This window comes from Melospiza melodia, chromosome 2 (genome assembly GCF_035770615.1).
Source record: "Melospiza melodia melodia isolate bMelMel2 chromosome 2, bMelMel2.pri, whole genome shotgun sequence".
NCBI classification, from domain to species: domain Eukaryota; kingdom Metazoa; phylum Chordata; class Aves; order Passeriformes; family Passerellidae; genus Melospiza; species Melospiza melodia.
This window is the reverse complement of record NC_086195.1, coordinates 94934064-95078242: the sequence shown is the minus strand read 5'-3', so window position 1 is coordinate 95078242 and position 144179 is coordinate 94934064. Positions and strand designations below refer to the sequence as shown.

Genomic DNA, 144179 nt, shown 5'->3' with positions numbered 1-144179 from the left:
AAAAGCAATATTTAATGTATTAACTCTGTATCTGCTTTCTTTCTGGTCATCTCCAGAAGGTCCATCCAAGTCTTAGTACTGACACTGAATAAATCTTCACATGGAAGCACATGGATATCACATATAGCAAATATGTTCTAAGTTGGGTTGTATTTGAAAGACAAATAAAGATACAACTTTTTCTTTTCTTTTTCTGTTGTCTCTGAACAAAACAACACGTAGCAAAAAGAATGTTCTTCACTTGATAAAATAACTATTTAAATATCTAATGTATTTAAGATAATACTAGCCATCTAAACTGTCTGAACAAGAGTTTTAACAATCCAAGAAGATAATGTTGTGGCTTTTTTCTTTCCCTGGTGCAAAACCTAGTGAGGTTATTGGCCATTTCTGGCATGACCTGTCATACCAATTGCAGATGAACTTAATGGGTTAATCTGCTTTCATGTGAAAGCAAACTTTAATAGAATTTAGGTATTTCAATCTTCCAGCACCAAAGTTGTGGTTTTTTTAGTGTTTTGCAAATTAGTCAGAATTTTATCTGCTTTTGTAAAACAAAGATGCATCTTACACATTTTTTCACTAGCTCATACCTGCTGAATTCTTTACTTTTATCCTTACCTAGATGGGTATCTGTGTGCAGTTACTAATTGTTTCTTATGACTTCATTGGTGTACTTCAGCTGAGAAGGCAATTCAATACTTTTTGTGATTGAAATATTCTATAGATTTATTTGCCTCATATTTTCTGTTCTTTTCCTAATAACTGATTTTAGAACAGTCACTGCTGACCTAAATGCTTATTGCTTTTTTTCTGCCCCATTTCTTTTATCAATGTGTCCACTCCATCCATTTATGGTGCTTCATAAGGGTGTTTTTATGAAATATTTTTACAATTTATTGCATTTATTTTAATCTTTATTTTTAATAATTAATTACAATAAATTTTTATTATTATTACATTTTTTCAAATATATATTTTGTAGTTCCTTTAAGCAGATGTACCAGGAAAGGTCACATTTTATGAAAAGTATTTGTACTGCCAATGATTGTTTACTTTATTCCCACTATTATTTACATAACTTGCTACAGATGTTAAAAAGGCACTGATACTTTCTGCCATACATGGGAAGATTTTATATATATATATATATATATATATTTACACATAAAATATGTGAAAAAAAAAATCTACCTTATGTGAAGTAGAAAGCATCTGTGCATGGTATTTCTCAACCAGTTTGCACAGTTTTCCTGTATGTAAAAATATGTATGTTTCATGATAGCTGGCTCACCACCTCCAAGAAAAATACATTGCACATCAAATAGTCTGCAACAAAAATACAGTAGTTTACAACCCGTGTCAACAAATAATGCCTTCCTTGGGGCATGAATGTCAGAGCTAGAGCATAGGCAGTTCTTTTATTCTGTAAAGCAAATGCTTTTAAGCATGTCTCACATCCATTTCTATATAATTACGAGAAACAAAGCAACACAAAATTGTGAACATTATGAAATGCTAATTAAAAGTAATAGACACAAGATAACAAATCAGCAATTCAACACCGTTTTTGCTTTGAACTAGTTGGTGTTGTCCCTCTAATTAATACCATGTCATGTTTTCATGCTTCATGTATCCAATTGCTGTGCCAAGTCTTCATCCATTCACCACTTCCCTCAGGGGTTAACAATTTTAGTCTCTGTGTATTTTGAATGATAATGTTTGTATTCTAAATTCAAAGGGCATTTTCATCATTGCTTTGAGTTCTATATGAGCTAGCTGTCTTTCTATTTTCAACAAGATAAAAGGATACCTATGGTTTTACTGAAACTATATAAATTCCTGATATCTTATTTTGCTAAATCATTGAGCTAATTTTATTCACGTACTAGCAAGTGCTTTGGTCAGGGACGCAAATATTTGCAGGCATACATGCAAAGCTGTTCTAACACTGTTTCAACAGCTAGTAAAATATTTCGTTTCTTACACAGAAAACATAAACATTGTAGTCTTAAAGGAAGTGGTGGAATGGTTGTCCGTGAACCTGCATAAGAAGGTAAGTATTCAAAGGTTTATGCACTCCATGAGATAAAAATGTAACAATATGAAACGCCACAAGATGATAAAAACAGAAATTTAAGCAGACAAATTACAGAGGGCAATGAGGACATAAGATCATATAATTCTAGTACCAAGGTGACTTGGAAAAACAAATGCCAGCACTTTGGAAGGCCCTCTCCTTCTTCCTCCACGTTTATACGCTGAGCATGGTGCCATACGGCCTGGAATATACATCCCTTTTGTCAGTGGGGGTCAGCTGCCTCAAATAAGTCCCCTTCCAACTTTTTGCACATCCCCAATCTCTACTCACTTGGTGAGGTGGGGTAAGATGCCGAAGAGACCTTGACTCCAGCACAAATTCAAAATATAGTCCCATGCTGGCTACTATGAAGAAAATTTTCTCAGCCAAAATCAGCATATGATTCAAAAGCAGAAGGGAGTGCATGATATAGTGAGCTGCATCCAGCTGAGTAGTAATGTATTTTGTCTTGTTGTGCTTTAGAAAGTTCAAAATAAAAGAAAAAGGCACCTAGAGGAAAAGGACAGGTAGATGTAAAAGAGGAGGAAAGACAGTTGAGGGGAAAGAATCAGTAGAACTAGGACACCCAGAGGGAGAGTCTGGTCCACACAATTCTAGGTATCACACCACTGAGAAATATCAGAGTAGACTTCCTTTTATACCCTCCTGCAGCAAGTCACCCAGTATTGCTGGCTTTTAAGGTAGTTCTGTCAGACTGGGAAAAATGTTAGGATGTACATGTCGCTGTATACTCTACATCATGAATTCATGTGAACATGTATAAAAATCTCTCTTTTTCTAAAGACATGCATATATTTATACCTGTATATATACATTTTTATGCATAGATGTATAAAAAAACTGTATAATCAGTTTTCTCTCAGCTTCTGTAGAGGACAATTCCATTTATGAACGGCATCTAAGATTAGAAAGGCACCTCTCTCTTCCATTAACTGTGGTGAAGATAAATGACTAGTTTTACTAGATACCTAAAAATTTCATAGTTCAACTTAATTGTAAGCATATAAACTGAGTTCTGACTCTTAATTAGGCAAATTTTTACATCTGTATTTTTACTTAAATAGTTATGAAATAACAGCTCTAATTTCTGCTCAGTAGCTAGGAATAATTGTACAGGATTAATGAATTTGCACTGGTGTAAAAAAAGAACCAGTATTCAGAAGCATAAGTTATAATTTCTGTTCTTATGCTGTTGTTCACAAATAGATTTCTTCTGTTTCATTAAAGTTGTTCTTGTATTAAAAGTATGAAAAATCAGCTATAGTGTTTTTTGGAATTTTTTAGTGGAAATCAGATTAATTTCTTGTATAGTTATTTTTTCCACTTATATGTCTTTGTAATAAAACTTTGCTGGTTTTCTTTCTTTTCTATTTCTCAATATAATCCAGAAGTCTAAGTTCATATCAGCTATCATACACATTAAGAAACGAACCTACAAAGAAGTCATCATAGCACAGGAGGAAGGACAGGCTATATACAGTTGAAACTGGACCATGATAATAGTGAGAGAAACTCTTCTGTACAATTCATCAAATTTTGTGATGATGGCTATATTAGAAATCAGTTGTCAACCACTATAGGTTTTCCAATGAATATATGTATAAATCACAGTTAAAATGAAAAACTAAGTGGAAAGTGAGTAGAAATAACAAGACAAAACTTACTGCTTGAACTGATCATTGCTACTACACTTCAAAAATAAATGGCTTATAGCAAGGATTCTGCCTCCTGTTCTTACACCTTTATATGGGAGCCCTACAGAGAGATGTGCTGTTTGCTGAGCACTGAGAGGGATAAGGAAAGGATATTTTTATAGTGCCTTGACAGAGAAAACCTCAAAGAAAAAAGAAAACAAAACAAAACAAAAAAAAAAAAAAAAAAACAAACAACAAATAATGCACATGCAGTGCCTAAAGGGCTCTCCCGAAGGCATTGGAAAGACCAAATCTCACAGACACTTTACCTCGATGCTGAGCAGACAACACTGTCCAACTGTTGATGGCATAATGCAATGGGAAAACAGTGCATTTCTGTTTAAGATTCACACATTTTCCTTAGAGAGAAAACCTTGTGCTACTGTACTACTTTTGTATCAATATCTGGCATTTGCAACTGGGTGCAATGCAGATAATTCCTAAACAGCTTTTAGAGTGTCCCATAGTCCACAGAGTGCAGAGTTGCAGCTGACAGTAATGCCAAATTGGGTCCCTAAAGCAGAAGAGTGGCTGTATCTGCAGTAATCAACCTGGCCTCTTATAACTCACCAGATATGTAACACCAGAAATGTGCTAAATTAAATATGGAGCTGAAAACATTTCTTTTTATAATAAAATAATACAAATATTTTATCTGAAAAGAAAATAAAGTGTTTCGCAGATTGAAGTACTTAATTCAAAGATGTTTTAAACTGAGCCAGAGTTTTGAGCCAATGATATAAATCCATTTTTTCTTGCCTATACTGTCCTATTGTATTGCCATAACCACTTTATGACATATAGATGCAGTAGGAAAAGCTGAAGACCAGATGAAGCTAAACTGAAGATGCAATAAAAATAGGAACTAATGATTGGTTGAGATCCCTGTGTTTCAACTGGTGGTAGCTTGTCAGAAAAGTGAATGCTACCCCCTGACAGAAACAAAGTTTTTCTTTAGATTTGATTGTACTGCTTTTATGTTAGTTTATTTTTTAATAACTTGCCATAAAAACCCAAGCTAAAATAAATGTGTTATGTAAAGCCACAGAGACATCAAAACAAAATGGAAGCTGTTTATATAACAACTGCAGCAAAATTGAGAATGCATGTTGAGTCAAATGTACCAGAGCAGGAGACAATTCTTTTTTGTGTTCAGAGAAGCTTGAAAAATTTTTTGAGTTAAATGTCCAAGCATTTGCACAACAACAAATCATTCTGGATTTTAGAAATGTCTGAAGCTATTATTCTCAGTTCTGCCCCTCAAATTACCCCAAATTTTCTGTTTCCTATATTGCGCATCAGTGCCCTGCAAACTGAAAGGGACAAAACCAGCTTCATTTCCTACTATTTTTTTACTCTTTATTCTTTTCAGCCTCATTGCAACCAGATGGCCTAAACTTAAATACAGTGGAAACCAAGAATAGAAGTTTCTGTAGAAACTCTTAACTCTGACCCTTCATGCCTGTTGACTGGGTTTTCTCTTACATGGCTACCAAGTCTAAGATGACCAAAAATCAATTTTGAGGATTTGGGTGTATGCTTATCTTTACAGACTGTCATAATCACCACTAATTTCTGCAATTTTTTTCTCATTATCTTAGCTTTTGGTAGGTTGAGAAACAGTTTAACAGAGTCAATACTGTATTCACAGTCCCAATGGCTTAGGTAGAGGATCACTGCTAGATCATGCAAATACTTATTTTACAAATGGGAATTCACAATATAACAGTAGAAAAATGTAGTCTGTTGCAAATTTCTTGTATATACTTCCCTTCAATAGGCAAATTGTCATGAACACTTCCCAAAAAGCTACAAAAAAACAGAACTGAAAATACTTTTCTTAACACTTACACCCTCTTCTCATTTAAAGCTGCTTTTGCCTAGTTTGATTTATATTCTACATTTAAAAATTTCTGGGAAGAAATTTCATCCCATCAGCACCACTTAGATGTTGGTAATTTGACTAGCAAAAAAAAAAAAGGAAATCAGTCATCAAACCATACCAGTAAACATTTTGAAAATAAAGGATAGATGATTCTGACAAAGATAAAAATAATAGGTCTTCACAATAGTAAAATAAAAACCCTAAAATATCATCATGTGGAATGAGGTGTTAAATTCAGTTGGGTAGTTTGACCTTTGTTTTTGATGGCAGACTTGGCAGTCCATGGTCCCACTGTGAACTCCTTTTCAATGTTATGGATTAGAAAGAGTTACCAGGAGCCTACTTCTGATGTCAAAGTGTTCCCTTACTTAAAGAGAGATTCACCAATTACCCCCGCTCTGATTCTGGTTTTTTTCCTTCATATAAGAGCTGCAGGTCACAGAGAATCTGCATTTCTAAAAAGAATTTAATCAATGTAAACCTTACTGTTTTCTTCAATCTAATTTGGTTTTTAAATACTTTGGAAAACTTTTATATTTTGGTTAATGTATTTGGCCTTAAGATTAGCCTTGCAGACATCTTGCATATACACATGCTTCCCTTCTTATCTCTCCAAGGAAACATCCTCTAACTGCAACAAATAATTTGCCATTGAAATATGGGTATTCACAATGAACCAACTAAGTGCAAAAAGGTTATGACTTCTGACACATAAACTAAACCTGTCGATTGGGAAAGGATGGAGGTGTTGAGAAAACTGTGATAGAGAAAAAGTGCAGCTTGCTCATCCTTGTGACAGACTCATCTTGTGGGCATCCCCATCTGCAGCACAGCTATCTGTGCTTTTACTTACCGGTATTTCCTTTTGGTCATTGTAGTGTAGTTTCCAAGTGCATTATTTTATCACCAGCAAGGGTCTTCAACTTTTTCCAACATATGAACCATATTTTCAGAAAGTGATTTTCTAAAGGATGCTTTTCTTATCTGTGATCAATTGCAGTCGTAGGACAACAAGTTTCTTACAGGGATAAAGAGGTTAACCAAGCTCATATGCAATTGAGGTATACATGTTTTATCCTTATAGAACCAGTGGGCCATATGTCTGATTCTGTTCATTATTTAATCTCTCACTCCTGTCTGCTCTACTTCCTCCTCTTTCCTTGCTCCCTATATCCTGAATCTGCACCATCTAATTCTCTGTCTCCCTTTCATTTTTAGTGTCTTTTGTTTTTTTCTCTCCAGTTGAAGAAATGGAATAAAGATACTTTTTTTTCCTCCCTTCTGTTATTTCATCTGTTTACCAGAGCTTTTGATAAATAAAATACCTGAATACATGGAGGAAAAAAGGCTTAAAGGAGGCCTTCTCGCTGTGCAGTTCTCTGGATAAATATGCTTTAGAAAGCTTTTTTCTCTGAATGTTTATTCAAAGATAATTTATTATGTTATTAAGGAAACAAAGCCATCAAGCCTGCATTTTCATTACTCTCAGTGATTTTATCTGAGTCTTCAGACTATAGGTAAGTACTATGGTAACTCCAAGTATATAACTAAGTAATTCGAGGTAAATAAAGTAATGATTCTCTCACAGTTCAAAATGAGATTCCCCTGAGTTCAAATCAGAGCAGGAGTCTATCTCAGCTGCTTTGGAGGAAATAATCTCTCCTCACTGGTACTCTGGGGAGCCACGTCAGAGCAGCTGTCTAAGCTAGTCCCTGGGCTCACAGAACAGGTTCTGCCCAAGGCATGAACAAGCTCATGGGTCAGGCCCTGGAGCTATGGGTTGCGCACAGTATGAGAGCAAAAGTATGAAAGAAGGACCTACCACATGTTAGTTTTTCTGTCCTAAGGAAAGGGTTATCATATAGACTGACAGACTATTAAAATGAGGTGAGCACAAAGGATTTCATAACACAGTACAGAGCTCTGCTTCAGAAGAAATCCCCAATGGTTTTGCTATGGATTTGTCAGAGGGTGATCATGGCTAAAAAAGATCTAAACCAAGCAGCAAAGGTATCTGGCAAAGGCATGGCAGAGGAATGCTAAGCAACAGGCAGAGCACTGGAACAATTGCAGTGGGAATGATGTAGAATTTCTTGATGCACGCCCAACCCAGCTGTGTGATACCTGTAGAGAGATGATGTGTTTCCATCACTGCACACTCTTCACACTGCCTCGGCAAACTCTAGCCTCAGGGCCTGCCCCTGTGAGCTCAAGCTTTGAGCTGCACCCTTTCTGTGAACAAAAAGACTTAAAAAACTGTAAAGGAAGTATCAAGTATATCTCATGGGCAATAAAGATCAAAAATTAAAGTATGTTAAACTAGTTACTATGTATAGATTGATATTTACAGAATCTTTTTAATTAATACTTAGGTTGCATTTGTGACTATTAAAACCTCTATTAAATTATTATATTTTTATATAAAACCATGCTTTTCCATCTAATTTAATTTTATGTGAGTAAACAAGGAAAAATAAATTGTTGGCAATTTTAATTCAAAGAAAACTACCTTTCCACAGCCACTGCATGCCAGCTCATTTGTAACTCTTCCCACTCATTCATAAGACAGTGTGATACCATGTTCTGGGAATTAGTTGTGCATCACATGACACAGCAGAATATATTCAATAACAGTATTGGACAAAATTTTGTTCTTATCTCTTCATGGATAAATAAGAGAATAATTTCATCTAGTGTATTTGTCATTGTGATCAATGACATTATTAATCACATCTAGAGCATTGTACTTAATTTTGCTTCTACCTTAAAGGGCTTTCCTTTTCCTCTTGTTAGTTGGGTGGTTGCTGGTCACAGAGTATTCCTACTTCTTGCTGTCTTTGCTTTATGTGGAAGAAAAGGCTCTGAGGTGGTTCTGAAATCTGCCATATGCATTGTGATTGCATCCAGCAGAGCTGTGACTCCACAGACTTGTCCATCGAGCATGGGCTGCTGTACCTAGAAAGGGATGCTAAAGACCTATTATAGGTAGACCCCTTGATGTACAGGTGGCCAAGACAAGAAAATTCACATCTGTAGTTTCCCACTGACACAATACTTTATATAATACTGGCAACAAAAAAAAAATACTATACAAAGTGGAGAGAATGTGTAGAAAGTGTGATTTAAAGCTAGATAAGCACAGAAATATTTTGGTTGAAAAAGACCCTTAAGTCTTCAAGTCCAGACACTAACAACACTTTCAAGCCCTAAGCACCATGTCTACACATCTTTTTAATACTTGCAGGGTTGGTGATTCAACCACTTCCCTGGGAAGCCTGTTCTGATGCTTGACAACCCTTTCAGTGAAAAAATTTTTCCTAGTATCGAATCTAAAACCCTCCTGGCACAAGTTGGGCATGTTTTTTCTCATCCCATCACTTCTTACTTGTGAGAAGCAGAGACATTCACCTCAGTTTAACCTCCTTTCAGGTAGTGGTATAGAGAGATAAGGTCTCCTGTCAGCCTCCTCTTCTCCAGAGTAATTTACAGACTGTCATAAATGAAAAGAATTTTGCCCAGAATATTTAGCTACTTATCCTTATGCAACACAGAGAATTTAATATGTTATTGTACACATAACAAAAATTACATTTGTCTACTCTTTTTCAAAAAGGAATTGGGTTTTTTGATTGAGAACTAAAGGAGTAGGAAAACTCCCTTTTGAGTTTATTCTGTGTGAGCCTCTTCAAAAGCAGTCTCTTAACAGGCTTTGGGAGAATTCTCTACAGGGATAAGGGCAGTTCAAAACTCTCTGAGAACTCCAGGAAGACAGAGGTGTTCCTAAGGAAAGTCTATTAGTGTCTTTTGACAGTGTTCCTAAGGAAAGTCTATTAGTGTCTTTTGACAAGTGAGGGAAACTAAGCTGTCCTAGGCCATATCTACCTAAATGTTGTACAGTGCTTTCTAATTTGGGACATTTTGGTCAAAATATTCATCCTGAAATATCAGAGTGGTGTTCTTTCTCAAAATATGGTGACCCATGTCCTTATAACATCCATTGATGAGGAAAAGCAAAGATGAGATATGTCTCCATTCAGAAATAAAGGCATAAAGCTTTAGTGATGTGGACTCAGTTCTGCTCCCATATATATGGTTTCTCTCTTGAGTGTACTTAAGAAATAGTGTTGAAAAGTACGTTTGTTACCTGACCAAGAATGAATGCAGAATGCAGGCAGTTAGGACAATGAATACTTGAGAGAAAACAACAAAATCCAGGAGCCTAGACCAGGCCCTATATCAACAGCATCTACATAAAACATCAGATCTCTTCATACGTCCACAGACACTTCCTCTCCTAGGAGAGGGAGCCAAACCTCTGGGTGGTGCTCTCATAGAGAGAATAGATGAGCAGACACTGTAGTTGAACAATATCCTCATAACCTGAATACTCAAGAGAGAAAGATCACACCAGCAAGAAAGATCAGCAATGGAGTAGCTTTTTCTTGTCATTAAATTGGCAAGATAGACCACTAGCGATACTTTTTACTACTATTAATTTCTATTAATATTTTATAAATTTATTTTTGCTTTACTATATGACCCTTTCTTCCTATAACAGATTGGGGTTTTTTGAATGGCTAAAGAAATATTTTCCCTCTTGAAAAAACAAACAAAACAAATCCAAAAAACAACCAACCAACCAGCCAAAAAGCTCTAAAAAGGCAACAACAAAAAACAACAAAAACCAAAATAAAACTAAACTAAATAAAAACAAAACCAAAAAACAAACAAACAAACAAAAAAAAAAACTCCAAAAACCAAACAAAAGAGCCACACACTCAGACAAAAAAGCAAGAGCTACTCTATCTTCTTATTTCTCCTGGTGAGAACAGAGGCTTCTAGTACTAAAGTTTTTCTCTTATAGACTCCCTGAAAGAGGCACTTTAGAATTTAAAAACCTCGGTTGGAATTGTCAAAAAGATTGGATTTTAAATTTTTTCCCATTATTTTTTGTAGCATTACCTTCAGGCTTTGGATCTGGTTAAGAATTTATCTTCTACTCTAAAGAACCCCTTGACATTTCATGTTGTCTATTTTTGAAACAATTTATAAAGAAAGATGCCACTGCTTTTAAGCAAGAAGGCATCTATTTCACACACAAGATTAACTTCCAGGTTGGCAGGCTGAGGAGAGATTTTATATTCATTTTAAACCTAAACTACATAGAAATCAGTTACAGAGTCAACCTGCAATAATTAGATGAGGGAACTTGAAGTTGCCACACAGATCTTTGTCCTGTTGCACATTAATTTGCTATTGTCATAAAGGTAGACTTGACATTTCCCCACTTCCAGCAGCTTGTTCCTGTTTTCTCACTGCTATTTGCCATTCTTTCAGTCATGTCAGTACCATTTTTATGGTACTGAAATATAATTAGAACCATTTTAGTACTCTTTGTTTAAAAAACAGAAGAAAACAAAACCAAACAAACAAAACCTCAGAGATTAGCACAAATATAAAATGAGCACTTGGGAGCAGGCATAAATCTCATGAACTAAGTCAAATTCCAAAAACAGTATTATATTTGGTGACATCCTAAGATGTATATTCATGTTCCAGAAGCTCTGAAGATTCCAGCATCACATCGTCACCTCAACCCTTCAAATTTTCTGGTGATACATATTTAGCATTGAAGGTGCAAAAAGACATTATTGCAGGTTGCATGTTGTCCTGTTGTGGCTTGACATGGGCTGCCCTTTCTTCAGTGTGCTCCCCCCCAGAGTGGCCCCTTCTTGGCTGGAGGGCTTAGCCATGCCCTGTGATAGCTCTGCTGGTCTTGGCTGGAATTGCCCATGTCTGGCACCAGAGAACTCCGGCCCGTCTTCACAAAGGCCACCCCTGCAGCCCATTTGCTGCCAAAATTTTGTCACCAAAAGAAAATACGGTTACCCGTAAGCTAGCGGGAGAAAAGAATAAGCAAAAAAGGAATAAAAGAAAATACAAATATATAGAAAAGTTGGTTGAATTTTCTTTGTTGTTGCAAATTGATGGTTGGTGCTATATTGTCAAAATAGTTAAAATAGTGAATTGAGTGTAAAGATTTGACAGGTCCGGAGGTTTGGCGTTTTTTCACGTATTTTTTCACTCCATTTTGTTAGTAGTGCCATTTCTTTTGTCCCTTGTGCAGAGCAAATACACCATTGATTCCTCATAAAAAGGATTTCTTTCCTTATTACAAGCTTTAATGGGCTTTAGGCAGAATTGTGCTCCCTGTCCTACGTAATTCTGGCTTGTGTTAACTGGTGGGTATGGGTCCCAGAGAGCCATGGCATGGTCTGTGCTCTAACAGTCATCAGCAACTCATCAGCAAGAAGAGTAAATTTGGCTTTTGCAAGTAAATTATGCCTCCTGATTGTAACAGGCACTGTTACTTTAATGCAATCACAAGACCGGAGTAATAAGGATTAGGATAGTTTTTCTGGATTTTGTAAAAGAAGTTGCATATTAATTATTAACACTAGAATAGAATTACTTCTTTCACTTACTAATCTCCAGATATTATAACTCTTCAAATCACCTGGGGTAAGTTGAAGACTTTACCTAAGGAAAAAGGCCTTATGAAGGCCAGCCTGGATGGGCCTTTGAGCAGCCTGATCCAGTGGTCATATCATTGCCCATGGCAATGGGCATGGGGTGTTGGAACTAAATGATCTTTAGGGCCCCTTCCAACCCAAATCATTCTCTGATTATATGATTCAATGCCATCAGGAAAGTGTCTGCCACCTATAATTTGGATTTTTTTCCCTCACTTTCTAGACTTTAAATATAAGCCTTAGCTTTGCAAAAACATCTTTCTCCTGCTTTTAATGTACATTGCATTTCCAATTCCTTTTACCATAAAAATACATTTTGCATTACACAGCTCTTCTTTTCACCTTTATGGATCAATTAGGTTATGCCTCTTCTGTGTTCCCAGACAAGTGCCAGTGAAGCAATTTCCAAGCAAACACAGCAGTTAAGAGCTCTTGGCATTTTCCCCAAATATTGCTAAAAAGATAGATACAGAGGACCTTAAGAGAGAGATAGAGCTGGGTTAAATCTGATCTGCCTACAATTAAATATTTTGAAGATGATAAGGGGAGAAAACTGGTGTTAGAAATTTGCTATTCATTATTCTAGTGATGAATTAAGTAAAAAATAATAAAAATACAAAGACTTTCTGTACTGTAAAACAAATCAAGTAATCAGAAAAATCCCAGAGGTGATAAAAAGATAATAACTGATTCCAATCTACTCCAGTATTTTCTAGGACCAACCAAAAAGAAGCTTCAGCCTGGCCAATATTTAACTACAGGAGTTTGCCAATTTAATACACTTAAGACCATTTATTAAAGCCGTATGGAATTTTTCAGTGAAATTTCTGAAATATCTGTATTGCCCAAACTATAGTTCCATTCCAATGGTTATTTAATTATCCATACAGAAAGGAACAAGCTAGTATAAATGAAGAGAGGATACTTACCCCCACAGCAAGTAAAATTCTGCTATGGTGTTCACTAGGCTATTTTTGGAAAAAAATTCCAAAAAAATGTCTTTTTTATTTCTCACATTGTAGAAAAATAATCAGACCTTTGATTACTGGAAATGTCAAGGTGAGTTTCTCTTTCACCATAAAATCCAGCCTGCATTGGAAGAGTTTCATGAATTTGCATTTCCTAATGGAAACCTTTTTCACTGTGAAACTGATAGTGTATTTTAGTTCAGAGCATTAAGCAAGAACACGTGACTTGCAGCATCAAGGACTATTCATAAAGAATACGTCAGTTGTTTGTAGAATACATCAGCATTTACAGCACTAGCTTGGGTTTTGGAGTCCTACTCCCTATATTATCGGCACTGAGTTTCTCAGAAAAGCTCTTAAGAAGCATTTATATGCCTGACTCCTAAATACAACCTTTCTGGATCCATTTACTATACTATTCAGAGCTTCTCAGGGCAACTTCAAGAGCAAAATAACATCATGTTTTAACTTGTCAGTGGCAGAGTGCCCTCCAGCTTAGTGTGAGTTAATACTCTCTGGAAGGTGCACCTTAGCTGGTGCCCCTGGGAGCATGTTCCCTACAACCCAATCCCTTCGGATTTATTGGAGATTGACAATACTCTCCTAGACCTCCAGAAATTATGTAGTAACAGATCTTTTCAACTCATGCGCTGCTTCGTGGGCACTAGTGATCTATAGCTCCCATTCTCAGTGGGAGGATTTATGTTCAATATGGAAAAGAAAAGAGCCGGTGTAAAAGGGCTTCTTTCAGAGCAGCTTCAGAGCATCGAGCGGGTAGAAACAGCCTGAACACAATCATAGGGAGACCACAGGCTGCGTTTGATGAAAGTTGTAGCAGCTGTTGCCAATCAGGAGTTTGGAAGGATTGCATCAGGTGGATTGTCCTCAGTTTTGGGGGTACTGTAAGACTGCTTGGGGGAAAGCGTGGCCTGGAACGATTATGCTTAATGCTAAGCCAGAGAAATCCTCTCTTCACGCCACTGCACTGGAGTGTCCTTAGGGGCTGCATTAAGAACTGACTGTGCCTGGGTAATTTATAGATGTAGTTTGGTGTGACCTTAATACCAACAGAGAACTAGAATATGCAATCTAATTTAATTTTGAGTCTTGTAAGACTTTGCAGTAGACAAAGAAATGTAGTATTTAGCTGGCAAATGAGGCCTAAACCTGTGGAAAATCAAGTCAGTGAATTTCTTAATGACATTTTCCACTTCCCCAGTGACCTTTATCTGATGGCCTAAAAGCACTTTACAAAAACATAACATTTCTTACAACCAAAATTAGTCAGAAGATTATGTTATTTTGTTTCTTTCCCCATGGAAAATGTTGGCTTCTTGCTGAAAAATTAAAACTCAGAAACCTCCTGACTAAAAACTTTTGACTTGAAACAAAAACTCTAGGTTCAAAGACTTTGCTGTAGATTTTTTGTGAAGTCATATCTGCAACCCCTCATTCTCCACTTCTGTTGTGTGGACTGTGTTGGTGTTAAAACTATACCTTCTGTTCTGCTCCATGTTCTCCACTTCCTCAGAATAAAGCTCTAGCAGGCTCTTGGCCGTCTCTGACTATGCTGCATAATAACTGAAATGATAAATCATGTGAGGGTGCTATTTCATACTCAGAATCACTTTTCACTTTCACATGAGCACAGCTTCAAGATATTATTTAAGATATTAGAAAAATTCCTTATATAGTTGAATTCCAGTGGTAGTAGTCAACAGGATTATAGTGACTCACCCTAAATACCTCCAGAGCATCCTTGAGAAAAGTGAGGCAGTCTTATAAAACATGCTATGTATGTTTCTTGGCTGATTATTATAGCACTTAATCCTTTGGCTCTGAGGGAATGAGGTGTAATGACTGCCATGAACTACCTTTTTATGTGACAAAGGTCTGCCAGCCCAATCTCTCACTTTTACCACTTTGCCACTTATGGATGTATAGTCTGGTTTATGTCTGGCCCGTGGGATTTTTGTCCAGATCACTGTAGCTCAGTGGTGAAGAAAGAAATAGCTTCACTACACTTATCAGATACACATATTCCACCATGCACATTTTAAGATTGCTTGTGTGTTTTGTGTAGTCAAATGAAATAAAACAATAAAAAACCAATGCAGAATTGGAAAATGCTGATGAATAAATTATAGGATAGAACTGAATGGGACGCTTCAGTCAGAAGGAATATACATTATCTAGTCTAGCCATCATGGTCAGTATGACTGACCAATTCAGGGCTGAACAAAAATTAAAGTATTTTATTAAAGGTGTTGTTCAAATGTCACCTAAACACTTGACTGTCCTGGGGCACTGACCACCTCTCTAGGAACCGTGTGTGACTAGCCTCTTGGAAAAGAAATGCTTCCTAATGTTCCATCTGAACCTCTCTTAGTGCAGCTTTGAACCCTTCCCATGTATTTTATCACTGGATACCAGGGAGAAAGGATCAGCTCTGCTTCTTCCCTTCCCCTCCTCAAAAACTGCAGAGAGCAAGGAGATAACCCACAGCCTCCTTTCCCCAAATGAGACAAGCCCAAAGTTTTCAGCTGCTCCTCACAGAACACTCCTTCCAGTCATTTCACTTGCCTTGTAGCACTTCTCTGGACACATTCAGGGACCTTCAGAGCCTTCTTAAATTGTGGGACTCAGAATTGCACAGAGTATTCAAACTGTGGGCTCTGACATTGCCACAATTAGCTAGTATCTGGGAAAAAAAAAAGCCTCAACAACAAAATTGAAGGAATCTGTACAAAAGTTATTCAATGACCACAAAGAGGCTGATGAAAGGTATTAAGATAATGAGCATAACTGAAGAGATGATGTAACACAGTAGAAAACACAGTGATCTGCTAGGAGTAGCAAAGATGTGAAATGAACAGAAAGTTGCAGAAGAGGTTAAGATAAATAACAATGGGGTTTTTTCTCTTCAAGAACATATTGAACAAGAGGTCATTGGAAGAATTCTAAGAGCCAGCCTGGTTAATTCACTGACTGAAGAGACAGACATAACTAAAGCACAATCAAATGAATTCTTTGTCTCTGTGTTCACACATAAGGTTTTGGGATGGCTGTCAGAAACAGACATAAATTTCCCAGGAGAGGACAAAAAAATATCGAAGGAGGTACCATTCAACCAGAACAGGTGATCAAGGAATTAGAACATCTGAAGCATAACAGATCTCTAAGACCTGGAAATATTCCCTAGACATTTCTAAAGAGAGTTGCAAAACAGTGGGAGAAACATTTCCAGATGGAGATGAAACCTTTTTGAAAACAAGGACAACATGACTAGACTATATGAACAAATACAATTTGGACTAAATAAGGACAAAACCTGCTTCATTCTGCTCCAGTGAGTGTGGAAAGCGCAATCACAGCTAAATCAGCATGGTATTCCCACAGCATAAACTCAGTGAAACCACTGTAGAAAGGAATTTACTCACTCAGAATATAAAAATCATTTGAATTTTTTTGAGTTTTTTATTTCTTTGTGTTTAGGAGGAGTTATGCATTCCAAGTCAGTAAGACTTACTGAGCATAGAATTCAACTGACCAAAGGGAGATTTTTTCACTTGCACCAGTAAATCTTTTGTTCAAACATGAAGGCAGAGTGTTAATCAGAATGTGTTTTGCTGTATCTATCTCTTCAATCATTAAATTGCATCTTAGCTGGCTGCTGTGTCTGAAATATTCTACAGTCAGTGAAAAAAAGCATGCACTTCTAGGGCTTGTGTCCAGTCAGCCCGGAGCAGACAGCTAAAATTGGACAGGTGGAGCACACCTGATGAGTGTGCCTAGTTCTCTCATTTGTCACTGAATAAATTTACAAATAGCAGCTCACATGTTCATATCCACATTATAGATGTCAGAAGGTGGGTGAGATAATTCCTGCTGCAAAAATTTTGAAGCTATAAAGAGTTTCATGGGCAAATGTTAATTCAGCCAAAAGCTATTCCTCTATTCTTAGATCTTGCTGATGTGGTTCCTCATCCTATACTATCTAGGCTGTGAAAAATCATAAATTTCATACTTAAAATGATACTAGCATGTAAGAAAATATTATTCTAGCGAAGCAACTTCTCATCACAGATCAGAACTGTTAGCAGGGGAATCAGTCACAATGTTTATTTCAGCCATTTTGTGCCTGTCTGGTAACATGTTTGGGTGCTGGTCATTATCATCTATGGTACTAAATTTTAGAATATCCTCTGGCATGAGTTTGGTCTTCTCCCTCTAGCAGCTTTTGGGAAGAATTCACAATTTATTTACCTGCAGTGTCTACAAGTGCCCCTGATTTCCTGTGTACAGATAGTCAGAAAAATCAGACTACAGGATACATTATGGAAAATTACACTTTAAACAAACAGTGACAATATTATTTCATTTGGGAAAGGCATTGGTGAAGACTATGTTTCGTTATCATTTTATTTGAACCAGCTTGAGCAGTGTCTTTGGAACGCAACAATGAGAACATCCCCTTCCATTATGCAGCACAAGCTGGCATCTGCTGTGCTTGTGAACTCCAGAAGGGTCACTGTTACTGGGTCGCTCCAAAGGGCATATTCAATGACAAGAACTAAGGCAAAATCCAGATTATAGTGGACAAAGTTGGGAGAGTGAAGACAAAGCAGTGGGAGTCAGCAGCCAGTGTCTTTTCCTTGCCCGCTCCTGCAGTTCCCTTTATTATGTTTTCTGGGTTGGGTATTCACCCTGATGGCTTTTCACTTCAGACACTCTATTAAAAGGTTCTCCATTGTTCATCTTTTGTATGGAAGTGAGCGGAAAAGGATTTCCATGCTCTGTAGCTCCAACTGCATCACTTCTGTGTGTGCCCCAAACAAAGATCAATGTACCGGGGAATCTGCATAATTATATCCTCTCTGACAGTGGGTTAGGGAGACAAGGCAGGCTTTCCTTGTCTCAGAGGAGCAGCTTGAGTGCAGCACACCACAAGCATGGAGACAACTGCAGGTTGTGTATGTATTTTTCATGTACACAAAATAAAATATGCAAATTAGATTTTACCTGAAGCGCCACCAAAGGAAAGGGAAAAAACTTCAGAGACAAAAAAAATCACAGTCATGTATTTTGTAAAATCATATACTTCCCTCCTCTGTTGTTAGAGAAATTTAAGAAAACAAAACTGTAGTTTTTACTTTTGTGAAAGCTGTTGTCTTTCTTTTCTGTATTTAAAACTTTCTCTAACAGATTCATAATTAGAAGGGAAAGGGAACAGATATATAGAGAAACTATTGTTTTTCTTCAATACCTCTTTTCAAAAATACAAATAAAGGAAGGATTTCACTCTAAACTGTCACAATAAAATGCTACAAAAAGCCCAGAAACGGGATATCCATATTGATAGGAAGAGTTGTACAGCCAAGAAGTACATCTCCATAGAATACTGCAAGCACAATTTCCATGTTGTTGCTAGCATTTAACTCTAAAGTAAATTAAAAAAAAAAATAAGTATGTTGAATTACTTTCAAATAGAAGCTGAAAGGTAAATAGTTACCCTAGGTATAGTCAGCCTCGTAAGGAAGAAAAATTATGCAATAAATGAGAGTTTAAAATACTCAGATTCCTTCAAGATAATTGTTAAAGTACTTGCAGTGTCAATTCATCCATTATCCCTCTCAAGTATAGCTGAGTTTCGTGTAGCATGAGGTTACAGAACTCCAACATGAAACCCCAACAGTTCATGGCTTCTGTTCATGAACACTGGGGAAACAAGGGGGAAAATAAGAAAAATATTTTCAGTTTGGTAAAATTTGTTATCCTACCTATCTTCTCTCATGGACTGTATGTAATTTCCTCTTTAGTCAGGAGTCAGTCTTCACCTTTTGCATGTGAAGAAAAGTTTTGTGGATTCTATAGCTGCAGAGAGTTCAAATAAAATTTAACTGAAAGTCTGCATCTTCATCCTTTTTCCTACATCTCTCCTTATGAAGCAAAAGTATCCTATCCTCACCTGCATCAATAACAAAAGTCCTTGTTGACTCACAGAGGTATGGTTTTGCCCTTTGAATATAAAAAAGTGCATGAAACTCACTTTACATTTCTACTATTCATCTGTGGTTGTATAAAAATAGATACTAATAAATATTTCTTAGCATTGACTTAGAGAATAATTTCATGTTAGCTTTTGCAGGCTTTAGTTGGTAGCACTAGAGTGTTGATCTTTTCCCAGCTGTTGCAGCTATTCACGATTTTGGGTACTGGAAATCAAAGAGGAAACGTTTCTGGTAAATGTAATAAATAAAGGTAATGGTGCAAAGCTGTGAGAGGGCGTTAACATTAGTCTTGAGGAATGCACACCAGCAAAAAAACACTTCAAAAATCAATAGAAAGGTCTCACCTTTCTTCAGACATCTAAGTGAGCAATACTTTGAAGGGAAAGAACATAATTTGAGAAAGTCACTGTGATGGTCCTGTGGCTCTTTCAAGTGGGGATATAAAATAATATACCTTATTCTGAGCAAAGTTTTCAAAATGCAAAAGCCTTCTACTATTTTCTGCTGCTTGCAGAGTCGTGTTGAAGCACTTACAGCAAATTTCCGATGGATTTTGCAGTCAGAGTCTGCCATCAGTTCATGTATTTTTAGCAAAATACACTGGTGATAGCAAACTGTGCATAAACTATTACAAAGGAATTTGCTGCTCTCTGAGAGTGACTCTGTTCTCTGTGCCTCACAATACTTTTCTTCTGGCTTAATTGCAACAACAATAATGAGACAAGTATACACATCAATTTAGCTTATATAATAAACAATTTTATTTGAGTTTTTTATCATTTTGGTTGTAATTGATTTTTCCTTGTCCCTGAAATTTACACACTTGTTGAAACATATTGATGAGACTAGGACTGATGCTACACCACTGAGCACTGAAGAGAAATGAGACAACTCACAGTAAATCTTATATTCAATGGGAAAATGTTTTGCAAAATGTTTTACAAATGCAAGTTCAGAACATCTAAATTTGGAATTTTTAGCCACTTATGGCAGAAAAAAAAAAACTTAAAAGGTTTTAGGCATCTGATTTACTAAGAAATCAAGTGGAATGGAAAGATTGATGTTGAAATCCCTTTAAATTTTGTGCAGAAGATTTTAAGAAAAATCAGTGAACAAGAGGACCATAAAGCACTGTGAAAATATTTTTACTGTTTTTTTATCGCCCAGATAATTTGTCATGGTTTTTCCATCTTCTAGATTTTTTCCCTTTTTCTTTCATAATGTATCTTATAATCCTTAAATTCTTATGTCAAACTTAAAGTATTCAATAGAGATCCTACCAAATAGACTCCTGTAGGATTTGAGATTTCAATAATCTTTAAATTCTTTTCTCTCACAGCATTCTGTTGTGGGAGAAAGATGTATTTTGCACTTCACACATGGAATACTACAGTATTGATAATCCAATGATATCGTAGGAGGAGTGGGAGCTTCAGACAAGCCCTGCTTTAGCCTTGGATTTTGGCAACAGCTTAAATTTTAAAAAATCTCTCTGGCCTGCAGGTTCCTATGATGGCAAATCAGGACTATATATAAAAATGAATTTGCAATAAACTATGAAGAAATAACAGATGAAAGACCTTAATCGGAATTTCTCACACACAGTATAAAACTAAAGGAACTTCTATTTGATTACAGCCCAACATAAAACAGTGCATGACACTGAGGTACCAATATTAAAGCCAGCGAAAGAAATTGTATTGATTAGGAGTCAAATGTAACTTACCACCAAAACCACAATAACATACACAGAGCCCTTTCACTTAAACCCTGAGCAGTAGCCACACAGCAGGGATCCCTACCCACAGGAGAAACTCCACATATTTTTCCAGGGAAGGTGCAGAAGATTTCTGCTCTCTGGAAGTTTGGTGTTGTTTCTATAGTCTTAAAGTGAGGTGTTCTGTTGGTCAGAAATCCAGCTTATCTTTCCAGATCTCACTTCAGCTGTGAGATGTTTATTGGCAGTTGGGAGATGCCAGACCCGTGTTAACCCCATGGCACCAAAATCACTCACTGTAAGACAGCTTGTCCTGTTTGAGTTATCTCATAGGTTAGCAAGCAATCAATAAGCTCTTGGTGGGGCCTGAGATGCCCTGCTACAAATTAATGGAGCAAAAACATAATTCAGGCATCTAACATCAAATACATATGCAGTTTAGAAATCATCATCCCCACATCATTATCCTTAAGACTCCCCCTCAGAATATCTTAGAAATTCCCAAAAATGATTCTTTACTTTGTGACCTTTAACAAAAACTTCCTAGGCAACTGAAGCTGAATTGTAACACCTGTACTTTAGGCACTCAAACAATAACATTTTTGAGCAATACAGCACCTAGACATTAAATAAAGCTATTCAGAGACACCAGCCATTCTTTCCCTTAAATTCCATGGGGAATTTGATTTTACAGATGCTCTAGGAGCAAGACAAATGTGCATATTAAGCTTCTAGTACAGAGGACAGAACTTGAAATCAAACCTATCTGGAAGAACAAAGATTAATTTTAACACTGATATGGTCAGTTCTGTGATTGGGTTTGTTCAGGTTTTTTTCAGAGCTGGCTCTCAGATCTTGCTTTCTGACTTTATTAGTCCATCTAGTTAGGGAATAAATAAATGCAAATTATGAAGTGTATAGTTAGGCTCATGAAGTTTAAGCACTTATATCAGCCAGGCCTTTTGTCAATTAGAACAAAATGTACCTCAGTATATTTCCAGTTATTTTTTAACTGCAATTTTAATTAACTCAAAATAACTTTTATTATTTTAAAGGAATATGTCACGAGATAGAAATGAATGGTGGGGCCAGATGGAAAATATTATAGTGGAAGATCAGTGGGATTTCAGAGGCCTTTTCCCCAGTGAGGTGGCATCTATGCATTAGTTTCCCAATTTTATTCCTCTCTCTGTCTCTCTTTCTCAGATGATCATAAAGTCCCACATGCTATTACGCATTAATTCCCACTTTGTCAATTATGCCTTCAGAATGTGAACATACTGCTCTGAGAAGTTCATTGGTTTTTTTTCCTAGTAATATTAATTTACAATTACATTGGCAATAATAACGTTTCTTAAATTCCTCCATGCTTTACATATTTTAACAGCCTTTCTGAGTTAGAAAGCCTGCACACTTATACCTCAAAAAATCTGAATCAGAGCTAGAGCATGTGCCTGCTTTTGCTTTACTGAAATTTGGAGTTTTTCTGCTGGTTTCCACAAGAAAACAGTTTGAGGCCCAACTGTGGATAAAAGAAATCTTTCTTTAGCCAGTACATCTCAACCAGTCCATAATAACCTGTTGGGGTGAGGAAAGTTCAAGCCAAAAGCTGTTGATTTCCCTAGAGCAAATCAAAATGATAGATGCAGTGGTGGAAGATCACAGCTGACTGGGTTTAGTCCTCTCATCACTAGCTGCAGATGGCATGCAATTTAGGGATGCCCATTTGGTAAAATTCACCAGTTTCTCTGGAGATCACACATATGGGTTTGCATTTAAAAAACAATTGTATCAGGAATAGCATTTTAAACAACAGATGTAAGTATTAACAATGAAAGAAGGCACAAAAAGCCAAATATATCCACACCAGAGAATGGAAAGAACATGTGTTATGCTTTACAGAATTCCATTTGATATTTTAACTTTTTTTAAAAAAAGGACAGAAAATGACCATAAAAATGCAATACTTGCCAAATTTCATAAATTAGGTACAAGCCTTTTTCTTTACAGTTTATGGCCTTTGGGCATTTGACATAATCTTTTTTTCCAACTTTGTATTTCAAAACCACAATCTCAAATCTTCACAGAGCAAAGAGGAATTCAAGAGAATCTTGAAGAGAATTATGAGTTGGGCTGATATCTTTGTTTACTTTGAATTCTAGATTTAGCTAAAAGGAAACACACAAACAGATTATTTACTGTAATCTTTCCTTAATTCACAGCAGATCTTTTTCTAGTGTTTAGTTTGACCAAATGACTGGGGCAGAACTTCACACACTTGCATGAATAAAATAAAGTCAAATATTAATAATTAATCCTACAAAGTTATCTTATCAGTATAACAGCCGTCAAGGTAAATCATAATCGGAGCAAAGATAGTTAAAGAAACAGTTATGTTCACTATAAAAATCCACGAAAAAAAAAAAAATCTCAATTTATATAACAGCATCAAAATCACTTTTGAAAGTAATCTGATTTCCTTTTTTCTGTTTAAGTGTAGATATAGATATTTCCTAATGAGAAGCAGCTGTGTGTTCAACAACGTAGGCTATTAAGTCTCTCTGAGCTGACACTAGAAATGAGAAGATAACATAACTGAGAGGTTGGGTTTGATCATGTACCTTGCACTGCAAGTAGTCCTTCACTGAACACAACTGGATGTATTCTTTTTCTCAGTCTCCTGATTTAAATAACCTGGGCTACAAGAAGACATGGTAAGTATGACATCAGAAAGCAATATTCATAAGTTACATAACTTTTAAAAATGATAGGATTTGGTTTGGTTTTATTTGTGAGGTAGAAATATGGGAAATTAATGTACTACAGATTCAGTGAATGTGAAATTGGTTTTTACAAAGGAGAAAAAAATTATCACATTAATGAAATATTTATAGCATCATTATGAAAGGAAAACCATGAACAAGCAGCAATAGGACCTTTAGTATTCCATAATATGTAGACAAATCAGTTGCTGTCATCTATTTCTGCTATGCTGATATGTATATTTCTACCTAAAGCATTTTCACCTTAACCTATTGCATTGACAAACTGCTAACAACTTTTGAGCATGCTAAATCCTGTAAGTAGTCATCATGTGCCTAGGCAGAGATAAAAGCATTTCTGTGGCAAGAAAAAAAAAAGAAAAAAAGTGTAAAAGTCTAAAGACATTAAAAAAAAAGCTATTTACAACTTTTACTGTTTTTGTTGAACCAAATAAAAAATAAGTGTTAGAAAAGATTATGGCTCAAGTGGCAAAAACATACAGACTTCTTAATTTAATACAAACCAGATTCTGAGGACCATTACAGATACTACAATATAATCTGTACAATCAAGTTAAAAAAAGATAATGTTTTGAGAGAATAACTAAATTAATTTAATATCTGATTTCAGTTATCTTCTTCTGTTGACAATAAATAAATAAGATTAGAACATACTGTGTTGCTCTTTTCTCTCATTTTTTATTTTCAGGTTTGGCTTTTTGTCCCCTTCCTAAATACTTTTGGCCAGGACTGGAGGAGACAATGCAGCCTCAGCCTGAGAATGGGTCACTTAATGTTAAGTCACTCTCAGACTGAGATAAAACCAAGTGTGTAAGACTATGAGTAAGTCAGGGATAAGAAAGACAAATAGTGACACACATTACAGTTAGTCAAAACTGTTAATAAATAAAGATTGCACATTTGAATTTAGACAAAAAGAATAGCTTTTTATTAATTCAGAACTTTGTAATATAGACAGCCTCATAATGATTAATCTATACTATTTTTGCTTTTTTAATAAGCTGTTTAGGATCTTTTGCAAAATATGAAAAGAACTGATGTGCCAGTGAAATTCTGAGCCTTTTGTTAATGAAGAATGATATAATCAAGGGAAACAAACTCATTGTCTTGAAGGCACCAAGCAGTCTGGGAGTATCTCATAGGTCACAACAAATGGAATGTACCACAGACAAGGAAATAGGATTCCTAGGCTTTAGAATCTTGCTAAAAATGGCTTTTAAGATTTGTTAGAATGTATTCAGTTATGTCCTCAAATGCATAATTTCCATGTCAGAAAGGGAGGTAATTTGCAAATCAATATTGGAGGGAGACCTTGTGGGATAATTGAAGGAGCTGAAGGGAAAGGAAGCAGAAGAACAGCGTAAGCATCTCTGTAAGCATCCCTCACTACACCAAGGACAACATGAAATGTGCCTGTCAATATCTAGGATGTTTTTGGTGTGCAGCTGTTTGTGAAGGAGATATTTTGAGCTTTTATTTGCTGAAAGAACTGGGACTACCAGTGGGATTATCCATTACAGGTGTACCATTGACTTCAGCTGAAGTTTTGTTCTACACTCTCAACTGGCCACATACAAATGAGAATCTAAGTGCTTGAAGTGGAATGTCAACAAAATTTAGATACTAAAAATGCAATCACAGTTTAGCTTGCATCTGATCTCATAGGTGACCCAACATCCACAGATATTTCCCTGTTAGATCATCAACTCTCCTCTTTGTCTAGGCACAGGTTCATCCTCCCTACATCAACATGAAAATTAGTCACTTAACCGCCTTAGTTATCCTCTTTAAAAAACTGGTGACATATAGATATCTACAGAAAACAAGTCAGAATCCTAAGCTTTAGATTTTCTGTATTTTACAACAGCTCAGTTTTAAAGTGGCTGGAAAATTTATAACACCTCAGAGCTGGTATTCAGATGTTAGTCTTTCCTGCTATAGTCTTTCCTGCTATAGTTTTTCCTACTATGTTCATATTAATGGTTCAATTCAGAAGCTTTCTACAGAGCATGTGTAACACATCCCATTAGGATTTGTTTCATCCCAAAAGATGGAGCCGGAGCTTCATCCTTAGTTTATAATGGTATAAATATTAGTATCCCTCCTTTCCCTATAAAGCAGGACACATGAGCTGAAATTCTATCAAGTCTGATAACTTTCTATCACAATTCAGTCATGACCCAACCCTAACTAATGAGATATAGTCTTTCTGAAATATTGGTACAGACATTCTTACTGTCGACACTGATTGGGAAGAAATTCAAGATTCATTGGCACTGACAATATTTATTATATGTCACTTACACTTACACCACCTCTTTTCATACAATTTTTTCCAACACGAGGCACCAGTAATATGAGGCTGCTTAGCATCTTTTCATTGATTAGATCAATATCAGCATCCAGACTATTGTAGACTGTAAAACCAGGTGAGAGCTGTTTTAAAGAGAGAAAAAGGGAGAAAATTTGAAAATTGTTGGTGATAGGTACAGCACAATTTTTTTAATATTAAAGATAGACTAAGGGAGATAAAACTGACAGAACTGGTTAATAAATAGAAAATGTGAGGATTAAAAAAATGCCAACACATTAATAGAGAGGTGCTCCAAGGTTTCACATTTAACTCCATGTTTTTTAATAAATTTTATTAATGATCTGAAAGAGAAGATTGTGCAGTGAGTTAAAAAAAATGACACAAAGTTGGCAGTCAAGACTAGAAGGTATTGCAAAAATCATTAGCAAAGGAAAAGCACCTGATATTCAGTTTTAGGCTTCCTGGTTTCACAGATGATAATTGCTTCAAAACGACCTAAATCAATTGCCTATACCGGAGGAAGTAGGAAGAATGTGCTGCAGTGCATTTCCATGGCTTGGGATCTGTTTTTGTCCCAGCTGGAACACAGGAACTCTGCAGACCCAGGAAAGTCTGTAAATAAGTCAATGAAATACTTGCATCAAAAATGTCACCAAGTTATTTGGATGAATAGCATGATGATAATTCATGTGGTAAAAGCTAAGTCTTTCCATAAATCAGTAGTGTGGTCTTAATTCCAGCAAGTGTTGTACAAATTAGCATCCATCAGAAAGATTATTTGGGAAATAAAGTGTGTAGAAGAAATGCAGCAATAACCAGAATTGAGAAAAAAACCCCAAAACAAAAAGGTAAGTTTGGCAGAGGAAAGGCAATACCAAAAACGAGCAGAGAATTAGCTTGCATATTAAATTTGTGTCATCAGTGCACTAATAGGTTTTAATATCCTGGAGCAGTCTCACCTGGCTGCTCCACTGCCACTTTGATCACATGCCCAGAAGCCAAATTTCATCTCTGTCTTGGACCTCCAAACACTGTCTGGGCTAAATTATAGGGGTTCCTGTCTCCAGCCTGGCCACCTGGACTGACCCCATTCTCATGAATGTCTCATGGATGGATCCCACAGTCTCTGCCTTACGTCAGAGGCTGCCTCTGTCCCGTGTCTTGCTGCCCCTGGTGGGAGCCTGTGGATGTATTCTGGAGCTGATGGATTGATTACCACGATGACAGCTAATGATGGACATTGTAGAGCCTGTAGCTCTGCCCACTGTGCTCCAGCCCTGTAGGACTGCATCCCATACAGAGAGCTCTACCTGCTCTAGGGTCTCCATGGCTCCCTTCTGGGCTCCTGTTACTTCAGGAAGCAGCCATTCCTTTTCATCTGGGAAGTGAATTTTTAGATGTCTATCTTTAAAACAGCAAAATTAGTCTGAAACCCCTTGTTTAGTCTGCAAAATAACCTTGTTCACATTAGTCCTGTAATGGAGAACATCTGGAACTGACACTGTCTTGGCTGACCTGAGCATCTAGACACTGCTCACCTAAACCCATTTGTTCTGCTGGACTTCACTTGTAAACCAGCACCACAGTATCACAGGCTGGCAGGGGTGAAGATTTGTTGGTTGGCTAGCGTTTGAGACTCTAGAGAAGAAAGAGTCTCTGGTAAAATGAGTAACTCAGTCTCCAGAGCAGTCTGAAAAGTGTGTGCTAAACTAGGCTTTACATCAGTCATTTTGAATAATGATAATAGTCAACAAACATCATCCCCAACTTTGCATTAAATGAGTGACAGCGTTGATTATGTCAATGAAGACAGTGCCACAGGAGGAGTTCTAGTTGCTGTAAATGATAGATACAGATTGTGCCTTAGCTTTGGGTGTTTAGTGATTCTGTTCCCTTGAAATGAGTGGTTTTTAAATGGATAAATTGAGTGTCCTTGAGAACAGTCAGGGAAAGATTGGTTCCACCTATGTGAAGACATCTAAACATAAAACTGATTTAAAGCAACCTTATTACTGTCATTTTGCAACTTTGTATTGTTTGATTTTTGCATCCTTTACGCTTATCTTTCAGATACATTTTTTTTTTTCCTACAACATATTCAATATGAAGATGAACTATTATCTGTTAACATCCTGAATTGTATTCTAAAATGTGAAACAGATTTCCTCTTCCTATTATTGTACAGTAAGGAAGAATCCCAGCCATTGCTAATATCCATCACATAATGCATTATATACTCTTTTCTTTTCTGGCTTCATATGCTTATCCTCTTGATGAAATGTAACACTTCTCGTAAATATGATCCTCCACGGTCTCTTTTTCTGAATCGCTCACATTGATAGCAAAACATTAAGGTCATATGAGGAGTTACAGTGCAGAAAACAATTCATATCTTGTTTACTCCTGGCTTTTTCTTTTACTTTCAGGCAACTTTATGTATCTGACACTCTTCTACTTGCTTTTTTTTGCAACACCATTGCATCTTTCACAGCTGTCTCTGTGGAAATCTTAATTGCAGGTTTTAAGGTTAAGTTCTTGCTTTTAAAAGCTGCATCTTTGAGTGCTCATTACCATGCAGAGTGGGCAACAAATCTCTTTGGGCATCACTCCAGTTATCAACAGACTGGCAGGATTCAACCACTCACCTCAGCTTTACTATGCTGACTACAGTACACTCACTTTTTGACTGAAATTAGTTGGGAAAAACAAGGTATTACAAACAACAAGGTGTACGCTTTAACTCATAAAGAAAGACAAATTATTTTCTTACTTTTTCTGTCAAAAATCTTTAATTTATTTTTAGCTCTTTCTGAGTGCCTGAATCAGTTTACCTTATCCAAAAACTCAAATTGAGGTTGGGTACAACCCTCTCTCATAATGTGGTGCAGATAATACTGAACTAGTCAGAGTTCCCATCCCAGTCCTTCAAAATCTCACCAATTCAAACATCTGAAAATGAAGCTACTCACCAGACTTGTATCCCCAGATTCACCAGCACACTGGAGGCAATGCTCCACACTCACCCCTGGAGCCCCAGCCCAACACAAAGCGGCCACCAGAGAGGAAGTCCCACCTGGAGGAAGGTCCCAGGAGGGCCAAAGGCCACTCAAACTGAAGCATGAGACAAGTGCCAGTCTTGACACTGCCTCCTCTTGGAAGTTATGTCAGCTGAACACCACTGGAACCAGGGATGATAGCTATGCTTTTTCGTTCCATACCTTTTCTGTCTTACTCTCTTTCTCCTTCTCCTAATTCCCTCTTTGCAGAGTTTTGAGTAACTCAAAATTGGTCAGGCTTGGAGTTTGCTAAGTTGAATGGGCTGAGTGAATGCTTTCAGATCTGTTTTATGTTGATTGAATGTTTTATGTTGATTTAAGCTTTTGTCAAAGTTGTCTGATTTTCTGAAGTTACCAGTAAAATTTCTGGTTGTTTTGACCCCTTGAGAATATCTTGTTGTTATTTCCTCCATGAAGCTAATTCAGAATACATAAAAACCACACAAGCCCTTTTAAGAGGCTCTTTAAGTGACTTTTATGGGGGTCTTACACAAGGATAATGCAAATAATATGTAGAAGGGACTAACTCTGAACAGTTTGGACACAAATCACTGTACTTGGCCCTTGGAGAACAAGGATGACTCCCTTGCAGTGTGTAGGTACTGCTGTCTTAATATCATCTGAGCTAGGCTGATAAAAATCAACGTAAGTCAAATTTACATCATTACATTCAGAGAAAAAAAGACAGAAACGTTCATTGTATTCAACTTAGGACAGAACAATGGTTGAGTTTTATACAGAAAGAAGTATGCATCATAAACATAAATCTGTTTATATTTATTTATACAAAACCAGTTTCTCACACCATCAGTAGAGGTAGTTTTCATTCAAGCAACTTGCATGGGCACTCTGGGAGAATATATAGTTTATTAGTTTATATTTCTTGAATGAATGAATCCATCTCAAGTGGGAGATAATTAGGTTTAGTATTGAATTCAGTCTATAAGGTGGCATATGTGAAAATCCTACAGGTCTTCCAAGAACATTAGTGTCCCCATAGCAGAAAAAAAAAAGATTACTCATTTAGACCAATATCCTGTAGACTGCAGTGAATGATTAGAGAAAGATACCGAAGAAGACAAGGATAAGTGACATTTTCTCTGGTCTTGCTTTCCTGCTAAAGGCATCAGCTGTCTAGGGCTTCTAGGATTGGAATTTTCATCCAGATCTTTGTCTTTAGCAAGTACAGAAGGAACTTCACTTTCTAAACATTTCTGGCACTTTATGAAATTTATCAAGTTCTTATGAAAACAAAAATCATTTTTGAGTACACATTATATGAAAAAATACTTCTTTTTGACATTTATAAATCTACTCTTTCTTTATCTGCTGAGGTGCTTGTTAGATCTTGAGTTATGAACAAATAAAAATAAACTTCCCTGTTCATTTATTATATATTTTTTATTTTTTAGCATATTCTTTATGTATGTGTGTTTGACTGTTTGCCTTCTTTTCCTAAATCAGTTTTTCTGGATACCTTTTCATTTACAATTGCTGTAGATTACATTTCCCCCATTTTTTTTTTTTTTTTAGCAGGGCAATTATGAACCTTAAATTTCAAAATCTGAGGGAGATATCCTACAACGGGTATCTACAGGAGCTGAACTTTGATCTGATCAGAACTACCTCTCTCAAGACAGCTGCTTGCTATCTTGACACAGCATAGCAAAACAACCACAGGAACTCAGGGGATGTTTCCCATCACTTCCCTGACCCTGAAGAATTTGGGCACTGGTTCTCTTTTCAGATCACTGCACACATCCTTGAGGCTGCAGTTCTCATTTCCAGGTTTTCTTCTGAGACTCAGTAAATGCAGCTGCACTGGAGCTTGCAGCTTCCATAGATTTTGTGGTTTCAGAGTTTTTCCCAGTCTTTTTGGTATCCTGAAATGCAGCTCTTCAAGAACTTTGTGGCTTAAAGGAAAAGATAAATATTTCACAGAAATGAACTTCATAAAATAAAAATAGTTATCTATAACTTCTTCCATTATGAAAGGAAAGAAATGATGGTCAGGTTTCTTGTCCATGTCCATCATCACTAATGATCACTTTTAACAGACAGATCAAAGACTTCCATGAAGTAGGGATGAAGAATATCTTCTCTCAAATCTCCAGAAAAGAACCCCTTTGACAAGTTTTGTCATGACTGGTCAAGACAAGGAGAAACATTTTCAGTCAGTATTGCTTAAGAAGAGTAACCTGACTGGCAGGAAGACCGCTGCAGGTCGCATTAGGCATTGACTATTCACAAGGTGAAATGGAGCATAGTAGCTTGAAATGATTTAGTACAATCCTTAACAAATACACCATTGAAATACTAAAGGTGTTAGTTCTATAAATCATGTTCCTTCTGGTTCTGTGAAGTATCTTGTCCTCATGATCCTCTTACTACCTATCAGCCTGGATTCAAAAATACTGTTTTTGAACTTCAAGCATGGGGTATCTGCTGAAGATATTACTTCAAGCATTTTGCATTGAGACATTCTCCTCCCATCTACCTCACACACCCCTCTTTCACAGGCAAAGACTTGTTAGCAGCGTTGTGGGGTCCAAAGGGCATCACAGATATTGTAGAAGACACCTGAGGCTGAAGGATTTGTGTCCCATGAGACCAGTATATTCTTGAAGGACATAGCTAGCTGTGGAAAAAACAAATGTGAGCCAACCTGTCCCTTAGGGTGCAGGACTGGCCTCAATCCTATCTTATTTAGCAATATTGACATAGGGTACATGATGATGTGGGTTAGAGAAATATAGACAAGTGAACTCAGAGAGGAAAGAGTTTTCTGTAATACTGGATGGCAGCAGCCTCAAATGGAATCCTTTAGCCACTGTATGATACTATGCCCTACCACATAATGAAAGATTATTTCTTTTTAAGGTAATTTTGAAATGGAATGAATGGGAAAAAACTAAACACCCACAAAATGCCTAAACATTTTCTTTGACATCTGTGTGTTTATGTACTCTTTGTGCAGGCTTAAACTGCTGGTGATAACAGACGTTCAAAACCTAAATTATACAAAGAGCAGGGTACTATAAAAAGCACAACTGAAAAAAAAAAAATATCCCTGAGGATTAGTATAAATAATGATGTATTTGTGTTGCATAAGCAAATATAGTGGTCAAATATTTATGAACAGAGTAAATAAGCCCATCCAGAATCTTTGCTTAAAAGAAAAAAGTGTCAAGAAGCTTTCCATGTAGCACTCTGATTATATGAATCTGTGAACCTCCTGACTTTCTGGATCAGAGCAGAAATCTGTTTAACATGATGTTCTATTCTGACATGTCCAGTACCAAATGTTTCAGTGGAAGTAGCAGGAGTTCCCTAGAGTGAAAAGTTACTGAATAAGCTGCTCATTAAAGAGTTTTCCTCCTGCCTTTTATAATTGGAAATAGTGGCATGTTCCAAGGTATGAGTGTACCATTGATTCATCAGAGCTGAGGCTGGAAAATATTCATGTAAACAATCTAGTCTGACCTTTTGCATATTGCAAAGACTTCTTCTTTAATCTTTCTGTCAAGTCAATAAATAGCATAACAAAATCACCAGATTTTTGTATTTTTGATTCCGTTTTGTAGAAAGGAAAATGTTCTTTATCTAAGTAAATGAGTTAAACTCTTCTGTTGGAGTAGACTGTAGTTTCTTTTTATTATTATTATTTTGTTTTTAAGGAACATTGGTTGGTATGGTTGAGTAATCATGTCATTATTATTTTAAATTATAATTTCAATGTTGTCTGCTTAATGTTCACTGATTGTTCCTGCTGAATGCACATGATGAACAAAATTTTTCAAAAGTGACTGATTATTTTGCAAGACTAGAAGCTATTTATTTAGGGAAATCTCTGTCATTTACATTTCTGCACAGAAAATTTCCAGAAGCTAATTCATCTTCCCAAAATTTTTTTAGAAGACCTTATTCCAGCAGTCTACAATGCCATCTGCCAGAAATAAAGATTCTTTCCTGAAATAAGGGAAAAAAAACCTATATGGCTCTAGGAGTTGTGTCAGAAGTCTGAAAAGAAAGGCCAAAAGGCAGTCTGTTTCTGATAAAACCAATGCTGAAAAATCGTTCTTCATTTGCAGACAGGATGTGCTCTGAAAGCTTTATACAAAATGAAAATGCACCTTGTGTTGTAGAGTAATAAATTTATTTTGTTCACAGTCCATTTCTTTCTGTAGTACAATGTTAAAGGAAATAAGTGCTCTGTTCATCCCATGTGGCATGTTAGGGCCCATATTGTTCCAGACAAAGGATGTATTTGCATCAGGATCAAATATTACCAGCAAACACCTCTGACATGCATTTTTATCCACATTCTAGATCTAATACTAGCCTGGAAATAATTTGATATACAGGAAAGGGACTAAGGAAAGGAAGAAGCTGCCTGCTTTTATGACCAAAAAGCAAACCACAGGTGGATGGAAGAAGAGGAAGGAAAAAATTCATAAACATCTGAAAGTTTGATAAAAAGTACCTGAAAGTTTTTCAGTTTTTGTCTATAGAAGAAAGAAATTTAATGTAGTGTGTAAGGCAGAGAGCAGCTGTAAAATTTCTAAACACTTGAACTCCTTTTTTGGGTGCTAGATGGAAATGTAATTGCATGACTAAAGAGGACCTTTTACATAATTAATACAAATAACACATATGTTAATTTATCCTTTTCTCTCTTGCAGTATTTTTTTTTCTTGTTGTTGTTGTTTTTTTGGTTTTTTTTTGGTTTGTTGGTTTTTTGTTTTGGGTTTTGGTTTTTTTTGTTTAAGAAATTGTTTATTCTCAGGGTGAAAAAATGTTGTATTTCTGAAATATATGTATTTCTGAAATATGTATTTCACCCATAATATTAACACATCTTTTGGACAGTTCATTAAAGTTTCAAGAAGTAGTCATGCAAACTAGCCTAAATATCTTATTTTGACTTGCCACCATATTCCTGTTAAAATGATCAGATCATTACATCAACTCATCACGCTGTGGCTGTGAGCTTCCAGGATTCCAGAAATAGTAAACACTTGTGGAATCTACAATAATTGAGAGCAACAATAAATTACATTTTAAGTGCTCACAAGGTGAGAACAAGGCACTTCACGACTCTTCATACACCCTTGTTAGGAATGGTGCCAAGCTGGAAGAATGCACAGGTTGATATAGAAGGTGCTATGAGTACTTTTGCGCTGGAGGAACCCAGTGATTTTTTTTAGAGACATCTCTCTTAAATTTTTTAAACAAACAAACAAACAAAAGAAGAAAGTGAAAATAGATTTCCTTGGGTAGAGATTTGGGCTAAAACCTCTAATATATGACGCATTTATATTCCAATTTGATAATTTATATGTGGCCTGGATAGTTGATTCATTTCCTTTGGGGTTCAGGCAGGACGAAATCCTGCATTTAGCTGCAGCTTCCTAGAAAAAAACATCTCTCAGCAAGGCACAGCATCAATAACTTAGCATTGAATATTGCAAATAAAGCAGCTGTGGCCTAATTTATCAACATACACCTATTATATAGAGCTTTTAGAAAAAACATTATAGAACAACTCTCTGCTTTTAACACTTTTTTTTCACAGTTCCACTTTTATGCAAAGTAATTCAAGGAGCTGAAAAAGTTTGCCTTTGGCTTTAACAGAACATATTAGCACCACACAATTTTTGGAGTATACTCTATCTGGAAATTCCATCGCTTGGTCTTGAAAAATTCAATTTGCAAAACCTACTCGATCTTCTCTTGCCATAATAAAGATATCAGCTTAATCACATGCTAAATGAATTGTGTGTTGCTCCTTTGTGTTAGCTTTGCTAGTGCTCCACTATGCCTGGAACCAGATGATTTTGACCGGCAAAGTCCCAGGGGATCACAGGTACCTCATACCTGTGTAGTAACCAAGATGGGAAGAACTTGATCACTCATGCCAGGAGATGATGACAGGAGGTTCAGGACATGGCAGGGCCTCATCTTTGCTTTCCCACCCTTGCTCCTTCATCTACTTTCCATGGGTTTGGCCAAATGCAGTGCCTCAGGCAGCACTGACCACAGCAGCTTGTCTTCCTCATGGATGCTCTGGGCATGAGGGGGTTCATGTCACCTTGGGAATGAGAGGGATAAAGGACTGCCACCACCCTTCGTCCTCCTTCCAGACCATGGAGGCCATGAAGAGCCACCAGTTCCTTCTTTATCGCCCGTGGAGCATTAAGAATGAAAAAGATATATCCTGTATCTAAAAAGTCTTGTTCTTATAGAAAGATTTGGGGTGGATTTTTGTCTTCTGATGGTTCTTCTCTCTAACTGTACTGGTGGCTCTAGCTGAGTGGGCTAAGAAGAAGATAACAATAATTATTGAAGACATTATACAGGAAACATTACAATAAAATTATATTTTAAAAATGTGAATGCTAGACTGAATGCAAATTGCATTTCTAGGATGCACAGATCCGCCAAGAGTGTGGTCATATATTGTCAGGTGACTAAGATAAACCTTGAGAAATCATAATAGACACAGAGATCCACTTTGAGATATTCTGAGTGGAAATTGCTTTCCCTTTTATTCTCTCAGCAAAGAAGACAAACGGCTTTAGAAGAAATTTTGAAAGGTTTTGTCCTGTAAAGATAAAGGCCTCCCACAATCCAAGGCCTCCCACATATCTTGTTTCTTCTCTTTGTAGTTGACATGATTTGGTAAATTATTAAGTTCGCTAAATTCTGAAGGTATTGAAACAAACTATCAGGCAGAAATATTACCACAACATGGTTTTTGGTAAGGAAGTCTGGTATTGTCTCTCCCTGGAACTTCCTATCACTCTTCCTCTTGTCTTAAAAAACTAATTCATGTCTTGCTGTGAGAAAAAACAGACAGAGAAAAAGTTAACCATGAGGTGATGGCACAGGAAAACTGAGATTCTGGATACCCAGAAAATGAATGTTTCTGGATATCCATGTGTATTTAATTAAATTCACAGTTTTCCAGATGTTAACTGCATTCAGTGAGACCTGTTAGCACAAACTGGACTGTATGCTCAGAGTTCTGACTTAACAAAAGTACCTTTGATTTCCTGAAAAATACAGCTTAGTGAGAAAAAAATTAAATTCAGACATGCTGAGCATATTCTTGGTCTAATGAAGAAATCCTTGAAAGTGATGACTGAATATAAAGCAGATATAATTTGTTTAGTCATTTCAGGTTTAGAATAAAGCTTTGTCTAATTTTTGTCTGAGTTTGATTTTGGTGAGGAATTGGAAAGTTCTGGAAGTTTCTGCTATCAGTTATTCTCTCTTTTTCCTTGTTGACAATGAGACTTAAATGCTGCTGTGCCCAGTTGTGGTGGTTTGATCTGGCTAAATGCTGGGTGCCCAAGAAAGCTGCTCTACCACTCCTCAACTGGACAGGGGAGAGAAAAGAATAAAAGGCTCCTGTTAGAAGATAAGGACAGGGAGAGATCATTCACAATTACTGTCAGGGTCAAAACAGACCCAACTTTGAGAAATTAGTTGAATTTGATACCAATCAAAATCAGTGTACCACAATGAGAAGTAGAACAGGACTTAAAAGTACCTTCCCAGACTCAAGTTGATTACTGAATTTCTACTTCCTTCCCCTCAGCTCCCTTCATCTCCCTTGAGATGGGAAATGGGGGTTGCAATCAACTCATCACATGCTGCTTCTGCTGCTGCTTTGTCCTCTAGGAGAAGAGTCCTTCCCACTTCTCAAGCATGTCATTCCTCTCATGAGAGACAGTATTTCACAAACTTCTCCAATGGGAATTCTTCCTATGGGCTATAGCTCAGTCCTCCATTAGATCCTCCTGAATTCCATTTTTATCTCTCTTAAACTGAGTAGTCCTAAACTGGATGTCGTATTTTATATGCAGCTCACTGGTGCTAAGTAGAAGGGAAGAATAACTTCTATTGATCTTGTGGCCAGTCTGTTATCAGTACATTTTGTATATAACAGCTGCATACTCAGTATGTAGTTTGTCTTATTCAGAAAAAAAGGGAGCTGTGGAATTGTCTCCAACCTCGTGTACACCGTAACCCTCAAGCTCTCTTTAGAAGAGCTTCAACTCACCTAGTCCCTTCCTAACCTCGGTTAATAAATGGTATCCTTTCTCCCTTGGTTCAGATAATTTTGCTTGTTCTTATGGAACCTCAAGAGTTTTCTTTTTCTTTTTCTCTGTTACTGAAGTTTATTGCAATCTCTTTGGGTAGAGTGATGACATTTTCATAGCCACAGTTATTCTTTCCAGTTTATTTCATCTGCAGATATTCTAAGTGCAGTTTGTGTTACTATCAAGGTCACTGAAAATGTTGAACTCTCCATGTTCTGCCATGGACTTCTATGGTACTGAACTCTGATCTCCAGAAAGACATTTAACCATTGGTCATTGCTGTGGCTGAGGCCAGTTAATATTCAAACCTCAAAACAAACCCACCTAACTGTTTTCTCAACACATACTTCTTCATCTATGGAGAATGACAAAAAACTCACTAAAGTCAAGAAATTTCATACACCATTTTGTCTTGTCCTATACCAAATCATTAAAGTGAATTGTGATAAAAGATTTTTTATGCACACTTTACTCTTGAAAAATCCGTGTTGAGTATTCCTGATTACTCTTCTTATTTTTCCCTTACTTGGATGTGTATAAGAATTCCAAGAGCATGTGTTTATTGATCTTCCCAGGGACTGAGACCAGCCAAAGTTTCTTTGATTCCGTGATTAACTCCTGAGCTGTCTTTAGGCTCTCCTTAAAAATCACCTAGCTTTCCTTGACATCCTTGTTCTTCATGGCAGCTCCCCAAAGAATTCCCAAGTAACACCCTGAATTAGAAGAAATATGCAATTGTAAAGTTCAGAGTCGAAAATGTGCTGCTTGCCTTCCCATTTCACCTCCAGGTCCTTAACTTAATCATTTTGGAGATGCTGCAATTCAAGCCACATCTAAGACTGCCAGCAGATCTTTTCTATTTGTGAGCAGAACACTATCCCATGTCATCCCAGCCAACACTTGCATTAGGAGATATGCTAGAAGTATAAACACACCATTCCTGGAGAGCTTTAACTTTTCCCCAAGGATATGAAATCTTTCCCTGGCTAGTATAATTACATTGCATGTAATAAGAGTGCATGGTTAATGAGACGGAGTTTTACACAGTTATAAACTACTGTTAGTCTCTATCACCAGAGTTCCAAGAGATACATTTCATGGCCAAATACAAAGAAGTTTTTTTACCTGTTAATTACATCTCACACAGGGAAGTGTGGTCACACAGGGCAGTGTGTGCAGTACAGCTATTTTGTGTGTTTGCTTTCTAATATTCTGTAAATAATTTTCATTCACATAGTAACTGTACAAACATTTGTTATAATGAATCTACCTGCATGAACAGAAATAGTAATTTTCTCAAAGAGCTTCAACTTATTCCTGAAGATAGGAAATATTTTTTGGCTAATATAATAATTCAAATTGAAATCTGGTCCAAAAATCCACAGAAGTAAATATAGTTTGTCTACAAAAAACTGCTTCTCAGCCATTAATAATCAATGACATGTTGTTTTACTTGCAATCCAAAAAGAAGCAGCTCAAGGCAAGACAAGCTCTCCATTCTTTCCCAAACCAGGATGGCAATAGAAATGTGGCTTTGGATGAACCTACTTGGAGCAGCAGTAACAGTTTCTTCCACTTCTGGCAGCCATGTAATAGATGCTCAAGGCTGCGGAATACCACAGTTGACAGAACATTTGGAAGGAGTCCATATAAACTTAGAACATAATTTTTAATTCCTCCTAGTACAAGAAGAAGGAGAATGAGATGTTCCACTATAAGCTCTGAAAAGGCAAGGAACTTATGGAGTGGAATAGTTTTGACTAATATTGATTATTCAATGTTGACATGGAAAAAAAGGACAGGATCCCCTGGTAAACAATCTAGTTTACTTAGCAGAGTTTTACTTAGTACTGTTTTCCTTGGAGATGTCCCAAGAACTGGTTAGGGTGAGCTCCACTTAGTTGATTGGATCTGGCACAATTATATCATGTAGTAAAATATTTTTTATCTACATTGAAAATTCAGACTGTAGCTAAAATGCAAATCTCTCATGGTCATATATACTCTAAAAAATCTCAGTCTGTCATCAAAGAAATTACAGTGCCTTAAAGAAGCTATAAAATATAATGTGTGAGAAAAATTTGCAAAATAATTTGGATTAGTAATGTGGACAGAAGAAAATAGATCTCTTATACAGAACAGCTGATTATAATCCAGACTTTTTATTGTGGTAAAATAAGGGCATTTTAAATATTTATCTATATTTCAAAAATATTTCTTCATTATGAAAATACAAGAAAAACCCCTCACAGGGAAATAAATAATGTCTAGATGTCATTTCAATATTTTGATTTAATGAATGCTCCAAAATATGAATAAAAATGCTCAGATAAGAATGATGAACTTTTGATTAGCTAACCGTGTAGTAGTGTAAAATTTGTCCCTTGTTATAGGTGAATACATCCATGAAAAAGGTTTGGCTCATAATGTAGTTTAGCTGAGTCTGTGCAACTTGGTTTTAAATCTTTTACCTTCCTGTGGTTCTTCTCCTTGAGTGCGTGTGTGTTGCTAGATTTTAAATTTTAATTTTCACATTCCATTAAAGGATAGGCACCTTTTTCATTATGCCAGTTTCCTTAGTTACTTAGAAAGCCAGAAGAGAACATATTTCCAAATATTTTTTAAAATAAAAATCTTGGTTTATATAGGCACTTTACTGTGACACTCATTCATGTTCTACTGTGAGTGTCAGATGCTAGTTTTGATCTGTATCCTGAGATAGAAATCAAGCATAATCAAATGATTTTATACAGATTTTTGTGTGCAACAAAATTATGAATGATCTTGAATATTGTACACAGAGGTCAATTAATTATCCTAAATCAAAACAAGAAGTTACAGTGATATACTACCTATTTATCTAAAATTCTATTAAAACAATATTCTTCCTGCCAGAAAATTTGACTTAGAAAAATCCATAGTTTAAGCAACTATCTGAATCATATAACAAGACTCAATTACACCAGGTGGTATTGACTGATATATTTGGTAATGTAATAGAGATGCCAACCCTGACAAAATTTGTTAGTTTGAAAATAGGGCAAAATGCCATTTTATTGCAAAGCTAATGAAAAATATTGCTTACAGAATGATGAGACCCATCAAGTAGATTTATAGCATACGACATTTGTAAGATCTCAAATATTTCAAAGAGATTGGAAGGGCAATATGACTATTGTCTACTCAGTATAATGAACCAAAGAAAATGGAGCTTTGACATTCAGACTTGTATGATGGAGGGCTAGAAACTTTCTGAATAGCAGAACTCTTAAAGAGAGCAGGTTGTTTCTTGAGCTTACACAGACGCTGTCATAGCTGGGCCACCACCTGGATGTTTTGCAAGCTCCACAATACAAAAAGATACTGCTTGGGGGGACTAAAGACTGTGAGTCGGATTCAGTGAACCCAAATCCCAGCAGAAGTTTGGCAGAGGAATGAGTCAGTTCCTGGGATGCCAGCATTAATGGCTGGGGTCCAGACGCTAATCTCAGATGCACGGCACGTGTCGCCTCCTATCTAGATTAAGCCACGTCTGCGGCTTGCACACACAGTGCATAACAGCAGATTTTCCAAGGCATATGCTGCTTCCAGTGCCATAAGTTTTAGTTTAAAATCTGATCCATAAGGTGTGAGTATTTTGTTGTTGTTTTTTTTTACTTCACTTGTTTGATGAAAAAATAAAAACAAAAGAAAAAGAAAGGAAAAATTTATTAACAGCACTCACCCATGATTTACCTCTCTGACTTCTTCATCTTCTATTCCCCTCCTTCAAAAGGATTCAATCAGAACCACACCAAAGATGCAAAGAAATTAAAGCAGTAATAGAAGCAGCACAGGAAGATTGTTTTCCTTCATTTGTTCTTCTGTATATGTGAGACATGACAGGATTGGATAAACTCACAAGTATTTACTCTTTAAGCTAATTCTGCAGTGTTGTAAAACATGCAAACTGCAGGCTAGAGAGAAATAAGAGAGTCAGCATAGCAAAACTCGATTAGAAAGTTTGATTTGATTATCTGTTCCTTATTTGCATCACACTGCTGTTTCACTCCAAGTTACCTGACTGGAATATTTTCACTGCAATCTGAGTGTGGAAACCAAAGCTATCAGCAGAATAACAGGCTGCAGGAAGCACAGTGTTTTATGCTGGAACATTCCAGCACACTAATTGCTGCTTTGACAATCATACTCCAAACATTTTCTTGCTTCATTTAATCTCCTGGTTTCCAGTGGAAAATGTCCAGAAACAATACAGTTGAGCTTGAAGATGAGAAATGGGAGACTGAGTAGCTGAAAGGTACCGTATGAGTGGATTGATGCAGTGCCTTAATGTTCTGGCCTTGAACTGTACAAACTTCATGGTGAATTCAGCAAGATTAAGGAGAGTGAGAATCAATCAGTTTCAGATGGCTCTAAAAATTGCAGTAAAAGGGAAGATGGTAGTCTATTCATTGTCTAAGACCTACATGGAAGACCCTCTTGTGTAATAATAATTAAAAAGACTCAACTAGATGGGTTAGTTTGAAAAACAAGGAAGAAAACCACCTGACCCTTCTGTTCTTAGAACAAAGCACATTAGCTAAATGATTGATTTGGAGCTTAAATTTTTTCTTCCTTTTTTTTTCCTTTTATTTCTCAGCAAGTATTGATCTCATTCCCTGTATTGAATTAAACACCCCAAAGTATTATCAATTGCATACTTAGCCCAGATTAGGAGAGCTAAGTGTGAGATTCATTTGAAAAAGTCCAATTATATCAATTTTCACTTTTTGATAAGCTATTTTTAACCTTCCACATTAAATCATGACAGACACCAGAAAACAGGTTTCTTTTGGCTACTTTTAAATGAAAGTTTGAACAGGTTACATGTCAATTTTTACAAACATGTGCATGTTTTGCTTGTCTATAACCACCAAAAAAGAAATAAACAGTTGAAAGGAAAAGGACACAACTCTGCCTCTGAGATGATGTAACAAAGAATAATCTTTACTGTCGCTGTCCCTGATTTACAGAAATTTCTTTCTTGCACGCTGCAATCATATATAATCTAGATGAGATTGGTAGGGCCAGAAATCTTAATTTATTTATTGCATAAGCATAATGCCAGCCACCTCCTGTTTTCATTACACCAATCTAATGCCAGCCATTTCCTGTTTTCATTAGACCATTGTAATGCTAGACTCCTACTGTTCTCATTAGCGCAGGACTGTGTAATGGCAACCACCTCATGTTTTCATTATAACAGAACTGTATGGTGCCAGCTGCCACTTATTTTACTTTACAGAAGAGCATTTGAATAGTCCACATCTTTTCAAGAGAATATATAAGGAGATGTCAAGGACCCTAGGGGTCTAAGGCCCCTGAGAAAATGATGGGAAACACCCTTCCTGACAATTTTGTTGCTGGAAGAATAGCAGCGCTTTCACAGTATGTAGAGAGAAGAGGTTAAAGGCTGGGGTTAAACTGTTGTGGAACAGGTTTAAATTCTAGGAACTGCCTTTCTGATCCATAACATATCTGATCTTCCTGAAGAAAATGAAAAGGTGATTGCAATAGTTCAAGGTCTGGATTAGAATAATAGGGAAATGCAAGTCAAATTCCTGGCTCCAGTACACATTGCCTGTGCAGACCATAACCTATAAATTCTGTCATATTACTCCAGTTGTGACTGGTCTGGAGATAACAAGATTTTCACTATCTGAAATATTGTTTTGTTTTGTTTTGCTTTGCTTTGCTTCTGTAATATTTTTCAGTATGAAACATTTCCCTGCTTATCAGTAGTGCTTAAAAAGAAGCTGTAACTCCTTCTCTAGGGTCATCCAATGCTATTGTGATGATATTAAATAGTACTAAGTACTGCCTGATGACACAAAATTTTTCAATTGAGACTTCTTAAAAATACAGTCTGAAAGCTGAAAGGGTTCTGTTGCGAAGGTACAGTTAAGTTGTTCTTACACTGCAGAACATTAGGGCTATACTTACTTTTTGTAATAGGTATCAGCATAAAATTTCCTCTCAATAAAAATATATATATATGTATATATATATATATATATATATGACGCTGTAAAAGTTTTTTTCTGAAAAAGTTTTCTGTATTATTATGAAAGGTTTTACCTAGATGCTCAGGTTTCCGTTCATATTGAAAGTAATATAGATGTCAAAAAAACCCTTCAAAATATCCCAGTCATTGCTCTGTAACAGCTATGTAACTTCCGTGTGGATACCTTGTAACACCACTGCAAAAACACACCTGGTTTACATAAGGGGACTGCAGCCTCAGTTCTATAATGAATGAATGAACTGCATAGAAGTCATGAGGTAGAGCAACCACATCTACTGGTACACACACATCTGCTGCCTCTATTCTGAAGCCTTGGGAGCTTCAAATGCTGGGTATCACAACCAGAAAAAGCACCACAGTGAAGGCCATTTCTCTGTACCTGACCAAAATTATCACTTCTGCACAGTGACTTTGATTTTAATTATTTGTGTGATGTCAGCTTGTCTTGTTTTATCGGTTGTATGTTTTAATGATTTATAGCTTCCCTGCAGCTCAGGAGAGGAGAAGAAAAGCTCTGTGGACATGTATTATGAAAATAAAATTTTCTTGTTACTATAAATGCTGGTTGTGGTGGGTTGACCTTGGCTGGAGTCCAGGTGCCCACCAAACTGCCCTAACAGTCCCCTCTCCAGGAGAGCAGGAGAAGGAGAAAATAAAATGCAAAAAATCCTCATGGGAAAAGATAAGAGCAATTAAAAATAGCAAAAGCAAGGCTGTGTGCATTAGCAAAGGAAAACAAAAGATTTATTTTTTACTTCCCATCAGCAGGTGATGTCCAGTCCTTTTCTGGGAAGTAGGACTTCAGAACATGCAGCAGTTGCTCCAGAAGACAAATGTCATAAATAATGAATCCCTCCCTCCTGCCTCCTCCTTTCTCTCAGCTTTCATGTCTAAGATACATAGACCACCCCTTTGGTCATATGTCCTGGCTGTGTCCAGTGCCAAGGTCTTTCCCATGCCCAGAGTACTGCTGGGGGTGGGAATGTGCATGGAGTGCTGGGCAGGCAGCTCTGATGCTGTGCCAGCCCTGCTCAGCAGCAGCCAGAACACTGGTGTGTCACCAACACCTTCCCAGCTACCAGGGCAGAGCACAGCGCTGTGAGGGCTGCTGTGGGGAAAATGAACACAGCCAGACCAGGTACCCTGGAACTTACACTGATTCGTCTGGGAGAAAAGAGCTCTTCAAAAGTGTTTTTGTTCCGTGTTTCCAGTCTTGATGGAAAAGTTGTGTTTTCAAGAAAAGGAGAGTGTTCTTTGTCATTCTCAGATTGCTGTATTATTAACATCACTGAATAGAGTAATTGACAGATGTGTATAAGTGTTGCTAAAATGATTAAAAGCTCTGGAAATCATAACCTGTCAGTGTTCCCTGGGAAACAAAGACCTTTCCATCTGTTAGGGGACTCTGTAAAGGATTGTAATGAGTCACCTTTAAAATGACAGCTGTCACCCTTAGGATTTGAGCCTCAAAGGAAGTGGAAAAACATAAAGAAATACATATAAAATGCCAATCAAAGTATCCTTAATTTGTTATTATTTTGATCACCTCACTCTGGGCAGGGTGTGATAACTTGTAATTTTTCTGTGATCTCTAGCGTCTGGATTAGGTCCAAGTCAATAGGAAAGGAGTTATGTTTAGCAATGTTATAGTTTGATAAAGCACCATATTCCTGCATATGTCTTTGCACATTTTCTGTCACAGTCTTCACAATGAATAAAATTTTACAAGGATAATGGCATGTGATAGCAGCACATTTGAAAATTACTTCTGAGTTGTGGAAACCCAATAAAATGGAAACTGAGTGATGGAACTGAAGGATGTGAGGGGGTTGGTATACTTTTAGTTCACTTGAAAAGATGGTATACTCTACATGTACCACTACACCTTCCCCTTTTATATTTGTTCTAGTAAATGTAAGTGGTTTGTAATTTCTCTGCTTGTGCCATTTTTCCTGCTTCTGATATGTTTTCTGAACTAAGGCAGGTGGAGTCATAACATTTTCTGTGAAATAAAATGCAAATTCTGTTATGCTAATGGGCCACTAAGAACTGAATTAGATTAAGCCGTGGTGGTAAATCAGCAATTATACTGCTTTTTTTTTTTTTCCATATCAAGATTTCAGCAGAAATAAAATTCAGTGATAGTCACCACTAGAGGAGAAAGCCTGGGGCTGTTGATGTGGTTTACTGAATTTAGTATACATTTTACCACTACTCAGATGCAGTCTTTAAAACCAAGGATGCTGAGAAAAGTGCTTTGAGTCAGCTGGTAACACAGTATATTAATTACAGCTCATAATAACTTCAATTTTTACATAATTGTTGCATGGTTGTACATGGTATGCCAAATAAAATCCTCAGTCTTGACTGGTGATTGTGATTAATATTTATGTTGCTGTTAAAAATGAGCATGCTTTTAGCTTCACTGATGCTGAAGATTTTCTGGATTATTTATAAAATGCAACAAAAGTAATAACTAAAGAAATTCCCAAACTTAGGAAACAGGTGGTTCTTCAAATAGAGCTCTGATTTTTTATCTGTCTGCAAGAAAGCATTCTCTGCTAACACACATAGGCATTGAACCAGGATTGGTCTTTCTCCAGACCACCCTTCAAGGCTTGGAAGTGTCAACTAGCATTTACTAGTATGCCTTATAAACACTCAGGATGAAGGAAATAAAGTGAATGAGGGGAGCTGGCATGCACTTACAATAAGCTATGGGATTCAAGATCTGGCAGCTGCACCTGGTGGCTCCTTGCAGTTGCGTGTTGTCATTGCCCATGGAAGCTTGAAATTTTTCCAGGCAGGAGGTGATGTGAACATCACCTTAGACTACAGGAATTACTGGTTATCAGCAGAGCTGTCTCAGGTTTACATTCTTGATCCCACAGTAAGCTTGGCAAATCTCCATGAAAGCTTTTTGAACAAGAGTGTTTGAATCAGACGTCCTCCAATTGTTTGTACTTCTCCTCCCATTGCCATTATATGATGGGCCCCTGACATTTCACCTCTGCTAAACGGATAAGATGTAATAGGAACTGGATGTCTGCCTAAAGCATAGTATTTTCTTTCTCTATCTTGATTTTTACTGCCAGCCACATTAATACTGCAGCTGCAATGGTTTTACAATTTAAGAGTGCACAGAAGGTTATTAATAAGTGCAGAAGTAGGAATCTTTTAAAAGAGATGATTCATTTGGAAATTAAAGGACTGACTGTGCTTGCTGTCATTATGCAGGCTTCTTTTTCTTTTTTTTTTTTTTTTTTTTTTTTTCAAAAAGTGGGTGTTCTTTTCCTTTAGGAGGATTGCTATGTCTTACTTTGGCATATCCAAAAAGATGTAGTAACAAAATTGACCTTCTATCCATATTGGATCCCTAAACAAGTCACCTAAACAGACTCTGCTAAGGTGACATTGGAGCACTGAGTGGCAGTGTGGCAGTGAACTGATATATACCAGGGAGCTTGGTTCACTTACACTGGCTGATGGAGGTGCAGAAAATTATTATGGAAGCATAATTACCAGCCTCTGGAGTAGCTTCCAGAAGAAGACAGCATAAATGAAACCTAGAATCTGAACAGAACCCTTATTGTGGTACTCTTCACTAGCACTACAACCCTTAAACTGAGGCAGAGCCACAGTGCTTTTAAGAAGCTTATCTTGTGGTCAAAGATAAAGGCTTATTAACAGTTGCTAATCTCTGTTCTAAATCTCTTATAATGTAACAGTACTACAATGGTGCTAAAATAGTTTCACATGCATTCTTCTCTTCTGTATTTACTATATTCACATGGTATTCTACAAATCTTTATTAAATTATATAGGAGTGCTTATACTACTTTTGTTCTCAATTTAAAATGAGGCACAAGGGAATACAGAATCATTCATATAGCCAATGCATCTTCAAGCATAGAGACTCAAAGTGTATTCAGAGTAAATTCAATTTCTCATCTGGTCTAAGATGAGGTAAATCCCTAAACATATACTCTTAATGAAATACCTCTACTTTGAACTGCATTATAGTTAGAGGATGTTAAATGTATTAGTTATCCAGAATACACATATCAGATTTTTTTTTCTCATAATTTCAGTATAAAAAAATCCCCAAATAAACGATTTTTCACTGAAGATGAAAAGGCTATATGTTTAGTTATCAAGAAAAGAGTCTTATTTAGAGCTAACTAGTTTGTTGCAATACTCCTAATGAGATTCCCCATGGAACTCACAAGAGTGAATGAAGATTTTGTTCATAAAAATATAAGTATTTTAATTGGAAAATAAAAACATTTTTTTAATATAGTTCAGCAACTTTAATCAATTATTAAATCAAAGAATTTAAAGAAACATATTGAGGTCTTATCTACAAAAATTATGATGAATATCTTTTATTATATGATAAGTAGTGTGAAGACAAGAATTCTACTCTAAATTCTCTACATTAGATAAATTTTCAGTGTAAAGAATTTTAAATTGACATATAAAAAGAAAGCAGTGGTGACTAAGAGAGTCACTTGTAGAAATCATTACTGCATGCAGCATCATAATTGATGCCTGCTGTAAAATGCTTAAAAAATATATGCATAGAACATTATCCTATAGACAGTAATAACAGAAATAGATGTCATTTCCTGATGGTCAGACACCTATGGTGTTTTTGTTTCAATGCTGATGCCAGTCTAGTGATCCATTTTTATAGCTCTCAAATCAAACCACTGACAAGACTGTGTGACTGTGACTGCCCTCACAAAAATGGAAAATGTACAGGTATTGCAAAATGTAATGCAAATTTGTTAAGGAGTATTTCTTGTTGCTGACATTTCTATACTGCTACAGCAATAAATTGATTTCCAGATAAAACTTCAGTGTTGCTTTTGATTTGGAAAACACTGAGGATTACTGGCCAACTGTTCCCCTAGTTCTTTGGTAGCAGTTCAGTAGGTGCACTATAAAAAAAAATTCCATAGATTTAGTATTCAAAGTATCAAATAAAATGTTTACAGAAATTGAATTTTCATTATTCCTTTCCTCCATATGTCACCATCTGAATCTGCTGTCCAATCATCTATGTTTCAAGCTAGTCCTATACTATTACCTCTCACCAAGATAAATTTCGGAATGTATCCAGACATTTTGGAGTCTTGCCCAAATCAAAGTTATGATCTCTAATGTAAAGAACCTAAAGGGGGAAACCATGTTATAGTACCATTTTCACAAAGTAACAAAGGCCCAACATATGACTAGTCTGTATTTAGGAAAAAAAAATCCTAAAAAAATATTAAAAACAATTTGTGCCCCAGACAGAGAAAAATGTTTCCCCAAAATTTGAACTAAATATTTTCATAAGCCAGGCATTATTGGGAACCATCAACAATAAATAAATCAAGATGCTGTGCTCTTTTCCCTGAATCATAACATATGCATTATGGAGTATGCGTCTTGGAAAATTCTTAGATGGCTCATTAATTCCCTGATCCATTTCTTCATGCACTACTGAAACTAAGGTGACCTTTCACAAATCAAACTATGCGTACAGCAGACAGTTGTCCTTTCTACTGGAGAAATTTCATTTTTAGGGAAACATTACTAACTGAAGAAATAAGCTTTCAGCTGCCTTCATGTCTTAGACTCAATAAAGGATAAGGATAGGGTATTTATCCCATGAGTGAGCACCCTGAAGCAGTAATACGTGGTTGGCTTAAAGGAGATCTAAGAATCTCTGTTTGACGGACTGGCCACTTTCCAAATGAGAAATCAATGACTGTGTTCTGGGTAAAGAAAAGCCAGGATGGTTTATGACTTGTTCTACATACACTGCAGATCCAGCCAAGCTCTGAATCACACACAGTTGAAGACAGTAAAAGTAACATCCCATGTCCAGTGAGGTCATTAGCAGCAGAAGGTACATTCTGTCAGGACTCTGCACAGACAGTGACTTGCTAGATTTTAGGAATTAGCCTGTAGAAAGACAGATATATGTAGCCAGAAAAAGGGGAGATAACCTTGCTGGGTTTCAGTGCCTGAGATGGGCAGCTAACTAGATGCAGGCTGGTTTTGTTTCTGGAGAGAAGACTTGCAAAAAAAATGAAATGGCTAAAAAGGAATTCTGTCTGCAGGAATAGCACACGCCTTTATAATACCTGTAGTGTTCTGAACAAACTGAAATTCTATTTAGCTGTCAAAAGCAATGCCTATATACTTATTACTTTTAAAAACATCAAAATAAACAAACAAAACTCAAAAAACTCCCCACTGAAAAAAAAAAACCAAAACCAAAAACAACCTAAAAATTCTGGTTTACAGGCTTTACACTATTGGGTATGCCATTGCTACAGTCATACAGGAGCAGACAGAGAGGGCCACACTTTCTGAGGGATTGATCATAATGCTCAAATACATCAAAACCCAACCAAACAAAAGAGGTTAATGAAAGTGTTAAATTATAACAACAAACTCATAAAACCAGACATAGGACTGAGTAATATTTTTCCCAGCAATTTCTCTTTGTTTACAGCAACATGAATAAAATTACTCACACTCCTAAGAAAGACAATTAAAAAAGATAAAAAGCAAAAACTAATTCCTTGCATTCTTCAGGTTGTCCTCCACTTCTATACTCAAGCAGTGTTTTGATCTCTCCTGCTAGGCTGACAATCTTTAAGAACTTACAGCCCCACCCCATTTAAAATGTTTCTGGTGAACTCACACCAGTGTACTAAACCAAAATATCCTTTATTCAGCTCCATGTTTCTATGAGCAAATAACAGCCTGTAGGGATTCAGTGCATCAGCTGCTTAAAAGATAAACCTACCCAGCTTGATGAAAACTCTTCTGCACTTTCCTGTTGAGAGAAAACGGTTACACATTTCTAATAAATGAAGCAGGAACTGTCATTTTTTTGGCAAACTGATAACTAGCTGTAACAGCCGCATTGCCACAAGTTGCTTTTCCAAAGTAATTACCATCAGGCTCCCTGTGGTATGCAGTGTTTAACACATTTCTTCTGTGTTAATGAATGCAAAAGCAGGCAACACCACTATTAGTAATCGCTTTTTATTCGTAGTCCTCATTTTCCAGATAGGTCACATTAAACACAGCCATTAAACAATAGCGGTTGAGAAAAATCCATACAATGTATGCTGCTTTTGTTTGGTTTTTTTGTGTCATTCACCAGTCATTGGTGCAACTTTGAGCCATATGGGGAGACAGGGGCTGATAAATGAGAATGCCAACCTGTATCACAATTGAGCCAGAGAAGTCAAAACCTTAATCAGATTTCATTCAATTACACTTCAAGTCAACAAATCTTGATAGCCAAAACTCCCATTTAAATTAATGCAATAATAACTGCTGCCTGATGTCAAAAGAAAGCAATTAAACAATAATGAGTGGATGTATGTTATGCTAGGCTTCAGACTCCTCCTTGACCTCAGCAATTTCCCTTCCATTTGACAGCAAGCAACATGAAAGCTTGTTTGAATGGGGTATCTTGCTCCACTATGAACAAAGTTTGACTTCTAGGGGTAACTTGGATTGGGAAATCTCTATCTTTCAGTGGCAAATCACAGTTCAGGAGAATCTGTTTCCTGATAAATATGCCAATTAAAGGAAAAAAAGGGAAAAAAGAAAGGTCTGATTTTGAGTTCTGATTTGATTGGCCAACTGTATAAGGAACTCCCAATTGCTGGCTTTTTTTAATTAAAAAAAGATACAGAATGCCTTATTCGCTATTCACAGTGTACAGTACAAGTTTATTAGTTGCTTTACTTGCCTCTCTTAACTCCAACTTTCCTTTTATACTCTTGTGACAGATATTTCCTTTCAGTCTTATAAAGCATGTGTGTAAAAAATGAGAGAAATAACTCATAAACTTTATCTTTCATTCCTGCCTCTTTCTCCAATGGTGATAGTAGAGATACCACGGAGAAAAAAAACACTTTAAAATCTTTTGTGTGCAGTATGTCCTTCACACACAATCATGTTAATTTTGACCGAACCAGCAAAACTCACATTGTATAAGCTCTGCCGATTTACTGGTTCATTATGTATCCATTTTAAATTGTGAAATAAATTTTTTAACCTGGGATAATCTTATACTGGGAAGCAGTATGCCAGAGTTGTACAAAACAAGGCAGTTGAAAGACAAATTAAATAAAAGCAAGATTTCCTAAACTCCTCTATAAAGCTGTGAGTCATGAATTCTGAATTACCTCAGAGTGGTAAATAAATAATCACTACTAAATACAGATAATGTGTTAAACAGCTAAAGCTAGTAAATCACTAGTGACAGAGAGCCTTAAGGTAAATTCCTCTTACATTGGCACAGCCCTTTCTCAGAATGTTGTGGTTTTTATGTCTTCAGAAACATACAATGAATTGTACAATTGGTTACTCAGTGTTAAAATCATTTATAAAATACACAAATCTCCATCACTTGACTGCATTTACATACTGGCGTAGATTTTGCTGAATAATGGATCTCACTGGCAGAGCTAAAGACTTGGTGCACAGACACTGAAGTGATGGGCACCACAGAAATACGTAGAAAAGACTGATCAAACGATAAGAATCCTCTCCACTATGGAATTTCAAGCTATCAAGCTATCAAGCAAAACCAATCTTGAGTCTCCTGGCCAAAAAGAAAAAAAAAAAAAAAAAACGAAACAAAATTATATAACACAGACAACACCACGTTTTAGATACATAAATTGTCCAAAACATGGAGAGTAGCTTGATAAGACATGTACAAGATCCTTCCTTTTGCATGTAATTGTAGACATTTTTTAACAGGAGCTAAAAGCAAACTAAATTGTCAGAATCGGTGTCTCCCAAAGACAATTCATTGTAGGACTGACTAGCTAAGATCACCATTTAAATGAAATCCCTAGACTAAAATAGGCTGTTGGGTCAACTTTTGTTTTTGAATTGATAAAAAACTATGGCTTGTGGTATTTCAGATTGCCAACCCCTTTTATAAATGTTTTTATAGTTAAGATTAAATCTAAGAAACCAAATTCATAGTTTTTAAACAATGTGCCATAGTGGTATTTCCAGCAGAGTATCTAAAGTATATAAGGGACAAATCCTGAGCTAAACATTTTATTCTTCTGCTTCTTCTTGTACTCCGTAAGTTCATTTGTTTTTTTCCAAGTTTAATTCAATTTTGAAATTTTCAAATGCAATAAAAACATTCTTAAAAACAATAATAAAAAGTAAAAACTATATCCCAAGTTATTTTAAGTTATTCTGCAAATATTATACAGACCAAGTGAAAACCTAACTAAAAACACCCCCCCAGAATAAGCAGTATTTATCTAGAACTTCAGTAAGCTATTGCACATTCTAAAGAATCAGATAAAATACTGCTCATGCCACATTGGCACTGACATAATTTTCAGCTCTATAAACTTAATATCAAAACTTTTAAAATGGTGGCATCTCTGAAGAATTCAGTCAAGTATCCTACATTGAAAGGCTGGCTGCATGTGTTGGGGGAAAAAAAACCAAACCCAAGGAGGTTCCAGGTGTTGGTTCGAGTGTAATTTTTGTTATTAAACATGGACTTGCAATAGAAGCTTCTACAAGGACTTGCACATAACCATGACTGATGGATGTATTTGTAGGCTGTTCAGTTAGCTCCATCAGCTCACTCAAACATATTTTGAACAGATTATGTACTGCAGTACTTCGTAGACCATACATTAAACAAGAGACTTTGCTCTGAGGCGCTGCTTCCCATATTCCATGGGGAAAAGGAAGCAGGAAAAAACAAAACTCATAGAGTTCGACAGCTACTGAGGCAACACTTGCCATTTACAATATAAGCCCAAATATTTTTGCAACACAACTATATATTAATTTAATAAAATACACAATATAGCTCTTATACACTCAACAATTTGGCTCATATGCACTGAATCTGCAATAAATCAATAAAAATATGTCATTTGATGTAAACACACTGAATCTTCTTACATTTGCACATTTAAATGACCATGTGATTTTTGTGGATGTCTGACATTTTCACTTTCCTGAGCTATTTTAGTGTCCACAAATGAATAAAAAAGTGTTAATAATGTTAATTTCTTTTCTGTATTACCGTTAAGGTAACTCTTTTTTTCCCAAACTTTATTTCACTTCCTTTCCTTTTTTATTTTTTTAACTTATCACTAACTACTTATAGCTTTGTTGGACACTAAAATGCTAAATAGATATTAAAATATTTTTTTTAAATTTTATCAAGTGAATTAGCTTATGTGTGTGCAGGACAAGATGGACTATATATTTTTACATTTAACCTTAATATGATATGTAGTGTTTCATTAATGATGAGGATATGTTTTCTTGAACAATGATTTGGAATGGTTCTTTTTGTTTTATTGTTCTTTTTTTTTTCTTTTTTTTCGTATTTCATATTTGTGGCAGATAACTTTGTACATAAATGTTTACCACAAATGAATGTTAATGTTTGGTGTCGCTTGGACTACTACAAGAACTCTTTATAGGACTTTCAGTAGAAGCCTGTGGCAGCTGCTGGAAATTCACCACAGATCAGCATTATTAAACCCTGTTTTTCTTGGGGTTTATACGTAAACAGTAAAGTCAGCATCAGCTATTGAGGACAGTCTTAAAGTATCAGACGTATTTCCATTCCATCTTTCTCACACTTTCCTATCAGATTGTCAAAATGGCACTGTCTTTCCTTCTTTCATTTTGTTCTTGGTATACTTGACTCTGTCCTAATGAAAGTTTGGTCAAAATGAAACCAGTGTTATCTGTCAAAAAGAAAGAGCAGTGAAAAGAACATACTTGTGGGCACTTCAGATGTTCACTAAAAGCCTTAAAGCAGCATTGGTCTTCCTTCATTCCTGTAATTCTGTTACAACCAGGGAATTTATTTATTTACTTTCAATCAGCAGAAGAGGAATGCGACTGCCAGCCTGTCCTTATTTTCCCCCTCACTTTCTGACGGCCACAGGGTCGCTTCCCCGACAGTCCTGCAAGAGCTTGTCTATTTCTCTCACAACTTCCTCGGCATCCACCGACTCCCTGCCTAGATCCCGGGCTGAACGGTCTAACTGCTCCAGAACAGAGTCCATCTCACTGGAGTCTCGGCTCACTCGGGAGTGCACGTCTGCAAAGGCCCTAGCCATCTGATCTGATGCAATGAAGGAAGAGTCCTTTGACTGTTTACTGGGCGATAGATACTGACTGTCAGTTGACAAGTACTGGCTGCTTGGTTCAGCCAAGGCTCCTGATTTCACTTCACAACCATCCAGTGGTCCTTTTGTTGAGGTGCAAGGCTCAATGCATGTCTTGGTTGGGCTGCTCGATGCTGAGGGAACCTCCTGAAGCAGAGGACTCAGGGCACGTTTGGCTTTTAAGTAAGGTTTAACATTGGCAATGAGAATAGTGTGCTCTCTCTTGTCTTTCCCAAATGTACAAAAAGTCTTTTTCCCAGTGGGATTCACAGTTTCATATGTCTCAGTCTCAACGTTAGCTTCAACTGTGGGTACAAAGAGATTTGTGCGATAATCTGCATTCTCAGCCTGACTGGCTGCAGGGAACTGTGGCATCCAACACCTGTCAGAATGACCAAGCACTCTGCATTCATCTGTGCAGTTAACACATTCTTCTTGCTCTGCAAAACAAAGGAGAAAGAGAAAAAACTCTAATTATAAGTGGATTTATTTAATATAATGAATAGGCGATGATTGTCACGTGATGCGCTTACTTGACATCTGGCTTAATTATGGAGAAAAAGAAGAAGCTGTAATTAAAATATTTCAGAAGGTTTGCATAAACCTGTTAGTTGAGACAATAGATTTATTTAACTCTGTTCTCCACATATTAAAGCATTCACACACCCAATGGAAGTATAAAGGGGTCATTAGAGACTCATTCTCAATGGAATTGAGCTTCATCTGTAAACTAATCTGCTGTAGAAATCTTCTAGGTTTTATTCTGTAAAACCCATGCTAGAAAAGAGTGAACAGTACTTAGGGAACTCAAAAGGAATTATAAGGATTAATTTTTCAAATCAAATAACTGAGCAGTGACTGCCTTTCTGGAAATACAAACACTTCATAAAAATCAGTAAGCTGTTTTTTCCTTTTTGTCACCTCCATTTCATTTATAATTGTTATGTTGTGTGACAGTCACAAAATAAAAAGGTTTTCTTGAAAAGCCTCCTTTTCCTGCTGAGAACAGAGAACTAGAATCTTCCATCAGTATGCATTAAATATAAGCTTGTCAAAAAGCGCATATTGCAATTTTATTAGACATGAGTATGGATCATATAATCAGTTTTCTCCTTTTTTGTTTTGGTGCAACTAAGTGAAAATGGATTTGCTCAATACATACAATTTGGAAGAATGACAAATGGTGACACACTATTTGAACTGATGATGTCTTCACATAGGATTTCTATATCCTTATTTCTTTCAAAGAATATAGATAAATGAGATTCTTTGCTACACTTTTAGAACATAAGTTTTGGTACTTCTTATTGTACAATTCAAAGAAAACTTTCTGTTTTAAAAACCTTGGCTTGAGTGTCATTTGCATTAAATATGTTACATTTGGGCCAATATTTACTGTCTTATAATTGTACTCAAAACTCTAACCAACTATCAGGAATAAGAAAAATAATAAATAGTATAAATCCTTTTATTATCTCTAGGTTTCAGTTAACTATACATTGATCTTAATAATTTTTCTTTCACAAAATAGGCATATGGGTTCAATACTCATTTTTTTTGAGGAATTTAGTATTCAAAAAGTGCATGGAATTCCAGTTAGACCAAAAACTGTTAACATACCTTTAAATATAAGGATGAAACACACATACAGACATGCAGAACAAGTCTTCATAAAAGCAAAACAAACATGTTGAGCCAAAGATGGGGAGAATTTAAGCAACCATCATCTTTCTAAATTAGAAAATAAATTCCTAGTAATCTTATATCATCACCTGATTCATTAATTATTGCACTGCAGAAACATGACAAAAGAAACACCAAGGATGATCTAAGGGAATCCAAGAGTATAAACTGTTTTTCACATTTCTAAAAAGATATGAATAAATAGGACTTTAATTAAACTAAAATTGTATTATGTCACAGTGATGTTAAACTGCAATAATTTGCTCAGAACTGATATTTTTAGTGATACAGTAGTATGAAAAAGTGTCATTCTGTATATGAGCTCCCTTCCTTGACAGCTTTAAAATCTAAGTCTGGTCTAAACCCTGAAAAAATACCAAAAGCAAGTGAGAATTAGGTACAGGGACAACAGAACAAAGTGATTGTTGAGCAAAAGGATATAACATAGGGGCCTTAAACATAAAATTCACAGAGGTGAGCCAGCCTCAGCCGTGTATCTGGAAAAACCAAGGAAGATGTCTTCCTGGAAGATATATCAAAACATATGGAAGATGGAGAGGTGATCAGACACAGACAACAAGGCTTCATTGAGGACAGATTGTGTCTGACTAATCTGATGGCTTTCTAGGATGGATTGAATGCATCAGTGGACACGGCAAAGTCTTTTGTAAGGCCTTTGATTTGGTCAAATATTGATATGGCCACAATATTCTTGGTGCTAAATTGGAGATTGATGGATTTGATGATGGATTGTCAGATCAATAAGGTAGTGGCTGGATGGTCACATGCAAACAGCTGCAGTCAATGGCTCAAAGTCCAAGTGGAAACCATAATGAGAGGTGTCCCTCCAGGGTCCACACTGGGGCCAACATTATTTGTTATCTGCATTAACGAGATGGACAATGGAACTGAGTGCACCCTAGAATCACAACAAACACAGTGGTGCATCTGGATCCCTGGAGGGAAAAAATTCCATCAGAGGGACTGACAGGCTTGAGAGGTGGGGGCCATGTGGACATCATGAAGTTCAACAAGTCCAAGTGCAAGGTCCTGCACCTGAGTTGGAGAAATCAGTATCAATACAGAATGGGGGATGGACAGATTGAGAACAGACCAGTTGAGAAGGATTGGTGCTACTGGTAGATGAAAAACTGGACACAAGCCAGCAGCCTGTGCTCACAGCCCAGACAGCCAATTGTGTTCTGGGCTGCATAAACTAAAAGAAAGCATGAATCTGCTTTCTTTTAGTTTGTACATGAGGTGGAAGCTCTTTGATGTGAGAGTAGGGAGACACTGGAACAGATTTCCTAGAGAAATTTTCGATGTCCCATCACTTAGAGATTTCAAAGTTAGGTTGGACAGGACCTTGAGCAACCTGATCTAGTGAGAAACATTCCTGCCCATGGCAGATATTTCAAGGTCCTTTCTGACACAAACTGTGATGGTGTTCACAGGGGTTTATCAGGTGAGGAAAGAGACGAGAATGTTGACTCCATGTTCAGAAGGCTTGATTTATTATTTTATGATATACATTAGATTAAAACTATACTAAAAATAATAGAAGGAAAAGTTTCATCTCAGAAGGCTAGCTAAGCTAAGAATAGAAAGGAATGAATAATAAAAGTTTGTGTCTCTGGGCATTATAAGCTGCGGTTGGTTATTAATTGTAAACATCTAAGATGGGCCAATCACAGATGCATTCCACAGCAGCAGATAACCATTGTTTACATTTTGCTCCTGAAGCTTCTCAGCTTCTCAGGAAGAAAAATCCTAAGAAAGGACTTTTAATGAAAAGATGTCTGCGACAACAAACCATTCAATGATTCTATGATCTCCAAAGAAAACTAAATCACATGCTGGTTTTAGTAGCCAATAAAAACTAAAATTATGAAAGCAGGAGTAAAATAACCCCAACCTTAGGACTGTAACAAAGTGGCAGGACTGAAAAGATTTTGAGGAAGAAATTTAAGTTTGTTGCATTTGATTTGACTACACTTGAATGAGATGACATTGGTATGCATAACCACAGAGACAACATATGTGTGGCAGTTGCTTAATGAAATGGGAGCCACAAATGAAGGACATAGCTATACACCTCATTCCACCCATTAGTTCACCTCCACTAAAGTTCCCTGTATCTAGTTTTCTGGAGTTTCTACAGCATCAAACAGCTGCTGCTTTAAAACAGCCAAGGGAAACTGCTGCTCTCACTCTCTATCTCTCTAAAAAAATAAAAAGAAAAAAAAATCCCCAAACAACCAAGCTACCTCCTCCTGCTCCGAAAAAAAATTACTCAGAAACATAAAACTCCACAAAACAAACCAAATCAATGTATTTTTAAAAACACCTTCATCTTTCTGATCCTTCAGAGTAGACGTGTCAAGTTCAGCCTCTAACTTTTAAAGTGGAGTTACAGAAATAGGAGAAATAGGTGCTTTCTTCAGGATTTTCCCTAACAGCATCTAAAGTTATTTTTTCTCTCATATAGAATTCATGACAATTCTGAGTAAAAGCTTTCTGGCACTTTTAAAAGTTTACCTAAACAACTAATCAGCTTTCCAGCTAACTTTTATGTTGTAAGCTTAACTATCCTTTGTATGGATATTTGTAAACAATTTTGTTGTTTTATAACAAAAGACAAAATAAAACTCTGCTGCATGTTAGCTACCATAAAATGCTCAGAATTGCACAATCAATGGACCAGTACTTTTCTCTGCTTCTCTCTTTTCAATTACTCTATCAGAGTAAGATCCCTCTTTGCTCTTTCCTTTCTCACAAAAAATAACCCAAACATTACAGTCTATTTCATTATACCACAAAAAAGCCATCTGTAGCAGGGAAATTCTTTCTGTCTTTCAGGTAGTAGGTCTATATCATATTATCTTAAAATAAATTAAATAAATATTCATATATATATATATATATATATATGTATTTATATATATGTAATCCTCTGCTCTGTACATTGACAACACACATATATATGCATATATATATCTATATTAAATATAGAACTAGAAAATTCTATTTTCACACTGACTCTTTTTCTAAACTCAACTGAACTGTATTTCTTTTAAAAAATAAATATTCCCTGAACTAAGATTGAAACAAACAAGCTCAGATGAAAGGTAAAGTTCAGAGAAGTTCTCAGTCACTGGAAATAAGTACTGCAAACTTATTCAGTAAGTATTCTGTTCGGTGCCAAAAGCTATGCTTTGAGATTTTCAACACTCATTAGGATAATTTATTACAACCAAGTTATGTTTGAAGATTTATATTTTTAGCTCTCACACACATGCATACACATACATTGGTATGAGGAGGGGTCTTTCACAGTGTTTAGATTATTACTGCCAACAGAAATACAAACTTTGGTGGCAATCTCTAAGTAAAAGAGATGTCATATAGCATATATCTGTTATGTATATATTGCATGCTCTATTTTCTTTCCTCTTCTCATTTCCTGTATTTTTGATAGCAATTTTTATACTTGCATTTCTACTTACTGTATTGAATGACTTTCCATGTCTGCTCCCTGGACATGGAAGCAGTGACTGAATTAAATATGAAGCCAAAAATCAGCAAAAAATACACTGAATGACCTTGATTTGAAACTCACCTGCATTGCATGATCTTTGTTCCTCTAGCCCTGAAAATTTCTGCTTTTGCATTTCATTCTTTAATGTCACATCATAGGGAATGGATTTTGAGTATTGATTATCATACATTATAGGCTGCTTGTCTCACCATTAGCCTGTAATTTTGACTGCTGCAGCTACCACACAGCGAAGAAAATCAAACAGGGATTTTGTACTAGTAGCAGAAACTACAAACACGAAGTGAACTATCACCACCAAGGGCCAAATTAGTAGATATGAGAAAATAGAATCAATTTAAAGGTAAATATATAAATATATATATGAAAAACAGGTTATATGCTGTGCTGTTCAGCAAGATGTGCTGGTAGCGTGATATGCACCATCAGTCTTTATCTCTGTGCTTGTCTCCCTCCCGTTGAAAATAAACCCTTAACAGTGCATGTGTGTACAATAAACAGAAGCAGTCTGGAGGTTTTCCTAACTCTCTGGAGCTTTAAGGGTAAACAGTCAGAAGTGCTTTATGCACTTAGGGGAGAACATACACTAAAATAGAACTCCTAAATTATCAGCTGTAGAAAGAAAAGGAAACAAGATATCTGTAAACAATAGTCACCTAGATAGGAAATGTATTCGGGATGGAAATTCAGAGATGATGTAGGATGAAAGTTATGTTGGCAACATATAAAATGCAATGCAAGGTATGTATTTTGCAAGGCATGCAAGGTATTATATTCTATTAGCAGATGAGTTATATTTAATATCTGCCTTCTATAGCAATCTAAGAGAAAAAGATTCTTTTATTGTGGTATCTACAATTTCCTACACTTTCTTTATAAATATTGAACAAAATTAATTGTAGGTACTGATTTCACCCTAAATATATTGCATTATGAAGTTAATTAATTAATGCTTTAGATAGCTGTCTCTTTTCAATGGCTAAAACAGTTATCTTATTTTGACTCACTAATTATATGAAATTTGCATAACGATAAAAAAGAGGAAGCTCAAGAATTATTATTTTTTAAGCAGTAACTCAATGGAAAAATCAAGTCAATAAATACAATGTTTTTTGCAATTTAACTGGTCCCTAATTATTTGAATTATACATACATAGAAAGCAAAAAAGCAAATTTAAAGTAAATATCAGCATCCAAAAAATTCCAAGAAATATTTTATGTACTATACTTATAGGATAAAGAACACTATAGTCTATATTGAAGTACTCCATACAATTTAATACTAAACATCAAGATTCCCATATATGGGAAATCAGAGTATAAATATATATATAGACACATATACATATACGCTTTTATTTATATATTTATGTAAATAAATGAATCTATGTATATTTAAAGTCTGATTACCCCTATAAACAGGTCTGGATATATAAAAAGGCATAGACTTAGACCTACAGCTAGATCTATGCCATCCTATTCCTCACAAAATCTGTAAATTATTTTATCAAATTTTCTTTGGAGTTAAACAAGGCAGACAGAGTAAGATCATTATAATTTATAAGATTTGAACTGATTGTCATTCAAGTGCATTCTTTCCTAAGACCTTCTCACTCACAAAATACTAAAAAATGTAACTTTTTATTGCAATTTGTTCATCTACTAAAGACTAAATAAGAATATGGCTAGCTAAGTACATGACTAAATATTTTAAAATACCAGTCGCTTTTGTTATTTTTCATTGTCCTAAGAAAGCCTATCTTTCAGACATCCTTTTTTCTCTTTCAGTGGGGGATGTCTGGTTCTTTGCTATTGCATAAACACCTTCTTCTAACTGACTATTTTTTAAAATTCCTTTCTATGAACGTAGAAGATAAAAATAAGCCTTAATTGTCAGGGATGCTTCATAGGTTGATCCCATTGACTGAAATGACTATCAACTAATAGGTCCAAATAAAAAATAAACCAGAGGACCCATTTCAAAATACATGCTGCCTTCTTTTTGAAAGCATGCAGTTTCACAATACCTCCACTCTTTAAATGCTCTATTCTTCATTGTGTTACAGTGAATGGTAAAGCACATCTTTGGTGACCTTTTTTTTCGCATGACAAAGATCTGTCTATGAATCAATACATGTACACTGACTTGTGTAGGAGACCAGCCTTGATGTTGTGAATTTTTGTTCATTATTCGAAGTATTTCCATTTAGAATATACTCAGAAGCAAAGTGTAAAATTCTCTGCAGCTTATATTTCCCTGGTCTAACCACAAACACAGTATTCTTTACTCTGAGGGTAGTGAGGTACTGGAACAGGTTGTCCCATTCCTGGAAGTGTCCAAGGCCAGGCTGGATGGGGTTTTGAGCAATCTGGTTTAGTGGATGGTGTCCCTGCCCATGACAGGGCAGTTGGAACTAGGTGATCTTTAAGATCCTTTACAACTCAAACCATTCCATGATTTTATTTAAAAAACCTCCACCAACACCAGTACATGTTTTAGACTAATAAAATAATGCTATGCTTCATATTTTCAATACTTTAAATAGATATGAAAGATCTGTATTTTCTGTACATATGTGTAAGCAGATGGACAATAAATGCCACATAATATCTAACAGAGGATGTAATTAACTCTGCTTTTCAGAACTTCAGTAATTCCTAAAATATGACCAGAAAACCGTACAGAACTTACATTACATGGTGGCTTATTTTTTTTTTACTTTTTTTTTTCTTTCTTTTTTTTTTTTTTTTTTAATCGAGACAGGCAATAGCCTTTACTAAAGAACTGGAAAGGCTATAAGTGGATATTTATTACAGGAGACAAATAATGTGTGCTTTGGCATGTCCTAAGCACCGGGTCTATATGACATTTCTATTGAGAACAATCAGCCAAAGCACTACCTCTGTGGTTGGATTTCTGTTTAATTACAATTGATTTTGACATAAATGAGCAGAGATAAACAAATACTTCTATACTTCTCTTGCTGTTATTAAACAGAGCTGTCTCCTATCTGAGTATTTATATTGGCTTGTCTGTTTAAAGGCTCCTTTCAGGCAAAGCAATTATGTAGCTCAGATTAGCAAAATAACTGGCAGTAGAACAAGAGTGGACTGCCACATTTGTAAACTTCTTGGATCTATGTTTTTCTCCTGATATTATAAATACAAGTTTCTGAGGTTTATAATCCTTACACATTTTCCCACAGGTGGTGTTGGGTTTTTGTTTAGTTGGCTTTGTTTGCTTGTTTTCTAGACACAGGATAAAGACAATATATGTTTTATATTGACAATATATGTTTTATATTGTTATGACATAAAACACTTCAAAAGCCACAAAACCATGATGACCTATGGATTTAATTCTAGTTCACATTTGTGCCAGACAATAAATATTGGAGGAATATTTCAGGATTACAGGGAGCACTATGGAAAATTTAAAACATTTCTTACAGAAGTATGCTTTAATTAAATGATTACCATTTAATGACAATCACATATTTTTATTAAAAACAATATAAGACAAAGAAAATATTTGTGTTACCTGAAAATTTTCCATCCTCACAGCGGGCTGGTCCACAGATCCCAACAATGGGTCTTTGGCCTCTGCCTTGCTGTTCTGGAGGCAAATCAGACCTGTGAGTCACAGACAGGGATAGGCTCTGCTTCCAAAATTTACAACAAGGTCAAAACTTCTGCAGCAGAAAAACAGCTTCTACCTGTGACCCAGACACTTTTCACTAATTTTCTCAGCAGTACAAACACACAATTCTATATTTGGCAATAAACTGAAAACATCCAACTAGTAAAAAGTATGCCTCATTTCTTCCTGATAGAGGAGAAAGAAGAAAATGGACACCCAGTCTTGATTTCTGCTGTTTGCCTATAAATTGGCTGGTCCTGACTCTAATTTGCAGTGAAAAGACCACACAACAGTCATGAAAGAATCATTTTGATCTCTTCCCCATCCCACATAAGAAAGTCTTCCTGGCCCAGGGCTGCAGGCAGAAAATGCACAAAGGCTAGATGTGTCAGCCCTGCACTTAGCTGAGAAGCTACTGGGAAACTTTAGCGATATGACACATTGATAGTTTTAAACTCTAAATCTTTGTTGTAGAGCCCCAAGCTGTTTCCTGAGAAAGAAGGAAAAGTAAACTGCAGTAATTAAGAGAAGAGGACAGCCTCGTGGATCTTTCAGAAAGCACATTTTTAACATCGCACATTTTCACTCTTGATCAAGGCAGTGCAAAAGATATTGCAGTAGCATTGTTTCAGCACTAGCAATGATTCTTAAATCTGAAACTTAATTGAATTTGTGTAATCATTTGCACAATTTGCATGATATTCACATTCTTTTTACTAACTTTATTGTGAGCTAGTCATAATTATAGTATCAATGATTTCCATATCTAATTTGCAGCGCTTAGTAAATGCTGCATATTGTAGTGCAGCAATGCTTATAATCCAGTCATTAACCAGGACCATTGTGAGCCCGCCTATACAAATATTAACAGATTGTGTAGTTAGAGACAAAAGGTAACAAGTCATTATGACAAACAAAAGCAATGAATGGGAAGAAGAGACAACATTAATGAAAATATAATCATGCTGTTGACATTTCCTAAAAATACCAATATAAAAGCTCCATAATTTCAAGGAGCTATCTCCATCTGTCAGACCATCAAGCCACCAGCGATGAGCTATATGTTACACCACTGAACTTTCCTTAAGAGTTGCCAATTATCTCAGCGTACAAATCTTTAATTAGAAGGTACCAAGCTTTTAGCTTTGCAAGCTTGCCTCAAATTTGGATATGACAAATTGTTTACAGATATTGACTGAGGAGGGTGCCACTGAGGAGAGAGACATGACAGGTTTCTGAAGAAATCTCAATGTTCTTTTGATGGCTCTGTTTACATCCTGACTGTAGGTAGACTCTGTTTAATGGAAGTCTGTCAGCCCCTGTGTAGGAGCCTGGTTTTGTCCGAAATAAAATCGATGCAGTAACACTCTTCAAATGGTACCTGTTTTCCTTTGCAAAGTCTCATAAAAACAGTTACAAAGGCTGCATGGATGCTGAACAATTCAAAATCTGAATGGCCACTTTGGTGAAAGAGAGTATTTTTCCTCCCCATTCCTGCCAGTATGCCTGGATTTACATTCAAAAGCTCTTTTAACAGCCATAATGGGACCATGTGGGTTTTATACTGACAGATGGAAAACCCTACTGGGTATCATTCTCTGCTTCAAGGGTTGATGTCGTAAGCAGGTCATATACTTTGGACTTCACAGAAGGTTTACAAGGCACCTGACAGAATAGGAGGAAGAACACTTTTCATGTTGCTGCTCTCAGAAAAACCTTTAGGTTGTCTAGACATCTTAAGGAGCTCTCACTTGGACATAGAGATGCAGAAATATCTTCTTACAAAAGAAAGACACTTTTAATAGTTTTGTGTAGAGTCCTCCCCATGCTAAGTCACATATTCATTATCATATGATTAGAGGGTCCCTTTGACTATTATTTAGAAGATTTCTGGTGTGTTGTTACCACTTTCCAAAGAGATTTGCAGAATGGGATTACCCTTGTGTCACTTTATGAAGAACCCAAATTCTCTTAACAATTTAAGTTTCACGATGCTATCCTACTTAACTTTCTGCCTGGATAGTGCTCCAATTAGATCAATCAGAAAGGATAATTAAGGATGTCTTTTTCAAATCTGACTCTCTAAATATAACCAGTTTGGCAAAGAGAATTATACATGTAAACAGATTCAGTGCCACATTTTAAGATTCTCCATGAACAGTGGATTAATTTATGAAAGACATTTACTGAAGATATCTAAAGAATATACATATCTTCCTTTTCCCAGATCCTTCATCAAGAACTCTTAAGTTACAGATCACCTTCTTATATTTCAAGGGTTGAGGAGATTATAGATATTAACACCACTAATGCAGAAGAATCTCTTCTACTAGTTACTTTTATGTGCAGCAGTTCAGCTGCTCAACTGAGACTCACCTTTTTACTTGTCATCTTTTCATTTGTTATAGCTTCAATTTCTGAACTGATGTCAGACTACTTTGATGTGACAAAAGACAGATTTAAGAAAAATTGTCAATTTGGGGAATTATTTCCAAAGATGTTGTCATTATGTGTTCCTTGTTTTCACTAATATCTTCACTTTTTAAGCCTGGTAACTATTGGAAGCTATTTTTCTGGTGTCTAGCAACCGCTAATCTGAGCCATGTTCTTACAAAAAGTGTATTCTAGTCTGGGAGATAGACTTAAAAGCTAATTACAGATATCACCACCAAGTAAGATGCAGTCAGGGTAATTTCTGTTAGCTGTGCCCTCAGCTTACTTATCTGAACACCCTACAAAGGAAATCAGCGGTGAGGCATTAGATAAGTTAAACACTGTTCTGGTAAAGCAAGTAAAAGATGCAGCTGCTAAATTTAAAGCTACGGAGGATTCAGAATAAGCCAGTTAACATCAATCTATTGACATTCCTTAAGAAAATCTTTACTCTGTAGAGATGATGAAGATACTACATCCCTAGAAATGGGGAAAACCTGCTATAAAATGCAGTAAAACCTACTCTAGGTATGGATCATTGTTAATTTTCTCAGGGTATTTAAAGCAATCTTTTAATTTACGGGAACTCATCACTATAATATTTACTTCATTTAGGGTTAATTGTGTGTTTTACAACATTATTTTAATGGGTCCCCCTCCTCCCAGGCTTATTGTTTTAATGGAGAAAAAAGGCAAGAGGCCTGTACAGTTATTATTAGCTTGAATTCTAATTATCACAGATAATGGAAGCAGAGAAATCTGAGCCCCAATATCTACTGCATGATTCTTCAAAAACAGCCTCTGGGTTTCCTAATAAAAATCGTAACTTTGCTTTGTTTATCTTTAAGAAGAAGAATTTCTTTAATTCCCAAGGAGACAAAAATAAAGCACCATATCTGAAAGTAAGGCTCAGCCTGACCTTGAACAAATTCTGTAAGGAATTAAGGTGAGAAAAATTTTTCTTTTGGGAAAGAGAATCAAACTTTTTTGTTGCTGTTTTGTTTCCACCTGTTACACAGGTGCTGTGCTAAGGTGCGGTATGTATACCACTTCTCAGGAACCTAAGAAACAGTCTAGCAGAGCTCTAAACTTATTTGTAAGCTCTCAAGTGACTCTGCAGTTCCAGCTGAAGATGGATACAAGGCAGCTAATTTGCTACCACCAAGGGAAAATGTTATAACATAAAAACATTCCCTCCCTTAGCTTCAAAACTGTCGAGTGCCTAGGGAGCCTGACTATTTGTAGAGCTGATACTATGCATATGCTTCCCCTGTAACTGTTACATGCATACATCTGGCATCTGTCTCTGTGTTAAACAGACTTAATTGTCCCCACTATTGCTGTGTAGAAACCCTCTAACCTAGATGGGTAATGTGAAAGAAATAAATGAAAGGGTTGATATGAATTTTATTATTTTTTTTTTTTGTGGCATTGTTTTTGCATTATTGGCAAGATTTCCAATGAACTCTGTACTGTGGCTATAATAAAAATATTTTAGCTGTGCCTTCTGTGTAACTTTGGGTAGAGATTATGTTTTTGTCTTAGCATGACATTTGAACTATGAACATAGACACATAGTCCTTTAATCAAATAGTGTTGTTTTAACTGGAACTCTTTTTTTTTTTTTCTATTTATTCTTCCTTTATTTTTTTTTCCTGTCTTGGTTGTTTATGACCCCTCTTTTATCCACATCAGACTTCAGAGCTTTTAATCATTTGCTAGACATAGCTGAACTGATTCTGAAGATATGCCATTTTTTTTAGGTGTTATTGGGGTACTCTACGTGATATTATTCAGATCACTGTTGCCAGCAGAGTCAAGACTCAGGCAAAGCACTTGATTTCAGATTTCAATATATTTTTAAGAGATCAAAGAGCATGGAAAATCTTGTTCTTTGGTTAGACAGACCATGCAGAGCAGCAATATTCTGAAAGATGGAGGTAGCTGCATAGAACTAATACTAAATTGAAGGCCTTTTGAAGTTACTTTAACCTTTGTGTCTATGTTCATCTCAAAATCCCCCAGCAAAGTAAAAAAATGTTTTTAATTGAGAAAACACACAGAAATTAGTTCTTCCAGTAGAATAAGAGGAGGGAATAAAACAAAAAAAAAGTTGCTGGTTTGACATCTGAAATTAGTCATGATAGCAAAGATGAAATATCCTCAAGGTCCTTGTTCTACTAGGATTTATTTCTTTGAGCAAGACTATAAAGCACAGACTTTCCTAATGCAACTGTACCTGCCCAAGTCTATTTAGAACTCAGAGAAAAGCTATTCATACAGCTGAGATCTTCTGAAGAGCTTGACTTCTTCCTAGCATATGCATTAAACCCTAGGAAATAGGAAGACAGGCCACAGGTGTTTCACCTGTCCTGTTAAAAGTTTTACTATCACGCAAAAAGCAAACTAGAGAGCGCTTCCATTTAAACTCCTGTGTAAGGGAGAGTTCTTGTCAGTCAAAGAACTGAATAAAAGCTCACAGGATGTAGATTCTGATGCTGTATATTAGTTTCATCAGTGGCATAGCAGCAGCTATAAACAGAATAATTTCATTCAACAGAGAAAGTCATAATCTAATTTTTGACAACTCAAATTAGGCTAAAATTCTTATGTCATCTCTGGAGATAATGGATAGGAAAGGTTTCAGAGAGCCATTTAGAATGCCACTGAAAAGATCCAGACCTAGAACACTTCATAGGCAGGTCTATCTATCTTCACATGCACAGAGTTGATGTCCTGAAGTTGTCTTTGTCTGTGTTAGGGATATATATCATCTGATCTGCCTTTTCCTATAAACTAAGCTTTTCAGCACTCAGAAAATTGTCTGCTTTGTGTCTAAGAGCCCAGTACTTCCTAAAGTAATGCAGGTGGGATTGAGATATGTAACTCAGAAACTTGAGTCCCCTTTTCCACAATGTGCTCCTAAAGAACATTGTCCTACCATTGGTAAGAAAATAGTCCCTTTGCAAACTAATAGCTAAGTGATTCCATGCACACATAAATCCTGGGAAATCCACAGAATATTTGTCAGATCAAGTTTCATGGTATTTTTCCACTGAGCTATTTTCAGGAAAAAGCAAATTTCCTTCTTCCCTTGTATAGCATGCCTATAACAAGCTACTGCTTTTTTTTTTTTTTACAGAATTAAGACTTGTGACAAATTGCTGCACTTTGAATGCCTGAAGGAACACATTGGGATCTGATGTTCTTCATTGAGGAAAATTGTAGCTGATCCAGACCCCTCTTGCAGTTGCAGCCCTGACTCCAAGCTCATATGCTCATATCAGGAGCATAGCAGGGAGTGACTTTGCTGATGTATAGATTCTTCCACAATTACAAAGGATATTTTGACATGGTGTGAAGTGGCATTTTATTTTAATTCCAGAAATTTAGCAGGAGAAATCCAGATGAGATGATCAACTCTGTCTACAGAGCAAGCCAGCTTAATGTTGCCAACTTAACCAGAACAGCGTCCTGTCTCCTGAAGGAATCTGGGAGCAGAGCCAAACCTTCTGTCCAGCCACACCTTGATTTTTGCAGCCCAGGCTCTGCTTGCTCACAGACCTAGCTGAATCCTAAACACAGCAGAGTACTGGACAACTTGTAAATCTATTTATATAAAGCAGCATATTTGGAATTCCCATAAGTCGCTGATTCCATTCTCAGAAATCTCATCTCAAAATTTTTATTTTAAAGGCTGAGTGGGACTGAGGCTTTCATTCATTAAATCTGTTGCTTTCAAAATCAGCCCAAGTATTCCTTCTTTACATAAATTCTCAGTTAACATTTGGTATGTACTTTTTCATTCAACAATGTTAAGTTGGTATTTCTCAGAGAGCCAGACTATGATGATAAACAGCTGTCAACACCTTTGTTCATAAAATACCAGTCACAGTCCTCTGAAAAACTAATACACTTACTTAGCAGTTATTTTTTTCTTTAAACATAATCAAGAGGAAAACCAATGATGGTAATCCTGTAAGTGTATCTGCATTATCAAATGATCTTGTGAAGTTTTATCACAGTTAGACTTAGGTACTGCAGGTTATTGGTCTTCATGATATACAAATAAATTCAATTCCAGCTTGATGTTACAAACAGTCCTCAATGAGTTCATTTGCAGTTCATTGCACCTGCACTTCAAGAGGTTTTTTGGAGTCTTTACTCAACAGAGAAGTAAGGCTAATATTCACAAGATACACTGAGATAGAATCTGTCAGGGTAGATATATTCATGTTTAGAGCATGGGTTTTTTGGTAGCTAAGGGCTATTAAAAAGTAAATAATTATATTAAGAAAAAGTGGAACTAGTATGGGAAAATAAAGGGCAATTCTTTGTTAGGATAAACACTGAATAAAAAGAAGGTCTTATGTACGTCTAATTTTCAAGACAAAAAACAAAAGAGAAAAATTATTTATTAAATTTAAATGTTTATGTAAACCATCTTCCCTAAAGTTTCCTATGACTAATTCATTAGAAATTAATTTGTTTGAAATCTTTATTTGAAAAAATCATATCTAAAGTAATATATTTATTTTGCTTACTGTGAAAATCTGTTTCATAAAACAATCAGCAAATGTTTTTCTGGAATGTAATTGCCTATTAGATTTCAAAGAGGCAATCAAAGAGGGGTAAAAATACAGGATAAATCTTTTCACACAAAGAGGGATCTGTATATTTCAGTCACTTTTTATTTTATGACATTGGAGAAGAAAATGCAGCATTTTCTATAAGCTTTCAGTGTCCCAGTTAGCCTGCTCCAGCTATGATGACAACATGCATCTTTGATGACATGGATGAATACATCTAAAATTCAAGGCTTCCTCCTAGCAAAGCTGTAATCCAGTACAGAAGGTCAATGACAGCCTGCCTTTTAAGGCCAACTCTTTGTGAGCAGTAAAGGAGCATTTTTTTGTTAGGATTTTTCCCTCTGCTTTGCTATCTGATATCTGCAGGGACATGCATCTATTGACCACACTAAATCCTGTTGTTCATCACCTTTTGCATGTAACATATTCTTTATTCATTTACTAGAAGTAGACAAACAGAACTGGCTTTTTTGTCAGCAGTCTCCAAAGACACAGTCAATGCAGATCTAGCTAATCCCTCCTACTCATTGTTCAGCAATCAGTGTCTGCCAATAGGATTTGGGAATCCCAAAAGACAATGTTTAAAGGGAAGGGTTAAATTCAGCTTATGTAATGCCATTCTCTGTTCATGGGATAATTCATCAGATTCAAGGAATCTGTTCCATGGAGGGACCAAAGGCTGCCAATTAAAATAAATTAAACTGGATGGACAGCCATTTGAGTGAGTGATATTTCTGTCATGATCTGAAGCAACTTTATTAATGGTGAGAAGCTGCTATGTTGGTAGAGACAGTTCTTTTAATCTGCTCCAAAGGCCCTCATATTTCTTGCAGAAAGTTGCATTTGGGAGGTCTAGAGTTAAGCTCCCTGAGAAGCAAGGATATTAAGAGAAACCTGCTGGGGTACTTTATTTAACATTAAAGTGAATTTATCAGCTGCTCCCAACTTTTTGAGAGACTAATTGAATTATCAAAGGCTGCAATGGGAAATGTAAAGCCTTCTGAGAACAGATCTGTAATATAGATAAAATTCTTAACTCACGCCATGTGATTATCTTAAAATGTAGAAACAGCCCGGGTGCTAAAACACACCTTAATTTTAGATTTCTTTTGCCAGTCTAAAGCCTCTCTCTACCCACCAAAATTTTGGGAAAAGTCAAGTGTTTGGAATAGGAAAAAAGACAAAATTATTTTAAAACACGTATTCTTTGTCCCCTATCAATGTCTTCAGGTGTGCTAGGTGGTCACTAAGGTAGGGTCTGTCAAATTTGTTGCTCAGCTGTTTATGGCATAAATTTTAATCTTTCAGTTTTTAAAGGCCTTCAGAAAGAATATACAATATTCCTCATTTTCAGTGAGACCACACATGACTAAAATCAAAGATGAATTCATCATCTTCATGAGCTTGGGCATATAATAGTGATGGAAAAGCTGTTATTGTCCTAGACAATTATTTTGTCTGTGAGAGCTCAACCTTGTTTAAAATTTTGAAAGATAATTATCTGAAAATTTATTTTTATTTTTTAATTATGTCACTTCCATATACATATTGGTGTGGAATTCTAAAACAGATCCTGGCAAAAGAGACTAGGGCTTGGGAGTGTGTGAGTCTGAAAAAGTTAAGGACCAAAGGCCACTTATTGTACCCCACTGACATTTTGCAAGTGATCACTTTCATATACATAAACAGCAATGTTCACAAGGATGTTGCTGTATTTATATCATAAAGTCAAAGCTTTTTCTACAATACCTAACTTGTCACATGTTTCTCAAGAAATGTATGACAAGTACTTAATTACCCTACTAACAATTATAAAAATACCTATAAAAGTAGAAAAAAGCCACATTAAAATTGAACCTATAAATAAAGCTTTCAATGCTTGCATGGCAGAACAAAATATATAAAACTAATTTTGCACCTGTTAGTCTCCTATGGTTCAATCAAGTGCAGTTACAACAACCTGGAGGAAAACAATGCATGAAGAGGTGAAAAGAGATGATTCTAAGAAGTGTGAATACAATTCTCTATACATACTAAATTCATTTCAGAGTTCAAGGACATTTTTAAAATGCTTTCTCTTACCAAGCAGCTTTAAAGGTATTTGAGAAAAAGCAGGTAAAGAATCACAAATAGAGGATAATTTAATAAGATGCTATAAGGAATCAGAAAGAACATATACTGTAATCTTATTCAATGATAAAAGTGCATCCTGTCTCATTAATACACTGGTGATAATTGCAAGTAATTAGTAATTATACAAAGAACCAACAGCTTATCTCTTATGCACAAAGCAAAGAAGCCCTAACACATGCTGTGTGTTTGCATTGTCCCTTTTATGGGGACCTTTATTTATTTTTTTATTTATCTCCCTTTTTATTTATCTCCATTTTATGGAAACCCTTTTATTTATCACCCTCTTATGGAGACCTCTTAGAGAAGTGCAGAATCCATCATTCAGCAAAGTGGACCTGGGAGCAGATCAGGAGAATATCCCTAATTTTTATCCTAGAAATATTCTGGTTTTGTGAGAAGGGAAAGAGAGGTACAACAGCCCACTGAATAAAATTCATGTTTATTCTTTCAATGTATGCAAATCAAATGCCTTTCCAGAGTTCCAAGAGCCTCAGAAGTAAGTGTGCTTGTCCCTGATTTTTGGAGAGTCATTTCACTGACAATTACAGACTTCACAGAATATTCTGTGTTGAAAGGGACCCACCAGGATCTTTGAGTCCAAACCTTAAGCGAATGGCCTGCACATGGATTGAACCTAAAACATTTGCATTATTAGCAGCATGTTCTGAGCAACTTCACAAATCTTAGTGGCCCACATCTTTTAACTTTCCATCTGTAACCAAAGAGAAATTGAAATTTGCAAAATTTTGAATATATTTTGCAAGGTTGGATGGGGCTTTGAGCAACCTGGTCTAGTGCAAAGTTTCTCTGTCCCTGGCAGGGGGGTTGAAAGTAGATGGATCTTATCTTCAAGGTCCCTTCCAGCACAAGGTATTCTATGATTCCCCGATTCTATGCTGTTTGTCCCACTGAAATACAAATATTTGTGACTGTTGTGTACTCCTTGAGCTGCTCCAAGGGGCTGTTAGGGTCCCTGTGCTTGGTTCTGTTCCCTAGACTGGCTTCTGTTGCACTGCCTACAAAGATAATGTGGTTATAATATCACATCGTGCCATGAGCAGTGGAACTAATTAAAGCTTCTCTTCTGAAAATTTTTGTATTGACTAACATGTCTTGGAAGACACAGTCTGCTTGAAGCTTTCTAAGTAACTGAGGCTTTGTTAATGACTCTCTTCAGTCAAGAGGCTTCAGCATCTAATAATCTGTGACATCAGTTTTCCACTGATATTGAACACTGAAATAGTCCATTACAGCTGTCTATATCCACAAAATTCGTGGAAACTTACTTTTGAGTCCTGCGTCCTTGGATAGATACTGGTTCAGAACTTATGGGTAATCAGGGAAATGTGCAGACACAGAATGTAATTTCATGGGTTTATTACTAAAAACCACTGAAAAAATATCTAAAAAAACCCAGGTTATTCTTTCCATAACTGTTAAAAGACTGCTTTCCCTACATAGGATTTCTTTTTTTTCCTTGAATATCTCGAACAGACTTAGGAGATCATTAATGGTACCATAAACTGTTAATTGGCCAAGTTTCTCATATATGGCTAAGCAAATAAATGTAAAATATGTTTAAATGACTGCTCATGGAGAAGCAGATCATTCTGATTATCCAGAAGAAACCCACTAATTATTAGATTATCCTGAAACAATTCACCAAAATATCCAGGTTGACTCTGAACTAACTCAGCCATTCCACTCAATGTGCAGAAGTGTTCTGTGCTGGTTACAGGTACACACATTTACACCTTGACAAGGAATGTCAGAGTTACATAGCGCCAGATTCTGATCCTTGAATGTCTCCAAGAAGGTGTCCATGAGTTAGATAGCATAGGGAGTCCTACTTAGGAGAATCAACATCATGTGTAGGCCATTGTACATATTTACAGTTCATCTAAATCCCTAATTAGGTGTATGAATATGGATCAACCTGGCACTCAAATATCTAAATATGGATATAGATTACTATCTTTTGGTAGAAATACTTGGTTCCTTACCCTAAATACAGTCTTCTGTAACAAGGCACTTTGCAAAGAATTTTGTCAGTGATTACGAGCAGAGCTGCAGAAGTGGCTTCCAATTGGTTTCTTTTTGTTTCTGTGTTAGGCAAAGTCCTATTTTGATTAATCACTCCTGCTACAAAAATGTGCTATTTTTTCATAGCAGTTTTCAAGAAAGCTGTCTTGAAATTTCTTGGAAGACATGCTCCAGCTTGTTGTGCCCATCTGTGTTACATCACGTAACAACACACTCACACATGATTAATGAAAACCATACCATCCTACACAAGTCAAGAAGGAACTAATTTAATTCACTTAAAAATTCCTATCCCTTCCATAAGAAAAAAAAGGTCTCCTAGTGCTACTTTAAAAAATGAAAAGATTACAGATTAGCTTCTGTACTTACACTTGGAGCAAAGGACACGAAAGACATTTCAAGAGATAACAGGGCAAAACTTAACCCCAAGAGGCCAACATATTTCTATCAGAGCAAAACATAAGTATTAGTGGGAAGAAAAAACCAAAACCTGAAGAAATACTTTTGCTAAGAAGCAATTCCATCCTCCAGAGTGAACTATATTATAGACCTCCAGCCAACAATAAATATCACTTTTTGAAAACACTTTTAATTAAGTGCCATCCAAGATCAGTCCACCCAAGGAAGAAAAATTTATTAATAAAAATGTTCAGGCCAACGATCTTTAAATCTAGCAAGCTTACGCATTTTCTACATGAGTAGAAAAAAATCTTATAAAATGGAGAATTTGTAATTGGTCAATATAAAGAATTCAAAGCACAAGCAATAATTTGCAAGTATGTACATAATACATGATGGCAAGCATGAAATAAAGGGAATGTGGGGTATATACCTGCTTTTATACCTGCCTTTGTTTAAAGGCAACATCCTATTAAAACAAAAATAAAATCAAAAAGGAACCTGTGATAATGAAAAACATATAGCCTGCCTCATAAAACATTTTAAGCTAAACTTTTAGTTTCTCTAAATTGTGCTGGTTAAATTCAGATGTGTTAGGTATGGCTTTGTTTCACTGTTTTGGATTTCTTTCCCCAACCAATATTAAAAAAAACCTAGAAAATAAAATGTTATTTGTCTAATAAGATCTACACAAGATTGCATTTCAGCACATTTTAACTTGAAGACTGTTTTACCAACATTGGTTCTGTCATAAATATATAGCAAAATTACATGGCTCTAATCACTTCCATAATCTCTAGTAAAGAAGTAATTCTTCTTGGTGGGAAGAAAAAATAAAGTAGCAAATTTTAATGGATGTCCAAAAGTGGGCTCTGGCTAAAGTCTAACTGAAGTTGTTCCACACATCCAGAGTTTTAGTCAAAAGGAAGTGGGCTGAAATAAAAATAGCAGGATTTTTTATCCTATGCACGTCTAGAGGATCTCCTTTTAGGAATAAATTTGGATATCTGTGGTGATGAACAGGAGAAATACCTTCTGAAAAGTATGTTTGCTTTAATGAAATATAAGCTATTGCCAAATATGTAAAAGAAAGATGTTATTAATAAATAATTTTATTTATATTTTATTGATCAGTCTTTTGTTTCTCATCTTGATCTTCTGTTTTTTCTGCCCATGTTTCTCTTATTCTGTTCCTTCTACAAAATGTGTAATGTTCCATCAATGCTATTTAGAGAGCTGGCATATGGTTTTCTGAAATCACCACAATTTTTTTTTTTCATTGAGAAAAAATATCCAAAAGTAAAAATAAACCATAGAATTAATCTCTAAATCTGAACAAAAACCTGAATGGCAAATCTGAACAAAAACCTGAATGGTTACCACCTTTAGTTATTTTAGTTTGAATATTTCAATGAATTCTGGGGATTTCCCTCACGAAGTAAAGATTAAATAAATTCATAATTGTATACCAACTGCAGCTACATGACAACAAATGAGAGTCAGTCACATTCACTCACATAAGCAAAAAGCAGTAATACTGTTTCAAGCTTTATGGTTTTGGTCAGGTATAGAACTTCTCTCAGCATGAACAGGCAGGTTGCAAATGAAAGACTTTCTCATTGTCAGCTGAAATTTGTGTCTTTCAGTAAAGTAAGTAATAATAAGACAAAATATTTCATGCTTTAGCAAAAACTGCCTTTTCAATACATTTAGACTAGGTAGTAATGAGCTATATTGTTCAGGGTTTAATCTGTTAAAAAAACTGGGAAGTCATTCTTCCGCCCTGCTCTCAGGTATTAAGTCCGTACATCTTTTATGTTGACAGTTCAGCCTCAGGCTATAAAATAGAAGAACCTGTTCTACATTTACTATTTAAAACAAGAGCAGAAAAACTAAACCTCCATCAATCTGCTGTCTTTGTCTTATGGCTTATCTGTGGCAAAAAATGAATCATAAGAAAGATTTGTTCTGGTTCTACAGACAGATCCATCACCCTACCAGTACTGTGAACCATGCATTCCTGAAGAGATTGGTGCTAATGGTGGAGCTGGGATTTTAAACCTAATATAACATCAAACTACTGCTGTTCACTTGCAATCTGTAATAAGAATGTATTTAGAGAAAGCACATGCACACGGCACACCCAAAGTAATATAGGTTCACATGGTCTTTTTTATATGTTTTTACTTTCAAATAGCATGCTTTCCTTTAGACCTCTATCAGGGCCAAAATGAAGACAATGAAATAATTTTGAACGGGTTTTTTATGTCCAAATCTCCTAAATGCAAAATTAATACAAATATTCAGTTTCTTCACCAAATTATTTGTAGGCTCTTCAAAAAATAACTATCTATCATGCTCTGGTATGTGATTTTTTAAGCAGCAGCTTTTCCAAAAACAAACCCTACACATCTTTGTAATCTCACACGTAAATTTTGGATCACAAGAGAAGACAGCTAACAGATGAAGTACTTGCTCACCTGAAAGAAGCAGATCAACAGACTGAAGTCTACTTGTGATGGTATGTAGGGTGAGGATAGCAAAGGAAAGCAAAGTCAGGAATGCTTGAAAAATAAAATATTTTTAGTTAACAAGAAGAAAATTAAACTTTGGAGAAAGGATTCATTTCACATCTGAATCCCTCTTCCAAAATGGTCTCAGATTTAATCTTAATCCTGTGAATAGCCATGTCTGAAAAAGTGTGGTAGCAGTTGCAATAAAGCACAAGATTCTGTCAGTCAACGGCCACTGCAAAGTGTATTCAGGAATACTTTTCACACTCACAGGTAACTCTGACTCTCACAGGTAATAATCAGGGTAAAAATCAATCATACAGTGTAGCAGTGATGCAAATGATTTAGTGTAGGGCCTACATATAGTTTCAGTCCCTTTTTTTAAGATAGCTCTATCCAGAAATTTCTTAATGCACTTGGACCCAGTACCAGAAAGTATCAACTAAGTGGAGAAAAAAAAATTGAGACATTATTAAAAAATTATAGTTCTGTTGGCTTTAAGACATGACACAAGCGTGAGAAACATAGAAAACATTCAAGTATAGTTTGACGGCATTTATTCTGTAAAGATTGTGAAAAATATATCTTGTATGGATTATCTGGATACTTGCAGAGGATGAAAAATACAGCTAATTACATAAGCTATCAACAACTTCCCATGAAAAGAGCTTATAGGGTTTCTGACCTGATATGATATTCATTTAATCTAATTTATGAAACTGCTTGAGGAAACATTCAGCTGCTTTCTTGAAAGACTGACTTGGGGATTATTGGAGCTGTATAATTGTTCAACTGATCAGACTTAAAAAGAAACATTTTGTTTTACATTAATCTTGCAGAAATGGGCAATGAATTTGAGAAATAGATTGCTGTCTAAAAGTCTTGCCAAAAAATGTCTAGCTGTGAGCAACCACAACTATTTTTTTCTAACAGTCTCATTTTCTTATTTTCAATCTTTATTCAACATCTGTTTTCTCCCCTCCTCTGTAACATAATTATGCAGAAATCCAGCATAAAACAGGTTGAGCAGTTAATAACAGGCAGCTTAAACATTTTTTTCCCATTGATGTACTGCAGATGTTTCCTTCTTCTTCTTCTTTTCCTTTGGCTTCTTGTCTAATTTGTATACATTTCTATCCTGATCTGAAATATGGCCTCATAACATATGGAAGCACCTGAAAGTAAGTCTGGAAAATGCACGTGTTTATAAGGCTTTTATTGGATATGTAGCACATTTAGCAGGAAAGCAGAGTTTGTCCAGATAATGTTGAAGGAATTTGACTGAGATCAGTAGCCTGCCACAACAAGAAAGACTTCCAGACCTTTTAATGATATTCTGTATAAAGGTTTGTAGTCTTTCAGTACATATTTATGTACATGTATTATTTTTCCAAGATAAATTCACTTTGCTTTTTTATTTGACATAAACTTATCTCAAAAGTAGCCATGGCCCATGATAATTATTCCTCATTTTACAAACAATTTCAGTAATTAGAACTTGATATCTAGCTTAAACAAGATGGCAAGATCTTATACTGTCAGATATTCAAAACTTCGACTAAAATATAAGGGTTCCTCCATACAGAGGAACAGATAAAAGATACAGTTTTCTCCTTAATTTCCAAAGGATATTCTTATCAGGATAAATAAAGGATTCTAATTTATCTGGAATTAAATAATGTTTAAACCTGTTGAGACTAACTTTGGAAAAAGTACTACAATTCTAGGAAATCTTCAGTTCACACAAAGGAAAACAAGAAGATGCAAATTACAAAAGACAATACTACGCAGAATTAGAATGGATTTCATTTTATGTGGTACATGTAAATAAAACACAGTGAGTGTAATTGAATGTACAACCTATTGTAATTAGAAGATTCTATATTCAGGTTCACATAAACACTGTAATTGGAATTATTCCTTCAATGTTGATTGAGTTTATATGAGATGAATCCTAGCAAGCCTGGTAAGGAAAAAAGTTTTCCTTATGGGCTTAATAATGTGTAACTGCTCCTGTTTGAAAACTGAGGACTGGACAACTTGGGGTTTTTATTCATACTGTCACTGATTTAGTTCTATATTCTTGGTAGGGCAGAAAACTATTGAATATTTTCCATTTATTCGGGATGCTTGTGCAAAAATGTTGATTTTAACATTTTTCAGCCTGTCTGCTGCATGAATTTTTTACATTTATTTGCACTCCATATTTAATGTATTATATACAATATGGATGAGATACTACCCTTTGTTACTGAGACACCACATAATCTGATGGCTGCTGCTGAAGGAAAAATACTATTTGCTTTCATTTTTCTCACAAGACATGATGAATAGTTAAAAATTAGCCCAGAAGACACATGTAAATTCCTAGTTTATCTATGAAACATTTATTCTTTAAGAGGTCAAAAACCTGCAGCTTCTTAACTGTTGTTTTAAAGTAAAAGAGAAATTCTGTCATTGAATAATGGCATACCTGGTAAAGTAAGTTTGACAAAGATGAATAAAAGGATGTTTCTTAACTAAATGTGAATTTTAAAGAAATCTGAAGCATTAGTAACTTTTTGAGGGGCAAAATTACATTTAGGAAAGTTACAGATTATGAAATTATTTAATTTTCCTTTGCTTCTCTGAGTGATGACTAGTTTGTCTCCAAGGTAGAAATTTAGCAATCATTTTCAACTTAAAAAGAAACCACAAGGAACAAAAGACCAAAACCAGAAAAAAAAAATACCCAAGCAAAACCAAAGTCTAATTTCAAATGTCCCTTTTTCAAAAGGTAGGAAAAACCATTTGATATTTTTTAACAGCTATCTAATGCTAGAAACTGCTTTAATAATGAAAGATTACATGGATAGCTTTGGTAATGTGCCCAGTCAAGTTAGCCATAAATATGTGCATACAAAACAGAAAAATTCTTTTGTAATGCAAAATATTACTTTGTGAAAAAATATTATTTTCATGAAGGAGTTATTCAGTATACTTGAAAGGCCTATCTTGATAGTTGCACTTTTAAATTATCGAAGTTGCAGAAAACTCTTGCTCTTCCACATCGTCCTCGCCTGCCCCCAGCAAAGGAATCAAAGCAGAAGAGGAAGACTGGAAGCAGAGGTATGTGGGAAGAATCTGAAAGACATCCTGCATCCAGCATATGCCAAAATTGCCCTGGAAATCTGCTTAGAACTACCTGCCATGGACTGTGTTAAAACTCACAGTACCCTTATGCATGCCTAGAAAATTTGGATTCTTGGAATTAATCCGTCCAGACTGCAATTAAATGAAGTTTATTAGATTAATTGGGGGGTAGGGAGGGAAGAAAAGTGAGAAAGAGAAAATACAAACCATGTAGCAGCATTTTCAATACAAATACAAAGAGGTCTTTCATATGGGATTGACAAGACTATGCTATGGTTTATGGTAAAGATTTTCTTCACACCCCCATCATACATGAAGGAAGCCTACAAGATGGAGAGACAATTTGCAAAAGCATGCAATGACAGGACGAGGAGGAATCTCTTCAAACTGAAAGAGAGTAGCTGTAGATTAGATATTAGGAAGAAAATCTTCACTGTGAAGGTGGTGAGGCACTGGCACAGGTTGCCCAGAGAAGTTGTGGATGTCCCAACCCTGGAAGTGCTCAAGGACAGGTTGGATAAGGCTCTGAGAAACCTGGTTCAGTGGCAACTCCCCATGGCAGGGGAGTTGGAAGTTTTATGATTTTTAAGAGCCATCCTAAACCATTTTATGATATTGTGTAAAGTATATTTTACATGAGTTTAATTTGTCTGTTCTTTTATTTCCCTTCTCTTTCAATACATGAAATTCAAGATTCTTTCCGAATATTACCAACAGCAGAGCTTTTGTGATTGCTGTTAAGTAACGTTTCTTGTACAACAGTAAAAATATAATTATGACATATACGCAAGATCACTGCAAGGTTCTACCAAGACATGATATTTCTCAGAATAATGTCTTCCTGTCTTTGTGGAGGGATTTTTTCCTGACTTTAAAATATGCTTTTTACAAAGTTGAAAAGACTTAGTTAAGGTTTGCTGATATTTAATTTAAATTCTTTTCAAATTTCAATATTTGCGCTGTTCTATGTATTCTGATAATTGCCTTCTTTCTCATGAGACCTGATTTGTTTTCTTACTCCAGATTTCACCACTTTAGAGTTTTCTGACAATGTTGTCAAAGATCCCAGGAAAAAAAGTTTTATCTGGTGTCTGGTGCTTGAATCTCAAGTCTTGTAAATACAACATTCTGCACAAAACCGTTTTTACAATTTTAATATTATAAAATATGTATTTATATACAGAACAAGCTGTTCTGGTATGGTAATTTACAATAACACTGCCCTTTAATGAATCTTTTAATAAATAATAGAAAAATAAGGAAATTGATATGCTGTTTATAATTGAATCATGCAAGGTATGTGTCTACCAAAAATCTCAAACTTCAATATAGCTATTCACAAAAAAAATAAAAGAAATTCATCCCTAAGTAAATGTTAATCCAAAAAGTTTGAATTATGCCCTTTGCAGCTCAGGAAGACAAATAATGTTGACTGGAAGGTGGCTGGTTCCAATCCTAGCTGGAACAGACATTCAAATAAGTCATCTGTCTTTTCTTTTAGAATACTCATCTCTCTTTTAGAATACTCAAAATGAGTATTCTAAAAATGCTGAGATTCACCAACTCTATCCAGTTTTCTAAATCTTGAGTAAGCTCAAGAAGATGTTAATTATATTAAAAAAAAATCTTAGCAAACTTAATATTCTTGGAATCTCAGTCTGGACTTGGGTCAAGGATTAGACTTGGCAGTACACTGGGTGTTGATCTAAAGAGAAAGATAAGACATTAATTATTCTTATACTTCTCTACTTCAATGTTGTTGAATATTGTCAACAATGAGATCTGTCTATCTTCCTCGATCTAGCAAGAATGTGCTATACCTTTATGTCAGAAATGAGTAATAGTACCCACACTTGTGAATAGTATAATTATCAGTGTACCTTCAGGTCTTACCTAAATATGATCATTTGATCATATATCATGTATATTACCTGATATAATTCACATGATATGGACTAAAAAGTGAACAGCTTGCATTAGATGACAGCTTTTTCTGTCTTTATCTCAGGAAAATGATGCTACCTTCTCTGGGGAGATACGTGGAAAACATCAGCTTATGAAGGCATATTTACTAGTTCAGGTGAGCAAATGGTCTTAAAAGACTCACAAAGGTATTGTGAAACTCTCACAACTACATTCTAGTCTCCTGGGCTGAAATTCTACCAGTATAAAGAATAAAATAATCTGTGTTCTGGGAGGTCTACATTGCTTAGATATGTAAATTGAGAAGTTGCCCTTTTTATGCTCCCTACCTAGTCTGTGGAAAAAGAGAGGCTCTGTCAGAGAGAATTTCAATATAAATCCTTAACATAGAAATTCAAACACTATTTAATTAAGCTCTCTCTCTCTTCTTTTTTTTTTTACCCTTTGTCTACCAAAACTTAGGAACAAGAATCTTTAACCTCATGAACTTCAAAAAAGCAAAATGCAATGCATCAATACTGAGAGGTGCATGGATTGAGAGCAGCCCTGCTGAGAAGGACTTGGAGTTTCTGATGGATGAAAAAGTGGACGTGACCCGGCCATGTGTACTCACAGCCCAGAAAGCCAATGGTACCCTGGGCTGCATCCTGGTAGCCTGTGGCCAGCAGGACAAAGGAGGACATTCTGTCCCTCTACCCCACTCTCATGACACCCCACCTGGAGTGCAGTGTCCAACTCTGTTATTCTCAGCACAAGAAAGATATGGATCTGTTAGAGAGGGTTTAGAGGTGACCCCCAAAAATGTCACAGAGCACCTCTCCTGCGAGGACAGGCTGAAAGAGCTGGGTCAGTTCAGCCTGCAAGAATAGAAGGCTCTGGTGACACCTTACAGCAACCTATAAGTATTCATATGGGGGTTTATAGGAGAGATGGAGAAAGACTTTTTACCAGGGCCTGTGGTGACAGAACCGTGGTCCAATGGTTTTAAACTGAAAGACGATATGTTCAGATTAGATGCACGGATTTTTTCACAATGAGGGTGTTGTGTCCTGCTTTTGTTAGAGAGGTTAGACTAGATGGTCTATAAATGTTCTTTCCTACCCACATCATTCTATGATTCTCTGACTACATACGTCATGTTTCTTATTATGTTCCTTATTAGTATGAAGTTGTCACAAGGAACAGCCTATACAGCCTTGGCAACAAAACTGTCTCAGCCAAGAAGAAAGTGGTAGGCCCTTGGTCCAGTCTTCAGTTTTCTGTATGACATGCCATAGTTCAAACACAACTACAAATTTTAATTAGAATTTCAGTCCTTTGGGACATAGACTACCAAAAATGCATTAATTTAATGATGCATTCAGCTGCTTTCTCCTTCTAGAGAGAAAATGAGAGAACTTAAGTCAAGAGCTTAATATACTGCTGGGAGGTACTCAGAGACTGCTGTGATGAGTATCAACAGAATGAACAGAAATATCTAATACATAATAAAAGCAGTGTAGGAAAAGGTTGCGTTTCAGAGAACTACCTGCTCTTTTCATGATAACTTGGCAGTATGTGTGCACATTATATATATATATATATACACACACATATATATATATATATATACACACATATAGGCCTGGATGCTTTTAAGTTACTGCATTTTGCAAGATCAAACAAGAATAAAAATCATGAGCATGAAATAACTAACATGAACAAAACCAGCAACCAACCATCCTGCTGGATGGCAGCACACTTGGAATGAACAGAGCATGAAGATTATTGTATAAAAGATAAAGAATGAGGTGGATCACAGGGCAGTCACTGTTACACTCTTTTCTTGTTGGACTCTTGTTTTGACGAGTAAATTTAAGAAGTAATCTGAAAAAAATAAACCCAAAACCAAATCTGACCAAAACATTAAAAATTGGTTAGGGCAGAAAGGATTTGGGGCCATTAACCTTCACAGAGCTGTCTTTGCCTTAAGTAGTCTTTGTGCTTTTATAATGTAAGCCACCAATATTCATTTGGAGACTGAGATGAAAATACAACCACATTTCACTCATGGACTAGTACTCATGTTATGTTAAATGACTAAGTTAGTCACTGACATAGACTTGCTCTCCCGACGAACTTTAACAGAGAGTGCAATTATTCAAATATGAAAACACTATAGAATTTTTTTTTTCTCATGTATTCCAGAAATTTAGGCTGTTTCCAGGGTGATTATGTAATCACCTTCAAGTGTATTGCCCTAATCTATACAGAACTGCCAAAAAGTTGCAAAATTAGATTTCTAAAATAAGAAAATCACATTGTTGTAAACAAGGACAATAGAGTATGCACAATACTTACTGGAAATTAAAATAAAAAAAAAGATTAGAAGTAATGTTTCTGATCAGAGGGGAGTGTTGTGGTTTAACCCCATGCGACAACTAAGCACCACTCAACTTTGCTCAGTCACTCCCCACTGCAGCAGGATGATGGAGAGAATTGGAGAAAAAAAGTGAGAAAATATGTGGGTTGAGATAAAAGCAGTTTAATGGGTCAGAAAATGAAAATAAATTGATATGTAATGCAGCTCCTCACCACTCAATGACTGGTGCCCAGCCAGTTCCCGAGCAGCAGCCCCTGGCCAGCTTTCCCCACAGTCTATATGCTGAGCATTCTGCCGTGGCCAATTTGGGTCACCTGTCCTGGCCATGCCCCTGCCCTGCTTCTTGTATCCCTCCAGCCTTCTCCTTCATGAGAAGCTGAAAAGTACTTGATTTTGGGTAAGCACGACTTAGCAAAACTAAAAACATCAGTGTGTTATCAACATTATTCTCATACTAAAACCAAAACACAGCATCACACCAGCTACCAGGGAGATAATGAACCCTTTCCAAGCCAAAAGCAGGATAGGGAGTCAAACTAATGAAATGAGGTTAGCCAGAAAAAATAAAAATAAGAAAGGCAAAACTGCGTAGGGAAAAGTGGTGAAAAGATTAAAAATACCTTATGCAAAATGAGACAAAAGGTGATCAAAAGGAAAAATGCTAATTATAAGATCAGAGGTAGAAACAACATACCCTAATTAAAACATAATTAGAAGAAAAGTCAAATAACAAGGTGAAAATCAGTATGTGACTATCAGGAATGATTTAAAATAATAAATAAAAAAGATTGAAAAGGTGATACTGTAAGAAAAAGCTATGCAACTCCAAAACACACGAGAAAGAGTGAATGTAAAAATGGTGGGGGAGAAATGTCATGATTGGATCAAAGGATTCTGGTAAAAGTCACACAAGTGTGAATAAGAATAATGATGAAGATAACTGTACATATTCTTTAAAAAAATAAAAGTCAGGAACTACGAACTGCTATGATGGAAACAAAATAAAAAATCACAGAAAGAACAATTTGATCCACTTGAAAATACCACTAATATCTGTGCAATCTGACTAGATGTATATTTCCTAATACATATTTTAGTGCCCATCAATAGCAGATAAAGTATTATGCAGAAATGCATGCCTAATACTAACACAAGCCTAAACCATTCAGCTGTATCACAAATAATAATTATCTGGGACACTAAAAGATCATGGCAAAAGCTAATCTAATAAGTCTTCCATTATCCTTTAATACTTTAAAACTGTGCCGTGAGCTAAACAGTTGTCAAAATTGAGTTCTGTTTACACCGAGCTGAGTATCAGTGAAACAGAGATCACTGCTGAGCTCTAATTACAAAAACAAATTGTTCTCTCTGTAATCGAGCTGCAAAGTTTAGTGTGCTTCTCCTTCTGCCTGTCCTCCACTCCCCCAACAGATCTGACGCTTATTGGAGACACAAAGATGGATTAAAGATCCTTTGTCATTTGCTGATCAGATAGGAATTGTATGAGAGGGGACAAAATACAACCCCACCAGATAACACTGATTAGCTGCAGCCTTGCAGGGATGAGGTCACAGAGAGCCCAGTGACTACTTTAACCCGGATATTGTATTTCATTTTAACTCAGCTAATGGCGTACTCCCTTTCCTCCAAAGTGCAGTGGCTACCAGATGAGTGCAGTTCTTGGCTGTCCTCCTTCTGAAGGGAAGTACAGATGGCAGAATTTATCCAAAGAGGCACAGGGAGTGTCCACTGCTCGGGTTCACATGGACTTCCATCCTCCATGATGCATACGTAAGAACTGCAGTTGTACCCCCTCCACCTTATGCAGACATGAGCTAGCTAAACATTTGTGGAAAGCTGACGGGTGTGCAAGTCTGCATCAGGAGGTCAGATTTTGTACAGTGAAGTACTGCCCATATGAATGTCCAACACGAATGGAAGTAAGAGTGCTCACTAATTATCATGTCTTCTAAGTGTTTATTTATTCCTGACAGGAAGAGTTAGGGTTCTATTTGTTTTGCTGCAACAAAATCTTACATTCACAGGCAGTTTGATATCCAGCTCCCCACTTCCCTCTCAACAATAATTTCCTCTATCACAATCTCAGGTTAGATAGTGTCTGGCACCAATACAGATTTTCATGTCTGAATATAAAATGCTGATTGTCTACTAATAGCCATGGTTTCCTGTGCCACCACCATCTCTATGATATGCAATTCACTTGTTGAAAGAAATGCTATTACAATGCAACTAAATATAACACTGCTCCACAGCAGGTATCACTGTGGTGAGAATAGCCCATCACAGTCAGATGGTAAAAATTTGTTTTACACAAGCCAGTCTCTGCTTGTTCACTGTCAGAGAAAATACATTTTGCATCATCACTTACGTTATTTTCCTTATCTGGCATGATAGCTACAATCTATATTTCTCAGCTCTGTGCCCCAAGGACTGAAAGTATCAAAGTAGAAGGAAAGAAAATATGCTAATAAAAATGCAGTACCAACCCATCTCATGAACAGAACCAGAGTCATCTTTGATTTCCAACATGCTTACAGCTCTTTCCAAGAGAGCTGCTAAATTACTACTTTAAAAAACTGAAAGTCAGCATGAGAAAAACTCTTATTTTATGAATAACTGCTACCTAATACACAAAGCCTAGCTCAGGGAAGAATACTGTTTCACAATGGCTAGTACTCACTTTTGCATCTAGGAGTCAAATCAAAGGAAAGGTTCCTGAGAAACTTTATTATGATGGCAAATAGTACTATTCCTTTGAATGATGAATTACTAAAATGAAAACAAAAACTGAAAAAAAGGCAATTAAATCTACTTAATTCAACATTCTACAAAACTCACCAGATCTAAAAATCTAAGGCTCATTTAAAGCAAATGGAGTGGGTCATTAACAGCTTATTGAAGATGTCAATCAACTGGAGATGTGGTAAGAATTTGAACACATGTAAGTACTGGCAGTCTTCATGCCTGATTTTGTTTTTCTTTTTGTTCTACTACGGAGAAAATGTCTTTCTTGCACCCTGTTGGAACTAGAAACTCCTCCTAATGTAGATTTGTAATTCATTCATAATGTGTCTCCTTTAATACTACAGATGTTTAGAAACTTCATGCCTTAGAGTGGAATGTCTACTTACTTTATCTAGGCTAATTAAATAAATTTTTTTTTTTGCTATTATGAACTTCAGATTTTTAAGACATATGACCTTGTGCATTACAATGGCATGTGTATTTTATTTGTAAAAAATTAATTTTATAGATTTAGAATCTTTAAAATTCTTTTAATTTGTTTGTGTGTAGTGTAAGTCGGAATTTTCTGCTGGGAAAATAATTATTTCACAGTTGTCATTTACAGTTTGCAAGAAAAATCCATCATTGTTTAATATACCTCTAAAAATTTTAAATGGTAGAATAGAAAGTCATTACCCTGAAAAAAGTAAAATTGGGCAGAAATCTGCACTACTTTCTCAGCCCGGAATAATGAAGTTTGGGGTATTTACTAACAAAATGGCACTTATAATATGGTTAGATCTGTAAAACAAACATAAATCACTACATAATGAATTAGTGGAATTTCTAATATCTTATCTGTAAGTAAATTTTATAAATGAAATATGTACTTTTAAATGCAAAGTAATACATACACATTCATATTAAGAGTTTTATGTTTCATCATTTACACAATGATAGTTTCCATCTTGCTGTATATCTGGCTTGGTAACTGGAAAATCTAACCTACTGCTTAAATTCTAGGGCTATGCTATTTTGCATATGCAGAATGAACATTCACTCATTCTGTGTTCCAAACAAGTAGCTTACATGAGAAAGAAAAAAAATCCCAAAATTGCAGATAATGTAATTAGTTGGAGATTATCTGGCAACATGCCTATATGTAGCACAAATTATTATTCAAAGAGTGTGATTATTTTAGAAGACATAGGGAAAGATTTATCTTTTTTTTCTCTCGTGTTGCAGCGACTGTGGAAAAACACATAAAAATCTCTGTGTCAAGATGTGCCTAGTTTCAGAAAGCTGTTTTACCTGCAACAGGCTAAAGTGACTGCCCACTTCTTCATTTGCTCAGATGTTTTGATGATAATTTGCACAATTTTTTTACTCAAATGTGGAAAAAAATCCATGGCATTTGTTATCTTTTAGTTTTGCTTTAAGCAGTTTTGCAGTGTGGATTCACAATTTTTTGGGCTAGGAAATGTCCCTAGTGAGACCTACCTTCTGACTTGAAGCAAGCTTCTCCTTTCTTTAGGCTGTGGTTTTACAATATGTAAAACTAAGCCAGATAATTCCTGCCTGGAATCTACTCATTGTTTCTACCTGGTTTCAATTTTACAGTGAGTAGGTTCAAGTGCCTAAAAGAACTTAAAAAAAAAAAAAAAATAGTTCACCTTCCTGAACCAACTTGCTGAGGGAACAAAAGTCCTCTGTTTTTTAAAATTCTCATCTAGAGAATGGAGAATGCACGGTATGGAACCAAGATGGTTAATTGATTTAAACCAGATAAAATTGTGAAAATAAGTTTCTAATTTTGAAGAGACTATGAGAGATCCCATCCTTGCTATCAGGATCTAATACTTATGAACTGTTACTTGTATTTTTATTGCTCCTTTTACTGTTAAAAGTTTCCTTCTTTTGAACACATTCATGCCCTTCTAGCATTGATCCTTCCTGGGAGCTCTAATTGCAAGCTTGCCCACATGCATTACAAAGACAGTGTAAGTGGAGCTGCTATGGGCCACAGACTCATAGACCCCAGTCTTATACCTTCTGGAGCAGTGTCACAAAATCTAAAGGGCAAAGAACAGCTTATTCAAGGTCAGACAGATGAAGAATGATGTGATGCTGAAAGAAAAAACAACATTCTGAATATCTGTATGTTAGGAATATTTTCTGTTTCCTCAGATTATATACCCTAATCGAACTCAAGTAGTTCAAAGTCTCAAGATCTCATCAGATATCCTTCTCATCAGAGAAAGGAACTGAAATTCCTTGGTTTTACCTCAATACGCATTGTCCTTTTTTAATGCCAGATTGGATAGCAATCATCGACGTGATAAACTTGTCTTGCTCATATGGTTGTACTTAGCATTATACAGAAAACAGGCAAGGACACAAGCACAGAACAAAAAAAGTTATTCGTTTAAGATGACAAGCTACCTCAACCTGTCATATCAAGAACTCATATTTCCTTTGGTTCTCCATTTATTTTCAATACCAGTTCAAGAACCTGACCATAATATTTATGGCTTTGCTGAGCAGGATGTATCCAAGGATAATTCTCTGTTCACTGCACAATGAGACAGTTGTGTCCCTCTAGGCCACTCTCATGAGTGTGAAGCTCTCAAGACTAGAAATAAAATGTTCTCAGTTGATGTCAGTCATTTGATGGAAAAGACGCATCACAAGAAATAATCAGGAGCTCCCGTCATTCTCCTGCACTGAGGAAGCAATCAAAGAAAAATAACTAAAGTAAACAAACACAGAAGCTTAAATGCAGTAAATAAAGCGGCCACATCTGCTAGCTACAGGTTGGAAAGTCAAGCCTCTCATTAACACCTCCATGGCTACATCAAACTTGCATTGTGTGGATCTGCTGGGATACACCATGCCTCCTGCTCCCCATCCACATATCAAATTCCCACTCTTCTAATGCAAATCAGGGTGCAATGAGATAAAATTATTCCAACAGAGTTGTGGGGGTCACATCCAGGACACTTGCCCAGTAAACAGATGAGCACAGGCGACTCTCACATTGATATCTAAATGTCTGAGGTAGCTGGCTCTCACAGGCTGCAAGAAGAGGCGCCTGGAATTGTGATTAAAGGTTAGGTAAGATCTGAATCCTATGGACTTCAGCACACTGTTCTTAACAAAATTAATGTACTGTACCTTTATTTGTCTTTTCACAAGAAATATGACTTCAAAAATATTTTTTTACATCCTAATGCTTTTCACAAGGAAACAGGATGGATTTTGTTTCTTTTTATATAAGACTACTGTCTTTTTCTTTTTTTTTTTTCCCTGAACTCACCCTTCCTTGCACACTATTCCTTGAAGTATTTCGAAGAGCTCCTTTGGAATGAAACCCATTTCTGCTGGATAGAACAAATGCCAGGACATACTTGAAGACTTACACGGCTGGCAGTCACCGCTGAGAGTAAAGCATATAATGTTAACTCTCAGCATGCATCAGGGTGGAATTCAAGCTCAGCTGAACAGAGTTGCAGGTATCTTTGTCTACCTTTGAGCTGTTCAACCTGACAGAGCAGTGTACCATAACTTTACATTCAGACCTGTTTTGTTCTTTTCAGTAAGGAAATCCTGAATACAGCATTGAGGGCATTGCTTGTTTGAATCAGCAAGCAAGCTATTAACGGGACATGTCTGGGTCAAATATTCCACAAGTTTCAGCTGCTACTTTAACCTCTTTGTAAAACTGAAATGGAAAGAAGTTATCTTTTTCTAAGGCTCCAGATGAAGGAATTTTAAATAAATATATATTGTAATTGAATGAGAATCGTAGGAAAAAAAATGTTAAGCCCCTTAGATAAACTGCGAGACTCCTATTCTTGTCTGAGAACGATTGACACTCTGTGGAGCTCAAAATGTTGATTCCTTTTCTATGGATTCTTTAGCTGGCTTAATAAGTGTAAAACTGCCACAGCAGAAAACTGTCTAGAGTAAAAGCTGTACCTGTAATTTCCATACAGCTGGAGCCTTTGGCCTGATCCAGCTCTCATGTTGCAGACATGATTCCGAAGTCAGCATAGCCAGGATTCATGGCTGTGTGATCCTTCTTCTTAGCATGATGTTCTTTTTGATTTTACCTTGAACCTTCACAGAAATTCTGTGAAATGGACTCTGGGTGGTTACACAAGGAGGTGACTTTTCTGTACTGCAGGGTAAAACAGACTAAAAGCCATGCCTGTGGCCAGGCTATTGAGCTCAGTTTCAGGGTCAGAGAATCCCTGACATGAGAGTGCCATGGTTTATTTGCACAAACTACAAGTATGAGGGTGTTACTGATAGGATCTGAGCAATAGGTGAATGAGGATGCATTACCAACATGCTTCTCTCATGCATAATGACCTTGTGTTTAGCAGACTCAACCAAGAAGCTGCAGCAATCCCCACAAAGCTATGGCAGCCTAGTCAGGAGCTACAGCAACCCCAACAGATAACTCCGCTGCAGTCCATAAAAGAGATTTGAACATCAGGTGGAAAAGCATGTCAAGGCATTTCTTTGATGAAATACCTCCATAGTGAACACCAGAGCATGTAAAAGCTCACCTACATTTCTCTGAGGCTACACAGAAACAGTCTGAAAAATTAAAGAAGACAGACAATGAAGATTTGCTCAATTGCAAAAAATCACTAAGTAGATATTCTTATACTCTTCTTGTTTTACTCTTTTCATTACTTGTTTTTCTAATTCTTATTCAGATCTAAATGTCCTGATTTGCTTTACTCTTAATCACTTTGACACTTTGATTTACTTGGATATAAGCTCAGGCGAAGTGACTGACTGTACTTTAAGCCTAAATAAAGGTAAATGAATAGCTCTGCAAGGTTAATTTAGACAAGTTTTCACAGGTGCCTCACTGTGGAAAAAGAGAAAAAAAATCAAGATTTGTGCTAGTTTGAGGGGAAAATTGTAATAATAATGTTTGCATTCCTAAGTGGAATTTTGCCACAACAGGGTGTGAAAGATCTCTATAAGTATTTTTCCAAGGGTGAGGTGAGTAAAAATGACAAGAAGATAATGTACAAGGCATTTGGAAAATTTTGTAACAAGGGAACAATAAAAATATCATTGTTGCCTTTGATATGTGATATTACCAAGATAAAAATGGACATTGTCTGTATATGTACATAAAAAGGTTATCCTTAGTAGCCAAAACTCCCAGGAAGAGTGAGAATAAAAACCAGAAGGAGCTGAAAATAGGAAATAGGTGGCAGTCATCAGAGACAACCAATATATGGTGTGGGTGTTTTTTCCAGTAAAAAAGGAAGTGCAACATTTAATTTCACTTGAATATTAGTTACAGGTATAACTATCAAGTCTCTCTCTCTCTCATAAAAATTCATTATGAAGAGGCAGACTTGAGTCAATTGAATCACAAGCAAGAGATAAAATTCAAGATGAAAAAGAGACAGCTAAGGATCTCTCTATAATTGATTTGGAATAAATGTGTCTTCTTTTTTTCTTTTCTCTCTTACTGAGAAAGAGAGAAAAGAAAGGACTTAGAAAGAACGGAAAATGACATCACATTTCTGCAGCATTTCCACATTTCTGTAGAGATTCTGCTTCTACTTTCTGAATTTTAGATGCTAAAGCTCATATACTCTTTTGAGTTGAAAATTGGTAAGAGGAGAGTATATTTTAAATAGCAACCAAGGAAATGTTTGTAATGAATGGTACATATTCACGAAGACTAGGCATTATGCAAACCAAAGGCTGGTGACATTTGAATTGTCTACGATAATGCTTTTTAGATTGAAGTCAAGTGACAGGTACAGAAAAACATGTAATCTCAGATAACTTATCAAGCAGAGTGAAGTCACAAACTGTAAAGTGAAAAAGGAAAAAAAATAGGGCAGAGCAAAAGTTGCTCATATTCAGAGAGGGAATAGTAAAGAAAAATTTCAGCAAATAAAATCCTAATTGAACAGGGAATGTAAAAATTGGTAACCAGACCAAAATCAAGTATTATATAGCTTGATTCTAAGCTTTTTTTTAAAGTCTAAAGGATTAGAACTACAGCAGCTGGTTGTAAGAGAGGAATGTGATGCAAAAGATGCCTCACAAAGGTAATAGGAAGAAAACAGCCAGTGTAACCCAATATAATTATAATTCCAAGATACAAATTACATAGGAGTGATGAAGTACAATGCACTTATAACAACTAGTCAGAGTTAGGAGAGGATAAACAGTGCTTAATTGATTTATTTTTTAGCATTCAACAGCCAGGTGGAAAAAGTAACTATAAGTTATACTGTAATGCTGGCCACTAAGGTCTCAAATTTAACATCTACAGAAAAGAGAAAAAGGAAAGGAAAAAAAAAGCTAGAGTATCATTTAACTAAAAAAAAATTTGGAACTACCTGAACATGACAAAGCTTTTTGAAAAGAAATTGAAGAGGACAACTAAAAGACTAAATCCTTGCAGACAGCATGACACACTGCCTAAAGATACTATATTAGGAGTCCAGAGAAACTGTATACCACTTATCAAAAACGCTTTTAAAGGACAAAAAAACAGCCAGCATGGCAAAATAACAGACTGAAGAAGGCCATTAAGAGTAAAAAGATACTCTGAAAAAAGTCAAAATTGTGAGCAAATTAGGATAAGAACAATGAATTAAGTACAACACATGAAATGTTACAATATTGTAGGGAAGCATGAAAAAGGTTTTGAAGATTATTTGTTCATGACACTGAAATTAATGAGGATTTTATCAAAAAAATCAGAAAAAATGGAAGTCTGCCAGAGGATCAGTGAGGCTAACAGAGGATCTGCACATACAGAGCGCTGAAAGAAAATAAGGTCATAAGTACCCGCGCCTAAAAAAATAATAATTTTTAAAAAAAGTAAAAAAAAATTTTTTGGAAAGAAGGAACCCAGGGTGATTCCTACAATGCAGATATTTTGGGGATAGAAATGAGTCATTAAAACTGCCTAGAACTAAAAGATTAATAGAGTAAAATTACTCCTAACAAATCAGCAGACCATATGGAATCCAAATATGAAATTTGAGCATTGTAACAGCATCACTTAAATTAGCTTTGGTATCAAACAAAAGTGAGTAGCAAAATCTGAGACTGTGAAGAGCTGCAGATAGAAGTCATGCAATTGAATAACTAGTAATTGGCACATGAGATTCAGTGTCAACAAATGCAGGTAATATACATGATGGAAAATATTAACAACTCTCAATACCCGAGCAAGGGACTCTAAAACTAATCTCTGTATTAGTCTGGCCAGTAAAATGAAGATGTCAGCTCATAATTCATCAGCAGAGCAGTTAGAAAAAGGAGGTATTTTGGAAAAGAATAAAGATTAAACCACAAAACATTACTGTTTTAATCCATAGCTGCTGTGTCTAGACTTCTGTATTCAGATCTGCTCATGCCATGTTCAAAAGAATATAATAGAACTGAAAAGACAAAACAGAGCAGCAAATATGATCAAAGTTATGGAAAGGCTTTCATAAGAGAAGAGATTAAATAGTCTAAGATTTTTCAGCTTGAAGAAGACACAACAAAGGGAAGATATGAAAAGATTTTTGAATTGTGGTTATCACTGAGAAGACTAATAGGAAACAATTATTTACTGTTCCTCCTAAAGCAAGAACTAGGCACTGCCAGTGAAATTATCAGGTGTCAGGTTCAGTCAAAAGCAGGGTGTTTGAACACCCACCAAAGTTGTAGAGATTGTTGTGCAGGACAAGCTAAGGGTCCGTAACACAAAATCACAAAACAAATATCCTCACAGGTTTGATAAAAAAGCCTTTTTTTTTAAATTTTATTTTCTTCCATTCTTTTCTTTAGCCTCTTAATTGTAATTGTCCTGAAGTCTCTGTGCAAACGCTGGAGTAACAGGAAATTCCACAAGGTGACTCAGATGTGGCATTTGGGTGGATGATTGAATTACCTTCAGCTGCTGTAAGTGAAGGACAGACACATACTACTGTTGTCCTAAACTGCACAACGAGTCAGAATCTGTTACTCCGTGTGTAACTTCCACATCAAAACCCTTTTTTGGTGGGGTTCTTTTCAAATGCTTTTAAAGCCCTACAGATTAATATCTTATGTACCAAAGAAAATGTTTAAATCAGTGTGGTAGCTGCTGAATCAGTGCTTGCACTGCACCTTCCCAGCAATTTTTATTGCTCTTGCCTTCATATCCATTATTCTGAATGTCAGGGAGCTATTTTTAAGTACTAGCTTAGTTCAGTTTAATAAAAGATATTAAATTATCTGTACCAAAAAATTAAAAGAATTCCTTATTAAGAATTTAGTTTCATAAAATCAAATGCTTTAAGCCTAAAGTCCTTCCTTTTTAAAATTACTTCTATTTTTTCCAGGAATACAATAATCATAATATTGAATTTTTATCTTTCTCAGAGTGAAATTTTCTGATGGTAGTAAATAAAAAACTTAGGTAATTTTCAAAAAGCTGAGGGATCTAAACCGCAAATCAGAAAGAATATTAAGGGTTAAATTGGCCTGTATTAGCTCTATTGATACAAGGCAAGGTAGAAAGATATTAAAAGCTGTGCAAGGATGTAAATTGAAGAAATTGTTACACTATTTTTAGTAATAAACACTTTGGCTTTCCTGTTCTGTAAAATATATAAACTTAGAATATTTTGTGAACTACAAATTTAGCTGTAAATAGCAAAGCATAAAGTATTATATGGGACCTTAATTTAAATTATATTTCCCCTAATTTCTGAAATACCAATCTGTAGTCATTTAAAGCTGTCTAATTAATATTTTCGCAAGAAATCATTATTTTTTATCTTAAAATGGGGAGGATTTGTTTGTTTGTTTTATAAATTACTTCTCTATTTTCTCATCCTTTGTAGAAGTAGTTAAATATTGGAGAAAGCAACAAAATTTTTTTTTTGTCCGTGGGTAAAAAACCGAACCATCAGAAGAAAATACTCAAATTTCCCAAAGAAAAGGGACTGCCTTGAGAGATTGTGAAAAAATAATCCAGATGGGATGGTTACTCTGTTACTTGTTTTTATGTTAACAAAGCTGAAAGGGCAAACACAAAAGCAAAATACAGTCCTAAGTATTTGAGTGATGTACAATATAGAGGATTTATATTCTGAGATAGTTCTGAGAGGCACTTACAGAGTTAAATAGTCATTATTAGGGTTAATCTGTACATGAGAAGATGTGTAACATATTCTTGACAACAGTGTTCAATTTGCCAAAAATGCAGTTCAGTCTTTCTCTGTGTGAGCCTTGCAAGAAAGCAGACTATGTTCTCTATCAATAACACTGATGCTGAATAGCAACCTGTGAGACCAGATCTATATTGTGAAGCCTTGCTGGCAAAGATATGTCATCTAGAAGTGTGAAAAAAAATATATGACAACCCCGCTTCTCACAGCTATTTGGCAGAAAGCTCTGACATTCATGTAGTTGTATGAATACATATTTAGTTCAGTTTATCTCTTTCAGGGGCACAGAGCAGGAAGTTTAGAAGCACATTTCTTTGTGCCAGCATGTGCAGCACCTCCAGCAGCTGGCTCTGCTGATGGGGCTGAGGGGAGAGTGGCAGGTGTACTCACGCAGATAAAGCTCACCTTGCCATCAGAGCGGCACGCCCTACAGTGGGTGTGATAAGAGGGGATAGAATTGCAGTTTCTTAAACAAATATTTACTTAGATTTAATAGGATTGCTCCTGTATGTTTATGAAATGCCAGTTGATTCTTAAATGTATATGCTGGGGATTAACAGCTATTCCAGAGTCCATTGCTATTTAATGAACATACAAGAACTGTCTTAGATGTTACAAGGAGCTAGGCTTAAAAAGTTCATGAATTACTTCCATTCACCAAATGATAAAAATTTACTGAAGATTAACATTATGTAAGGTACAGATATGTTACACAGAGATTAATCCTTAAATTAATATATTTCTTCATCCCTTGGTACTTAATTAACTGAAATTAAAATAGTTCCAGCAGTCAGATAAATAGGTTAATTTATTTTGATTTTAAGAAGTCCATATAATCCAAGACCATGACTTTCTTATCTTGTGAGCCATTTCAGTAAGGCATTTCAGCACATAGGGCTTTTTAGAAGGTTGATTCTAATTTTAAACCTCCAACACACCATGCTCCATTGCTTCTGGCACTACCAATTTGGCCATAAGAAGCCAAACCAAAAGCCAAGTAGATAAATATTTAAGCGAAGCATAAAAAATAATGCACCTTACACAGTCGCCCGATTTTGTGAGGGGAAAAAACAGTTCCCATCTGCGAATATGTGGAAGAGGGAATAATAGGCATGCAAACAGAAATCATATTTCTGCCATGCAAGAGAGATTCAACACCTCTACAGCATGACTGATGAAATGGGAAAGATTTGCTAAATAAATTTGTGATGATGTCTCCAGAATAAATTTGGGCTGGATCAATTAACACCTCTAACACAAATAAGAGACACAGAAGCCCAAAACTGGTAATAAACAATATCAGTCTGCAAAAAGCTCATTCCTTCAAAACCTGAGAAGAAATTCTTCTTTCATAGGTTTAGGTATATACAGTTATTTTTATCAGTTAGTCATCTTTTACTGACAGTAAAGAGGATGTGATTCATCTTAAACAGATCAAAAGAATCATACTCTGGAAGTACCCCACACTCCTCAGCAGTTCTAGAGAGCTCATCAGCTAATTAACTATAAAGAATTAGGGCAACTAGCTCCGATGTAGGTGAGATAGTAGGTGAAATGATAGGGACAATGTTCCTGAGAACATGTGGCTGTTCTTTTCTTCAACAGGGTTGAAAATGTAGAGGTTTGGGAAGCATTCTGTTCCTTTTTTTTGGTAACTAACCAAATCTTCAGGTCTCTCCATCTTGTTGTATTTATAGAGGGCTAAAAATCTAGAAGAACACCGGTGCCTTAGTTTCAAATCTATTTTGGAAATGTAAAATTCAGTCTAAATGAAGATGCCATTAACTAGAATATCCTGTATTTCATTAAGATTTTGAAGAGTACTTTTACCTGGCTTAAACATTTTTCTTAATTTTTTTTCTATTTTCCAGAGTATTATGTTCACACATCTAAAGGAAAAATATCATCCAAGTTTTGTGAAAACTTCTTTTTTTAATACAAAGCCTTATGCAAAAAAATTTTGTTACCTGACACTGAATCAAAAATACAAAAATATATTTTGTAAATTTATAACAAAAAAAAAATAGCATACTGTGTTGATTCAATATGGGCAAGGCAGTACAGTTCTGCTGACCATGATGAATTTCTGCAAAAAAGCAAGCACTTTTCTGATATGAAATGTTTCCAGTTTAGAAATATCTAAATGCAGCTCGATTCTAGAAAAAATACAAATTTTTATCACTTTTTGGCAGAGAATTAAATTTAACAAAAAACCACTACCTCTAACAGTTTCTTACTTCCTATGAAATCTGAATGTCTTGATTGCTGGTTTGGTTTTCTTTTCTCCTCTGTGTTATATGTTATGCTCCCACACCCTTAATATCTAAGTTAATAATTTTTTTTCTTTTTCTACCTCTAACTCTCACTCTGTGAGGAGTTTCCATATTTCTGCATATCAGAGAAAGACATTTAATAAGTTTAAAATAAATCTGAGCTTCTACTGACATCAGAATCTATGTCTTTAAAGAATTTAAAGTAATCTTTAGGTTGTAAGTAGCAATGAAGTTCTCAGGCTTTAAATACTGGCTTATTTTGCCATACAAGGTTATACATCTCCTGAAATCACTGTAGAATAATGGTGAATTAGTAATTGAGGTAAGATTTCTCAATAACAAAAGAAAGGTGAATTCACAGTAATCAGTAACAGTCCAGACTGTGTTTGGGAGGCTCTTCTCTTGTGCCAAAATTTTAGCAACATATTTCTGCCATTCTCCATAAACTAAGAAAAAAAAGTGAATGCACAGGAAAATAAAAAAAGGAATGAAAATATTCATTAATAATAAAGAATGAATAAACAGACTATAAATGTAACAAAAATATAAATATCATCGATGCTTTTGTATAAAAAAAAGGTATCCGTATGAAAAATTCACAATTTTATATGCCATAGCCTTAAACACCTTCTGAGATTTTATTTTCAATATAATAAAGAAAACAAATTTTGAGAGAAGTTTTATTTTGTAAGTCCAAATTACTTGACTTATTTTTTTATTGCAAACATGATTGCCAAAATAATTTTGTTTTGTTTTGCTTTGTCTGGGTGTTTTGTTGTTGTTGGGCTTTTTTGGGTTGTTCTATTTTTTGGTTGGTTGGGAATTTTTTGTTTTTTGGGGTTTTTGGGTTTGTTTGTTTGTTTGTTTTTTGTTTTTGTTTGGTTGGCTTTTTAAAAATTATTTTAATGGTCCAGTTCAGCAACGAGCTCTCGTTATTCATGTACTCTGGTAATCCTGAGAAGCAAAAAAGCAGAACACCAGCAAGTAAAGCTGAGTTTAAAGCTTTCCTTACAGCAGTAGCTTCAATGTTCACTGTAGCTTTTTGCCTCCATCCTTCTCTACTCCATGTACTTCCCCTCAAAAATAAGCAATTTATGTGAACTTTTCTAACAACAACAAAATACCGTAAGGATAAGGGACAGAATCCTTGATTCAAATCAAATTAACAATGCTGAAAAGAAATATGACTTGTTAAAACTAATCAGATATGAAATGCAGGAATATTCCACAAAGTGCAGGAATACCCCACAGAGTGCAGGGATATTCATATTCAGCAGCACACACAGATCCGGTATACACTTCTCAGGGCCATGAAGATTGCAGATGTGCTGCAAGTCTCTCCACAGGGTCAGAACAGACACAGTTCTGTTTCTGTTTTCTTTTTTATGTTTGATTTGCACCTTTTGAAAGGTTGTTTGGGCTCTGTAGCTGTCTAGAGATTGTCAATGCACAACCTAAACTGCACTTTTTATGTAAGAACTGTATTCATTTGTTCAAATAAAAATTGGGTCAGATAGTGCTATACATTATTAAATAGATATTTTAAAACTTTATTTGTAAAGTACCACTTTACAATTATAAACTCTATTTTATTCTGACAGCTTTTGCCTCGGAATTACTATTCTTTCCAAAACAACTTTTATGACAAAAATTGAATGTTTTTGTAAACAGATTTGTGAATTTTCCTCATAGTTGCATTTTTAAAACAAGCAAGCATAAAATTAAATTTTCTATAATTTTAAGATTTATATAGATAACAAAATTTGGTTTTCAGGGATATCAGTTAATGATGTCTTATTTTTGTATTTATGAGTATGTATGTGGACATATATAGACGTATACTACGTATGTACAATACAATATTAATAAAACTGCATTAATAACAATATATAATAAAAGACTACTCATTTTTATATGCAATTACATGAACATCTCCACTAATTTATATGAAACAATTTATGAATTAAAAAAACTGGAAGAATAGGGTCCTAAATTTAAAAAAAAATACCGATACTTTTCTTAAATAAAGGGGTATTATCTATGCCACAGTTTGACTTGGTTATACTGGGCATATGCTCTTCTCCATTTCACTCTGCAGAGGGGAGCAGATGGAATTAAATATAGCTTGGCATGCAGCACAGGGGCAGCCATGGAGCACTATTTTTTAGTGCCATGCAGGCATTACCAGCTCTATATACATTAGAGATCAAACACAAAAAAGGGCATGTCACCTTCAGGAAAGGGTAGTAGTCAGGGAACATCTGTTATACATGCAATGCTCCCTGTAGAAAGAACTGAAACATGATGAAATATGCATCAAAAGTTCCCTATGCACTGAGGTACATTAAGTCCCTTTCAAACCATACGAAGCCCACTTGGGGAGGGGAGGTTATTTGAGTGCAGCAGCTGGAATAGGAGAAGGCAGCAGCAGGGAATGGAAACCAGCTGCTCTGCCATTCTGGAGATCTGGTTGGGCAGTAGGTGCACAGAGGCTGATCCATGGCACCGTGGATCACTGGAATACAGAGACTTTGTCTACAGAGACACAGGCTCACTAAGTTCCATTGGTTAATCGTTCTGCAGCTCTGTCTCTGAGCCAGGACCAGGCTAAATGCTGCATATTATTGTTGGGAAGCACTAGTAATCCACACTCCCTGCAAGTCTCTAACATGGTGAGTTCCTCAAGATGAAGACGTTCACAGAGAAGAAGATGAGGAACAGAGCAGAGCAAATATTGTCTTTCAGTATGTTTTACTCAGGATTGGACAGTGCAATACATCCCCATATTTCATTTTGGCACCATAAAAAGCAGTACTAGAGTGGATCCTCTGGCCCTGGACAGTTTAAAATAAATGTAGATTATCACTGACAAATGTGTATTTAATCTGTTTTAAAAATCTCCAGGAAAGGGTATTCTTTAACTTACAGGGGTAGTCTACTACAGTGCCTACCCCTCTTTATTATGAAGTTCTGTCTCAAATGTAACGTAAATACTTCTCCCAGAAAATTAAACAAAAAGAAAAGAAAATGCAAGCACTATTCTGTTCATAGCAACTTCATATACACAAAGACCTTTATTATGCTTCACCCCAGTCCTTCTTCATTTAAACAGATTCTAAACAAACACTTCTTTCAAACTTCACCTACAGGCGATGTTTCACAAACCTTTATTTTCTGCTGTTATTATACCTCTTTTTTGATTTTGAATCCTTCCAGATCTATCTCTAACATATGTCCATAAATTGCATACTGTAGATATATCCCTAATTAGAGCATGCTGCAACTCTGGCCCAAATTAAAATAAACCACATTTCCCCCTCTGGAAGCCATGGCATAGAAAAAAAGTAGTATGTAAACAAAAAAGGGCCATGAAAAGGACAGTCTCTATTACTGTGCACAGACATTAGGAGATACTCTTTGTTCCAGAAGAACAAAACACAATTAGTAGTATTCCAGCTAAAGCGTTGCTGAATGGAATAATTAACCACTGTCTCTTATTTAAGACACTTCTCTTTTGTCTACCCCAGCTGGACATAGAACTATTGATAAATACAATAATTCAGATTTCCAACTAATATGTGTCATCTAATAATATGTGCCATCTTCGTGGGAACTCCATCTGCAGAACATTGCTTCTTTTTGGTGAAAAGAATGTGGCTGCAATATGCAATGGGATTTTGTTAAATCTTGTGCGCTACTGTGATTTATCATATCAGTATTTTCTGTTGACTTAATAAGAGGAGATACATAAATCATAAAATGATGATTTCAAATGATGAAGACAGAAGATCTATTTATTTTGCCTTCTCTATATTATTGAACAAACACACATACCTTCATATGTATGGGGGTTTTTTTAATACTCTAATTCTGTGTAAGCTTAATTTAAAGAAACCTGTAAGTACACCATTCAAGGACATTTTCAGACACAGAGCAAGAATAAGGAATAGACTCTCTAGTCCTGTTACAATAGTTTTCTTGATATTAAGTATTCATCCAATATATGAATGTATGCCCTAAAATATTCATTAACAAAAGTAAGCACAAGTAGTGAACATCCATTTATCACCCAGGGAAATGCATAAAGCCTGATACTATGAAAACTCTTTATTTTCTGATTTCCTTGTTTCAAAAGTTGTTGATCTTTCTATGCCCCCACTTTTCTTTCAATTTATAAAAAGAATCTGAAAAGAAGAAATGTTAGCCGAAGATAATGATTTTGACATAGAGGGACCTCATCTTACTGAGAACTGCAAATCCTTCCCTTGCTCTTCTGGTGGGAATAAAGTGAAAAGATAACTTATGGATTCTAAGCCTTTCAAGAACAAACTGCAGTACAATAACTGTGCTCAGACCCAGGAAAGGCAGTGTCAAAACAGAAAGTACAGCAAGGATGTAATGAGATTTCCACTAGTGACAGGGGAGGGATATTCTGCTTTGTTGCCTCTGAAGTAAAGCAGAAAGAGATGAGCACCAACAGCTACAGCACCAAATATTAGAATCTCAGATACGAGACTTATGGTAATAGACTTGTGATCTTGAAGTGCATGGTATGAACTAATTTGCAAATAAGCTCATCAAAGAAAACTCTTCTGAAATTTATGAATACTTTTATTGGTGCAGTCATGAACTTTTCAGATGTTAGTAATGGCATTATCTAAATTGATTCGATAGTGAAGCATCCAATGAAAACAAAACAGGTCAAAAATACACACCATTTTCAACCACTGAAGTATTTTTAAACTATAAAATAAGTAGAAATAATGTGGAGGGGAAATGAAATGACCTAAAAATGTGGCATGAAACACACCAAATGGTGCAGAGATGAAATTGTGCTGAATGGCTGTAATCCCTCTCTGCCACAGAGACATATTTGTGTCTACTGATGGAGAAAGCTCTTTCTGTATGTTTTGAAAGTCAGTTATAGAAATTTTCCCCCCTTATCTTTGTCTAAATGCATTAATTGTGGGATATGCTGCTCACAAAATTTCACAGCTACCAGATATATGATGGCAATAATCTGCCAGGTGATGAAACATGCACCTGACTAAAACCCCAGTTTGGCAGAACACAGCACCGGTTGAAATGCAGGATAATGGGCAATTACAGGCAGCAATAATAGGCTAAGGCAATCTGATGCAAACTGTATTCACTGTCACTTCAGCTGCTAGAATGTTTGCACCACTCTTCTATTTTGTGTCAACAAAATAGAGGCAGAGAAGTCATGAGGCATTAAGTGAATATATCCCTTCTCCTGTAGGATGCCACTTCACTTCTTTTTCTGACTTTCCTGCTCTTTAAGGACAAATATTTTCTTCCTCAGACTTCTCCTTCATTACCTGGATAGCATTGCTTGAAAACCAAAGCTGCTTGTGTACTTCTGAGAAGAGCACACTGTGGTGAAGCTGTGCCTGGGAGCCCTCCCACCTATATAACAAGGAAGCACCAAACAAACTGGATTCTGCTTTGAAGCAGTCACACAGCTTCAATCACAAATCTCGACTTGGTATAAATATAGCTGAAATCTAAAAGATGAACTTAAATTGACTAGTAGACTAGGAGACTGTCTAAAAATAGAAGCTAAACCATGAGAGATATTCAACATAATACTCTGAGTGAAAAAAAGTTGGCAGATATGAGAGTTTTCTCTTTATTTTGTCTAAATCCATCAAATAATTTGCTGTAGACATTATACAGCAAAAGATATGTCATAAATTACTAGGTATTAACATGAGAAAAGCTGACAATCATCTGTACAGCAAAGGCAACTGACCTGCTTTTTTCTCTGTAGTTCATTAACTTTGGGTACAAGGGAGAATATAATTCTGATCTCTCAAAAAAAGGGAACTATTGAATAGTTGCACAGTCTAGCTCAGCCCAGGAAACAAAATCTTACAAAAGTATTATCTAGATCATCTTAAAATGCTTGAGATCAAGACACAGAACATTTGAAACTTTTTATTAGATCCCTCTGACTAAAAGTGAAATATATAAATTTAAAAGTTTAATCCCAATTGAAGTTTCAATATCACCATTCACAAAGACTTATAAGTGGTATGAAACCAATAATAATGCTGGTAATTCTCATATATTTAGAAGTACTGCTTCACTGAACCAAGTGGTCACAGCAGAAAAAAGGAAAGAAGTAATGTCAGTGGCTCCAGTGTCATATTGAACTTGCTATGCACACCAGAGTAGATGTCAAAGAATGGTATTATTCTTCATAAAGCTCTGCACTTCTACCTACATTTAAATCTTAAAATCTCATTATTAGAATAAGGCCAAAATCAAATATCTCCAGCTTATTGATAACTAATTTTGTCAATCAGAAACAGTTACATTACAGATAAGTTTTCTTTGACCTATGCTAGTCCTCATCTAGGATCATACATGTGCTTGCATAAAACACAAAATCAAAAGAAAATATGAAAAAAATATATAGAAAAGAACAAACAGAAGGAGAAAATGCAAGACTCAATACCTCATTTTATGTGGGCTTCACCTAAAAATTTCCAGAATTTACAATTCTAGAAACAGATTCTACTACTGAGACATACCAAAAAAAGGAAAGAGATCCTCAATACAATTAAGTTGCTCTTATAGCTTTCCTGGAAATCAATTCATCAGATGAAGTTGGAAAATAGATACTGTGCACAAGTAAACAGCAAGTTAGCATCTTACCTGACCATATTAGAAGTTAGCAAGTAAGAAAGGATGATAGTGCTGGACATAAAGACTATTAAGTGGTGTCAGAGCAAGAAGGGCAGTCTGACAGATATTCTGAGCACAGAGAGAATATGATAGATGTTCTGTCCAGACGAGAAAACCCATGGGAGGAAGCATTGTTGAACAAAAGATTTCACATGCTGTGCCAGCTCCTGGAGACTCCAAGCCTCCATCAGTTTCTCAGAAAAGGCCATCACCAGTTTTGCAAACTTTGAAAAGGAATATTTCTCCACAATCTTCTTTTCCTATTATCTCATTAAGCTGGTGTATTCATAAAAGACCTCATCATCCCCAATGGCATGGAAAGCATTGGTGGTGATGTCAGACAGCAGAAATGTGCTTGATGAACTTTCTGCACTTATCAGTCTAGACTGATTCTAACTCAGTTAAACAGAATGGATTTTAATTATCCAAAAGACTCTAGCAAGATTATGCCAAGAAAATTAATGGATAGCCCAGAAAAATTGCGGTAAAAAATTTTTGTAATTTTTGCTCTGCTGCAGATGGATAATGCAGGATACCTGATTTCTAGGATCAGTCTTGTTTAGAAATGGAGACTGAAGATGAACAAGTTACTACAGACCTGTTAGGTGAACACGTTCAGTGGGCAAACACAAGGGTAACAAACTGTTCTTAGAGAGTCTCTAGAACGGATATAATTTTTATTTCTAAGACTTACATGCAGAACTTGCAGTTGTGATGCAAATGTATTTTTGTTGTGATGAAGAAAGAGCTATTATATTTTCAAATCACACTTAGTATCACTTTTTTCCTGTAGATACATTACATTTCTTTATATTAGTAACAATACCCTACACTAAAATGGCGCTCTTTTACAGAGCAGCCTGATGGGCAGCCTCGGTCCTAGAGGGGACCCTGACAACTATGCTATGGAGAGTTTCATTTCACCCTTCCTCCAAGCAGTTGCTTCTGGTTATTTTCTTTATTCTCAGGATCCACACTATTGTTATGAGGCAACAGCATATGCAGAAATGGCTCTTCTATGGGATGCCAGCGTGAATGGCAAGAAACTGTGTTGAAAGAAAGATGTAACGCACAGTGATAAAGCAAAAACTCAAGAAAGCTACTGAATTTGGAGATATTTAATCCCTTGAAGTTTTTTTGACAAACACATGAAAGTGTAGATTTACAAAGGAACAAGAAAACACAGACAGAAGAAAAAAAAAAAAAAAAAAACAAAGGAAAAAGAAACTAAAAATTCCTGGGGAAACCTAACAAAGACAATAATTTATGAGTAACTACAGAAAAATCCATAACTTGGTATTCTTTACTGATTATAAGGTAAGCATATGCAGGATTCGCTAAGTATAAAATTAACATCTTGCTGTTTTACGTCTCCCTTGTAGATATTATTGTTTATGTTTTATGGGTTATGATATAATTTCCAGCTTTGGATACCTTTTAAAGAAATAGAGATTATTGCTGTTATTCTTAAACCATACCATACAAAACAATTACTCTGTTATTTAAATGCAAAAAGTGAGTATTACATGCTACAATAGATGTGTTCAAAACTAATAATTCTTGTAAGACTTCTGTGTAGGGTGATCTCAAACTGTCCAAACTAGTGATAGGGTTTAAAGTATCAGCAATAGAAGTGGAAAAAAAGACAGGCAAACAAAACTAATTTATCCTAAACCATTCTATTAAAAGACTAGCAGGTATATGGATAAAGCTGTTTAGTAAGACAGCTGATTAAGATAGCACAAGTAAGCTTAAGAGACTATAAGAGATATTCTTATGCAGAAAGTGGCTTGGATATAACAGCAAGAGAGTATAAGGCTGAGATGAGATATCTAAAGTGGGACGTGCTTATTGTAACACAAGACTTACTGTCATGATAATTTTTACAATTTGGGGGGCGTTCTGCTTTCCTTTTATTAAGGCCATTTTATAAGCATTTCATTAATTATCAGATTAATTATATCTAATTTTAATTGTCTTTCTCATTTGTGAAAATGTTTAAAATCACTACCAGACAAAACTTGCTATCAGGATATATTTTCCTTGAAATCAACTATTTCAATAGTAAACTGACAGGCTCTATCATTCACTGTTTTCATTAATCAAATGAACATCATAAAGTAATCTTGATTGCTTTCCATCTCATGCTGAAATCAGAAGACATCTTGTCTACAAAAAATTATTTTCGTAAAATTTCCTACTTTGTTACTGAGAGAAGCACAATTGCTGTAGTGCTGCCAACACACTTTTTATCACAGTGTGGCCTTTTAATTTGGGCTAGAGTAGTCAAAACTGTAGTCAAAACACTGGTACAACTAGAATGCTTATTACTGCCATAGTCAGAATTGGATGCCTGACAATAATGTTTGTTTGGAACACCATGAAGAATATGTGAAACTTATCTCATTTTTTTAATTAGGATTCTCACATCAAGATCCTAATTTCACAGTTAATCCAGATAATTTTTCAATAATTTCATAAGATTTAATTTTTAGTGTTGTTCTAATAGCAGAAGCCAAAGTATTTTAAATATCTTTAAAAGACAATAATCAAGCCTAGAATATGGCTACAAAATAGTGAATTCCCATCCCTGTATAATCCAGAATGATGACAGAACCACAGCTTCTGATATTGCTTCAAGCATTGCTGGAGACAATTGTTTCTAGCAAACTTTCCATCTCCTTTTCCCAGAAAACAATTTTTCTCTAAAGAAAAATTAAATTATTTTTCTATCCTAATCACATATATCATATTTCTTACCCTACTTCAACTTGGCTTATGACTAGAGAAAACAATTTTATTTATCTTCTTTCAAAAGAGAAATATTACGTTGGGCTAAGAACCCTAATCATACTAAGCTCAATGACAAGTAATCATTGATTTCATTGGGAACACCACATAGCATCACATTTGTTACTGTGATGACCTGAAATCCCATAAGGTGCTTGATGCAGGTTCAGTTTTCATATTATAACAATGATTTCATTATAGCACACTAGAGACGGAAGAGTTCATTCAAGGAAACAAATTTATATCATTACAATTTGTAATTATATTTGGAGGAAAGAAAAATATAAAAAAAAAAAAAGAAAAAGTTTGTCTCTCTATCCCCATAATTTTATTGTCTTCAGCAAAGAAATTCACATAAACAGCCACTGCTGTAGATCAGTGGCTGACAGTACTTAACGTCCACAATTCAATATATATTTCATAAGAACATGAGGAATTCATCTGAGTGATTGGAATAAATTTTCCTCGATGAATAGGGCAGCTCAACTAGGTATAATGACAAATGCGAACCTGCATATAACTCTTTGCATTATAATCAAATTAAGCAATGGGAATGGTTGGCATAATGCGCTTACTGGATTGCATATATTTTGCCCAGAATTGAGTTTGATGCTGCTGGACAAACTGCAGTATTATGAACACTGGCCATACAGCCCTTTTCTTAAAAAAACACTCATTTTTAATCTGAATACTAGATAGTTTCCTAGTTAAACTTTAAAAATTTGAAAGCTCTTTCATTGCTATACTTGATAGATGGAAATCCAGAATTTTTGTCTTCATGTCACACAAAACTGAGAGAATAAGACATATGTTCAAATAGCTTCTTTAAAAAAAAAATCCTGCACTGCATCTTTATACAGATCAATGTCCAATTATAAACAGAGAGTTGCTGTGGCAAAAGGTCAGGAAAAAATAATCTTTCCGGCATTTATTACTTGGAAAATAAGGTCACATATAAGGTCAACCTCCAAATGTATACAGAATAAATTATACTGCAGCATTCTAAATATTCTGCACTGCAAAAATTATACTGCAATCTCAACATGATCAGAAAAATGAAGTTGAATATGTATTTCCTTATGACTGTACTACACATCAGACTAAGCTAAGAGGTGAAAAACTGAGGTCCAATTAATCAATAATTAATAAAAAGCTAATCAGATATTTCTGCTTAATTAGAAATATAACTTCTTATTAAGGCTGACTGATTTAATAATTTCCTAACTGTCTTTAACACTGAGATACCCTCCCCACAACAAAGTAAAATAATGGAAAACAGAAAACATTTAAAAATCATTCTGTGATGCACTTCTTTATTGCTTACAGCATAGAAGCAAAACATAAAGGGAGAGAATGCTCGAGTGCTTTGTCTGTCTGACTCTCTAAAAAAAAGAAGTGCATCTTTGGAAATAAAAGACCTCCTAATTAGATAAAACACATCTGAAAAAAAAAAGAATTGGACACAGTTTGAGGAAATAATTATGCTTGTTTGTCAGAATGAATGTTGGCAGAGAACATTGTCATTGTCCTGATCTAAGTCATTTTGCTGTTTCACAGACAGTCTCAATCTTTGCTATCTTCACAGGACGTGAATGAAGGTATACTGAAAATAAGATTTTATTAGTATATGACACTTCTTACAGTACTCTTAGTTGTGAAATCAACATTATAAATAGGAAAATGCATCCATGAAATAAAAACATCTGATTCATTTTTACTCTTTTCTTTTATGCAAAGCATTTTCTTTTCCTCTTCTCCAAACTACATGAGGAATATAAATGACTGGTGTTCTTTTATCTGTTGCAGTCGTGTCTAGTTTGAATTTCCAAATCAGGCTTTGACAGAAGGATTGTATATAATATATCACAGGCAATGCCAGTGGTGATAGAGTATATTCTAATCATTTTCAAAAGTACTAATTTATTTTTTTTTAATCTTCTTTGGAGACTTGTGGTTTCATTTCATGTTTATTCTGAAAGATACTGTGTTCTTTTTTCTGGGCTAGTGACAAGATTTACTGTTTTCTCTGATAATTATATCAGTGGTTTATTCCTTCCTAATAAACCACAACTGCAATACTAATAGGTTGATAATGATGTTTTAGACTTTACGCTTTTGTAGGCATTGTAGACTTCACTCACCTTGTTCAAGTGGCTGGCTTTTAGTTGAAGTAGTTTTCATCTTGAGTGCCTCCCTAACAGACATGTCACAGCAGGAGCCTTTGTTAGTGTCTTGGTCACTGTCAGCCTGATCACTGTCCCCATGCCCGCTGTCCCTCAAGCTGGCTCTTTCTGGATCCTTGAACGTGGAGCTACTGAAAAACATATTGAAAAAAAAGAAAAAAAAAAAAGAAAAAAAAAAAGAGAGAGAGAGAGAGTGTTGTATTTACTTGTTCTAAGTTGAATTGTACTCTCTGGCAAAGCAATTTTGACAAGAATGCAAATGGGGAAGCCAAGAAAGTTATTTAATAGGCCTTACCTTTGAACAAACTGCTGCCTGCTGCCCATGTAATTGGGCTCTGCGGGAAAATTGTCTGTCTGTGAAAGAGAAGGAAAAAAATACGTGTAGTTGTACACTGGACAAATCTCCTGCAGAGCAACAAGATTTCCTAGAGGAGAAATGATTAATAATTCAAAAATTCCCTTAATCTTCAGATTTGTACATTTTAATTAAATTGGAAAATGCTGGCATGTAATTATGTGCTCAGAACAATTAAATGATTCCGGTCCACAAATTACCTGCTAAAGTAAACAATGAAGCTCCAATAAGTGGCATTCTGTGTTAGTAACCTGACAGATGACACTGTTTATGTTTTTTCATTAGATAGATATTAAGACTGATGGTTATTGAAAATGAGAGAAAAAAATAACTCTTTAATATTAAAAAAGTGAATTATTCAATAATACTAATTTTTAATCATAATTACATCATCTACTGGGATTCTGAAGCTCCTACTGCTGTAATACAGTTTTGTATGCTGCTATATTACACTTGAATTGAAAAAAATAAACAAAAAAATCAAGAAAATTTATGGCTGATTAGCTGTGGGGTTTCTCAGATGCTACTGGAAAAATGCAAGTATGAAAATATTTGGATTTCCTCTTTAATTTTCATCAGTATTAATATCTATTTCAGAATAATGAGAACCACACATGCAAACGAGAATATTGAATGATCACTGCTGACAAGTAGTTTTTAAAAGAAGATACTTTCATTAAGTCTGTCATGTATATTTTTAGCAGCATGAGCCAAGTAACTGTAGAAGCAGAAGTATTAAGAGGATCCAGACCAACATGGAGTCCTGCCAAAGGGAACTGAATTCCCCTTGTATCATTAGCTGAAGTTCTTTGGGAGAAAGAGAGACTGCATCATTCAGAAAACTCCGCATACTGTACATTCACGCACGTCACTTCTTCTTGCAGCTGACCTAGCGACAGAGCTTCTACTGTTTTCTGCATCACTTCACATCACACCACTCTGCTCCGCAGCAGCTCCGGCTTTCGCAGCAGCATCCAGCGGATCAGTATCCGTAACGCGGCCAGCACTCAATTAACGGAGCTGAGGGCCTGAGGTTTAATGTCACACAGCAAGTGCTTACACAGGTGACTGGGATCTTAGATATCTGGACTTCCCTGCCACTCCCCATTCCCCATTTTTTAATCTTTGTTTTGTTTTTATCAGTAGGAGGTAATTAGAAATATTTGCTACTTCTTGTATGGTTGGAGTATTTGAGTTTGGAAAAGAGGCAAAAAGTTTTATCCAGAATTTAAGTCACTGCTGTTTGCAACAGAAATTGGGCAGACACCTGTTACTCCCAAGGGATTTGTGAAATAGATGCGCTTGTATACTATGGATGTATTTGTGTCTCAGAGAAGGGGTGGAAAATACAGAACCATCTTCCATTCAGCATGTATGTCAATGTACACTGCACTTTCCTCTAGTTTCTAAATTCTTTTGTTCAAAAAATAAGATTATAACACATACTATGTTCACATCCATCCTAGCTTTAGTAAATGCAATTAGAATAAAAGTTCATCTTCACATTTAGTATGTATCAAGTTAGAAAAAACAAATATTGGAAACAACAAAAAAAGGAGTTATATTTCAGCCTTCTTGTGTGTATACCTCAAATGCATATTTTGGAAGCAGCTATAATTCCAGTGTTTCTTTTCTTCTCTCAAGTTTTAAGCTAGTATCTCTCTTTTGTGCATCAAAAAGAGATATGTACCTACACTCATATACAACCATTATGGCACTTACAGAACCCATCACTCATCAACCTGAATAAACCTTTGCAACTGCAGAACTCGTGTCTCTTTTTTACATCTAATATCTCAAATAGAGATATCCAGGAAAACTGACCTCATGCTTTTACTTACGTAAGACATCTGTCTCCTCCTAAACACAGCTGCTACCAGAATCAACATTTCCATTTTTCATGACAGTCAAAATGCCTGCTATATACTGCTTTTTCATTAATTCTCTGCCATTAAAAGCCACACTTCTGTCCTGAAAATAATTATAATTACTCTTTTTTGATGGTTCTAAGAACTTAACTGTAAACTGGACCACTGTAAGAACAAGTAATACTTTTTGTCTCTGCTTTTTCATAGCAAAAAAGTATTTCATACATCCTGGACGAGCCAATACACGGATATTAAAATAAAAGATATGGCCACATCTTAGCTGCTGAGAAATTCTGCATTTATGGTAATCATTAAAGACCTTTAACTAGATAATAATTTGACCAACTACCTTCATATTGCATTTTGCTTCAATACTATGAATTGGGTGCCATGTTACAGCAAGTTCATTATTACAAAAGAACAAATGTAAGTAATTGATGATCATATACAGACTCAGAGCTCAGAGTTGAATACTGTTCTTCCTGTACTAAAAGCATTAGGCCTTCTTCTATGAATTATGAAGGTATAATGTTTGTATTGAGCTGTAACAGCCCTCTGAAATACAGGCATCAAAGGGTATGAAAATATCTATTAAATTTGTGATAAATAAAATAAAATCATTTTAAGGTTTGACAGTTTAGAGGAATCAGAAATGCAAACATCTACTTTACAATGGATGAGAGAGATGAATGTTTAACATGTCTAACTCCCTTAAAATCTTTTTTTTTTTGTTTTAATCCCAGTTGAAGTGAGAGGTCATATACTTAAATTTTTTACACTTTAACATTTATGGAAGTGATATTACACATTCCAGCTCATGAATTAATCATACCTCTTTAAATTGCATAGCTGTAACTCAAAGAAACAAATACTACCTAAAAAGTCTTAAAACCCTCTTGTTCTTCTCTGGATATACAGTCCTTTCCAGGACAACAAAATCACCAAAACTCTGGAGTTCCAGTTAAAGGTAGGTCACAGTTCACCTGCAGAAAACCACCTAAATTCTAGTCAGCTACTCTAGCTAATCAGCCAAAATCCCTCAATGTGACTTCGATAAATACAAACTATCCCATTTGGTCATCTATTGTCAGGTACATCATACTCCTGGGGAGCACCATTGGCATAGGGGAATCTTGACAACCAGCAAGATGTCCAGTGCAATAGCTAAAGCTAAATAAGATGCATCAGGTCAGAAGTGAATTGCCTGGAATTGCAGTCTGCTGCTAAATAACCGAAAATTATTCAAATGCCAGCATCGTTAACTTTCTGAAGAACAAAATAAAACAAATTTCACCCTTGTTCTCACCCTCCCTCCAAAAAAATCTCCAGGAACAATCTGTCTCCAAAAGTCACCAGAGTTAAATGGTAAAGAAATGTGATTTTTTTTATCTCTGTAATTCAAGACTGCGGGCTGGAGTATCAACTAGATCACCAGCAGCTTCCACAGCACAGGTTGTCAAGTAGCAGGACAAATGTTATCTAAAATTTTAAAAAAAAGCAATAATGTCCACTGCCATCAGAAAACTAAAGTCTGTGATACCAACCTAAGTGTCCAAAGCCATTTTAGAGAAGCGGCCCTGGTTTTATGGCCCATTTTCACAGATTAGTGGAACCAGCTAATTTCCAATGAGAGTATGCTGTTAAACCATTCAACAGATATTCTTTTTTTGACAGGTGCTGTAACAGACCTTTACAAATATTTTCTTCTACCTATCTGTTCTAATATGTGACTCTGGATCAAATATGAAATTTTAGGAACACCGTCATTAGTGTAATGTTGCAGAAAAATGTCTGAGGATTTCTGTACAAGCATTTGATACAGCTTTCTCAGAAGCTGAAGCTCATTAAAAAAAGCCATTTAAAAAGAGGTCAGAATGCATAGTAACCTTTCAAAAGCTGCAAAAATTTAAAAAGAAAGGGTTACATCCTTTCAGAAAATATACAGTTTGATTTTGTTACCTTTTCAGTGAATTGAAGAGAAGGAAAATAAAAGAAGAGGCATATTAAACCTGTGCAAAATATACTTTTCATAGAATCATAGAACAGTCTGGGTTGGAAGAGACCTTAAATTTCATCATCCCATAATGGATAGGGATACCCATTCTCTCCCCATAAAGGGTAGGGATACCTTGCACCAGTTCAGGTTGCTCAAAGACCCACCCAACTTGGTGTTGAATACCCCCAGGGATGGAGCACCCAGAACTTCCCTAGGTAACTTGAGCTGGTTGGATTTTCTGGTATGGAATTTCAAATGTGACAATATAATTGCTAAAGTCCAATAATGGGACTTGGAAAATCATTAACTGGACAGTGTTTTCATGAACAGCACATAGAATATCTTTCCAAGTGCATCAACTGTCAACAAAACTATTCAGTTTATTGCACCTGTCAGGACTTGTATATTATGACCACACGAGGACCTAGATAAGCTAAAATTGTTGCCAAGTATAGGTCTCACATGGTATATTTGGAATACTAGATTTTATAGATTCAGAAATAAAGCCATTCAAAATTTTGAATGTCAACTGTTAAGTTTCTACTAATTAATTCTGGAATGGCTATAGTTTCCAAAAGTTTAATTTAGAGAAAGGATAATGAAAAATTATAGCCAAGAACAGAGTATGAGAAACAAATTCTTCACAGGATCCATTAACCTTAAATAAACCCATAAGAAAAAAAACAGTAAAAGCCTCATCACTGGAAACAGCTTGAACCAGCCTGGGCCAAGCATTACACAATGAATTATGGAGAATATTTTTAGCAATGGGCTATATTAATCTTTTATACTTTTTTATCTTTTCATAAATTCATATTCACAAGGTATATGTGTTTACTTCTGTTGAAATATTATGCTATTTTTATAGATACAAAGGTGTCTTACTGTGGCTCTGCACACACTTTTTTTTTAATTCAGGATTAGAATTACAGCACCATATTAATCAATCAGGTTTCAAAAATCTGCTATTGCTCAGTAAGAGAACAGTAGATAAACTTCACGAGTCTTCTGCTTTCAAGAATTGCTGCAAAAAGCAGACTGTTTCTTAAAAATTAGAGGTTCCTAGCTATTTTTCTCTTTCTCTTTACTTTTTAATGAAAACATTTTTATGCCACAGTTTCGAAGATTTCTAGCAATATTTATTGTATCTCATACTGTTTGAATAAAATTAGAGAATTTTTTTTTTAGAAAGAATTTGCAACTCAACAGGTCTGTCTAATAAAAAAATTAAAAAATCAATGCCTACAAAGAAAAAGAGGAGGCCAGAAAGAAAGAGACAGGGACAGAGAGAGAGATTCAATATTTAAGTATTCTTGACAAACTATGCCTAGAAATAATTGTCATATAAGGAAAAGATGTACTCCAAAATATGTAAAAAAGACTTAGACATTAATCAGATTTATGAATATTAGATGACTAGAATATTCATAATTTTTTCTCAGAATTACAAGAAGAAGTATCACATTTTCTGAAATTATTTAATGCAGCTCCATTTTATGTAGGTGTTCATACCTGGAACTATAATAAAGCAAAATATCTTTGCTGACTCTAACTTCTTTTTAATTAAACATTAAATGCAAAAATGAAATGAAACATCTCTCACCTTTATCAGACTGCCACTTAATATCTAATTCAAGCATCTTCTGTGCCTTTTCTTTAAAAGCTGAATTCCAAGTATTCACCCTTCCCCCATGAAACAAAGATCTTATATAATGGTAATCTCTTCTGGAGGCAAAAGAATTGTATTCTGCCAAATTGAGTTTTGAAAGAGCAGACAATTGTCTTCATTTTGTTAGGAACAGTGTGGGTTCAACATAGTACAATTTTTCACAAAGACTTCTCAGTATAAGACTGCCAGTGAGTGTGTATAGTTAGCCTGAAATAGTAGTTTTTGCTTCCACAAGATTTACTTCATTAAGAAAATTCACTATCCCAATAGCAAAAACAAAAAACAACAAAACCAAAAACTGGCAATAAACCTCTCATCGGTTATTCTACTCCTTTCAAGGACAAAATTAAATAGGCTATTTAAAAAAAAATATTATCCTATTATGTGCTCTCCACTCTCATTCCTTTGAAAATGCTTTTGATATATAATTTATATGACTTGTACATATTTGGGAAATTTCACACTTGCTGCGAGATGTGTATTTTAGTGTTAAAAGTCCTACAGTGTGTTTATGTGAATTTTTGACATATACAGCATTCTTCAAAAGCACAGTGAAAACACAGGGCAGTAAAAACAGTCAAATGCACAAGGCAATATCATTCATGAAGCTGCTGTACTCTCTCTTAAAGTGTTGGTTGGTGGCTCGTGTTTTCTCTTTCTCTTGAAAGAGAAAAGCAAAACTGTGAGAGGAACAGGTCTTGAGCTCTTCAGTCAACTGCACAGTGACTTCTGAAAAGTGAAACTCTGAGGACAGACACTACCATCCTCTCCCATAAGCAAAGGAATGCAGGTCTCCCTGTATAAATGCCTAATCCATGCACTGTTTTCACTTAGCAAGTACCATGTTTGTTACCAAAATTAATTATTGTTGATTTATTGATTAGGGTATCATACTAAGTCATTGTAGATTATTTCAATTGTTTTCACTATTTGTTTAATGAAATTAACTATTTTTTAAATTTTTACAAGTGTTTATTCTGCAATGCATTGGACACTAAAGATGGCAGAAGCCTGGGCTGTGGGAATTTAACACAGTGCAAGGATTAGAAATCACAAGGCTCAGACAAGGTTCCTCTCATCTCACTGATGATTGCACCAAGTCAGAAGACTGAAGAAGCTAAAAAGGTCACTACAGAATGACATAATTTTAAGTGATCCTGGTAAAAAAAGTAGACCTGAGTGACATTCAAAAGATGAGGTGAGACCAGACCCACATCAGACTTTCTGATATGAAATAAAAGATTTAAGCAATACAGGAACAAGCTTGTCTCTTTGTTGGCAGGGAAGTCAGCTCAACAGAATCCTTCAGCTTCTCTACCAGTGCAGGATGTGTGTTTAAGGTCAGACATCTCTCTCTAAGAAAGATGTGACGAAGAAAAACTGTGGAAACTGAACCCAAAACTTTCTCCTATGGAAAAGGGAATCAAGATTTTCCAGACCAAACTCAGATTGCTGGGTTTTTTACAATTAATTCAGGTTTCTGAGCCTTATTTTATTTTGCACTGGAGAAACATGAAGTGCAATGAAATTAGTATGATCCCAGAAGAGAATGTGGAAAGTTGTCAAATGTGACTAGGAAAAAGGAATTGTAATATGAGTTCTGAAGTTGAACTATATTTTGGAGAAGATGCAAGATAAGAATGTAGGAAGAAGTGCCAAACATCACACCACAGAAAGAGCTCAAGCTGAAAGTACAATAACATTATCACAGCGTCGATAAATAAACATAATGAAATTCATGACATATTATTGCATTGCTCTGCACTGCCGCTATTCATTTAAAAATGATGAACACATTTAAAATAATTCACAACTTGTCAAATGCCTGTGAGCGCTGCAGTTAGACTGGTGTTGTAACAAGCATTTGTAAAGGTCTTACAAGAGAGCTTTACACAACTTATACCAAAGCAAAGATGGAAGAATGGGAAGACAAAACAATAACTGCACCTGAATCTGCTAGTACAGTTGCATCCAATAAATTTACACTGCTCACCAATGATATGTACTTACTGAAGCTACTCTGTCAATAAAAACCACATTAAGAACCTTTTGAAAGAGCTTCCCTGTCAATTAGGATGTAGATACATTCTATCGCTCCAGTTTTCCTGTCAATTTAATATACTGGATCATATTAACAGTACTGGCTTGTCAATAAGGCAAATCCGAATCCTATTAATAGAGTTACAGTGCCAATATAATCGGCTTCCCATTTATTGAGCTTCCCAGTATTTGGGAAAGCTGTGAAATGGGATTATAAGGTTAGATTACATACATCTGTCTCTATATTATATAAATATTTCGGGAATTATGTCCTGTTGTGTAAAGAAATACATGTAACCACTTTTTTCCATTACAAAAACTTCAGATGACAGAACAGCATAATAGTTTGCCATTGCTGAGAAAACATTAAATTATCCTCATTTATCACATTGTTTCCTGCTTTCACTAAGTAAAACTGCTATTTTGTGACACAGTCTACTTGTGTGCCACACATATAGATCTGCTAAGAGATGTAGGCACTTCACCCACCCCACTCTCCAACCTCCCCCCCGCCCCCAAAGGATAATATCTGCTTCAGAACACAAAAGGAAAGAGATAAAATATATTTTGGAAACAAAATACAAAGCACTCCACAGTTTCAATCTCTATTTAGCCGTTGTGCTGTGCTGTATAGTCTTTGTGGAAATGAAACATGTAAGTATAATTCTCATGTAACAGAAATCCCCAGAAATAATAACTAAAAGGTAATAGTTCATGAATTAAAAAATAGCAGAAATTCAGCAAACCTTCTATTTAATAGAAGTCTTAATGAAGTTGAACATTAGTTGCTTTTAACCACATTCAATATGAAATAACTACTTTCACTGGATTAGTAGAACATACAAGCGACCGTTAAATCTGATTATATATTAAAAAAAAAAAGTAAAGAAAAGAAAAAAAGTAATTGCATTAAAATATACTCGGTATTCTCTTACCAAATTAACTCTCTAAGTCTGACTTGAAAATATGGATTTAAGAAAACATGGTTCAAAAATGACAGTTAAGGGTCAATGAATCAAGCTACCCATTATATTTTCTGGTAGCAGATGGGTGCAATGAAACCTAATGATTGAATTTGAAACGCTTTAATGCTCCTTTTATCTATGGCTCCCACCATGTTGAGTCTACCTTAGTATTCCTAACAGATATTATGTTTACTGCATAACAGACTCAATTACAATTAGCTAACTAGAATGAAATCTGCACTTATCACAATATCCAGCTTATTCTAAGAATATCATACCATGAACTCAAAATAACGATACATATAGGAGTGTGCATTTGATAGCATTTGTCGGTTGGATTTGTTTTGATTTTTCATGTTAAATATGAAGTCTAGAATTTAAAGGAAATTTAAAAATAAAGGGAAGACTTTTGAAATACTGCCTTGAAATGTAAGGATATGATCAAAGTATTTGTTTAGAATTTAAAAATGTTTAGAACACCTTTTTCTGCATGAGAACAACTGTATTCTTTCTTTTTCTTTCTTTCTTTCTTTCTTTCTTTCTTTCTTTCTTTCTTTCTTTCTTTCTTTCTTTCTTTCTTTCTTTCTTTCTTTCTTTCTTTCTTTCTTTTTCTTTCTTCTATTGTCTCTCTTTCTCTCTTTCTTTCTGTCTTTCACATTCAATGTTGATCTCCTGGCTTTATTTTTTTTTTTAATTTTGAGACTTAGCAGAAATTCTCAGTGAAGCCAGTAAGTAAAGTGAAATTTTTTCCTATTCTTACCACTGCTTATTTCCTGTTTCTAAGAGCAACATAACCCAAATGTTTTCTGAACAGATAAAAGCTTATAAACACCACAGTACTAGATGTTGGAGAAGGAGAACAAATTATGGCCTTTAGAAACTGTTAATCTGTTTTGTACTTATCATTTTTAGTAAGGAGAAAACAGAGACACTGGATATTCAAAATCTGTTAACTTTGTGTTAACATCTACCCAGTATGTTTACCTTTTTCTGTCCAACCCACACTCGCACTAAAGGCAACAATAAAACTCCCACAAGCCATGACCTGAGGTCCAGCGAAATCAATGGGTGTTTTCAAACTGGTTTCAATAGCCCTTGGATCAGTCTGCTTACTTCAATTACCAGCTAAGCGAGCCTTTACATGGTGTGCTACATTCCCACAGATACATATGTTGTATGCTGAAGAAAGTTGCATTTGAACAAATTTGTAATGGCAGTGACGGGGAAAGGTGATTAGCTAGGCAGCAAATGCTGTATGTGGCACGAAATTCCAGTTCTGTGTTTCCTCCCTACTGAGGGAAAGAAATTAGCAACAAAGATGGAGAAGGATTTGGTTCTGAAGCCACACTGCCTGCACAGAAAACACACACAAAGAGGAACACTGAAGCTTTCTTCCTAGGTGGCGATCAGAAAAAAGGGGTAAATCTAGATCACCTCCTTTTCTTTAAAGCTGCCGCCTTATCCCCTTTCTCTTTCTAAAATCTCACACCAGAAAAGCAATGATTCCGTCAAATTCCCTAGGAATTCAGAAAAATATCACAGATGTTAAAACTTACATTTCAAGTTTTTGTCTAATTTCTTATTTAGGTCATGCAACTCTTTATTTTCACTTTTTTCTTAAAAATACTCAACAAGGTATTTTCTAAACATTTTTTGACAAGATACAAATCCCTACTTTCACACAAATACCTTTGCATAATTATTTCCTCTAAGCACTAGGAAAGCACTAAATATGCTGCCAAAATAATGGCTGAATTTATGACAGAATAGTAGATCATCAAGCTTTACAGACTCACATGGCCATGCAAGGAGATTTTCAACTGTAAGATGGTGATGAGTTGATTTATTATTTGTGACATAAGATAAATAATTTAGGCTTGCACAAATTTAGCAAGAGGTTCTGTCCCTAAATATATTTTAAAGTCATAACAGTCATGTGTCTATGATGAGGTACCTCGTAAAATGGAAAGTTTGACTGAATACACCATTATACCATGAGCATAGCAGCAGTGGTCAAGTAGACTTGGACAGAAAAAAAAATAAGGCTATTCTTACACAGGGCTGTGTGCATGCATCCACAACTCTGTCACTTCAGTGTTAACCTACTGCAATGTCTTCTGATGGTACTGTATATTAAATTGATTCAAAACAAGTAAAAGAAAAATTAACTACCCTTCTTTATAGGATCACCTCATGTAGAACACAACACCCACTTAACACAGGTAATCTCTACCTTCATAGGCATTTAAAAGCTGACTTTGACCCATAAGTTCTTAAAAGACTGGGAAAAAAATGTTCTGGATTGCCCTTCTCATTATGGCTTGCCACATCAAGACTCTGAAATCAGATCTTTCTGTAAAATTAAGAAGATCCACATAAGATATGTTCTCTGCAAAGATTCCAGGATTAGATAAAGTCATCGTTCTGTTCCAAAGCAGTCTTGGTTTGTCAATATCTAGGACACTGCTGCAGGTTTCACCGGGGATAGAGTGACTGAACATGAATGCTAATATTTGACTGAGGGGTTTGTTAGAACACAGGGATTTAATTATGGACTTCCTCTCTAATTAGCAGGATGCTCAGCACCAGTATGTGTGAGCACTTTTTTCCAAAGTGGAATGCATTGAACATCAACTGAAGCATGCATATATATTTTACTTTTTAAAATTTTATATATGACCTGTCAAAGAAAATAGTCAATGAAACTGTCTCTAAATAATGTCCACATTACAGATGTCCCCAAGTTGACATCCAGAAGTGGCACATGTGGAAACCTCTTTCAAACGGGGAAAAGAAAACAAAAGACTCCAGGTGCAGTGCAAGAAATTTCAAACAAAAGTTCATGCAAAATGTAAAATAAATAACTTGGGATTGTTCATACTGCTCTTCCTGGATACTCAAACCAGATCATGTGTAACACAGACTAATGCTGCTCCCTGCAGGTGGATCATGAGCCCATGTGAAGCCACACCAACTTCCAACACTGGAATTCAATATGGAGTTAGGTGCCTAGCTGCAGAGAGTGATCTCCAGGAGCTCCGCCTTTGCATGCAATTCATGTACTCATATGCTCTCAAAACTTGTTTACAGGTAGAGAAACGCACTGGAAGATGAATTATTTCCATCGGAATTTCTTCATTTATATAATTTCAGGGCCATCTTTGTTTACTGGTGTTTCATGCAATGTGCTATTTGGAATAAAACAGATCTATAAAATATTAAGGAACTACCTGCAGCTTTATTAATGTCTTGATAAATTCCTAAGAATTATTAAACTTGAGTTTGTTTGGTGCTTTTATTTAAATCTTTTGAGGCATAAAGCAATAAAATACAAAATATCCTTCTAAGTAATGCTGAAATCAACAGCAAAATCATCCACTTTCCATGATGATTTTAGGATGCTCTTAGGATACTGTGGATCACACTTCAGCACAGAGACTTTGCAAGGCGGTGGTATAGCATCCTAGTCCTAAGGGTTTATAGTAGCATCCCTTCTTTAACCTTAGCCACAGGACAATAAACATCACCAATATAATGATAGTCCAAGCTACCAGTAACCTTAAGAATGTGCAAGGAATAGACTGGCAGGAATTAATCTGCCATTTTCATATATCTGCCCAAGGGAAGCATTGTAATTGCAAAAATTTACTCTTAGACTGCTGAGACTCATAGTAATTATGTTTCTTTTTTAATAGAAATAGCCACAGGTAGTAACAAATTGGGTTTTGAGATGGGGAACTGGGCATGCATTCTAACCCAAATTACTATGTAATTGTCTTTATTAAAAACACTATAGAAAATCCAAAACTTAAATCAGAACAAAAACTTTCCCTTAAAAAAGTGTTCTCCTCCCATGGCTATTCAGCATGTGCACGTATTTCTTCATTCACAGGTATCAGCAAGACAAGTATAACCGCAAGTAATTTATCTAAATATTTTTGCAATTGCTAACCAAAATTCCCAAAGCTTAAATTTGTTTAATAGGAACAGCTTCTTCTTGGTTTACAAGTAGGTCAAAATCTGGAAATCCAGATATTCATTCCTAAGTTTCCTTTGCCAATATCAGGGGATGAAGGAAAGTCTATTTGTGGTCTATACATATATTAAATGAACTGAAATTGAAGTTCTCTTCAAAATTCTGGAAGGTTGTTTGAAATAAATGAGCCCAGGAAAATACTTAAAATTAGTTATTTCACGCTTGAAGGAATTATTATTTTGTTATATCATATTGTTGCAATAATGAGAGATATACTTTTGGGAAAGATCATGTATGTGATGGCCAATGAATACATAATAAAATAAATTGATACAGTTGCTTCTGCCCCTTGCAATACTATAGCCTGTTACACCTGAAAAGAAGCTACATGTGGTTTAAATAGACAAAATACATGTTCAGATTTAGACAAAATTTAGACTGTATGTTGAAAGATGTAACAGACAATATCTTGTTTTCACCTCCTTTTCACTCAAAGGCTACAAAGCTGACTGATATATTTCTCGCCTTGGAGCTATGAGATGCAAATTATCATGTACTTTTTAATAACTAATGCAGGCTGTGGAATCAGTTAAGTGCTGCTTCTTTTCACATGTTGCATGAATTATACTTCCTTTTAATCATCACTCTCAATCCTGAAGTTTGATAGCAGGATTCCATCACGAAGTGGAAAATGAGGTCCTTCCTTACCAATACTCTTGCCTCAGGAAAAAAAATGACAACATCATTTGTCTCTAAACTTGATGCTTCCTAGTTTGCAGCAAAAGGTGCATGTTGACAGCATCTTCCAAAACACTGCTACACAGCTCTGTTGAGATCATATACAATATTAAAAAAAAAAATAAATAGATGCACATTGCTCATTAATAATGCTTTTTATCCATCTAGATGGATCTTTTGATTCCATTCTGCTCTCTTTTCTGAATATATCCATGTATGCATGCATACACACAGTTACATATCTAGCCCATAGCCTAGAAATATAATAGTTTCTAAGCTGTCTGGCTGTCATTTTAAAAAGGCTTTTAATTTCATTATTTCCCAAGCACTCTAAATTCCACTATATCCTCATTGTCATTTGATCCACTGAAATGTTGAAGAGATCACAAAAGAACACACTTGGTACTTTACAGCTGTGGCTGGATAATCTGGCTCATGATCATCAAAGCTGGATTGTTTTTATGATCTTCAAATCTGCATATCAAATTACTCAAGTCTCTGCAAGAAAGCAAGACATCAGGACTATCTCAACAGAATACGAGAAAATGCAGTTGGAGGCTAAGTGAAACTAACAGCTTTTGCAGCTTTGCAGCATTCTTAAAGCAAAGGAGAGAAGCAACAGGGAGCAGTTCAGGTAACACAGAATAACAGAATCTGGGCTGAATTCTGCACATGCTTATGCACATCAGCAACCCCACACCTGTAAATGATCTATTTAATTTTATGTTTCTGTCGACCCAAATTAAAATGATCACTGATTACGTGTTTTAAGGATCCCACCCTGAAAGAAATATTATTAATTTAATTATACATATATATGTATATTTCCACAGGCCTCAAAATTACTCATGCACTGACTAAGGACACGCTTTTTTCTAGATTTGCACAAAAAGAGCATTTTTGAGTCTGCTGGCAGCCACTCAAGTGCTGAATCTGAGGTACATCGTTAAGACAATGTTCCTTTCTTTGTTACTTTTAAAATTTTATAGAATTTAAATATTTTCATTAAGAATTAATGAACATTTTGTTTAGCCCACTTCAGCTTACCTTTTTTTTTAAACTGATTCGTAGCTAAACAATCATAAGTGGTTGCTTAGCAATCAGCGAAGAGCGAGACAGAAATATAGTAAGTAAAGAAACTGACTGACATGTTCTGTGTTTGAATCATAGTATTCAGTAAAAACAACAGAATAACACCAAGAGAAGTTTTAAACAAAATTCTCTTAATAAAAGAATGCACAAAACTGTCTTTGGGAACAAATTATGCATTTAAAAGCTACAAATTGTTATTCACATGTCTGTCGCTATAAAAAATTCCTGTAGCTATTATTAAAAATACATTAAAATCCTTCAAATGTTCATGAAACCATTATTTACCTTTTGTTTTAATTCAATTGTCAACTGTGCTTCCAATGATTTTAAAAACAGTATATATCTACAAAGCAAGCAAGAGTTTACAGCTTTGAAGACTTGAAATTGATTTTTAATGCACCAGCTTTCAAACACTACAAAGGCTGCTCTCTGCTGATAAAGACAGTAAACAAGAAATTGTCCTTTAAATGTTCCCTTTAATGTTTTTCTTTAATTAAAAATCAATCAAAAAACATTGCCACATAAAAAAATTAAAATTAAGACATTAAAAATGCTTTATGTTTTTGACACACAACACAGTCAAACCAGAATGAAAACTTATGATGTTACTTTTGTTTACTTGTATTAGTTTAGACTTTTTTTTGCATTGTAAACATTGTTAATCAAAACATAAAAGCATGTAAAAGTAGTTTATCACTTAACTCAGGTCTTCTTATAGAGAAGAAATGTTAAAAATATCATGAAATTAAACTAGAAATTATAAAAGCATTAAAGTAAAATACTTTTAAAACATTTTAAGATTATTTTAATACAGTTCTATCCTCTATTCAGACTGAAGCTTATTTATGTAGATTAGTTACATCTGGAGTCTCATTTATCTAACCTGCATTTATTCTTTGATCACAAAGCTTGTTAACTTAAATGGTCTTTTATTGTTATGATTCGTTTTCCCACAATTATGCAGTTTAACTGCCTGATTTTTTTTTTGTTTTAATAAATATATGCACATGCACCAATCATATTCAACAGTACTATGCTGGATGCTCAATGAACTGTAAGAGCCATTTCGATATAATAAAAGTGTCTGGAAGTGTTCCAGAAAAAGGCCTGGAAATATGAATAATCAGAGTGTCATTAGAACTAGTCCAGGCAATACACACGTGCCATGTACAGACCAGTAGATGGTCTGAACCACCCTCTGAAAATAGAGTGCATGACTATAACTGCAAGAACCTACAATGCATCGACTAGAGGTCTCACCCACGCAGCTGAAATGATGCATTTACATACCATGACAAGACTTTTCCTTTCCCTTTTGGAGTTCTCCTCTGGCAGGCTGCAGGGACTGCAGCACAAAGCCACCCAGCAGGGAACAGGATGAGATTGGGAACTCTTCTGTTAAAGTACTTTATGAATGTGAGAAACTCTGATCTGACACATATGCCACAGAGCCAGTAGAAAGGTCCATGGCTAAAATCAAATATCTTAATTTGAAGGACTTAACATGCCTAGACTGCTTATACCTTATTCTATTGAAAATAGACCAAAATGGGACTGATGGTCTTGAGGGTTGGAAAAGGAGATACCCTCAGTGAACCAAAGTGAGATATAAATTGATCTTTATGCTGTTCCTCTGTACAAATAACACTAGTAACTGACTGAAACTATAGAGTTTTGTCTTTGCATTTAGAGGGACTCCTCAGTTTTCGGGACAAAAAAAGGAGATTTCATGTCAAGCAAGTGAATGAATTGATCTGGTACCTTTCCCTACAGGTAATACCACTCCCGAGTGGAAGCAAGCCAGTAGGAGAAAGAGATGGTTCTTATGTGACCTTATTAAGAAGGAAATGTATCAGTAGCCTCTGGGATTTAACTAGAAAATATATGACTGCTCAAGAAGGTTATTTAAAGCACTGTCTAATATCCTAATTAACAGGGACATTCATAAGAATTTGCTTCTTCTTGAATGTAGTACTTAATACTGAGTATTTTATCAAAACTGCTTAATAATTTACTTTTTTTTCCTTTCTCATAGGATTTACAGTAATTAATCCAGAATCTTCTTCTGTTAAAAAAAAAAAAAAAAAAAAAAAGTCAACAGCAGACTGAAAAACAGAGGTTGCACTATGACAAATAGATTAGTAGGGCTTAGAATGCACCCTGGCTAAGAATTATGGCAGCTGCACATTACTTTGTTTCATCTCATCAACAAAAGCAGTGACTTGTTAATGTCCTTGATGCTCCATTAAAAACTTAACAAATAAAACACTTAAACTCAAGGAACTTTTTTCCCCAGTAATTTTACCACTCTCTTTCTAGTACTTTTTTTCTATTATTTTTCTTTTTCCTCTTTTTTCTATTAAGGCAAGAGCCTGCAGTCCCCTGAGAGTTTTACTTGTTTCCTGTACTTTTGAACACTTTAGCATTAATTTTATCACTTCTCTTAGAGCTGAAGTAGCCATACAATTGAAAGCACAAAGCTTTCAGGCTGTCTGCTGCAAAAATTTGTCCCAACTGCTCCACACTGACCTTTTGGCATCAGAGGATTGCTTCTATATTTTAAAGATAAAAACAGAGCTGTGTTTCTGCTCTGGTCAACAAATCCTTGTTTAAGTGCTCATCACTGAATTTTTTTACCTATTGGAAAACATTAATGCTAGTGTCAAAATGCCTTTTCTTCATACGTGCAGGTGCTCCCTCAGGCTTGAAGAAGTATCTGAAGAATTCTGCCATGCAACATATATGTTTTCTTCAGAAAAAAACAAAACCAAATCCAAAAAACAACATATATACATGTAGAATGAGTGCCTTGCCTGGCAAAACCTAAATCTAATTTAACTTGAGACTTTTAACTTTTGTAGAAACAACAAAAGCAAGAACAAATTAGGCAAGATACTTAGAAACATATATGTAAATATTGGCTGATATGTTAATGCGTTCTGAGGAGGAAGGTAGTAAAGAGGAAGAAAAAAAAATACTGGGGAAAAAAGACTAAAAAAATACTATTTTTTTTAATTAAATCACAGCTGGTTCACATCCAGATATTGTGACTTGGGAGGAATTTTTTAATGATGCTTTTGTCTTACCAGAGAAACCAGATTGTATCTATGCTTTCCTAATACCAAGAAATATTTGTGAATATTTCATACATACCTATTGCTAATTTTCCATGTAAAAATATTTAATAAGTTTTAATAATAATGCTGCATTATTCACAGTTTAAGAAATATATGAAAACATGTGGTAGCATATGTTCAGCAATACGTTCAATGGAGTATTTGATTTCTTTTCCACTGTACACATGATTATTCTGGGTTAACCATCAGACTTGATGGCTTACCATTGGAATCCTGAAAGTATTGCCCAACCTAAGCCATTCTATGATGCTGTGTTACACTTCACATCATAGTTACAAAAAACATCTAAATTCCAGTCTCATTAATTGTTTGTAAAGATGGCATAAGAAAAAAAAACAAAAACAAACAAAACACAAAACCCTAAAACCTCAAAATAAAGGGCCCAATCATACTATTCCTAGCTGCATTCCATAAAGGTCTCATCAGGATTCACTCTTGAACCACCAATACCATTTATGAAGTCAAAATTATGCTATTGACTGAATTATGAGTAAGAACTGCCTTTTATCAACATGGGGAAGGATAATAGAAACTTGAGAAAATATGTTGTTATAGATAACTCATCAAAGGATTGATCAGTCATTGAAATTGCACTGATAATCAGAAAAATTGTAGGGATCTTTCCAGCTAAGTTTAGGTAGTGACAGTGAATACAAAGATGTAGAAATCTCAGACAACTTTAAGAACAGTTGAGAGCTGTGACACTCAATCTTACATAACTTGCTTCATGTCTTTTATAAAACAGCAAGTTCTACAGAGATATTATACTTATTTTTTTGTTAACAAGAATTTCTGTTCTGGAAAGACTGTTTTCTTTTTCATAATACGTATATTCCACTTATTCCACTTTTGATTGTTAATTTGTTTTTTTCTCTTTTTTTTTTTTTTTTTTTTTGTTGTTGTTGTTGTTGTTCTTGTTCTTTATTACAGCTCTTCATCTTGGAAAGTTCTTTAGATTTCAAATAGACCTGTATATCAAGAATGATCCTTTTAAAATAATAGTGCTATAAATATCACCAGTAAAGAACTCAGATCAAGACCAGGACAGATGTAACACAAAAAAGGAGTTCAATTCTGCTTTCTCTGTCTATTTCAGCAGCCTGTGCACATGCCACAGTGAGTGGTGTGTTGCCAGATCTGGTCCTAAAATGTGTGTGTTTTGTGCCTCGATACTATGCAGTGCACATTGACAAAAAAAAATAAAAAATTAATCAAAGATTCATGGACGTATAGGAAAGGTTTTGCCCTGAAATTTTTACATAGTCAACTCTAGAATGGACTTCATCCAGTGAATGAAACTAAAGCTGCAGAGCAATGTAACACCTTGTTCACAAATGTGCAGTGTACAAAGCCAGACTGTACACAAAGCTGCAGACTGTATTAACAAAATGCAAGCATTCAAAGGAATTATTTTGCAAAACATCTAGCCTTGCAAAATACTATTTAAGCCACAATAATGATACCTAGGCAGGTAGTTCAAGAATTGCATGTCACAACTTAGTGGCTTTAGATACATCCCTAGAATATGCAATATATGGAATATATAGAGTAGAAACCTGCAAACTTGCAAGTGTTTAGTGCTCCAGTATCTTCTTGATGAAAAATGTTACCTTGTACTAGTTCTAGTGAGAACAGGGAATAATATTCCTCAGTTGAAGTAGGAGATATAAAAAAACATATATACCTCTGTTTTCAGATGGGAATTTAAATCACTGAGGATGAGTGCAACTTCTCTGATGAAAGCTGCTTCTCCTTATATGCAGCAGCTGCAGATTTCCTTTTGTAATCTTGAAGTTTCTGAGCAGAAGTTTCTCAAGGTATGAAATAGTTCATTTAAAGACAGAGCAGCACTAATGTGGCTCATGGGTTTTTTATTTCCATTGAAGACTCTATCTTCTTAGGTATTACCAGTCGCCTGGAGATGAAGCTGCACTGGGACTTGACACTAATCTATTGTCACATCATAAACATCAGGTGCCTGAAGTATTAAGAATGATCTGTACTTTATCTTGAAATGCAGTGGGAGTGCCTGGTACAGCAGATAGAGCGATCCCCAGCTTGAGAGCTTCTTTCTGCACATTCACTTTTAGCTGTTGTTTAACAAAAGCTGTGACCACCTCTTTTTTTATTCACTCCCACCTTATTCCTGATACATTTACAAAACTCCCCAATTACACCACAAGTATAGCAATAAATAATTTCTAGGATGATCAACACTACTCTTGCATATTGCAGACAGTTTTCTACACTACTGATATTTCACATTGAGGAATCTATTTCTGGAAGCTATTTGTGTAAAGAAACTATTTGTTTTCCTTTATCCATCTACTCTTACCTATTGAAAATCTGCAAGAAGAAGCTGTGATTTGCTCACACAGGGAAAGGCAAACTAACTAACTCAAAATTTTGGTAGAAGAGATACACCTCTATGTATGTTTATACTTTTTTTTTCTGATGTCTGCACTTCAAAATAAAGCAAAATTCTGTTTCTTGTAGTCAGTTGAGTAGGTCACCAGAATGAGAAGAGCCAAATTTTCTTTAAGTTCTAGAGTGAACAGAAATCTTCTTTCAGCCATGTTGAGTTTCCATTTTCTCCTGCTTTCCTTCTTCCCAATAAAAATTAATAGTTTGGCTCTTAAGTGATTCAAAAGTCACATGGAATTTTGACTCTGGCAATGAGAACTGTACAGCACGGCCCAATATTTAAATATTTTTAACAGACTTTTCCTTGAAAGTACTGTTTCTAAACTATTTTTAAAAAATGATTGCAGAAGATAAGAACAATATAACATGGGCTGGTGAAGTGTAAATGTGTAACTTCTCAGTATGTTACCAAACACTTTTCTTAATGCACATCAATCTCAGGTGCACATCAAATCATAAATGATCAATTTTCAGAGGGCTTAAGAACTTGCAAGTCTCTTGCACCAATAAAAGTTGAATGTATACAGCATCCTCGTCTGTCCATCCAACATTTTATACATTTATGTATGCATGCATGTTTAAATTACTCCATTTTTATGGTACTGAAGAAGTTCATTGACTCGTATATAAGTAGCACAGGCAACTGTGGTACATAGGTGGATGCTGCAAAATGAGCAAACACACAAGCTGTCAAATTGTGTGATTAGTGTGTAACAGAAGTCACTTAAAGAGAGGCAAGATTACACCACTCTTACCCATATCAGGAAGTATTTCATTCAACTGGTGGTCCTTTTGGGTCAGGCTGAAACCCCTAGTCACTAAGTAACACTTTACTCCACAGGTATTTGTTGATATAAATTGGGCTATCTGTATGGTAAAATACTTTCATGAGAAATAAGGGAACGATAAGGCTCATTGGCTTCACTAGATCATACTAGGGAGTGAAAGGAAAAAAAAATATGCACTCCTAATAAGAGGGAGAAAATTTGAATCTTACTGAGAAAGAAATTATTTATTTGCTATTAAATATTTATAGAATCAATTGGAGGTACTAAGTAAATATATAAAATTTAGCATGTATATATATCTCCATATAGTATGTACATATATATATACACACATATATATGTATGTATATATAATGTTTTAAAGATTATTGTGCCATTAAATATTTGCCAAGAAAATGAGAATGAAGAAATGTCGTTCCATTGTATGAATTACATAGTATGGAATTACCATGTTTCAAAAATATATCTGTAAAAACTAATCAGAACATATGTTAGAGAACCCTTACACAATTGTTAACCTTCCCTTTACTGAGGTACTGAAGAAAATTGCTTAACTGGATTGATTAACTAAAAGAGATGATAAAGCAGCTGGATTTTATTTTTTCCCCACTGCCTACACCCTTGACTCCTAACTGTGTAAGTTACATATGCAGACACAGGTTTCTTGGAGTGATTCAAGATGTAGTAGATCCAGAGAGAGGGCTGATCCTTTACTATTTCTTCTTAAGTCTGCAGTTTAAATTTTACATGAGGCAGAAGTACAGGACCAGACATAAAGTAGTGCCTACATTCTAAATGTAAATTTTATATAAAATTTACTCCAGGGATGTGGAGATGGAGAATACAAAATGTATTTTAGTAATGCAAAAGTACAGTGAAGAGGATCAATTTTCCTCTCTAGCTACTTTAAATCTGAGCCTTTTCTAAATAGAAACCAAGTACGCTGTTTCTTACTGTGTCTGTTTTGCCAATACAACTACAAAATAGAGCATCAGTAAGTATGTTTGAACAGGCTGTACACTAGGTAGAACTGAATGTTTTCTAATCTACTGACTGGAGCATGAAAACCTCCAAAACACTCTGTGTAGGTAATGAAGGAAAACAAGACCAGCATTAGATACATGAGTATATGTTACGAGGAGTTTCAGTTAGCATTTTCCATAGTTGTCATAATGAAAACTCTTACAGAAACCACAACACACTTTTTAAGGGAGGAAATTCCTCTTTTACCTTTATATAGATTTCAGGGAAAAAAAAATCATGATTGATCTTATACAGTGAACACTGTAAAAAAGAAGGAATCATATTTTCCATAGGGATTTACACTACAAGTGAAACTTTACTATTCAGTAGCATCAATACATTAATTAATTGCTTTATATAGACATTACATGGTGGTAGGAAAGTATAATTTTCTGTCTTTTAGTAACTATTACACTTGTCAGTAGGAAAAAAATGTGGAGTGTTTCTTTTTTAGCTTTCTGACAACTCCATTTTACAGTAAAAAAAAAGTTGACATTACTTAAACCAGTGTCATGGAAAGTTATTTGTTTTTTAAAGCATGAGTAATAAATCAAATTATCTCTGGTTGTGCCCTAACCTAAACTCTTTCCTAAAGTGTCACTTTTTGTTAAAATCAATTTCAGATTTTAAGTATTGCTCCACTCACCTAATTGATAGCAACACAAATTCATGATAGGCATAAAATGAAATTGTTTCTGTGACACAAGTCAATAGTCACTTGAGGATTAGTTTACAGTGACCTTGTACAGGCAGGTTTTATTTTCCTTTTTTTTCCTTTTTTTTTTTTTCCCAGTTATAAATGTTCCATTTCCAGGTCATCGATTACTTAAATTTTGGTTCTTCAATCTGTCAATTACCACTGGCCATTTCTATTCAGTTTAAAGTATTAGATACAGCTGGCAAGTAGAACACTTGGTGTTCACAGATCACAGGGCATGGTAACTCCAAGGTATTATGAATCTTCTTTGGGTACATCAAGTGACTACAGTGCAACTTCTTTCCCACTAGCTGCATACACAAAATGAGTCTGTGTCACTTCTGATACACTCAGCTCATTCCCCTATGACTCAGAACAGCATATCAGGAGAACCACAGGATAAAACAGATATGACATTTCAAATGTATTTAATAGTCATTATCCAGAGCCTGCTTTCAATCCGAACGTTAAGAATCACTTTGGAACATACCTGTAGTGTTTGAACATTAAGCTGCATTAATCATGAAGTAATACTTTAAATTAAATCAACTGGAGCCAATTTCTGCCCTCACCTTCACTCTGCAAGTTCACTGCTCTGAAATAAATCTTCTGAGTTTTGACTTTAAACTACCTGCTAAAAATTAAGTCATTCTTTGATTAGTATTCTATATCCAATGGTCCACATTCTGGCATTTCTCGCATTCACAAAAGTCAGTAGAGGACAGTGTGGATATAATTGGCAGCAGAATGCAGCCCAGCTACAATTTCTAAATGAGCTTTGGTAGAAGACAGAGTGTGTAAGTCTTTCACTATAAAGCAACCATCAATGTTGACTCAGGCTACTGGAAATCTGACTAGTTGTTTTGTTGGTTTATGACAGGATGTGAGTTTTGTTAACACTTGGAGGTAGAAGGGAGTCACCACATACATTTTCTATTTGACTAAGCAGAATTTTCAGCACTGAAAAGTTAGTTGTTTATGGGGAGAGGAGGAGGCAATGGGGCCCCAATGATACTGTCAAAAAATATATTTATGGATATATATTCTGAAAAAGGAAATTTAAAAAAAATTAAAACATACATCTTGGAATGATAGCTCATATTTATATACAAGGTTGGAGGGCTATAATAAGCTGTTGCAATAGATGTCCTCAGTGTGCAATTTCTTCCCTGTCCTATTAGTTACTGCAGGTGGTAGGACCACTTTAGAAATGCCCTCCCTCTTCTCCACCCCAAACCAAAGAGCAGTGAAACCTGTGGAAGTGCCCACCTCGTCTGACAGTCTCCTGGGAAAATACCCCAGCATGCCTCAAATGAGCTAAATGCCTGCCCACACTCTCACATGCACCTCTTTGGCACTGCCTAACTCTGTCTGTGTTTCACGGGGCATTTTCTTTTGAATCACATGGGAAACATCAATGAGACAGCAGAACCAGACCCACCAGATGTCTGGTTCCACTTCCATTAAGTCCACCTCTCTTTAGTGACTTGTGTTGGTTCCTACAGTGGTGCCTTACAGCACATTGCACTGCAGACAAAAGGGAAAGTTAAACCAGTGTCTAAAGTGAGGTCCAGGGTATTCTAAAAGTCTCCTACCTGAATTATGGACATCCGGCTCGGGGGAGCCTCGCTGGCGTTAGTCCCTTGCCCTGTGAAGCTGGTGTGGCAGCCCACATGTCCCTGGGGTACAGTCAGGTTGTTGGAGGCGGGCTTCAGGTACATCACCTCAGACCTGGGAGAGCTGAGGGGCAGGCGGGTCTGGTAGTCAAAGTACATGGGTGAGGTGGCCAGGGATGGGCTGCTCACCACGTTCATGACATTGAGGGGACCCCGGCTGTCCTCGCCCTCACTGGGCACCAGCATAATGTCATTCTTGCTGATCTTCTTCTTCTTGCCCTTGCCCCCTCCACTGCCACTGCCTCCTCCTCCCCCGCCACTGCCTCCCCCTCCTCCCAGCTGAGGGTGGCTATACTCGGCAATGCGACAATTATAGGTGCGGATCTCCTTGTTCTCTCGCTTGCACTTCACAGCAATAGTGATCATGGCAGCCAGCAAGATGATGGAGACAGTGCTCAGTGTCACAATCAGCGGCAGCGACAAGTCCCAGTGCGGCCGCCGATGCTGCTCGCCGTTCACCTGCGGCTCGCCAGCCTCGGGCAGGGGCCCCGCCAAGGCCCTGACTATGAGCTTGGCCACAGCAGAGAGGCTGGGCTTGCCATGGTCACTGACTTTTACCACCAGTTCAGCCACAGGGCTGAGCTCCTCCCAGTAGGGGTGCAAGGTGCGTATCTCACCACTGGTGGGGTCCATCTCAAAGAGGTGCTCCTCATTGCCTTCCACAATTTCATACGTCAGGCGCCCACTCTCCCCAAAGTCACTGTCCAGGGCGCGGACGGTGCCCACGGGGTAGCCCACCCCAGCATTGCGTGGCACCTGCAGCTCAGCAGTGTCGTTGATGAGGGCGGGCAGGACAATGAGGGGTGCGTTATCGTTGACATCGAGCACGGTGACACGCACTGTGGCATTGCTTTCACGGTGGGGTGAACCCGAGTCTTTGGCCAGCACGCGGAACTCAAAGTGCTTTGTCTGCTCATAATTGAAGCTCCTCAGAGCGTAAATAGCACCATTTGTGGGGTTGACAGAGACATAGGTGTAGATGGAGACATCTCCCACATGCCCAGGCAGAATGGAGTAAGACACTGTCCCATTTTGGCCTAAGTCAGGATCCTGGGCCAAGACTGAGCCCAGATACTCTCCAGGGATGTTGTTCTCAGGCACCTGCAACACATAAAGATTCTTGCTGAAGCGGGGTGGGTTGTCATTCTCGTCAAGGATCCGGACAGAAAATGACTTGGTGGAGTTAAGTGGGGGATTGCCCCCATCACGTGCCACGATGGTCACATTGTACTCATCCTGCGTCTCACGGTCCAGGGGTCGGTCGGTGACCACAGTGTAGAAGTTGTCATAGTTCTCCTCCAGGGTGAAAGGAACGGCACCAGGCCCGCCGCCACCGCCCAGCACCCGGCACTGGAGCTGTCCGTTCTTGCCTGAGTCTCGGTCGGTGACCCGCACCAGGGCAATGACAGTGCCTGGTGGGGCAGCCTCACTCAGAGCTCCCTGGCGAACGGAGACAAAGCCAATGGTGGGAGCATTGTCGTTGCGGTCGATGAGGCGGACAGTGACCTTGCAGTGAGCAGGGATGGGATTTGGCCCCAGGTCCCGAGCTTGGACATCAATCTCAATGAGGCCACTCTCCTCATAGTCCAGGTTGCCCTTGACACGGATGAGGCCGCTCTGTGGGTCGATGCTAAACAGGTCACGGACGCGCTCAGGTGCGTAGCCACTGAAGGAGTAGAGCACCTCTCCATTGGTACCCTCATCGGCATCAGTGGCATTGAGGTCGATGACTGCCGTGCCTAGCGGCGCGTTCTCTGGCAGCTCTACCACATAGGAGGCTGCCTCAAAGATGGGGCTGTTGTCATTGGAGTCAATGAGGCGCACATTGATCTGCACCGTGCCTGAGCGCGGTGGGTCACCACCGTCCAATGCCGTCAGCACCAGGGTGTGGTGACTCTGCTCCTCGCGGTCTAGTGGCTTCTGGATGACCAGCTCCGGAAACTTTGTGCCATCACCACGGGACTTCACATCGAGGGAGAAGAGGCCGTAGTCGTCACGAGTGAGCAGGTAGGTGCGCAGACCATTGTCCCCAGCGTCTGGGTCGTGGGCGCTGGTGAGGGGGAAGCGGGTGCCTGGTGCAGCATTTTCGGAGATGTCCATGTCCACTTGGTCAGAGGGGAATGATGGCGCGTTGTCGTTCAGGTCCTGAATCTCCACTTTGATCATGCAGATCTCCTGGTCATTGGCGAACACCTCGAGGGACAGCTGGCACTTGGCGCTGCGCCGGCACAGCGCCTCGCGGTCAATGCGCTGCTTGGTGTAGAGCAGCCCGCTCTCCCCGTCCACGTCCAGGAGGTGCGGGGCTGAATTCTCCAGCACCCGGAAGGTGGACTTGGGGCCGCGGCCGCCCCCGGGGCCGCCGCCGGGAACGCCGCGCTCCGCGGGCAGCATCCCGCCTCCCGGCGCGCCTGCCGCCAGCCGCGCATCGCGCCCGATGTTCCCGATGACCGTGCCCGCTCCCTGCTCCTCCGGCACCGAGTAATTCAGGTTCTTCAGCGACAGGGCGGGAGCCCAGCAGAAGAAGAAGCAACAAATGGAAAGGTACATCCCCGAGCAGGGGTGGGGGCGGCAGGAGCAGCAGCGACGACCAGGGTTGTCCCCGTCTTCTTTGCCTCCTGCGCTGGGGTTGCCCTTCCTCCTCTGACGGCTCTCTCTTTCCTTCCTTTTTGGTTTTGATTTTTTTTTCCCCTTCTCTTTCCCCACCCCTATATTTCAAGTTCCTGAACCTGTTGCTCTAAAACATCTGCAGAGACACAGGATGAGAGGCAGCAAATAGACCATGTAGCTCAGAGGGAGGGAGCAATCGGGGGGGTCGGGGGAGGGGAGGGAGCAGCTTCGGCAGCGTTTCAGCAAGAGCTTGCCGTGCTTACAGTCCCCTCACAGTTACTTCGTCTGTCCAACTTCGGCAGTGGGAGGGTTTCAAAAATCAGAAAATTTGCAAAAGATCTTCTCCTCCGGGCAGGCGATGTGTTCCCGACCCTTGAATCCCCGCAGATGTACAAAGAATAATAAAAATAATAACAATAATAAAAAAACCGGCGACAGTGGTTGTGGTTCTAAAAACGATCAGAAATATTTCTTAAATATGTGTATTTATATATACATAGAAGAAGGGGATGGTCACAGGTCTGTAGCAGAGGTAAAAAAGCTTATTTGCTACTCATCGCTTGTGATGCGATTGATGGAGTGGAGGGGTAGGAGAGAGACAGAAGGGAAAAAAAAAAAGTCTCAGCTTGTTGTTGAAGCCCTCTTCGTGTGCAGTGAGCGGCAGTGAAATGTCTGATTGCACCGCGGGGTTGTTGGTTTTCAGGGAGTGTTTTGCTGCATTTAGAGATCTAATCTTGCATTGCTTGCGGCGGAGAGCTGCATCTCGCTGCCGTCGGTATTTCCCCCCTCTCTGTCTCGTACACCCTGGGTCACTGTTTCCTTCCCGAATCAGAGGGAGAGGGAATGAGGATTGCAGGGCAAGAGGGGAAAACAAAACACATTAAAAAAAAAGCCCAAAACCCAAACCACTCCGCCCCCGCCCGCAAAAACTAGTGTTCGGATTTATAGCTTCCTTCCTCCCCCTTTACTACCAGCCTCCCACCCGTCGTTTTGGGGTGAAAAAATTAAGAAACCCACCAGTTCACCTTCGTCACTAGCAGTAAATATGTATTTTGAGAGAAAGCTCAATCAGCAGCACGCTTGGGTTTCTTTAAGACAGGCCAGTAGCCGCCGCCACCACCACATCCTTTCTCTCCGTGTATCTATGCGTGTGTGCGTATGCGTGTCTGAAGAGCTGCACTTTTCTCGATGCAGTTTAATTCCAGTTTGCTTTTCTCTCCAGCCGAGAGGAAAGCAACAGGCAACCCATGGCTGGACGCATAGATTTGGAAAAAAAAAAAAAAAAAAAAAAAAAAAAAAAAGCAGGAGAGGGGGTGGGAGGGCGGGGGAAGAAAGAGAAGCCACCACACACACACACACACTCTCTCTCTCTCTTTTTCTTAGTCTCGCTGAAAGGGAAACAGTCTCTGTATTCACAGGGCTGCGCTATCAAGTGCCTCTCTTTTCTTTCTATTCAGCGTCTCCTTCCAATGACACTGCCGCCTAGCCCTCTTCATTTAGGGGAGGTGAGAAGAGGAGGAAAAACAATCCTGGCGATGAATAAAGTGGGCGATCTTTTAATCGATTAATTCGCGTATATTAAAACCTATACAGTTCCGCGATCACTGTGATGCGTTTTTTGCAGTCCTTTCAAAGCTTTAACAGTCTCTCTGAGCATCTTGGTACAGGGGAGAAGAGCGGCAGCAATGCCAGATGCGTTGCCCCTCTCTGATATACACCTTTCCTAGTGATACAGTGTATAGGTAAATACTGGGGAAGGATAGCAAAATATTATTTCAGGTTCTTTTAACAACCTGAAATAAATGAATGGCAAATCCAGAAATGCAGGTGTTTCAATCTGCTTGGATGAGTCAGATCCAGCGGAACAAATCACATTCACTATCGCCTCATGTTCCTCCCTTCACAGACATTAGTTGCAGCTTCTTCCTAACGCTTCTCTGACTCACTCTATAGACAGGAAAGAAATTAATCAGATTTATATTTTGGAAAGGAAGGAGGGAAGAAAGAAGGGAAAAAAAAAAAAAAAAAAAAAGGAGAAGGTGGGGGTGTCGGATCCAGCTACACTTTTACTATACCTCTTTCTCCGGGAGACTGAGGATCAGGAAAACAAGGCTGTTATCCACTCACTGGCACAGAGGCGCGTCTGTCTCCTGTTTTGCTGAGTGTTTTTAACCACCTTTCCTCAGTGTTATGTGTGAAATATATCAGAGATCTTTCACATTAAAAGGAAAAAAAAACGCAATAAAAACATAGGTTTCCAATACATAGCTCACAGATCTAGTTCCGAGTCTCAGTTCTGCACTGTTTTTTCTCCTTTATTTGAGTCCGGACCCAAAGTACACAGTTAATTCTGCAACGTGTGGCAGGGAGGCTTTCAAACGCAAAAAGAAGAAAAAACAATTATTCTTCTCTGCCTCATTGATGGGTGGCCCCTTGCAAACAGAGGGTCGCCAGTCTTAGCCAGGCAGCACGCGGAGCGAACGCCGATCTCCGATAAACCAGATCCATTTCACCAGCCGCCCGCAGGTAAGTGGAGAATTCAGGGAAAATTCAACAGTTGGAGCCGCGCTCTGCCTCGCTCTCTCTCCCTCTCTCTCCCCCCTCCTCGCCTCCCTCACTGCAGCACTCGCGGGGCCGCCGCGCCGCGCCGCGCTCGCCCAGCGCCGCTCTCCGACTGCCTCTATTCACCTCACGCCGCGGCTTAAACATTGATACGGATTCCCCGCCAGCCAATGGGCGGCGGCGGCGCCGGCCGGCCCCGGCGCGGCCCGGCCAATGGGAGGAGGCGGGCGGGGGGCGGGGCCGCGGCGGGCGCTGGGTGCCATTGATTAGATCGGCTCCGAGGGGGACGCGGGGCGCGCGAGCGGCTCGCGCGGGCTGCGGTGTCTGGCCGCTCGCGCACCGCAGCGCCGCGACCCCGGCCCCTCACCCCTGCCTGCCCCTCACCCGCCCTCCCCGCCGCCCTTGTTTGTTTGTTTGTTTATTTATTTATTTATTTATTTGTAAGACGTGTTAACAAGTCCTCCGCGCTGACGGGTGGGGAAGCAGGGGGGACGCGGCGCCCCTGAACTCGCCCAGAGCACCGTGAGGGCGAAGGCTTGGCTCCGCCGCGCGGTCCCCGAGTGACCGCCGGCCCGGGGATGCGCGGCGACAGAAGGGACGTGTGGGTGGGGAGACACCCCCCGCCACCTCTGCCCCGGCCCTGCGGGAGCCGCCCCGAGCGGGTCTCGCCCTCCCCGAGGGGCACTGCCCGAGGGCGGGAGCGCATCCCCTGCCGGCGGGGAGCGGGATGCTGCCTCCGCGCCGTGAGGGGCCGGGGGCCGCAGCGGCGCCCGCCCCCGGCGCGCAAGGGAGGCTCCCGGCCGGGTGGCGGGGGGAGGACTGAGGCTGGAAAGGTGCGTGCTCGGATTGCCGGAGGGCCGGTGTCGACCCGTGCGTACGGAAATGAAGCTGCCATTTGTGACGAGCGTGTAAGTAGCAAGAATCATTTAGGGGAAAGGAGGAAAAAAAAATTAAAAAAAAAAACAGGAAGAAAATCAACTCTGGAGCACTTATAAGACGCTCCTGAATTATTTTAGGAGCGTCTCTTAAAAGAGTCAGTTAAGGCAGCTGCTCGTTTGCCTTGCTCAATAGAATAACCTTCAGCCCTGAGTTATTATGTCCATAAATATACTATGACTTGGAAAACGTCTTGCAGATTTATAAATTCAAATGAGTGTTCTTTCCAGACCCATCTTCTCGTCCTGAGGACCTCTTTGTAGCTGTGAAACAGATAGTTTGCCGTCCAGAGCGAGTCTGCTGGTAACCGTTATAGAACTAATGCCGTGTTAAAATGCAGTGTATAAATAAACTATACATACATTAGTGGCAGCAGAAAACCACTACTGTCAGCCGAGCCAACTTTCTGTGTGAGAGCGACGGACAGATGAAATAAAGGATATGTTTACAAAATGGGCTTTGCTTTCTGCATGAGGGCTTCACATTGGCTGAGGGAATTTGGCGTGCTCGGCTAAGTCACGTATTTGGAGAAGTTCCCTATAAAAGCAGCGCGGTATTAAAAGTGGAACAAACACCAGCGTAAGCCCCTGAGCTATCAGGAGACCTCGGTTGACTGCAACTCGAGTCCTCTGCTTTCCTCTCCTTATTCTGCAGCTTATGCCAGACTTTTAGGATGTTTTAGGATGTCCAGAGATTTTTCCTCGCCAGTTCTCCTAATTGAGGGCGGGGGGGGAAGGGTCATTGCAATTATGTAATGGCTCCCTCTAGCGTGCCAGAGGAACCGCTGCATTTGGGGTATATCCTGCGTGCGTGCGTCCTGCGGGGCGTGAGTGTCTGTGTCTCTGTGTCCGTGTGCTTACATACTGTGGGCCGTGCACTGTGCCTAAGTGTGTGCACATGTGGTAACAATAGTTTCCTTTTAGTTTCCTTTCAGAGCATGAAAACACCAGCAGGAGTTAAAAAAAATTTAAAATGGTTTGTATTACGGTGGCACATAATACGTAAATTATTTCTGACAACGTTTCTCGTGTTTAGTTTTAAAAACAGCCTCAAAACCCAGGATGAATTTTCCTTTTTTTTCTTCTTTTCTTTTTTTTTTTTTTTTTTTTGGAGGAGGCTAGTGTCTTCATCACTTTTTTTTTTCTTCAGCCTGGTGAGTACTTTTTTTTTTTATATGACTCAGCATTACACAATAAATACTCTTACTCCACAGTGAATTCAATACATTTGAAGGCACTCTGCAGTTTGTAAAACAAGTACTTGGGAGTCTGAATTAAGGGAAAAACTATATAACCCTTTGTACAAGTAACTCGAGTCTTTGCTTGTAAAATTTGTCTTTTTTTATCAAACATCTTGCAGCTTACAACAATCCATTGATACCAACGACATGCATGGAATACTTAGAGGAAAAATAAAATCTGAAACACTGGCACTGGATCTTCAAACCTCTGACTGAGTGCCAGGTGATAATGATAAATGAAACTCCTTGCTCTACAAGTCATTTGGTTTTGTGGTGTTAAGAGTTGCACGTTAATACTCATTCTCAGGTATGATTATTAATTATTTCTAATGATTTCTTGGAAATCATGCCATCTTCACATCTTTACAATTGTGGCTCTTAAACTCAATAAAGACTTAAATGCCTAACTGGAAAAATACATATTAAAAAATCACGCCTGCTTATGAATATATGCCTCTGTCAGGCTGATGTTTGTTGCATCAGACAGTTTATAACAACAAAATGGCATTTATTGATTTTAATCCACCTGTGCAAGTAATGAATGTTTTATTAGTTTGATGATTTTACAGTATATCTATAATACTTTTTGGTCAATTTTTAGCACACATTACATATTTGATAGCTTAGACTGGCATCATAATTTCATATTCATTCATTAGAAATTGTTGTATTTTTCACAAAGAAGAGTTGGAAATTAAAGGTATGATGGTAATGCGCATGAATGCAATTAATACCTATATGTTGTGCCCTGTCACTGTATGTGGAATATATAGTTTGTATTTGTTGCTGAAAAAACAAATAAAAAAGAAAACAAAATAAAAAAAGTGCTTGGAGAAAAAGCTGGTCTGTGGAGAGGCTAATACCTAGAAAAATCACAAATCCTTAATAATAGAAATGCACACATAGAAGACTTGTACTGTCTGCCAAATCAATAAAAGCACATTAAATACTCTGTGAAGGAGAAGCTCAACAGAGGAGCAAAGTCCAATATAACAGCCCTAACAATTAACTATGTATGGAGTTAAATTATGCGTTGGAATGCTACTTTTCAATACTTTAAATGTTTGTTTATTGGAAGCTGTAGTTTGATGTTAACCTAAATAACAAGTAGTAACAGAACACATCTCCAAACATTTTTTAAAATTTATTGAAAACATAACAACCGTATTCAATTGGTTTTTTTTTTTGTGAAGTGTTCATTATGAAATCCAGTACTTTATTATTCTATCTTTAGCAAAGACAGGTAAACCTTTCTTCTTTCAAAAAATAAAAAAAAAAGGAAATAAATAAGAAACACTCTCAGTCAGAAGTGTTGAAATGAAAATCTATTGTCTTGGTGGGGAGGGTGCTTAAGCATAGCAGAGAAGTCTCAGAACAAATAATCCCTAAACAACTAAAAGAAAATAGGAAGGCAAGGGAAAGATCAATATAGTTAAATGTCAAGGTTCAGTATTTAAGGTATTCGAGCCTAAAATGTATCATTGGGAAAGCCCAAATCCAATCAGCTTGAGAACAATAGAAAGAAGTAAAATTAGAAAGGCCAAGGAGCAAATTTGAGGAACAAATAATCCATATATAAGACAATTAATTACCTGCTAATAAGCAAACATGTGCTTTACCTGTGTGAGGAAGCCATGACAAAAC

General features: G+C 36.4%; 1 protein-coding gene across 5 annotated transcripts; it reads right to left on the bottom strand.

The window, feature by feature from the left end:
- Positions 1-50268: 50268 nt before the first annotated feature.
- Positions 50269-140457, bottom strand: PCDH17 (protocadherin 17). 5 transcript variants are annotated; one of them, XM_063149392.1, is made up of 6 exons: positions 139873-140457; positions 135110-138616; positions 111042-111100; positions 110705-110877; positions 63213-63287; positions 50269-54872 (listed from the first exon to the last, which is right to left on the bottom strand). In XM_063149392.1, the coding sequence occupies exons 2-6, from the start codon at positions 137735-137737 to the stop codon at positions 54190-54192; spliced, it is 3618 nt and encodes a 1205-aa protein (XP_063005462.1). In that variant the 5' UTR covers positions 137738-138616; positions 139873-140457; the 3' UTR covers positions 50269-54189. The 5 variants fall into 5 exon arrangements, with proteins under 5 accessions (XP_063005462.1, XP_063005464.1, XP_063005463.1 ...); XM_063149394.1 differs by having other exon boundaries at positions 110705-110874; XM_063149393.1 differs by having other exon boundaries at positions 135110-138609.
- Between the last annotated feature and the right edge of the window lie 3722 nt (positions 140458-144179).

Coding starts and splice junctions, on each gene's coding strand:
- PCDH17 (XM_063149392.1), bottom strand. CDS start 137,737: ATGTACCTTTCCATTTGTTGCTTCTTCTTCTGCTGGGCTCCCGCCCTG. Junction 110,878..111,041: donor AGGCAGCAGTTTGTTCAAAG/GTAAGGCCTATT, acceptor TATGTTTTTCAG/TAGCTCCACGTTCAAGGATC. Junction 63,288..110,704: donor AAGCCAGCCACTTGAACAAG/GTGAGTGAAGTC, acceptor ATTTGCCTCCAG/AACAGCAAGGCAGAGGCCAA.